Source organism: Cygnus olor, chromosome 5 (genome assembly GCF_009769625.2).
Source record: "Cygnus olor isolate bCygOlo1 chromosome 5, bCygOlo1.pri.v2, whole genome shotgun sequence".
Classification (NCBI taxonomy): Eukaryota; Metazoa; Chordata; class Aves; order Anseriformes; family Anatidae; genus Cygnus; species Cygnus olor.
Genome location: NC_049173.1, coordinates 6,028,251 through 6,172,429, shown reverse-complemented (window position 1 = coordinate 6,172,429; position 144,179 = coordinate 6,028,251). Strand labels below are relative to the sequence as shown.

The 144,179-nt window shown below is 41.2% G+C and overlaps 3 protein-coding genes and 2 long non-coding RNA genes across 16 annotated transcripts; 2 read left to right on the top strand and 3 right to left on the bottom strand.

Annotated features, from left to right (window-relative positions):
* Window positions 1-56,230: 56,230 nt before the first annotated feature.
* PPM1A (protein phosphatase, Mg2+/Mn2+ dependent 1A) lies at window positions 56,231-84,880 on the bottom strand. Of its 9 annotated transcripts, none has more exons than XM_040559794.1 (7): window positions 84,550-84,764; window positions 73,953-74,037; window positions 69,714-70,565; window positions 67,834-67,951; window positions 62,649-62,757; window positions 60,513-60,570; window positions 56,231-58,301 (listed from the first exon to the last, which is right to left on the bottom strand). In XM_040559794.1, exons 3-7 carry the CDS (start codon window positions 70,545-70,547, stop codon window positions 58,254-58,256), a joined length of 1,167 nt encoding a protein of 388 aa, XP_040415728.1. In that variant the 5' UTR covers window positions 70,548-70,565; window positions 73,953-74,037; window positions 84,550-84,764; the 3' UTR covers window positions 56,231-58,253. The 9 variants fall into 9 exon arrangements, with proteins under 9 accessions (XP_040415728.1, XP_040415733.1, XP_040415727.1 ...); XM_040559799.1 differs by having other exon boundaries at window positions 56,231-58,229; XM_040559793.1 differs by lacking the exon at window positions 84,550-84,764 and adding an exon at window positions 83,598-83,862.
* A 144-nt stretch (window positions 84,881-85,024) lies between these two features.
* Window positions 85,025-89,797, top strand: LOC121071509. 2 transcript variants are annotated; one of them, XR_005820642.1, is made up of 4 exons: window positions 85,025-85,284; window positions 86,242-86,360; window positions 86,598-86,812; window positions 87,392-89,797. It is a non-coding gene; the product is annotated as an uncharacterized LOC121071509 (long non-coding RNA). The 2 variants fall into 2 exon arrangements; XR_005820641.1 differs by having other exon boundaries at window positions 87,247-89,797.
* Window positions 89,798-98,595: 8,798 nt separating this feature from the next.
* On the top strand, window positions 98,596-122,550 carry DHRS7 (dehydrogenase/reductase 7). 2 transcript variants are annotated; one of them, XM_040559802.1, is made up of 8 exons: window positions 98,596-98,698; window positions 99,679-99,748; window positions 108,066-108,218; window positions 114,276-114,382; window positions 115,225-115,464; window positions 119,888-120,010; window positions 121,406-121,621; window positions 122,336-122,550. In XM_040559802.1, the coding sequence occupies exons 1-8, from the start codon at window positions 98,645-98,647 to the stop codon at window positions 122,369-122,371; spliced, it is 999 nt and encodes a 332-aa protein (XP_040415736.1). In that variant the 5' UTR covers window positions 98,596-98,644; the 3' UTR covers window positions 122,372-122,550. The 2 variants fall into 2 exon arrangements, with proteins under 2 accessions (XP_040415736.1, XP_040415735.1); XM_040559801.1 differs by lacking the exons at window positions 98,596-98,698; window positions 99,679-99,748 and adding an exon at window positions 102,455-102,688.
* On the bottom strand, window positions 102,700-108,131 carry LOC121071508. The gene is made up of 4 exons (XR_005820640.1): window positions 107,996-108,131; window positions 107,720-107,910; window positions 106,703-106,829; window positions 102,700-106,345 (listed from the first exon to the last, which is right to left on the bottom strand). It is a non-coding gene; the product is annotated as an uncharacterized LOC121071508 (long non-coding RNA).
* Window positions 122,551-124,677: 2,127 nt separating the features above from the next.
* PCNX4 (pecanex 4) lies at window positions 124,678-140,786 on the bottom strand. Of its 2 annotated transcripts, none has more exons than XM_040559790.1 (12): window positions 139,661-140,786; window positions 137,625-137,680; window positions 136,227-136,953; window positions 134,415-134,594; window positions 133,809-134,323; window positions 132,902-133,002; window positions 132,630-132,752; window positions 132,125-132,488; window positions 129,397-129,500; window positions 127,912-128,948; window positions 127,243-127,429; window positions 124,678-126,871 (listed from the first exon to the last, which is right to left on the bottom strand). In XM_040559790.1, exons 3-12 carry the CDS (start codon window positions 136,913-136,915, stop codon window positions 126,620-126,622), a joined length of 3,552 nt encoding a protein of 1,183 aa, XP_040415724.1. In that variant the 5' UTR covers window positions 136,916-136,953; window positions 137,625-137,680; window positions 139,661-140,786; the 3' UTR covers window positions 124,678-126,619. The 2 variants fall into 2 exon arrangements, with proteins under 2 accessions (XP_040415724.1, XP_040415723.1); XM_040559789.1 differs by having other exon boundaries at window positions 140,411-140,785.
* Window positions 140,787-144,179: the final 3,393 nt, after the last annotated feature.

The following is a 144,179-nucleotide window of genomic DNA, read 5'->3' as shown; positions in this document are numbered from 1 at the left end:
TCACCGGTGGTGAGCTCTCGAGGTGCTGGCAATATCAGTTGGCCAAACTGAATGTTAGCTACTGCAGGTATCACAAGATCCGGAGCAGGAGAAGAGGCATTTGCAAACACAGTGCAAGGGTGGGCATTTAAACAGAGACTGAGGCAGGGGAGCCAAGCAAGAAAACAGAAGTAAGCAACAGGCAAGATAACAGGAAAAGAACAGGATCACAAAGCACAACGAAGGAACACTGGGTGGGAAAGCAGGTTGGATCCCCAACTGGGTCCTGTTTATTCCAGCTGAGTCACTTTTCTTTGACCCGAATGCTTTGTTTGCCTCATCAGCATCTCCTCCCTGCTGTGCGCTGGCTCCAGTGAAGTCTGGGCAGTGCTGTGAGGACGTGGCCAAGTGCTGCTGGTCAGGGACCTCGGCTTTCTTACTGCTTTTGGAGCTTATTGTTGGTACCTCGGTTGCCGATTACATCGACTTAGATGGCAGTGATCAGAGGAGATGCTCAAGTCTGTTGCTTGGAAAGTAAAATCATTGCTGAGAAGGACAGTAGCAAAGAAATTTGGAAGTCCTGATGCCGAAATGCCTGAGCCTGTGCGTGCCTCTGCTTGCATAACCCCTCTTTGTGCCAAGTGCCAGGCCTGGCATTCCCCGCTGCACGGCCGGGCTTGACCACTGCATGAAGCATCTTTTCATGCCCCACGGCGTGACTCAGTGCTCCAGAATGCCAGGGTTGTGCCTCTGCAGAGTTGACCGGAGCAAACCAAAGCGGCCGCTCTTCGTTAGTGAAGTGGGCTGCGCTCGATCTAGGCGCTGCTCCAGCCTGGCAGGCTCTGCTAAAATTGATTTCTGTGTGCAAGCTGCTTGCACACCATTAGAACAGGACTCGTGTCTGGCCACTTTCTTGGATGTACTGTCAGGAATGCGAGGACACTTGGAGCATCACTTAGGGAGGATGTGTGCATCATTGTTTTTTTTGTGAACCAGTCTCATGGACTCAGAATTCACTTCTTTTGCCATCTCCTTGTGACAGCCAGAGGTACCAACTGATTTTATCAAATAAGTTTGTTGACAGGGTTCTCCAAGAGTAGCAATGTTGTTTATCGTATCATAAATTTATTTCACATGATGATGTGTTTATTCTGTAATAAACCAAGCAATAACTGTGTCTGGTTTACATTGCTTGCTAGTATTTTCTCAAAGCCTTGGAAAGTAAAGCAAGGACAAACTGCTTTTCAGCTTTGTTCCTCTTGCCCATACTTATAGCATGGTATAAGTAGCACTCACACACTGCTGTGGCTGGCAGACCTGGCTGTTCAAGCATTCATGAGCAGCAAGAACATTATCTCCGTAAACGAAATACGTGCAGATGCAGGCTCATGTACACAAACAACCAGCAATACATTCCCTCTTGCATACGCACTTCAGTTGTCAGCCTCTTACTTCCTGAAGCACATGGGGATATTGGAAAGCCTGGCACTAGTGCAGACTCCAAACAAACTGCTGAACGAAGGGAAAGCCACGATCATCCTTGTGTGTTAATGCCATTAAATACATTTCTAATTAAAGCAACCATAAATGCAACTTCACCATTTCTGGGCCAGTCCTATTTTATTAAGTTCAATGGTCAAGCTCCAAATGTATCTGTTTCATTAAGCCTCTAAAGAACTGGATGTGTCTCCGGGCAAGTCAGTGGTTTTCCTGTATCTCTACTCTCAATGGATCAAAATTACCATGTTAATAATGACATTACTGTCTTTTTTTTTTTTTTTTTTTTTTTTTTTTTTTTTTTGTGCTATAAAGTCTCTGAGAAGAAATAATGCCTTTTATTAGACTAAATGATTAGGAAAAAAAAATGCTCTCACAATTTGACTTAGCTACAGTTTGCCTTCAAGTGCAAGGTCCTTCAAGTGCAAGGTCCTGCACCTGGGCCAGGGCAATCCCAAACCCAAACCCAGGCTGGGCAGAGAATGGACTGAGAGCAGCCCTGAGGAGAAGGGCCTGGGGGTGGTGGTGGACAAGAAGCTCAACATGAGCCAGCAACGTGCGCCTGCAGCCCAGAAAGCCACCCGTGTCCTGGGCTGCACCAAAAGCAGCGTGGCAGTGGGACAAGGGAGGGGATTGTCCCCCTCTGCTCAACCCTTGTGAGACCCCACCTGGAGCCCTGCACCCAGCTCTGGGGCCCCAGCACAAGGACAGGGAGCTGTTGGAACGAGTCCAGAGGAGGCCACGAGGATGCTCAGAGGCTGGAGCCCCTCTGCTGTGGGGACAGGCTGAGGGAGCTGGGTGTGTTCGGCCTGGAGAAGAGAAGGCTCGGGGAGACCTCACAGTGGCCTGACAGGGCCTAAAGGGGCTGCAGGACAGCTGGGGAGGGACTCTGTGTCAGGGGGTGTCGTGATAGGACAAGGGGTAATGGTTTTAAACTAAAAGAGGGTAGGTTTAGATTAGATGTTAGGCAGAAATTCTTCCTTCAGAGGGTGGTGAGGCCCTGGCGCAGGCTGCCCTGAGGACCTGTGGCTGCTCCATCCCTGGCAGTGCCCAAGGCCAGGCTGGATGGGGCTGAGGGCAGCCTGGGCTGGCGGGAGGGGTCCCTGCCCTCGGCATGGGGCTGTAAAGTCCTTGCCAACCCAAACCATGCTGTGATTCTGTGATCTTAGCAATACATAAGTGTGACTCCAAGAGAAAACAGACCCATAAGCCACCTTCCACCTTTCCCACTGTCGTGTCCAGCCCATGTCACTGACTTTGCCCCTTTCCATTCGTCTTCACTCTTCCCATGTATTGGCAGCTTCTCCCACTCCTTCATAAATGCTGGACTTGTCATTCGCACAATTCGCTGTGTCTAGCACCAGGGAGTGGTTTTGTAAACAGCATGTCTGCCCAGAGCTGCTGCCTGCAGAGCTCTCTGCAAGGATCCTCCAAGCTGACTCTGAGAGGAAAACCTCTGGGGATGTAGCACTAGAGGAGAGCCCCCAGGGCACTGGCTCCTCTGCTGCCACCTACGCCTGGTATTAAAGCTATGTAGAAGGTGGAAGGTTTTATGACAGGCTGACATTTTGAAGTACAACCTTTCTCCTGTGTCAAAGGAGAGCAGTTCGTATCTTGCTGATCAGCTTTTCTTGTGAAGCATTGTGAGAAACATTTAGGTTTCTCAGGTGTATGTATGCTCAGGTCAGCACAAAGCTTGCTGTGAGCCGTCTGACCTGGGTGCTGCTCCCATCTGCTCTCCACGAGAGGAACGGGGCGCTCTGAGCACGGCTGGGAATCGCAGGAGAGGTAGAGGAGGAACAGCTACTCCTGGCTAGGGAGATGCGGTCCCTGTCACCTTAGCACACTGTAACTTCATCATGACAAGTGCTTCTCAGTGCCAATGCTGGTTTGCTGTGCCCGGGATGTGTTTCTGAGAATGCATCCACTACAAGGGCTTCTGTTTTTTATCTTAAGGCCAATTATTCAAGAAGGCCTAAAAGGGTCTCCACAAAAGCAAGAGAAGTGCTGTGTGTGTCTCCTGGCATCCTGCGAAGAGGCACTTCTCTACTTCTACCTTTCTCTTTTTCTTTTAAATGAGAACGAAAAATGTTCATGCCTTGTCAGGGTACTGAAGAGACACATTTTTCTATACCTGAAATACAACAAACATTCATAGGACAGGCTACTGGTAATAAATACAGCAAAGCTGAGCTAGCCTGTTTGCTCCAAGAACTGCAGGTGGAAACCTGGCAAAAGCATTTCCAAGCTTTTGTTGACATCATGTTGTTTTATATTGCTTTTTTTTTTTTTTTTTTTTTTTTTTTTTTTGCTTTGCTTTGCTTATTCACCAGGGACATATGGATTCTTTCCCAGGGAAAGGTATGGCATTTCCAAACCTATTGGCAGGAAAGGACAATGCTTTTTTTTTTTTTTTTTTTTTTTTACCTTTCCTTTATGTTTGGAACAGCTCTGGATGCCACGGGCACGGTCTGGCCACATCAGCCTTTCTTTACAGCACCGCACTGACAGACAGGGTGCCTGAAATCCAGGTGGAACATATATGCCCATCTCATCAAAGGAAGTTAAATTAAAAAAAAAACCTTTACATAGAATATGTTAAAGATCATAATGTGCTCTTAGATCATGCCTTTGGTTATTTACAGCTTTATTTGTTGAGAGAAGGTATTCCACTAACACTAAGGGTCTATTTGACTGACTGTACTGCAGTGGAAGGGCTGAACCCCTAAGCATTCAAGCCTCGACCAGGGGAAGCAGAAATAAAAAACAGTTCCCAGTATTTCCACACAAGAATTATTGAGTATTTTCTCCCATACCACAACAATCTTCCCCTCTGCCACAACATATTTGGGACCAATCATTCGTTAGTCTTATACATCAACCCACTAACCCTGTTTCACAGATCAACTCACCTCTTACATGTGCAAAACAAAGCAGATTTTGATCTATTTTCATTATGTTTTGTGAGTGTGCACGTGACATAATTTAAATAAGCTTATCCTACTCAGAAAGAAAAAAAAAGCATTCCTACCACAGTTTAGGTAAACCAAGCAATTATTCTGTTACTAAGTGTAATTAATGCCTAATGTTTTGCTTTGATTAATTGGACAATCAGCATCTGCTCCTAGTAATAGGGATTAGTAACCCAAGCCGTCTCATATATTAGAAGGTAGGGGGTTCTTTGGTATTAAAAGCTATTTTTCCACATTCATGGCAAAGAAGAAAAAAACAGACCTGTACTATTTTCTGAAAACAGAGTAATGAGGAGGCAATACATTTCTGAAAGAATATGCAGAAAGCTTTAGAATGTCTTCAAGAATTCATATTTTTTAGTCAGTTAAGTCCATTATTCTCCATCCTTTAAGAAAGAAAGAAGTTTGATCTAATTCTCTGATGGTTTTTATAGACAAATGACCAAACCATTTGAGATTCTGCGTCTTCTAGCGGTAGAGGCATCTGGTACAGGAAACTGAACTAAAATAAGAATCTGCATTTGAGATTTCTGTGTTGCTGATTACTGCTAAACATTCTCTCAGTTTAGGAAACAAAGGAATGGCATTTTAGAAATGAAAGCTATTTTTCTCAATGATTAGTTCCTCCTTTTTATTTTTATTTTTTTCTTTATGGCTAAAGAGTTACAACATACAGTGAGGTTACAAGGCTAATCGTGCTTTATCATTTCCTATAGATCCTGGAGAGCTGGAGTGCAGTGAGATGCAAACACTAATCCAATCGTGTAACAGACATCCCCATATGGTTAGTCACCAGCTTTGCCTCAAGCCAATCAATAATCACTTTGATAAAGAAAAATAAATTTGGATTTTTTTTGTTGAAAGGTCATTTGGCCTCTGATTGCTCTAACTACCAAATGATAGCCAGGTGTTATGGACTTCTCCGTCACTTCAGTGTCCACTTCAAAACGGTTCTTGCAGTGGATGGTAGGTAATTTAGGAAATGATTCTCATTACTGGGATTACTGCAGAGCCAAGAACAGAATTAACTTGAGCCACACACTTTGCTTCTAAAAGCCTTTAGTAGAGATAAGCACCTCATAAAATGAGCTGGGCTTTCATTGTAATATAAACAAAAAATATCTGTGAAGAAACTCTGTCAGTATAAGCCATTGAACACAGGAGGTTTGTGATGGAGGCTCACCTGGAGGCTTTTACTCTCCAATCTGTGAACACTGCAAAAATGAATCCATAGTAGGCACCTGATAAGGACTTGGTTTAGTCAGTTGATGGATGCTTTCACAGAAATGTTCATCTGCTCTGATACACGCAGGGCTGAATATAGTGAAAAGAGACGATAAATGCCAACATTTCAAGTCATGCCACTTTAGCCTCTCTCTGAGTTTGTTTAGTTGAGGGCTGACTCCTGTGTTTGGTCACAGCTGGTGCATATGTCCTCTGTACCAGGTCCTCTGTGCCAGAAAGGCTATTTCAAGTTCTCCTGCATAGGGATTTGTGCTGCAGTTGTGGAGGGACTCCAGCAGGTAAGGACTGATGATGTGGGATGAGGACTGATGATTGAATATTCACTCTATGCTCAGTTCAATCCAGTGAATAATTCTCTAGTAACAAGCACTCAATATTCACACTGAATTGCCTTTGACCAGATGGGAGGTGAAATAAAGATGTTGCAATAAACTTCAGAAAAATAATGCTGAATACCTGAATACCCAAAGGAAATAAGATCTGCTCTAAGATGCCCCACCAACCATGTATTAAATAAATATATTTTACATTGAAAATTATATCTTCTCTTGACTTTATTTCCTCTTGGCTTGTATATTTACTCAGATGGCTGTCCTATGTCATAGACATGCATCTGTTACATACCAATGGTCTTCCAGTTACCTTCATATCCTTTTTTCTTTTCCTCCTATCTAGTGTGGCTTCACCATGCCTTTCAGATGTGCCTTTCCTCCTGTTGCTTATCACGGTGCTGAGATTCAGGGTTTTATTTCTCCTTCTGGAATCGAAGCTCCCTTGTCTTCTCTGTTTGTCCTCATGGAGACCCAGAGACATGGCTACTTAGCAGGACATTTTTTTCTCACGCCTGACACTGAAACCAAGTTCTGTCTTCACAATCTGTCTGTAATATTTTAAAATGAGTAAGTGAGTAACCAGGTCCTCTTTGCTGCTTTGAAAGTACCAGCGTGAAGTTTTCCTCCTTATAGTGTACACTGTGGACATATCCAAGGACCTCAGCAGGGTGAAGCAGGAGCTGTGCAAGCACAGTCCATTAGACTACTCAGCCATTAGACTACTTCATATGGGTCACGTTATGATATCTAGATGGGGTGAAGATACTCAAATAGACTCAGGAAGAGCAGAACAGCAGCATTTCTGTGACTCTGCACCAGACCCTCTTCATCTATATTGCTTGCACAATGTCCACAGGAGTGATTTATCTGCAAGCTGGATAATCTGCCAGGGAATAATGGCAAGGAAACAAAGAATGCTCAGAATATGTAACACCACATCACATTTAGATGTTCTTTCCCCCAGAAGTTCTTTAAGATAGGAATCTAAGCACTACCAGGTACCAAGCACTCTAGATGCCAGAATTTATTAGTGAAAGTTGCTCACAAGCCAGTATGCATACTGTGTGCAAAGTAGGACCTCAGCAAAAATAACCTGCCTAAAAGATGCCCAAATCCAGCTCCTGGACAAAGTCTTTCTCAGTATATATTCTCTAGCTGGAGGATGAGGACTGTTTTGGTATATATACTCTGGTAGGCCCCTGCATTGCACTGTGGTGCATCTTTTTACCTGTGTTTGTAATTAGAGCTGCTTTTTGATTGGTCTTGACAGCAGTTTGAAGTGGTCTTTTTGTTCAGAAATGTCACCAGGAAGTATATTAATGGAGAGATGCCAAAGATATAAAAGCTACAGAGTCCCAAGTTACAATGGAGATATATTTTTGTGTATATTCCAGTGCAATCTTTGCAATATAAAAGCAGAGACAAAACATCTCCTGCGTTTCTTTCCTCCCTTGAATTCCATCTTTCACCACCCTATTCCCTTTGCAGATTGGTGAGCGGCAGTTGCTAAATATATGCATAATAGTGAAAAACACTACATAATACACTGCATTGAAAAAGAGTCCTGCCAGGCTTCTAGGTCAAGGGAAGGAATATCTCTTTCTTTCCTAGTCAGCTTATCTTCCCATTTGTCTCCTTTCTCTTTATGAAAGAGCTGATGGGGAAGGTCTCCAGTTGAAGGAGCTATTCAGAAAAAGACCTGATATTTTGAATCAAAATTCACACTGCCTCCAAACATCCTAGTGCTATTAAACAATAATCAAAGTAGAATGAAATTCATATTAACTCTGAAAACAAAATATATGCAGGTATTTGATTTAAGAAAATCCAGATAAATGCGTTTTAGAAGAAACACTTGAAAAATGGTGCAAAATGGATAGTTTAGGTAGAGTGTGAAAAACAAAGTAACGCCTGAACCTATGGGATGAAGAGACAAGCAAACAGTAGGCAGAAGCACGGATGTTTGCATTCTTGTTCTTTAGAAGAATGCACAGGTAGATGCGGACAAAGACTTGGAAAGGGTCCCCCATTTCACCAAAGCACACCCCTGGTGTCACAAGCACTTTGGTGACAGGCTCGGAGATTCACAGCACAGCACACACCAGTCCCCACGTGCCATCATTTCTGGCCTCCGCGTCACACAGCAGTCTCTGACAGTGACACCAAATTTAACACCTTCAGTGCACTGAATTAACACTTTCAGTTTCAGTGAAAACTCAGATGACACTGGGGAGATTTTACCCCAAAACTGTAGGTAAAAGCGAAAAATTATAGCCATAAACCAAGGACATGTGTCCGTCTGATCTGTGGCACAAATTGCTTCTCGACGCCATGTGTCATCAGTTTAACGTCAACTGTGAGATAAATCACCCACTGCTTGAGAGGCTTCTCAGGATCAGCAGAAGCACCAACAAAACTCAGATGGAAATCCATCCCCACGAGGATCTTTCAGAGGAGGCTGGAGAAAAGCAACCCCAAACCCAAATTTGGCAGTAAGGGTGGAAAAAAAATCCTTTCAGGCTCTTATAAATGGTCAGATTTGGACCTAGATGCTGACTTTAAAATGTTGAGGACCTAACATAAGAAGTGTGTCCTGGCCCACCGCTGACACACTCTTGCCTATCTCCAGGTCGTGTAGGAAGTAGATAAAGAGGAGTGAGCGCTTGGATGCTCAGGTTAAAATCCTTTGTTATTGGACTCTAGACTTGCAGATGTAGTAGTTTTGTCCGGTTTTCTGATTTCATTGCCTCCATCAGACACCCCATAGTCCTGGCCAGCACACCACTGCAATGCAAATTGTCACCTGAGCTGTAAAGTGACCCCGTGGCAGGCAGGGATTTTACTGGTTTATGCTCAGGATTCCCAGGCAAATTGTATTGGGATGTGGTGTTTCTTGGTAGGTCAGGTTGATGGTTGGACTTGATGATCTTGAAAGTCTTTTCCAAGCTAGATGATTTTATGATTATCCTTACGGCCATGGGTGTATAACCACAGAGGATAATGAAATAACAAAGCATAAAGCCAAGGAGGTGAAAAAGGTCTTTGTATGCCCTGTTGCTTGTCCTTTAACCCGGCAGTAAAGAGACAGCAACCACTGAAGTCATTAGAAACTCTGATGCAACGAGCTAGAACACCAGCGAGGACCAGCGAGGTGTTTGCTAACCTCACTGAAGACCCACGGCTTGCAGGGGCCCAGACACGTCCCACACAAGCTCTCGTGGTTTGCCACAGTCAGTGGCCTCATGTCTCACATATGATACGTACCCAAAGTAATTCCACAAGGTGACAGGAGCAAGTGTAGAGCAGTTGTGAGATGCTTCTTGGCACATCACCTAAGTGTGCCCCTAGGACATTTGAACACTGCAGCAGGGTGAGCAGGGATGCTCAAAAGGGAATTATTGCCACATATGAGATCTCCAGACTGTTGCTAAGCCAGGAGAGTCCCAGATCCATGGTAGCCTGTGTGTCACCAGACACACAATTCTGTAGACTGCTGCTCGAAAGCAATGATCTATGGGATTTCTACTGCTAAAACACTTGTGTGAGAGTTTTGCTAAGCAGCACAATCCAAAGGCTGTATCCTGCTCTCAGAGACACGTACACACAGCCCCCATTAATACGCACTCATGTTGAATGTATCTGCCTATTGCCTGGCACCAGGACATCCCAAGGTAGTAGGGCGCCACAGGAAGCTTCTCGCTCTTCAGAGGCTGGATTAGAAATGCTTTAGAGCTAAAGAAAACATCAGCTTCATTAGAATGACCCACTGTGCTTCACAACAGACCTGACTCCATCACTTCTTGCCCCTGCCCTGCCTTCCCTGCTTCCCTGCTACAGGATAAAAACCAAACAAACAACAATACAGGCATCTGCAAAGCCTCCAGGGGCAAAACTTTCCTCTGCAGCCTTCATCGCATCTCTCAATCTCATATTCACAAGTGCAGAATTCATTGTATAATCCACACCCACTCAGCACAGAGATCATTCTTTGACATCAGAGGAAAAGTTAATGTATGAAGAAATAAAAGAATATGTAATGGAGATTTCCCCAGAGCAGAAGAGTGGAGAAATCTGCCATCACGTATCATGTGTCTCACTAACAGATACATATTCATTCTGCTTAAATGTATTCTGGTAGTTCTTATGTATTCCTTGTAATTCCTAACAATTATATCTGATCTCTTTGTTAGGGACAAAAAATGTAGACTTAATAAGATGTCAACAGACAAGGAGTATAAAGTAATTGCCCATTACGCTATAAATGTGTTATAATAATTTGCCAGAGGGAAAAGAAGTCTAATTGAATGAAAACTCTTGATGGTTTCATTATGCTTCTATTAAGAGGCAGTCAGTCCTCCTGATCCAAATACAAGGCTTGATGCTTCTTGCATCTACATCCGCAAAAAAATTGAGGTAACTGCAGTTTGCCAATGGATTTGCAGCAATGCAGGGCTGGAGTAAGAGAGATAGGAGTCAGTCCTGAGCATTTCTGAGCCAGGATGAAATGAAAACATTTACCATGCATGTGACTGAGGAAGAAAAATTCAATACAAATGAAAGCAAAGCTAAATAAAATGCCAGAGCTCTTTTCAGCAATGCCAGGAATCAAGCAAGGTCTGTCTGTGGGGAGAATGCAAAGAGCTAAATTTCTGCCTTTCAAATTGCACTGCTAAAAATCCAGGCTAATTATTTGCTTATTAGTTATTTAATAAAACTTCCTCTTCTCCATTCTCCCTGCCACCCAGGCAGAACACAGCTGTTAAAATCCCTTTCTGTCTTTGCCAAGATCAGCCCAGCCTTTTTCAATCCCTCCCTAACTCCCCCTTTCTCTGCTGCATCTTGTTCAAGCTTCTTGTCCTTGCCTTTGTGCCCTGCATAATTCCAGCTCTTCCCCACTCTGCGTGCTACCCCCCACACATCCTCCGTGCCCTACGTACCAACTTCAGCATCCTGTGCATCTGCTTCTCTGTGAACCTCTTGGCATTTCCCCTGCTGCCACTATTCACAGCTTTCCTGAGGCGCTTCACAAAGTCATCCCCCTCACCTACTTTCAACACTTTTTGAAGAACCTTTTTTTCCATGACCTTAAATAAACACAACACCTGGTGGCTTCATCTGCTTAGCACATTACAACAGGGACTGTTGCTCCTCCTCTGCATTAGTCTCACTGAATATGTAGCTTCAGTGCTGGTGCATTTGCCCGTGCTTCCCCAGCCCATCCATCTTGGTGGCTGCTGTAAAGTTGTTCGTGAGCATCCTCTGGCAGGAACTGTGAATCTCCAAGGGGTCCCACCTACACTGGAGGTCAGACAGAATGGTCACTCCAAAGCTGTGTTGTTTCTGGGGAAAAAAAAAAAAAAAAAGGCTCATTTTAATTCATAAATGTCTAATTTATTTTTATTTTAATTTTTATATTTTTTACTGTGGGAGTAAGCACCAGTAAATAATGCCTTTTAGCCTCTGACAAAAGGCTGACTTTCCTTAATTGCTCTCCATGGGTTTCTTAAACACCATGCACAGCTCCCTGGGGATCTGCAAACCACAGCTGGGAAACCTCCACTCGCTCCTTTGCTCTCCCTGATCAGACAAATGAGTGCAGCTTCCTGAGCAAAGGTATTCTGCTCTAGGTGAGAGCTCCTTGCAGCAGTGAGGATGCTCTCTGGAGGCAGCAAGGAGCAGTGATCTATTCTGAACAGGAGTTTAAAGTGGTTAGAAAGCCAGACTGCTTCTGCTCATTTGCATGTATGCAAGATCCTAGGTAAGTTAGGAGACAATTTAAAATCACACATTCTAAATGTTGTGCAAACAAAGATGTTGTAACCAGGACCATCACCCAAAACAGAGGGAAACTGTATGACCACCTGCCCAGCAGTGCGTCCTTCTGGCCCTAAGCCTTTAGACTTCCCTGTCCTATCTGTCTACCTACCTACCCAGGCAGTCTGTTGCATACTGCCAGAGAGGGAGAGGTAGCTGGGGGTACAACTGTGGAGGGAAACTTGGAGGACAAAAGGCACAGATCCATCGCAACTGAGGCTTCACTGCTTCGTGCTGCAGTACTACTTTGTTACTCTGCATTGCTTTATTATCTTGCCTTCATTTAATTGGCTTGTGCACTTAAGTGAACAAGCCATTGCAGAATTCTTGAATCATGAACATTTCAGTTAATTTCCCATCTCTTTTTGGCTGGGACAAAGAAACCTATTTCTTTTGCCTCCTTGGAGAGGCTTGCTGCTGTATCCTGTTGATAGGCTCTGCGCTCTGTCCCAACTCCTCTCTGTTTGCAAAGCCACTTGCTTGTGTAACGCAAAGGTATCTTGCACCTGCTGTAGAGATTTACTTTCATTGACACCAACATCCTGGGCTTATAATAAGACGGTATTAGCCAATTCCAAAATATTGGCTGGGAAACAGCCGTCTCAGCTCAGGTTGTTGCTGAGAGTCACACTTCAGCATGCACTCCTCTGCTTCAGCCTGAAAAGTTTTTGTCGTGTTGTTTCAGGCTCTGCAGGGAAAATTGCTGGTGGAGCTGTATCTGCAAGTGGAAATGTCTCCCTCCAGACAGTCTGGTCCAAAGCTACCTGGAGTTAATGGATTTCTTTCCCTAAGGCTTCCAAAGTGGATTACATCTAACGGCAATGAACTGGTTTATAAACAGAGGAATAGTCTCTATTTACAGGCTGCCTTTCCCTGAGCAGATGAGTGGTATTGGTAATAAACATACAGCTTCTTGTACGTAGCAGTGGGATTACTTGTATCTCTGCTTTTTTATATATAGATATAGATACTCTCTGTTCAGAAAAACCCAATGGAAGAAATGTAGCTAAAATGCTGTCTGCAGCCTGACAGACTGATAGACAATATATAAAGTATTTGGGGTGAAAATGGGATGGACTGAGATGATAAACAAAAATTGGATTTTATGTAAAAGATAAACAACGATCGCTAAACCCATGTTGTTTAAGATTAAACATCACTGTTATTTTTAACATCACAAAACCAAGTCAGTGCCAAAATACCCAAACTGTTTTATCACGTTAGCCTATAACTAAAACTCAGCACTTTTAACAATTTCTTTCAGTGTAACGCAGCTATGTTCAAAGCAAGGAATATAAAGGTATTAGTATAAATGAGGAGTAATTCTGCTGAAATCTTTAGCCAAAATTTTCAGACTGGACACGGAAAAGCAGGACTTTTTGTTGGATAAATCTTATTTTTAGTGAGAATTGAACCCTCATCTTTCCTGCTCTTGCAAAACCCCTCCAAGTGCAAAGTTAGGCTCTGACCTCAAAAGCATCCTGTATTTTAGTCGTGTTTTGCTGGTTGCCTTTCAATTGCAGCTGTTCTGAGAGGAGAAAATCTGACTGTATTTCAGAGTGATATCAAAAGTGTAGATTTCGGAGAATAATTTTAGGCACCCAGGCTTGAAATTTTGACCAATGGGATTGCATTAGTGTAAATAACAGCAAAGCCACAAACCTGGGAAAAATAACAAAGCAGAAAGATCTTCTCAAAGAAGGACAATCCAACTCCTGCAAGAGCTGCCAAGGATTACCATAAGGCAATAATTAATGACCGTTGCTGCTGGGTCTCTAACTGATGCAGGGGGAATATTGATATAATCCTATTAGTGTGTTGCTCTCATTAATGTACTTATGTCAATTAGCTCAGCATTTTAGCAGAAAGGTGAATATATATATATATATATTTAAAGTAACATAGATTTCCAGTGCAAAAATCAATTTTGAACAAGCACCAATGATCAAGGTCCATTAATGAATCTTATCTGACACTAATGTTGTCTAATTACATTAAAATGTCAAAACTAATTTAATGGCATCAGAGCTCCCTGCTACATAAATAAACACAGGTTTGGTTACATTTCTGAAGAATTTCATTTCAAGTAGAAAAACGTGAGTGTAAATTCAAGTTTTGCTCATTTTCCACATTTCTGACATTATTACTTGTTCGGAAAGCTCAACAGCACATTCACCAACATCTCACCAGCAAAACAACAGAGCTTTGTGGGAGCATTTAGAAGAATGTGAATCTGGTTGTAATTGGGCAGAAAAGAAGAGGGAACAGAGACTGCAGTGAAGATGCAACAAGGGTTTTCGTCACTCCAACACACTCGAGCCTTGAAAATGAGTTGAAATAGACCTTGAACCAACAACTGTTCAAATGACTGATAACTGGTTCAAAGAGAGGAGATTTTAACCTAATTCCCATTGTGTTTTTTCTTCAACAAAATAAAACAGAAGACTCTTTCACAGTTGCCAGGGCTGGAGCCTCTGTAAGAGATTATGAGACATGCAGCCAGTTACTAAGTTCAGACACAAAAGCATTTCTGATTGGTTTCCCGCAAAACGAAAATCTGTTATAAAACCTGCTATTAATTTTCCATTGAAAGAGCAATTTGGGAAACTGTCTTCCTTTGTGCTCTAACTAGGCAGCAGATGGTTCCAGGTAAGTTTTACTTGGTCATATTGATTTCACTGAAAGGATTTAATTTTGTTTCTCAGCTGAATCACAGAATCAGAGAATGGTTGAAGCTGGAAGGGAGGTCTGAAGGTCATTTGGTCCAACCCCCCTGCTCAAGCAGGGACACTTAGATCAGGTTGCCCAGGACCATGTCCAGACAGCTTCTGAATATCTCCAAGGAGGGAGAGCAGATTAAAATATGGGAGATGCATCTCAGTCTCCTGAAATGGCAGAAACCTGCTGCAAAGCAGCTACAGTGTTGGTCCCACTGTTGGTGAAGTGGTCACCAAGAGGATCTCCTTCCCTTGTGATAGATCAGAGACATCTGCTTCCTTCTGCAGCAGCATTTGTGTGCAGGGAATATCACTGGCAGACCTGGTGCGACACGCAGACAACAAGCAGACAAAGGACAAATGAGTGACTGTGTGGAAAAGACGTGCAATGTGTTTTTTTTTTTTTTAAAAGGCTGTCCCCAGTGTGGGCTTAATAAATAATTAAATCCTGTTATTTCCAAGCTCAGATCCATTTTCACACAAATGCACTTTCAACTGCAGTGATAAAAAAAAAGAGGGATGCTTTTTTGTTGATTTTTCTTCAGTGCAGCCCTGAAGCAATAAACCAAATTGACTGCTAAATTTAGACACGAATACAGTCTGGCCAAGTCATCTTAGAGTCTATAAATTTATTAATAAGGGAGATCAAGACTAGTCAGGAAAGAACCCCTGAGATGCAGAGCTGCTTCCCCTTTTAGTGGGTCAAGGATAGTTCGGGATTTGAAACACGTTTTGTAATCTCCAATTTATATGTCTAGGTCTAGGTTTCTTCTCTTAGCTGTGGAAGAAACCTCCGCAGAGGAGAAGCAGCTGGCTGGGCAGCCCTGACCAGGACGTCCCCATGCCAAGGGGCTGCTTGTTCCAGCCCAGCAATTCCACACTGCTTCCTCTGGCTTTCCCTGGCACTTTGGTTCTCTCCCCTTTTTCCCGGTTGTTAATCCTGACTTAACTCCTTCCCAAACAATGGCCCTCATGTCTCATTATCATGCTGGTCTTTCTGATTCTGGGCTGTTCCTCGCTCATGCCGTGTTTGGTGTCTCTATTTAGAAGAGAAACTCTGGCATAGGAACACCCAGCACGTAGATATAAAAAGGTCTCAGGATCTGTCATAGTGAAAATAAGCAGAATAAGAACTCTTTTGTAAGCAGTATTTCATATGTGTTACCTATCAAAGGAGTCCCTCTGAAGCCCTAGCCGGTTTCTGCATGTTTTCTGCAAAGCAGGTATGATGGTTGATGCTCATATTCCTCACACAGTCCTTAACCTTTAATCTTAGACATTTCGCAGAGGTGTCCAGTCAGGTACCACAACTTCTTCCAGATAAGAAAATAAATCCGTAGCAAGAGTAAATGATATATGTCCCCAGTGCTGCACCAATGAGGATACAGCCAAGTAGCTGACCCATTGCGTGGCAAGGTAGGAATTGAAAGAGGAGGGATATGAATAGGGAATTGGTTCCCTTCAATGGAGAAAATCTTATCTTCCCAGAGGGAGAGAGCAGGCAAGGAGATGTCACCTCATAGTAGTTAATGCCATAATCTGTCTTACTGCCCTTCTTCACATAACTATACTTCTCAGGCATGTCAAGTCATGGCAAGAGCTTCTTTCCTGAAGAAGCCTGGAAGCTTCTCCAGGAATTAAACCTTAGACTTAGCCTTGAAAGACTTCTCATTTCTCTCATGATCCTCCTGCCCCATCCAATGCATTTCTTCTGCAAGGACAACATGGGTACAGACAGTAGGATTGTAGATTTTATGTTTAATACTTGGGGAAATGGCCCCATTTGGTGTAGATCTTGTGTCCAGAGAGTGGTCAGTGTTGGATGAGGGATCAAGACACTTAGTTACCTCTGTCTACCATCTTTTCCTCCTGTCCATGTTGTGTCCTCCTCTCCCAACATCTCCTTTCACCTTCCTTCCTTTTCTCCTCTTCTTACCTGGGGATCACTGTCTGCAGTGGGCTCGCTCAGCTTTGGAGTGGCAGATTGTGCCAACAGCACAGCTGCTGCATGAAGTAGGTTAAAAACTGAAAAAGCCAAAAGGGATCTTCCAAGACAAGGATGTGGGGGAGGAAAGGTGTCAGATGAGAATGGAGGCTCTGTTGCCAGAGAGCCTGCTTTCCTGTGGTAGTGCACCTCTGCAGGACTTGGCAAAGGTAAACATGAATGGTCTGTGCAATGTAGCTGCTGCTCTCTGGGGTTAGAGCTTGCACTTAAGAAAATTACAGCCTTTTAGTTACTTAGCAGGAATTTTCCACTTCTGACTGCTTTGCCGTAACACTTGTGTGCCCATTACCCTTGTGAGTCAGGGACAGCAAGACAAGGACCTGCTCCTGTGCTTAGAGCACGAGCCTGAAGCTGGGGCACTGCTGTGGGCTTGACCCTGTCACTGACAGCATATAAATCAACCATCAAGTTTGCAGTATCAGTCAGTGACTCTGAAGATCACAACTCAGACTAACTAATGCTTGAATTCCTAACCAATCCCCCAAGTAGCAGAGTCAATCCAACTCACCTCTTCCAAGTGGCTTCAAAGACACTATTTACCCAAGTCAAGAGAGCAGAACTTGATCCATGGCAGCACACAAAAGTGTTTGCTCTACTTGGCCGAAATTCATTTCAAAATGTGTCAGCATGAATGTAGGTGAAGTACCACTTTGAAGAAATGAGGACATGATGAAGATCAGTGTGACAAAACCGTGTCTCCAGGACACACTGTAAATGACAGCCTAACCTTTAGACCAGGCATCCCGCCCCAGCCTGCCCCAGCCTTGTATGCGTGCCCCAGCCAACTCGAGACTTGTACAAAAGAGCAACCTCTGTTTGCAGAGCAGTCAGGAGAGCAGAAAGCAAAACTGGCTTCCACCTGCACAAGAAATGGATGGTATTGCTGCAGTTCAGTTCCAAAAATGGAGCATGATGAGGCCTTTACCTCCTTTTCTGGGATCCCAAGAAGTTTATAAGATGCACATAGATTGGCACCTTGCTTGTGTTGGAAAGCCTCAGGTTCAACTCATTTGATCAGGTTTATCATTTATAGGTAATCTGTGCTTCATAATCAGCCCCTGTGGGGTTTTCCAAATTCCACATGGCAATGCCAACACATCCCCATGCCCGTGCCTACTCAGTGCTTGCCCTCTCCTGGCCCTGTGCATTACTGCGTGTGCTGTTCATCCACACATTTAAGAGTTTGCAATTTTTCCTCTCCTCCTCCAGTTCGAAGCTGGCTTTCCCCATGTAGGATTTTGCCCTTTGCTAGTAGGAAGGAAAAAACCACACAACGCAATTATGGGTGAAAGTCCCTCTGCTAACATCCCCAGGATATAAACTTGAAGTCTGAAACCATGGATATTAATAAAATTGCTCTCATTATGCTGCCTGCTTCTGGTGATCAAATCTGCCCTCAATGGACCTGTTTTACAGAAACAGAATGAGGGTGATACAATTCACAGCTCCTGGTGTCATTAAAGCCCTTGCACTGATGGGGAAAGAAGTCCTGCTTAGAAACACCTACTTAAGAGTTTGGGTGATTTTTTTTTCCCTTTAAATTCTCCAAATTTGGCATTACTGGGCAAAGAAGAGATAGTGCCCGAGAAGCAACCACTGTCACCTATTTTTCCCAACAACAATTCTCACATCTACTTGGCTATTCTTCTTAAATTACCATCTAATTTTCAGTATAAAGAGTGTCTAAGTTATTTACTTTTCCATGATTGCAGCTTTATTACAAACCTGCAAGAAAAATAAGAGCTTTCGTTGTTGTTTTAACTCCTTCAAACTTCTGAATTCAGCTTCCCCACAACACACATGACACAGGAAAAAAGTGGTATTTTAAAGAGCACCCAGAATAAAGGTTGACATATATTTTCTTCTCATTTTCTAATAAAAAGCAAGCAAATAACCATATTCTTGTAATTAGTACGTTCACTAAATACCATGTATTTTGCATCAGGTCCTGGAATGAAACCTGAAACTAAAATAAGCACATTTTCAGAGTGACTGTTGGACGCAAACGAGGGATGCAATTCTTCAACACAGACCCATCCTCAGAACAACACGGAACTTCACAAACGTGACTGATGGGTGGTCTGTGCACGAAAAATAACAGCAAAAATAAGCAGGGTGAACACTGTCATTTAAATGACTTCTGCCACTACAAATCTAGGCCAGATGCAGCCCTGGATTTCCAGTCATTTAAGAAAGTGCCTCTTACAAAGAAAATCTATTTTGCAAGATACACAAGTGAAAGAGCTTGGAAGGTCACCAAACCTAAACAGTTAAAAGCAATCGCGTTTCAATTAAGTTGAACTGAAACAAACAGGCTTTAGAGAGAACGGTAAACACAGAAATGTTTCACTGAGCATTGAGATTAACAAAGACCATATCTTCTGAAATGTCTTTAAGAGCCGTCTCATCGCTGCGCAGACATAAGACATTGCACTGCATAAATCCCCAACTTCCCCGCACCAAGCGAAGCACAAAAATTAAATAGTTTTTCCCTCCATTCGAGATTAAGTAATGGCAATACGGCCATCCGAAGCACAGTAAAAGGGAAACAAATGGATACACGGTACTAAGAGAGTTAATTATAGATGCAGATTAAAAGGCAAGACTGAGTAGTGGAAGAAAAGGAAAGAGTAACCTCCGGCGCAGAGATACTGACATGCAGCAGTTGTCAGTCACCTAGCAACAAGTTTCCTATCCCTGCTGTGCTCTTTAATTCAGCAAATCTGCTCAGGATGTTGGGCTGTTCTCCTGACAAAACGCATTATGTAGCAGACTAAAGGATACAAAAATCCACTGTACACAACACTCTGCTCCCTATTGACCACTGATCCTTTCTCTCAACCCACAAAAGAGGCTTGCATAATGCTCTGAAAAGAGAAAAGTCTCAACAGAGAAAACATTTGCTTGTAATTGAGATTGACTACATAATGAAAATGATGTTCTTTTTTAAATTCAGCTTGTTGAGGCCATGCTTTTTGTCTCCTGGCTCTCAAAACCCATCCCTGCTGGGAAAAGGGGCAAACATTGTACAAACTCAAACCTGTGGGTTTTTTCCCTTCTTTTCACTGGAAGCACACACACGCATGCATGCACGCACATGCATTTTGTAACTAAATGGCCAAGACTGGCTCCTAAAGACTTAAACAAGTTTGAAAAGAGAGAAGACAAATAAGAAAATTGTGGTGTGTTTCTGCATCGGAGGAAAGCTGCCTTACTTCTGAAGGAATACTGCGGTGGGGAAGGTTGAATATGTTTTGTAATTGTTTTGACTAACAGGTACCGATGTCTGAGAAGAAAAGTTTTTTTATTCACGAGTCCATGCAGTAAATTATAAGCAAAAACAGGAATGATCTGTGCGCCCACACAAAGTCTGGACTGGGCTTTGAGATAATGATTATCTAAATACAAAGAATAAACAGGGTGTTGAGCTTAAAAGACCCAAGTCTTGACCCAGCGAACTCTCTTCCAGTCTGTGGTAGAAGTCTGGGGGAGTGCTTCTCAAGAGGAAACACAGAGCAGTGTCACTGCTGCCACCACCAGGATAGCTGGTGGTAGCTGCGTGTCTTGTCCTATGTCTTAAACCTTGGTTGTTCTTCTTCAGAAGACAGTAGCATGAGGGAGGAAGGAAATGGGGGAGAAATTACAGCCCCATCCAGTTCACATGGGTGCCCACAGCAAATTCAGCAGAAGAAAAAAAGCCCTCTGAAGGCTCTGGGGTTTGACCCTAATTGACACACTCAGCTCTTTGGGATGGAAATGGTTCATTTGTTCTCTTTGTATAACACCTAAGGAAGCAGAGGCCTGGCATCCTAGGAGCTCCAGAGGTGCAGGTAATGGCACTCGCACATGACAAACCTTTCTACTGATGTAGACCAGCTGACTCAGCAAATGTGAAACTCCAGCTACACAAGTGGTAGCCTCAGAAATGATCTGGAGTCCCTTATGGAGTAAGACTAGTCAGTATGTCAGTGTGAAGCATGAGGTTCATGTCCCAAACCATGACAGCAGAGGACAGAAAACTGGTCCCAGGAAATATCACGAAAACCTGATTTCCTCAGGATCCCTTTCCTTAGAGAAAGTATGAAAGGCAAGGGCCATAGTTTAACCACTCTGGTGTTCCCAGAGGTAATAAAATACTTTCCTTGCTTGTACCTATTATGTCCAGATCCTCATTCCTGCATCTCATCTCCCTGCAGAGGGAGAGATGTGACCACACCTCACCTGGTCCTTGACTTTGCTCTGCCCAACAGAGCATCCATTCCCCTTCTGACTTCACCCACGTAGCCCCAGTTATGGGGCTGCTCTGAGCTGTAGTGAGTTGGGGGAAAAATTGAAAATAGATGTATCTTATTTGATAACTTACACTCAGATCCTGTTTTTGTGCTTGGTGTGTCTGAGCCATGGCCAATTGGTGTGGGCTTTCCTCAGGGTTCATCTCACAGAATACGGATAATCGTGGATAAATGCTTCACTAATAAGAGATAGGTATTGCTGACTTAACTCTCTGGCTTACTGAAACATGTTTTAATAATTTCTCTTCTGTTATCAGTGCTGTTACCTCTCTAACATTTATTCTCATTTTGTATAATTTTATATATCAAATAACAAGTTGATTCTTTGCTTCCTTTATTTTAATAACCATGACTCTGAAGATATGGAGGGTTAATAACAATGTGAGTATAACACACCTGTTAAAAAATAATGGATCAGGAAGGGCTGCCATGAATGTGTTGTGTGCTCACAACCAAGAAAAAGCAAAGTTATATATTTAAAACTTTCCCTCTTAAAAAAGATTCCTCCTCTGAAACCAATCGACTCATTTTGAATTTTTTATTGTATCTTTTTATGCAAAACCAGAATTTATTTTCTGACAGAAGATAAAAATTGGAAAAAAATTGTGAAGATAATTTCAACCGATGAATAAAAACCTAAGGAATAACTTCATGGAGCTGGGAACAATCAGAAGATAATGTGCAACAGCAGGAAAGTGGGTTATGTGAAAACCCCAAAGAGTTGTTAAAAACATGAAATAATAGAAGGTTTAGAGAAGTCCAGTGGAATTAAAAAAAAAAAAAAAAAAAAAGCAGAAGACATGAATAACTGTGGTACTGGTGAAATACATCTTGCTATCTCCAAAACCAGTGTAGTGTTGTTTACAGTAGAACTTAAGACCCCCTGTCAGTCAGAGAGTGCTGACAGATTTCATATAGAGGTTACAAAGAAAATCCCCTGAGAAGGAGTTGGATCAATCATAGAATATACAAGAGTCCAGACTGCTCAAAAAATGGAAAAAAAAAAAAAAAGGTAAATATTTAGACTAAGAAGTAACTTCAAGTACTACAGAATGAAGAGAACACACAGAAGTATTTACACCTATTTCTGGAGCTTTGCAAATATATTCAACAGAGATATTTGTTTTAAATCTACCTACAAGAACAACCTGTGTAAATCCTGGCCGAGCTTAAATCTGTGAAGCTCCTTCCCTGCCGAGCCAGCGCACACCAGCTGCGAAAGGGACCTGGTATTCTAAAAGCAAAATTTCTGCTATGAAGGATATTAATTTTCAAGTATAATTTTTGGAAAAGTTTTATCTTGGAAAATATAAAATTGAAGTGGACACTGGGGTCAGTGCAGAATAGTTGGATCACGTCCCACCAAAAATAGGAATCGCAAGGGATTCTCCTGTTGATATTTTAAACTTTTGTTCTTGAAAGTTTTAATCAATTAAAATGCATTATCTACCCTCTTAACTTTCTCAGAGAGGATTATCTGACATTTACTATTCACCAGTTTTGCTGAAAAGGTTAATAGTTCACAGGCTGAAGTTAGAAGTAAACAGAATTGATCATTCCTAATGCTTTGGCTGAAATGGAGGGGCTTTGTGTTGACAGGCTAGGAGATGTAATGAGCCTCTAGTACATTCTTAAGGCTTGTTTCATTTGCTCTGTGAATGGGGAAAGTAAAATTATAGTCTATAGGTGTTTTCCATGGTTCTTTCATAAGCAGGCCTCCTGACACCAATTAAAGAGATTATGTCATCAACTGAAAAGAAAGCTATAACCTTGTATGTTAATGCCGTGATTACTTAAGACAGGGTCACTGGACCCAATAGAACAGTGAATGACCTTGGTGAAATTAACTTCAGAGCTCAATTCCTAATTAACTGTTTTGAATGAAAGAATGTGTGATTTCAGGCTATTGGTCAAAATATTCACTTTTTTCTGTACAAGGACTTTGCCACCAGAAGTTAGTCTCCAATAGCATGAAAAACGGGAATAAGATTAGGAAATGGCAAACAGCATGCCCAGAGCTTTATGAAAGCAGATATTGTGCCCTGGATATTTTGTCTGAAAAAACCTTATTCTCTTGAGACTTCTTTACCCACAGTTTAAAAATTACAATCCTCAGGAGGAAATCACACATTTGAAAACACATCCAGGAGAGCTAATATTGAAAAAAAAATTGCTCTAGAGTACTAATAAGCAACTATGTAGAACATATAAATGTATATTTATAAACATTATAAACTTATAATCTCATTTTAATAGAATTGCAGCATATACAAACATCTTGTCAGGGAATTTGTATTTTCTAACATTGGAGGAATGTAAAAAGGAGACATGGAAACATTTTTAATGTGCTGCTCTCCTTTGTCATTGGGGTAAGAGTAGTGGATGCTCCAAAACCAGGGTAGATGGTCAGAGTCCCCCTTGACTTTGCCCAGTGTCACAGGCCACTCTCTATCAGAGATATGTGCAATCAGCCCTCATGCTGTAGTATTGTTAAGGGCTGTGTTCCCCTCAAATCTGTTGCTCAGCAGTACACCTATATTAGACCTCTGATCAGCTACGTTAAGCCTCACTTACACATGGTTCACTTTACCAGGAAGAAATACACATCTGAAAACATTTTCAACACTCACAACCATCTGATCTGGCTATGAGAAAAATCAATTAACCTGTCAGTCTTTTCCTAATTTTCTAAATTTCCTTTTTATGTATGGTCCAAGACATATTCAAACTAAGAGTGCAAGTCTTGAGGATGTTGCTAATCCAATACTTCAGCAAGGATCAAATTCATCTTCAAAATTATTATAAAGCTAATTGCAACTTGCTTCATGCAAAGAAAACCTTCAGATCTGAGCTGCTCGTATGAACACACCCTACTTCCATGGGCTTGAATTCACAGGATCGAATGTTATGTTTAGAGTTTATTGAGGACTTTAGTGAAACCATTAAATAAAGAAACTGTAAAGGAAAGTGATTAGAGTTTATAATATAAGGTCTCTTTAGCATACTTTTTTTTTCTTTTTTCTTTTTTTCTTTTTTCTTTTTTCTTTTTTTTCTTTTTTTTTCTTTTTTTTTTCTTTTTTCTTTTTTTTTTCTGTCAGATTTCAGGTGATGTGGAGAGAGAACTTGTGCTGACTTAACGACTCTTTCTTGGTGACATTTTCTGGCTGGCATTGTTAGTGCCTTTTCTCATCTCACACCATTGTCCGCAGTCAACGTGCTCTCACCCAGACGGGAGGACAGCCCTGCTCAGATGCACTGGGCTGCCCCTGTAGACCATGCAGGGTGGTAGAAAACCAGGCCATGTGCTTTTGTAGCTGTCTTGCTTCCCTTCTTTCATGTGCGTGGATGAGTGTGCACATGAGGACACTGGCTGTGAGAGATGGGCTGCCAGTGTCTCCCTATTACTTATTATACATCAGTGCCCGGAGGCTGTCACTGTGCCCTGGATGTGCTTGGTGCTCCACACGCACACTGACTAAAAGGGAAGAGCTCAGCACCACGTGGGGGTTCCTCAAGTGTTATTATTTCCTTTTACAAAGGGGGAAGTATTACAGGAGTCTAGATCTGATGCCTAAATGAACCTATGAGAATTGGGGCTTGGCTTCTTCACAGCTCAGTGCACTGGGCTGAATGCGCACGTGTGTGGGGGGAGGTATGGTCCCCTTATTAACAATGGGTTAATGGAGATGTCTGTGCCAGCTCCAAGTACGGCAGAGGTTCCTTCCCCTGAATGCTCTGGATGTGCTCCTGCTACTGAATGATGCGATAGAGCTGGTTCCTCTCTCTGGCTGCTGTGATGGGATGAGGTAAGTGAACATTGAAGTAGCTCAAGGAGGGGAGGCAGGAACCTCTCCAATCTGCCCACATCCAATTCTACTGGTAGAAGTGATTAGACACCATGTGCCAGAGAAAGCCCAGAGTACCTGGTGCTCAGAGACAGTGGAGGTATCTATGTGCCATGCACAAAACCCCACAGGGAGTCTGTACCCATGCCAAGGAGTGAGCCAGCTTCCTGAGACCATCTCCATTCACAAACCACATCTGTGCCAACCATACAACACTGCTGGTTGGCCACCAGGCCAGCTGCTCCTCTCCTCACGTAGAAAGAAAATCTGCCTGAGCTTGGACACAGGCATTCACTGTTCATGGGAACACTCTGAAACATCACAGTGGGCAAAAGTGTTTTCCCACGGTCACCATGTTATAAAAGAGTGTTATTAAAAGAGGATCTACATCCAGCTCTAGGGGACAGCTAGGGAAACTGAAGGAGATGCACCAGCAATTAAACTGGTGCAAGCTGGGTAACATCGCTGATTCCTGCCTGGAGTTATGGCGTGTGGATGGGGAGGCATTAATTAAACATTAAGATTTGTGAAACTTATGACCATGTAAAATAGGCAAACCAAAGCACGCAATTCAGTTTGAATCCAACCAAATACAAGCAGCTGCTTTCTCTAATACAAAAAAAAAAAAAAAAAAAAAAAAAAAAAAAAAAAAAACCTAAATCACATATAGCTTTCTGTCTTTAAATATGCCCCTTATATTCTGGCAAAAATATGCCCCTTAGACTGGGCAGGACTGTAATCAAACAAGCCATGGGTTGGACATCACTAACCTCACAGTGAGTTCAGTCTCACAGAGCACACTTCAGATAACCACCTTTCACTCTCTGGCCCCTGGCTAATAAATGGCAAAGGAGCAATTGGTAAATTTGCTGAAAGGTGCAATTAAAAGTGATAGGGACATTCTGCCTGCTGAAAGCAATGTATTCTTTACTGCTTGTTTGTGGAGGATGGAAAAGAAAAGGAAAGGAAAAGATTTCTCCTGTCACTGTGGACCACCCATGAAACTTTTTGTCTCCTAATTCTAGTACCATAAAGAAAAGAGATACTTGTTGCTTAAAGCAATGCCTGGAGTTCTCATGTGTGTTTCTGCCCATACAGTAAGGCTTTTGGAAGCTAATTGCATTAACATGTTGTCAGAGTAAAAGCAGGTGTTGCAACACCTGCGTTTTCTAAAGCTGAATTTCATTAAGAATCTTTGCATTTTAGGAGGGTCAGGGCATGTGGTTTATACAAAGGTGATATTTAAGGGTCTGGGGCTGCACAGAACCACTAAATTGGAAAGGTTAATAACTTGTGTCATAAAACCCTGCAAATTATTGCCTACTAGAGCTAAGGCCTGGATAAATTGGGAGGAGCTGCTGACTCCCTCAAGGGTAGAGAGGCCTTACAGAGAGATCTTGGAAAATTAGAGGGCTGGGCAATCACCAACAATATGAAACTTAACAAAAGGAAGTGCCTGATTCTGCACCTGGAAAGAGGCACCCCTGGATATCTGTACAGACTGGGGGATGAGAGCAGCCCCACAGAAAGGGATCTGGGGGTTCTGGTTGATGACAAGTTGAACATGAGTCAGCAGCATGCCCTGGCAGCCAAAAGGTCCAGCTGTACCTTGGCTAGCATAGCATTGATGGCTGGTCAAGGGAAGGGATTGTCCTGCTCTGTGCTATGCTGGTGCAGCCTCACCTCCAGTACTGTGTGCAGTTTGGGGCACCACAGTATAAGGACGTAAACTATTAGAGAGTGTCCAAAGGAGGGGTACAAAGATGAGGAAGGGTCTGGAGGACAAGACATATGAGGAGCGGCTGAGGTCGCTTGGTTTGTTCAGCCCAGAGCAGAGCAGGCCAAGGGGAGGCCTCATGGCGGCCTGCAGCTCCCTCACAAGGGGAGCGGAGGGGCAGGCGCTGAGCTCTGCTCTCTGGGGACAGCGACAGGACCCAAGGGAACGGCATGGAGCCGGGACAGGGGAGGGTCAGGCTGGGTGTTAGGGAAAGGTTCGGCACCCAGAGGGTGGTCGGGCACTGGGACAGGCTCCCCAGGGCAGTCGTCACGGCACCGAACCTGCTGGAGTTCAAGAAGCATTTAGACAATACTCTCAGACATGTGGGCTTAATTTTGGGTTGTCCTGTGTAGAGCCAGGAGTTGGACGTGACGATCCTTGTTAGTCCCTTCCAACTCAGGATATTTTATGATTCTGTGATTCTATGATAGCACCAAGTTGTCTGAACAAATTCAGCTCAGGCATGATTTTCAGAAGTGGCAGTGAACTCAGTTTGTGCAGTTAAGCTTTTGGCCCATGCTTTAGCCTTTGCTGGGACCCAATTACAGTGCTCAGTGCTTTACAGGATGCAGCTCCTTAGATCTAGCCTTTGAGCGTGTAGAGCTGAAGTCATCAGGCTCTCTGGCACCATTTTCCTTCAGAAGCCAGGTCATTGTAAACGAGGCAGGGTTTAGTAAATAAATATTGTGGTTACAAAGAACATGACAGTAGCAACACTAAGTCTGGAAGTTCTCCTGGTGGTGGGGGTTTTCTAGGAATAACAAGCAGCTTACGGGTTAGAAGGCCCAAAGTGGAAGACCTGTTTACTCACATGAGTAAGGGCTACTAGCACTAGGAGGGGTGGCAAGATTAAGTTCTGAAGGAATGAAGTGCTAATGGGTCTGACACTGAGGAGGCTCTGAAGAAACTTGCACAGTTGAGGATATGGCCTGTGACATAACATATTTAGCCATGCAAGCTTCGTGTGCACGTCCATGTCATAAATACCAGCAACTTGTTAAGTACATATAATCCCTCCCATTAGAGACATGAGAGCTACTTCCTTGTAAAAACCATGTTAAAGTCTGAAGAAAATACACTGCCTTGTGCCAGCACTCAGTTGTAAACTGAATCATATGAGAGGGGAATACATTTTGGTTGAGATGCCCTTACTGCAGCAACAGCCCTCTCCACCACTTGTCCATGTTTGATAGCATACCAGAGCAGCCGGAAGAAGTTTGAAAAGCTCTGGTAAGAGCAGAGAGATTATTTCTGCAGGGCAGACCGTGGAGGGCAGCAAAATATCCATCTTCCAGGTAAAAATCCTGGTGCTGATGGTGCAGAGAACAGAGACCTAGGATAACTTAGAGAGACCACTGGAGTCCAAGTGAAAGTGAGGCTTTCTTACACTGCTGGTCTAGGCTGAGAAGATTTGGAAAGTATTTAAACTCAGTATTGCTATGAATGTACTGTGAGGTTTGGAGAGGTCCAGTTCTGAGTCCTTTTGTGTACCATGGTCATATTTCACATAATGCTTCAAATTAAGAATTAATATCTACTTCTGTTAGGTATTATTAATCTTATTATTACTATTAGTCTCATTGTTATTACTGGCCTCGTTACTCACATGCAGCATGATCATACTCTCATGGCCTGTGCATAACATACTGCATGGTTTCATTCCAGCTCACTACAGCTTTTAGCACAAATTATCCTTTTCTGAAACTTGCCAGCTGCCAGCTACCATGGAGAGAAGTGCTCTCTCCCCTGACCCTCATCCCTTCTAGGTGCAATGAGTTGCCCCTCTTGAATGCAGTACTTCCACAGGATGCCTCTTGCCCTGAACACACATGCTAGATACCCACCACAAGGGAAATCATTTAATTACTAATATCAGTTGAAATATTTAGTTCAAATGCACAGGAAAGCAGTGGCAGGCTCTAAACAGAGCAAGGTAGATTTGTCTTGTAAACGTTTTAGAATAAAATCTTCCAAAGTGGAAATGAGAGATGGGCAGCAGAAATGACTGACATCCGCTTCCTTCCTTCAGTTGTGGGCTATTTTCAGATATGACTGACAATGTCTTTCCTACTTCCTTCCTCTGAAATCCACTTACTTTTGAGTAAATATGCTGCACCTTCCTTCTTTATGACTATTAGCAAGTGCACAGATCCTGGATAGCAATTACTTTTCGTGCTTTGAAGATGGCAGTGTGTTTCCACAACTATTTTTCACGAGAGCAGCCTTCCCAAAGTAGCCTGAGAAAAAGGAGCAGCTGCCCATAGCGCTGGAGAGCCTGCTGGGGCTGAGAAGGCTCCAGTATCATCAGCTTTTCCCAAAAGATGCTTCAGCAGCATGAGCTAAAAACAGTAAAATACTCTTATATAGCACTCTTCACACCAGCTGATCTCAAAGCACTTTACAAAGGCAGCACCACTATCTCCTTTTCCTAGGCAGAAATGATCAGTCCCTTGATCATTTGGAAGGCTATCTTACAACCAAAAACAGAAGAAAAGGCAACTTGAGTTCCCCAGGCACAGCTCCAGACCATAGGCCACACCACTCCATCTGCCCGACAAGAACTAGGGCAGGCAATAAAGCTACTTTTAAACTTTTTGCTGGTGGATAGTCAAGCCTGTATTATAGCAACCTTGATATTCAGATTTAGGATGCTTCTGATTCAAGTCCTTCTTTGACAGGTCTTCCCCTTCACCTTGAGGAGCCCTCACTACAAGGCATATGAAACACAGGGGGCCGTGGGTATGTAGCTGCACGATTGGAATGGCTTGAGGAAAACAAGCCATTAAAACCTTCCCTCAAACCAGGCGGGATGCTTTGTCTTCCTGAGCTGAGAACCTGGTGCCAGGGAGCCTCAAAGCCACGTGCTGTCCTGTCCCTGTGCATGGGGACAAGTGCTAATGGAAGTGCACGCTTGGTTCAGAGCTGGTGTGCGAGGAGATGGCTGAATGAGACTGCACGTTGCAAGAGCTGGAGCAGTCAGGGTGAACTTCTCTTGACCTCTCCCTAATGTCAGTGTTTGAGCACAAAACCTCAGGCTTTCATACACTACATGTTTTCATTCATTTTTACCGATACATTCATGCTGCAATTGTTCCAGGTTCTTCTGTTTCCATTTTCCCTGGGGATCAGCGAGTCAGGCACATACAAGACATCTTCTGCCAGTAGTTACATGCTGCTCTTTGTCACCATGCTCCAGTGCTGTACCATGAGGAAACTGCTCCTCTCAGCTTTGCTGCGCTCTTTTCTTCAGCTGGGATTTTTCCTGACAAAAGGAACTGGAGCCCTCTTGTGTCGAGTTTTGAAGCTTGCAAAAAATCTCTTCAGAAAAGCAGAGACACGCATGGATTAAGCCATCTCAGCTTCACCTGGAAGCTGCTGACAAGCTGCTATTAATAGGCATCAGTCTGCTCTGCATTGTCTTTGCATTAGTAGCAACATTACATAAAGTGATACTCCAAAATAGACTTCAGCTTCAAAAGCTACAGACTTAATTATAGAAAGATAAATTAAAAAATCTTATCATATACAAGCAGCCTACTCTAATCTCAGTGACCGAAAAATGTGGCTTTTTTAATCATTGGAGTTCAGTTAATAGGGTACAGTATAAGCCAACTATGTAGGAGGAATATATTAGAGAGAGCAGTGATGATTAAAGGATTTGCAATTTCACTTGAATTTCAAAGCCGAATAGAAGAAATCAATCTCTGTTCACACCTGCTACACAAAGCTGTGCAAAAGGACTGATTTCCACTTATGGAAACTCTGAATGAGTTTTCCAAAGGCTGAGAGCTTTCAGGATTTGGTTATGGCAGAACAGAGTACACACTTTGGAAGAGGTAGTATTTTAACTACTGAGAATTCCTAGGATTGTTTCAAACAGATGTTTGAACAGATTAATTTTATTTATACATTATGCTTTTCTGCCTCTTTCAGTGACATCAACTTGACTGTAAAGGCTGATATTGAAACCATTTTAAGTGCAAGTACCAGCATTTTCTTTTGAGAAAATAAAATATTTATTTTGCAACTATTATTTCACTTTTTCCAAGCTGGGGAAAAATTAGCATTGTATTTACCTTAGTCTGTTGTTGTTGTTTGTTTGTTTGTTTTGTGGGGAGATATTTTGATTTGTTATAATACTCTTTTGATTGAAATTTTCTGCTGTGGACTTATTTAAGACAGCCTATAAAAAGTGTTACCCGTGTTTTTACGTCCTGTAAACTGGCTTTGAATAGTCTCTAGACAGGGATCCTAATTCTATATCTTGCCTTCTAGGGCCATATTATTAGAAGTTATTGGTGTTATTATTTACTGCAAATTGCAATGGTATTCTGCAGACATGTGAGGTGACAAGGTCCTTGTTCTATCTTGCTCACACTGGCTCAGAGAGACATAGCCTATGGAATAACATCACACAGTACATGGCCTTGTAGAGATATACTCTCTGAGAAAGCCAGTCTTAAAAGGTCCCGTGAAGGAAACAGTTTCAAAACAGGATTTTGAAGATGGGAAAAAGAGAGGTGATGTTATTAGTGTGAGGCCCAGTCCTCTGAGATGAGCCCCCTCTGTCGCCTGTGTAACACTTTGAAGACCGAGACCCAAGGCGAGGGGGCTTTCCCAGCGATGCAATCAATAGCAAAGAAGTAGATGCAAATATTGTGCGTTTCACTGTTTTTATTGCACATTGGCTTCTCCCCTGCTTCCAATGCAATTCAAGACCATGTATTTCCTGTGAGAAAGAAAGAACCTAAGCTGTGAACCAAGAGTCTCCACAGTAACTAGAGTTTTCCAAGCTTGTAAGACAACATAGGGACATGGCTTTTTATGAGCTGCTGAGACACCTGCTGAAAACTCAGGCCTTGTAAAGATGTTTCCAGTTGTTCTGTTGCAAGAAGAAGCATTAATAAAAGTACTCAACAACTTTAAGTCACTTAAAAAAAACACACCTGTCTACATTTGGTTTGCAATGTAGATATATTCAGTATAGGTGAACGCCATGTTTGATCTTTCTCTGTTTTGCTTCCAGGTTCTCACCATATGTCAATGATCGTGATTATAATCTGACACAAAAGTGTATTCAGAAAGTGATGCATTTCCTCTACTTGTGGTTAAATACAACACCTACAGAAAAAAAATATATTTCATGCTTTGAGATTGCAGTAACAGCAACTGGATGAGATAACACAGGTATTTCCGTTTTTACTGTCTGGATTGCAAAGCACATCAGAGATTGAAAACCACAGCGCAGTTGCTGACTTTCATCACGGCACAGCTGAAATGGAAATAATTGATGCCGATAGTACCTTTCACTGAGATAGGATTCCTAATACCTCATGCAAACAGCAGCTGCGTGTCTGAGAGACACCGAGCTCTAACGAAGCAGAGAAGGAAGAGTATGACAGAAGACATTACGGTAATGTACTGTAATGGGACTTGCTGATTTGAATAAAGTAGCATGTTAAACACTCCACAGTCCCTTTACTGTGTGCCATGGCCCTATTTACAACTCTAAATTTAAGATATTTGCACTTAATACAATTTGAGACAAGCCAACATGTTCAGATTACAGTATTTTTCCATTTATTTTGCTGTGAACAAGCTTTGTGGCAGCATTACCATCATTCACCTCTCAGATTCATCTTTTGAAATGAAACATTTGTCCCAAGTCCAAGGTCAGGAGCGTCACCTGTCAGAAACACTACCACTCTTGGAAAACAGATAACATTTGTTTTTGTAGTCATTAGAGCAATAAACATGCTTTATTACCTATTCATAATGAAAAACAAAACAAAACATTAATAAACTTAGCTATGAATAGCTGTAGAGCTGTAGACCATCTGGAAGGCCACACCAAATGGCTGAGTGAGGCTCTACATGCATGTGGTAAGGGCAAGAGGAGTGCGAAGGTCTGGGACTGCCATCGTGAGCGCTGAGGCAAGTGGAGGCCTGATGCCCTGTGGAGAAGCTGTCCCCGTGGCATTTCTTAGGACAGTCGGGATTTTCCACACCTGAGGCACAGCCTCAGCCCTGGGCCTCCCCAGGCACCTTCACGCTCCGTGAGGGGCTCAATGTGCCTTGTGCAGAGGTAAGTTTTTAATAAATACTTCACAAACTGCTGCCGAGAGACTCTCTGCCCCCAAAATGGAGCTGGGGTGGTGTGGCTGATTCTCTCTTGGGGGGCATGATTTAAATTCACTGAGGGACATGATCCTTCCCACCATGCCATGGACTGATCACCTCAGGACAGGTGACCTTCTAAAGTTAACAGCGTGACACAGACAAAGATGAAGAAATAATTTGATTAACAGAAAAATTTATTGTTGAATACAATGATTTATTGGTCTGATACAGCAGGGCTGCTTGCAAATGGAGCACAGCTTGGGGTAATCTCCCAGGAAAGAGCTCCTAGGAACAGCATCACCACGAGGATAATGTGGTCAGTGGAAGAGACAAGATGGAAGGACCGCCAACAGCTGAGATGGCAGCCTGCATTTGTAAATGGAGTCATGTTTTCTTTAAGCTATCTTTTTCATTTGTAAATTGTTTATTGCTGCATCCATGCCAGGATTATCCCTCCCTGAGGGGTACTACACAGACAGTGCATTGCATTTGCCAGACTCACAGACCTGATGCCTCTAACCTCTGCTTGGAGACTGCAGCAAGTCCCTTTCCTCACAGGGCTATACTCACTTTTGAGTTGCAGAGGCACCGCTGTTTTATCGTTCTTGATCATGTTCATATTGTGAATAGAGGAATTTTTCTGATTTGCTGGTGAAGCCTGAAAAAAACAACACCTCAAGTCTTGAAAAACTTGAATTGCAACTGAAATGGAGATGTTTTCTGCTTTAATTCCCCTTCCTCCCACCTCGTCCCCCTCCCCCCGCATAAAGTCTTCAATAAATCAAACATATTTCCTGCAGGGCCAAATATCACTTGCATTTTTAATTGAATCTTCTTTTTAACTCAAAACGCAAACCTTTGTTCTCTTTAAAGATCCTTGAAATCGTTTTCCTTAAATTAAGGGAACTTAAAATGTAAAATTCTTACAGAATTATAAATGTTTTATTTTATTGGTGCTCAAATGGCTGTTTATGAACAGCTTAATTAAATGTATATGGCTTGTAACTTTCTGAAATAGCTGAACAAGTGATTACTTGTTTCTTTATTTATTTGATATTCATCTTGACTGAGAGATTTTGCAGCTAAATCTTTCTCCCAGTTTTACCCAGCGACCTTGCTGAGCTCTGGGGCTCAGAGCTATGTGTCCCTCGTAGTTGTTACTAAAGCATTTCTATTTGACTTTGTTTTTCCTGGAACTCTCCATTTAACACTTCAGGAGCTCAAGAGTGCCACTGTTGGTGGAGTGTTTCTGCCTACATATTTAACATCTTCTCCACAGGTCCAAGATTTCCTAAAATCTTCCATCAGAGGCACAGAGTCCCCTTGTAGTGAATTTAGGCCCGTCTGTTGAAAAGGGTCTTTCCTTGTTCCTTTTCACCAGTCCCTCAGAAGTAGTCAGGGACCCACAGGTTGAAAGCAACGGGTCTGGATGAGTGCTTCCTACTGGCTGGTGAGGATTTTGTTGCATGATCACACGAAACTGTTTTATTTGTTTGTGTGAAAGGTTGGTTGGTCCACAAGAATCTCATGGCTGAGGGTTGTCTCTGGTGCCTCCAAATCAGGAACTCTTGGCTTAAGAAGATGACAGAAGCTGGTGCTGAAACCTGTTGACCATGGCAAACTAAGAGGAGCTCTGTGCACAGTTTTGCTCCCTGCTTCCAGGGGTGTATATAATCAGAGCAGACACCATCCATCACAGGATACCACGCCATGTGATATGGCATTGCAGCAGAGGGATAACACCACGGCACACCTGTGGTGTGGCAATGCCCAGGCAGCTCACAGCTTTTCTGCTGTGCAAGGAGCCCTGTGCGATGTGCATCATGGAACAGGACAGCCAGCAGCTTCTGACATGGGGCTGGGGGGCAGCCTTGAAGTTGGAAGGAGCTGTGACACTGCACTGCAATGTCATGAGCTGCTACTGCTTGTAGGGCTGTGGAGAATACATGAGAATTGACAGTGAGGTCAGGGAGATAATACGAAGGAGCTAAAGTGGCTGGAAACCTGGAGAGAAAATGACAAGTTCTTTTGCACTTTTTGAAGCTGAACCTTATTTACTTCTGGGGACAGATGATCTGAAGAGCTGATGTAGACTAGCGAGTATGTTAGAAATTCCAGGAAACTAGGAGAGCATCCCCTTAGAAACGTACAGGTAATGAACAACAGAGGAAAAATGAGCAAGGATAATTTTGGATCTGAAAATCAAGGAAGTTCCTCATAGAATTTCATTTTATTTAAATAAATATGCATAAAAATAACTGGTTGGTTAAAAATAAAAAGACAACACAACCAAATGTATTCATGAATGACTGGATCTGAACTGTAATTCTCTCAATGGCATGATGCTCATCTTTTTTTTTTTTTTTTTGTATATACAGGGGGAGGAGGGAGTCAGAGGTCAGCCCTGACAAAGCAGAAGTCACCCATGAGACAGTCTTTCACCTTGCATAAACCTAATGTAACTCCTTTCTTGCCACAGGAACAGCAATAAGGACACTGAACTGCTGGTCTGTACTGCTCTGGGAGCATGTGTTCAGGGCAGAAATGCTTGGCACAGGTTAGTTTCTGGAGAAACGAGAATGGAGAGAAAATTTGGTGAGTATCCCAAGTTCAAGCACATCATGTTTAAGTTCTGCAAATGCAAGAGGGCAAACTGGCCTACAAACTTTTGTGAATTGGACCATGAGTCATGATTAATTTATCAAGCTGTTCTAAATACATCAACTAAAATAATGGAAATATTAAAAAGTTATGTAATTCCTCCTTGCCTGTGCTTGGGCTCTATTTGTGATGTCTGAAATATAAGCTGAACTAGAGCATATAAAAATATTTCCAAGAAAAAGCCTTTGTTTAACATCTCCCATGCATCAGATATTCCACTTGCCTCCCAGATGAGTATATTCTAAATGATGCTTTTGCTGGCCACAGAAAATTACTTCATCTATTTATACTTTCAGATCTATGATCTTATACATTAATAAATAGTAATGAAGTCCTGAAGTAAATACCAGCGTTAGAGTTACATGGGAGATCTTGCTGACATTTGTAAATATCTGCAGCTTTCATGGTTCAGGACACTGGCAAAGCTTACAGATTCTGTTAAAATTTATCATGATCATGTAATTGTACATATGGTCTCTCTTTTAAAAGTATAATGCATGGGTTTAATGGAATATTTCTGTTAGGCAGCACTGCATGTGTTTGCTTCCTTTACCAAAAGGCAAGTTTCTGTGTGGGTGTACCTTAGCTGACCTACCAAACCCATCATTCTTCATCTCACTTGACACCAAAAAACACGCATAATCTGGACTTTCCTGAACAATGGAAATATTGCTATTTTGTGACTATTCACTACTCTGACTTAGTCATCCATTTATATGTCTGTCTGTTTATACTCTAAGAGATAAGCCAACAAATCTAAGAGCCATTCCACTTTTGTCTATGCCTATATCTATCAACAGGACTACAGGACTTTGTTCCTTGCAGAGGAAAGTTTAGCTCAGTGACCCGAGAAATACCTTCCAGTTGAACACTGTTATTGCCCTGCTCCAAAAGGCAAGAGAGAGGAATTCCACAATACAGTCAGGGACTGAACTGGGCATGGGACAATCCTGGGCCAGTGATATTGCTCCTGGGATAAAGCCAAGTTGAAGAGCTGAAGCACATCTGTAGCAGTTGGTTTGAGTCTGGGCTTTCCCAGAAAAGTTTAAGGTACCAAGAGCAAAGAACTTGGGATAGAAATTTATTTCAGCCTCATATTCACTGGTGGTACAGTGACCTCTGAGCCAGTTTCTTGCTGATAGCGCCTAATCATCAAATAATGCTTAACTATGTGCAAATAGACAAATGCTATAACATACATTCCTTCAACAGGCAGTCCTAAGTGTCCAGTTTCTTGCATGTATACCAAAAGATGGGGAAGTAGGAGGTAATTCTCCACTCAGTCTAAGTATGGCTCTGCTCCTTGTACAACAGGAAGACCATTGCTTTCTCTTGTTCTCTCAAACGTCTTCCCATCCAAGCAAGAATCAAATAGCTGCAGTCCCTGGTCTCTGCTAAAACTGGTAGGAAACTGGTAACTTCCATGTAACAAAATGGTTAAGGCTTCACTTTTACATGGTTAACTTTCACATTCCAGGTGAGTCTCATGTTCAGTCATCCCCATCTAACATTAGGTTTGTTGGAGGCCTTGGGATAGTCATAGAATCATAGAATGATTCAGGTTGGAAGAGACCTCTAAGATCACTTAGTCCAACCTTTAACCTAGTACTGACAAGTCTACCACTAACCCAATGTTTCTAAGTTACACATCTCAGTCAGAAGGAGAGGAACCATTCAGACCACACTTCCTTGGTTTCTCTGCAGAAGATCTCACGCAGATACAGGTGCTTCCAATATCTGAGCACTGCATACCTACCTGGGTCCCAAATGAAGGGAACTTTTCTCACTTAGTAAATGGGTTCTGCCAGCATTTCTGAAGCCCAAACACTATTCTCAATTAAAGAAAGTTAAAAGTATGATGTGCTGCCTGTTTAGGAAATCTCATAGAGGAACATCTGAAAACAGCCACGTTAGTAGTTCCCTGTCTAGTCAGTAGAGATGTGAGCCCTGTGATTGGCAGTGCTACTGCTGAGGCTGAGACTTTGAAGAGAACAGCAAAGGCAGGTGGGATGGTCTTCTATTGAGGCAAGTATCAGGACTCAGAAACAGATGGGATTTTGCTTACAGGCTGCAGGACAGCACTTCTGAGCGCACTGTGTAGAAACGGCTTTTTGAGAGAATGTGTGAAGGACTTTTAGACTCTCTTCTCTCCAAATTTCCGGAGATGTGCTTATGCTGGTCTAAAATAAATGTAACATTGAGGAAGGGAGAGCGGCTTGCTGCATATGCCACAATACCGACCAAGTGAAGCGAAAACGCCGGTGTTGGTGGCACATGAAAAATTAGCTCCCTGAAGCAAAGTAGGCAACGACTTATTTATGCTGACTGGAAAAACTGCTTGTGTTACACACTTGTTCTTCTCCTACCTATAGCTCTTCCGAAGTAAGATTAGCTAGCCTAGTAATTTTACATATCAGATCTTTTTATTAGACATTATAATGTCTACAGATGCTGACTAATGTAACATGTGCGACTTAAAGGATTTGGCAGTGAATCATGTGTTTAGACATGTAACTTCATCCCCATTTATCATCATTCTGATAAAGGGAGGGAAGGCAGTGATGAAATAATTGTGTACCTAAAAAAAGGTTGTAAGGTCATGTTCTGATCCATATCTAGCAGTGTTAAATTGCAAAATATCACAATGAAGTCTGCTTACTTTCAACAGAAAACTGGAGAAAAGTGTTTGCCCTGATGTTTAACCTCAGGGACCAGAGAGGAGTTGTGCGGAAGAAATAAAGAACTCAGTTTTTGCGTCTGTATCAATACCAAGAGCAGACCCAGCAGCTGTTTGAGACTGATCTTAAAACAGCTAAACTGCTTTCAGCGTATACAGCACATCTTGCAAGGACCTCTGCCACTATCTCTGCTTCTCTTTCTCCATTGCTGAAGACTTCATCCAGCACAGGGGCATGTTGTGCAGGTGCCCCGCTGAATGCTTCATGGCACTATGGTGCACAGAGATCCCAGCCCAGAGCTAAGGGCTGTGCAAAGGCAGCTCTGTGAAGACCAAATGGTCGGTTTGAAAATGGCAGAAGAGCAGCATTGGGTGAGGGGAGCAGGAGGGAAGGGTGAGGGCAGCCACAAGAGCGCAGTTGGATGTACAACCTCTGTGTTCCATTAAGAGAAAGCTAGCTGAATATTGCTAAAAATCACAGCTAGAAAAACGTACTTTAAATGCCTTTATAAGAACTTGCCAATTTGTCATGCTGTTCGTTTTATTGGTTGTAACATCTCACTACTAACCAAATCATTTTTTCAGCTATTTTCTTGCTAACATGTATATTTTCTGCCAGTTCAGATAAGACCAAAGGTAATAAAATAATATCCTTTTCACATTTTTTTAATTTTGTTTGTCAAAAGACAAGGTCTCTTAAAGGTCATATCTTGATAGAATTCCTTTTTTATCCCCCTGTTGTGCTAAAATAGATCAGTATTATTGACCTTGACAACAATGCCTGAAAGGTTTAGTGACAATCTATTCTGTATCAATGAGCACATAAAACTGCTTTTATGGGCTGGGGCGCTCTCGGTGCATTTGATAGCAGGCAGATCGGCTTTTCTTGACAAGGCATCGAGTAAAAAGATTTAATGTCTCCATCTCAATGTGAATTGGATCGTACTTTCCTGACATGAGATCCCCAGCCCCAGGGAGAGCCACGCTCGGTGCTGTGTTGCTGCATTAGTTGCTCGTAATGGCTACACGAAGAAACAGAGCATGACAAGAGCTAAATAATAACGTGAGTGTGGAATTGTCCAGGTTTCACCAGCCTCTCTGCTTTCCCAGGCTTGCTAACCATGAAAAGCAGTAAGATGCTTTTAATGGAGTTTTATTTTTATTTTGAAAGCACTCTTTTTGAAGCATCCTTTGTAAAGGTAGATCGTGCACAATGAATAGGGCAGCCATGGGTTCTGTTAAGGATCAGACGAGAACTCTGTGTTGGCTCTTTCAAGTGGCTTCGTATTTGGGGTGGCGAAGCAGCTGATGAGCACATCTAACTGCTCTCGTGTGTCTGACTCCAGTTTCAAAGGGGCGAGCCCTCACCCTGTGTATTCTCTTACACCTGCTCTTGTACTGCTGCTGGGGCAACAGGTCTCTCTTATTTGATTTTTTTTCTTTTTCTTCTGAATTCTCTTCTTCATTGATCCCCACTCCAAAATAACCTATAAGAATACAGTTTTAACTCTGTATTTGGTGGAACTCTGGCCCAAATGAAGGCAAAGTAAATGTGCCAGTAGTGTCAGTGGGGGCAAGATTTCACTTGTTTTGTTAGAAACAGGTTTTGCCAGAATCCTGACTCTTTCCCCTTGAGATACAGTGATTACTGGGGGAGAGGGTAAGGGGGTGGGAGAGGGAACAACTGTAATAGATAAATAGATGCGTAAGAAATCCTGCAGTGGGAAAATGTGCAATGACTGTTGTTTTTCTGGTGTTTTGTATTAAAATGTGAAAAACAAAGCACATGAAGAAAAGAAGACAAGATGGAAATTAAGAGTTTTGTTTCAAAATTTACGTTTCTCTGGCATAAGGGGTTATGAAAAGAATCTTTGCTAATGGTCTGAGTTAACTCCCATCATTAGTCTTATCTCTATAATGCCTGTTCTATCATGTTGTTCATTTCAGGGTCAAAAAAATGCATCTGGAAGAGCAGCAACACACAGCAGGTTTCCCTGAGCCCAAGCACTTGTTAACCAGCTCCTTCACTACTCCACCACCGTGAATGAACATCAGCCTCGTGTATTTGGCCTCAGGGTGTTTTCCCCTGCATTACCGTGCCTGGAAGTGGCGCAGAAGCATCATGGCAACTCTTTGTGATCACTTCTGGAGATGCAGGCTTGCAAAGCAGGCTGAAATGAATTTTGTCCAAGAGTGAATGTCTTCCATATCAGTCCAAAGGTAACTGGTTTAACTGAAGACAACATTTGGAAAGGAGAGGTGTTGCTCACTACAGCACAGTGCCCAGGACTGGAGAAACACTGAGCACAAAAACACCATGCTTCCCACCTGTACTGGGCACAGTGAAGCTGCAGAAGGGAACGTAGTCTGCAGCGTGGCAGCTGTGCAACTCTGCCATGCCCTGGGATGAATACCTGCCTGTGTGCACATTGACAGAGCAGCGGGGCTTATGCAGACACCCCTAAAAATCCCATTCTCCTTTCTTTCTCAAGAGTACAGCATTGCTCTCCCAAGAAAGGATGTTTCTGTGTTTCACATTTCACTCATATCAGATTTTTAATTATTTATTTATTTTTAATTCCTGCAGTGGCAGAAGGCACAGGGAATTGCCATAAAAAAGAACTTTGATCAGCTCAGCTGCATTCCACGTCTCTGTGCAAGGCCTACCACCACCGCTTACAACATTCACTGAACACAACATAGTTGCTGCAGGTCTACGAAATCCATCTCAGATGGCTGGTAAAGCAAATTCACTGGCAGTCAGATTCCTGTTTCAATCATTTAAAGAGTAGTTTGCAGATCAAAGGGATGCTGGAAAAAATGAAGACCTAAGTTATTTGAAATACAGTCTCGCTTGGAATAAGCCACAGTGGGGTTCCTTTCCTAAGACAGCCCCTACCTCCAGGTGTTGTTCTGGCAATGAGAACAAAAAGGGGAGGTAGTGGAGGATGAACAAAACCCCCCCAAAAGTACAGGAAAGAATGAGGAAGAAAAGAGGAGAGTAATCGTTCCATCACCAGCAGACTCCTGAGCAGTGCATTTGTTCTTCCTGTATGAAAAATTCTTCCTTTGCCATCCAAAACAATCACCTGGCATTTAGCTTGCCTTCAGCCCTTTTCCCCCATTGCAAGCATGTAATTATTTACACCAGGTGCATCGCTTCAACCCATCTCTTATGACGTCCCCATTCACAAGTAAAGGATTGTAATTTGCCAGCCTTCACTGAAGTTTCTTTGTCGACGTCTCCTACCCTGGGTGTAACGTTACATTGACAAGCAGCACAGCACAATGGAAAGGGAAATAGAATTTACTCAGCGAACAAAGGGCATCAGTGCTCCCTGCCTCTAACCCCAGGTGACTGTACAGAGCTGGCTGCAGGGTCTCTGGCGACACAAGGCTTGGGTCATACAAAAACTTTGAGCGTGGCAGCAGAGCCGGGAGACGGCTACACCTGCAGCAGCCCACGGCTGTGCACAACCGCAGGGCTTTGTGCGGCTACTTTTTTTTTTTTTTTTTTTGCCAAATGCTGCTGCTGCTATTTAAAGTTTAAATTAATAAAAGATTTTAGCTGGCAGGGTCCTCACAACCTAACAGGAGAGTGCCCGATTGCTGCTCCATTCAGACTGCATAGCCTGGGCTTTTGTGTGCGGAGTTGCCATAGACTTTGCTGATGGCTGTGTGCAGGATCCGGTGTGGTAACAGAAATGCTGAGAAAAGTCAGGCCTTGTGGCACCCGTGACACTGAATTTTGTTTCACTAAAGCTCCTGGAATTTGCCTGTTGCTTGCAGGTGGGGCTGGACCCGTCCTGGTGTGTGCGGCCAGCAACTCACCAGCCAGAGCTGCTCCCTGACAGATGCCCCTAGGCACTGCTGTAAAACAAACAGACAGGGACCACAATAATAAGGGAAAAGTGAGGAGCAGGATTATGTTTTAGGTTTGATGTAGCGCGTCCAGGCATGAATGAACTGGGCACTGATGGGTGTCAGTACTGTCTGCTTATCCCTGGCTGTGCAGCACAGATGCCACTGCATGAGAGGCTGCTCACAGCACAGACCCTTCTCACCAGTCTAAATCAAAGGTGTCTCCTTTCTTTCCCTCCCCCAAAAATCACAGGGTCACAGGCCACACGCAGATGCAAATAAAACTACTGAGACAATGATGTAAACACTGTCTCTCCCATCATTTCTTATTGCTTCTCTTCCCTGAGAAGTATGAGCTATAAGCCAATAACCCAATGAGTCCTGGATGCTCAAGGGGAAAAATTCCTGCTTGTTTAAACTCTGGGGTACTCCCTACATCCCCCAGTCCACCCAACAGTTAAACGGCCAAAAAAGCCTCTGTGACTTTTCTAATTTTTCAGTTTATTTTCCTTTTCAATCTGTTGCCAAACACACAAGTAAAATTCAGGGGCCGTCAGCAGGACAGAAGTCTCTTCCTCTGAACGTCCCCAAAGCAGTAGCTCGCAATAAACCTAGACAGTTGCATGCTGCTGATGGCACCTGCAGGCAGCTTTGATAAATTTGGCACAACTTTCTGCTGAAGCCCCTCCTGCTGTCTGACCCACCCTGCCAGAGCACTGCCTTCTTCCAGCGTGCCCTCTGCTTGCTGTGAAATCTGCTATGGAGGCACCTCTCTGCGCTTCCTGCAGATGCTTCTGACTCATGTTGATCTACCGAAGATTAGGCAGTCCTGCTTTTGAAGTGCCCCGAAACATGTGCTTTAAAGGAAAATAAATTAATTGAAGCAACACTGGTCTGAGCCCTATCAAGGCAGAAATCAGACAGAGGCAGAGGGAATGGCCTTGAGCCTTTCTTTCAGAGCTTCCTCTGACCCGCAGGGTGGAGGAGGAAGTGGGCAGATGTTTCAAATGGCGACATGACATCAGCGGGGTTTTATATCCTCCATCTGTATGAACCGTATAGCATAAATGAGGCCAAGAATAATTATTTTTAAAGAAATTAAGGCATGAGCAAGGCACGTGCACGGCCCCAAGAGGTAGCTTGCGATATGGGGGAAGTTTGGCTTCCCTCTGAGGCAAATGAAGATCTGTCCACACTTCCCATCGCCATCCCCTTCTTCCTCTCGACCTGCAGTTGCCCGTGGAGCTCCTGGGACACCCAGACAAGCCCCGGACAATCTGTGCACTCACTGAGACTGGTGGCAATGGGGGAAATCCAGGAGCGCTGCCATTTCTCTGTGGCACGTACGGTAACTCAAAAGCTTTTCAGAAAACAGTTTTCTTGAAGGACACTTCTCTTCTAGTGCATTTGAAATGACCACCTCAGCCTTGCTGTTTGAAGCAGCAGGTATCTCTCACGTGAACAAGATTTAAATTGGAAAGGAATAGTATTTAAAAAAAATAAATCCTGCGTATCTCCAGATTGGACTTTATCTCAAACGCTGTAGGAAACTGGCCCAGCAGTGGGATGAGGACTCTGTTCAGTACTTAAGCCGTCACCAGGCTGTTGCTTGCCCGTTTCTCCATGTTTTCCTCAAGCCACACCACAACCAGCCTTAGAGGTGTCCCTTACCACCAGCTGCTCAAAGGAAGAGTGCAGAAATGGGCATGAGGCTGTGCTGCAGCACTTTTGGACCTTCCAGGTTCACTGTAAACAGTGCCTTGGGTCCAGCCACGAGAACAGCACGTCTGCTTGTCCCACCCCACCACCTCGTCCAAGCACCTCTCACTGTCTGACTCTTCCAGAAGTGCTGTTTTACAGCCAAAAAGCAGAATTGGAGGCATCCTGCCCTTGGGAAGGCTTTAACATCCATAGACTTTTGCTTAGTAAGAAGCATTGCAAGGCACCGGCGTAGGTTTACCATATTGCAACATCCTGATTGTCGGAGCACGCTGCAAATGCAAACTTCTTACTAGAGACTAGAGAATTAGCCTGGAGATCAGCAGGAGACCACTAGCATCTGATTTTCTATTAACTTCTCTGTTTCCTCTGCTATTTTTTTCATCACTACTCATCACAATCAGATGAAATGAATTGACAGTTCTGGCCTCTTCCAATTTATCACATGGGATTGTTTTCTTTTTCATTAACTTGTTTTGATCTTTGCTGCTTTTTGTTCTGGCAAGTATACCCTGCCTGCAAAAAGAAAAAACAGGTAAGTGCAACATTTTGACCCTCATTTTTTTGCCCAGATTTCTACCAGGAGCTCAGAGGAAGGGAGCTGCTGGTGCTGAGATGGCCAGACCTTGTTTTCACGCTGCCCACATTTTCAGTTGCTCAGTCCTGCAGCAGCCAGCCTTAGTGGCAGCAACCCAGATCCAGCACTCACCACTAACCAGGAGAAAGAGGCCATCCTATTCTAGGACGTCTCCCTGAGAACAGACAGACAATTATTTGGAGCATAGGAGGGAAGAAGGCGAGAAAACTTCACCAGTGACAGCCTGTTTCACAAGCATTTATAAGTCCCACTTACAGGAAAATTACTGCAGGAAAATCCAGTGTTCACAGCTGGCTGGAAAAATCCCCGAAATCCTTTGATTCTCTGTTCTGCAACAGTTGGGACTTGGTCTGAAATTCAAATTAACTCTCATACCCTGCCTAGAATTCCATTTTGTGCCCCAAAGCAAAATTTCCTGCATAATTGTGTGTATTTAGGTCAGTTCTCCATTGTTCGCTTGTGCAAAAGAAAATAGATGATTTGCTAGTGGAGAAAATTCCTAATCCAGTTTTCAAAGGCATTTTTGCAATTAGAGATTGTGCTCCTAAATGAGACCGGGTACTGCCTTGAGACTTTTTGTGTCTCTTTTTGACAGCAGGGTGACTCCATTTAAGCACCAACCATGTCTGACATTCGTACAGGAATGAGCTGGTTTGCCAAACTGTGCATTTTAAAAAGCCGTTGTCCCATTTCGTACTTCTACCAGATATTAACCAATATTATGCAATATGTGCAAATATTACCCTAACCAATTCATGTTTAAGCCACAGAAATAACACTGCTCATCTTTTCCTGTTCTAAGGTTCTTTTCCCTGCAATTTTTTCCTACACTTAACTTGTGTGAAATCTCTTTTATTTCTAAATTTCCACTGTGAGAAGTACTGCATTAGTTTCTTCTGTTTATGTCTGACTGTAAAGCACAAGCCACACACATGGACAGACATATATAAACATGTATAAAATGTATAAACATTTTAACTTGTGGAGGTATAGAATTAAATCAAAATATTCTGAGCTGAGTGTAAGGAAGGAGAAAGCTATCTTAAATGTTCAGTTAATTGGCTTAGGCCAGGGATCTATGTAAAGCAATATCTTTATCTCTGCATCTTGCTAACATGCAAGGAGCATGACTCAAAATGTGTATTTTCTCTACATCCTAGTGGCCTAGTCTTGTGACTTCATCAATGTTTTTGTGAACGAGCTGCCAGAACAGATCCAAACAGTCTGAACAAACACATCATACAAAGGCCCTGTTGGGGCAGTAATTCAGGGCAGTGACACCAAAGGCTGGGCAGTGAAAAGACAAAAGCAGATTCCATGTGTAGATTTCTAGGCATGAATTAAAAAATCAAATATAATCTCTACTACCCTCCCTCCCCTCCAGAAGCTTGTGAGGGAAAACAAAGCATTACAAAGCATCTACCTCGGGATGCTGGGAGAGGGGGGAGAAAAGAATCAGGTCAAAGCACACAATATACAAATCCTTGGGATGCCTTAGGGCACAGAATGCAACGACCTCAGATGGTTTTGAAAATCGATTACAGAAGGCCTTCAGCTGCATGGAGTCAATGACCCTATCTATGCATATCAAGGGGAAAACAGCTAAATCTCCTCTGAGCTAATACTCGTAAGGGTTTCTGGCCCAAGACCCGTGTGGTGGCTCGCAAGAGGGGACCTAAGGAAACAGTCTCACCCAGCTGACCTTCCTCAGACCAGATGAGGAAAACATTTGCTTTCTTTTCATAAAGATCTGATTGCCACGAGATGAAAATAGATGGTCCCTGGTCTTCCTCCTCCCCTTCAAAAAAACATCACCAGCTGTGCTAAGGGTCACAACGTAATAGACAAAGAATGTGTGTAATTCAGAAACTACAACTGCCTAATGAAATGTATGTCAAAAGAGACAGTTGGCCTGAAGGCTCGGGCTGCCCAGTGTCTTTGTCTTAAGGTTTCCTCTAGCTAGAAGTACAGGAGAATTAGGAGTGATGAAAGGGAGTGAGCTTTGTCTGGTACATCCAGTTGCCAATGTCTCCTTTTTTCTATGTATGCTTGCACCCATCAGGATTTGTAAATGCTGTTCAATTAAAGTGGTTCTGCATAGACAGTACAAGCCAGAGCCAGAGCACGAGAACGAAGGGCTTTGCTCCCAGTGAGCAGGCCATTCAGACACTGGAGGAAACCATTGAGTGTGATTTAGAGAGCAAATAAATGGCAATATCAAGACTTGCAATGCTCCAGCAGACACAGGAAAGTGATTCTGGTGGTACTGCTGGTAAGAGACTCTGTTTCCGATAGCTGCTTCGGTTATCCTCAAAAGAGCAGGAGAACAAGAGAAGTTCATGGTGCACAGACATGCGTTGGGTCTGCTCCCTCCATCAGTGCTTGGACGACAAACAAGATATTTATGCTAACCATATACAAACATTTTTAAAGAGATAAAGGTGAAGGAATTGGGCATAAGCTTGGAGACCACTACTTTTAACAACTTGTAAAATTGGGGCACTGGGATTACATTCTCGAAAGCCTACATTTTTGTAACACGGAGAACGTGATACACCAGCGCTGGTTCATTACATGAATAAACATGTTCCAGGCAGCAGTGCAAAATCTTTTGAAGTCAAGTAATACTGAAGAGTTTATGAAAAAATAAAAAAGGGTCAAAAGTAGCTCCGTTAATTTTCCTTTCCTTAGCTAATGTAGACTGCACAAATGTGTTTTTCTTTGTATCTTCTTTCAAAAAACCCCATAGCAACGGCAGGGGAAATGAATTGCGGGTTCAGCTCCATGAAAACATATGGCCGGGCTTACTTTTAAGCACGCGAGCGTCTTGCTGGCTTCAGCTGGGACTGAGTGGTCAGCACACGCTGCAGGACGCTGCCAACGCCGGGCCGACTGGGTGGAAACGGACAAAGGGTCTAAGCACTGTTAGATGAGCTGAGACAAGATATTTGCGCTACAGCATGAATTAGCTGCCTGTAGAGACAGAAAGAGTCTAGTTTTTCAGCAGTGTACCTAAAAGCTTCAAACCCTCTCAGAGCAGGTGTCAAAGAACGAAAGCACAAACTATTGCTCGCAGCAGAAAATGTAGAAAATGCAAGAGAGAATATGGCAACACCTTAAGAATTTGCAGACTTTTCCAGAATACTCTGTGAGCTTCAGGCCAAAAAGAGATGGTTAAGGAAGAAAAATCAAAGGAATCAGGCGTATGCGAGAGGTGGCAGAAAGGAATGCACTTCACTGCGTACAAAGCAAGAACCGACCGCAGAACAAGACCCAACTGATTTGTGTACATAGGGAATATCGAAATTAGGCTAAAGGTTACAGTCTACCTAGAAACATGGTGATAAACTGAGTACAGCCCCTTATCAAATTTTAATATGAAAGCTTGTTATTAGCTATTAGATAACAAAAGCTGGGCTGTGGCCTGGAGCAGCTTTCTTCTAGCTGAGCTCACACCCATGCTGAGGTTTTCAGGTGCAGGTAAATCGAGACCCTCACCCTCAGCTTAACATTTGAAACTGGGGCAAGACCCAGCCCTATTAGGCTGGCCACCTATTAATGTTCCCTAACAGAAAAATAAAGCATTTTAATATCGAAACTCCTGTAAGTTTTAAGAGTATAAAATCATTAAGGTAATATACTTCTGTAATTAAACATTGACAACATTTTAATTCATTCTTTAAATTTCATTATTAATATTTTCAGTATAAGTTTTCTAAAATCAGCCTTCAGGCTTTTCTTGCTGAAACTGATTCCTGAAATCCAGGCAGTCTTCAGATCATTACTGGGATTCAACAGCAACGGATTAGAGGGTGACTTGGAAGACTATGAAATTGGAATAGGCAAGCAAGCTAAGATAACTGAAGGTGAGCATTAAAATCCCCCAAACAAAAAAAAAATGCAATGATAGAAAAAAAATCTGAAATTCATTGTTAAGAATAATTATAATGTGAAGTAAAAGACATTAGGATTAATACTGATTTATTTGATTGTGTTACTTCATATTATTCAAGTAATAGACTCCCACTACACCCATGACAGGGCTGGGTACTACAAAAGTAATATATTACTCTTCTAAAGGACTACTGAAAAGCTTCTAGCCTTTTAGAAAGAGTAATTTTGGTAAGTAGGAAATGCAGAAAAAGCACAGCTACAGAAGACCTGGAGGTCAGCCATGTCCAAATATCCTATTCCTACCATCTAGATCTTAGTTTAGCGATGACATAGGTTATTTTAAAAACAGACCAAAAAAGATTTCGTTTCCTTAAAGGCCTTTTTTTTTTTTTTCATGCTTGTGACATCCTTTGAATTATTTTGTTGAAGTAATTTAAACATAGCTGTTTTATCCTGTACCTTTTTATAGTTTATGGGACAGGATTCAAGTTTCAGAGGAAGGTGACTGTTCCCACCAAGTTATACTTGGTATGCATGAGCCAGCAGCAAACTCTGTTGTACTATTTCAGAGGAAAGGGGAAGAGCCCTGGTGCAGCTTCGGCAAGATGATACTTCCTTGGAGAATCAGCTGGACGCCAGGCACTGGCACAGACACTTCTACTGCTAAGGGGTAAAGACAAGAAAACACATACAGCTACTTACAGTTAATTCATATCTGCTCTATTCTACAAACACACTCACTGATCTAAATGTGGATTCAGCAAACTTTTAATTCAGGACAAGTCTACGTGGCAGGTCATGGCAGAATTTGCAGTCCTGGATAACAGGATTAAAACCCTGGCTAGCAAACGTTTTCTTAAAGTTGAGGATGAACACCAGAAAGATGCTAATGGGGCAAAGAAAATAAATCTTTTTCACAACAGCTGTGGCTCAGAAGTAGGATCTTTCAAAGGATGTGGCTAATTTTAAGTCCTCCCACTTCTAGTAAAAAAAAATAATTTGGAAGGTTTCCAATAAAATTGAGGAGTACAAGGTAATTTGATCAATACATGAATTCTAGTTATACCGATGAGCTTCCAGTCCTGCGAGCCCACAAATATGAGCCATACACCAAGTTCACTCAACACCCACTCTCTTGTGTATGCATATTTGCAGGAATAATTGTCCTAATTATTCGTAACAGCAACTGTAAACAACTCTTTTTGCTCCTCCTTGCCAAACACGCCTTCATTCCTTCAGAACTCCATTGCATTAGAATGAGCCCTTACACTCTTCAAGAATGCCAAAGTGAAATCACAGTTAAATGACTTAACTGGGCTTCAGTGTTTTACCTTTTCAAAATTAGCTCATGTAGATGGTGTCTGATTGAACTCAGCCACAACAAACTACTTAAGTTAGCTGAAAACATCCATCTAAACACTGCTGGTGACATTCACATTTATTATTACCTGTCAAGCATTACAAAAGCATTTACATGAACCAACAATGCTATTCAGAGGCATATTATTCTTTGCCTCTGAGGAAAAAATATACTAAAACTTAAATTTCCAATCAGAGGGGATAAAGCATTCTTTCCACAAGCTTTGAGCTAGAAATCAAAGGGACATACTTTATCTCTCTCCCATGTTTGCTCTATTACCATGAACCAAGGCTAACAGCCAATTGTATTATAGCAAGTTCATTTTTTTTAATCCCCAGAAAACATTCCCTCATTTTGCTAGAAAACTCAGTAGTTTTGATTTTTAATCCTTAGAGGGATGGGGCTGAATCTTTAGAAAAGGCATTGCTCCAGGTAAAAGGCAATAGCCGGATACCTTCCCACCCCCTTCGCTGCTGTAATTTCTACAGCCTATGTCAGAATCCTACCAGCTCTCTGGCTATCTTAAAGACTTCAGGGAAGACAAAATGTGAACCCATAACATATAAGATCATTCTCCCTCCAAATCATACAGGTTAAAAGCAGTGTAAGGATTTATTTTATCCCTTAGCATCCTTAAATTCTACAAATTACAGAAGTCTGTCCTGCCTTTTACAGTACCGAGTCAGGACAGAAGATGCAAATATATCTCGCTCCTGTGTGACCTGGTTTTCCAAAGGCTGGGCATCCTAAGCAATCCAGAGCTCTCCTAAAAACCCCCAACCAGGTGACTTCTGGGGAATGTCACAGCTGGAGCCAAGCTCGCTGCTTGATCTTGGAATTTCAACATGTAAGGGGAAAACAGTGAAGAGGGGGATTTTTACTTCTATGACTAACCAATGATGAAAATAGGCACTTAAAAGTCTGTTTTAATAGCACGAGCTTGAATTAGAAAACTGAATGAGGCCTGATACCAAGTTTGTAATTTAGTGACAGTAAAACAGACGTGAAAATGGTTTATAGCATACCACTCAAATACACACACACGATGTAATTGCCCGTTTTATTTAGTGGAATCACTTTTGTAGATTAGAAATATTTCCAATTCCCATTTACTCCAATGCAAGCCTCCACCATCAACAGGCATAACGCAGTTTGTTCAACTGATTCAAAAAGAAAAAAAAATACAATCTCAAAAGTTAAGTTAGAAACTAAGTTCACACATTTTCTTTGGGACCAGGAATCTGTACATAGTACAAAATATACATTTATTGAACTTTCTGTAAACACACAGTTTGAATTGTGTAAAACTGTAAATAGTGGGTGAACTACGTGGAGAATAATTTATTATTATATATTGTTATACATTCTACTTAAGGAAAATAGTTATGCTCTTGTATATTACTCTGTTAAATTTATAAATTCCATAATGAGGCTGTGTATTCTGCAAACATGCTTTTCAAGCTTGAATCTCTCCATTCGTAACACACATTTACACAAGTCATCAATGAAAAAGTTACACTTTCCGCAAAATAGATATAAAGAAGTCATGAATTTTCTAAAAAGACAGGCACAGCATGTCACTACAAACGAGACTCTTTTATGAGACGATGTGGAGTCAACTCGGTGAGAAGACAGGTGAAAACTCTCTAATTCAGCATGTTTGTACAGAGCCTTAGTAACAAGACAGATGCTAAAACCCCAAATCCCTGCTTTGAAATGTTTATAAAGCAGCTGGTTCTGGAAATCGTACTCGACTTCACACTTCTCAAATATCCCATATTCCCTGACTTGTGTCTCATATTACCCAAAGCCATTCGGTTTTGTGAGCAGTGATCTACCCAGCACGATTCACCGTGAACATTTGCCTAATTCAGCACTTCCTCTAAAAACTAGATTCCTGGCAACAAAGAGTTAGATCCAGTTAATAAACACAACTCAACTCTTGGTACTCAAGGTCATTGTGAGTCACACCACCACATACAGCATACAATTAAATGTATGCTAGGGAACCCCAGCTGCCAGCATCCAAGTGTCTACGTGGCACGAACCAGCAGAACACGTGGTAACGGGCACTGCAGCATCCCACACGCGGGGACCATTGCATAACGCCCAGCTTCCAATGCACACATCTGGAAATTTCAGCCTGCAGCAGACTTGAATCTAGCATCAACCACTCAGTAAGAATAAAAGCTCCCCTAAAAATGCCGGTAGGCCCATTACTACACAGGGAAGCAATGCTATGTGTATTCAGCACTTGTATTCCTAGAGGTTTTGGGCCTCATTGCTTTCCCATCCAGGTAACTCATTTTGGGTTCCATCCTTTTATCTGTTTTTTAAAGCCAAACGCATTACATGAAAGACTGAACCTCTTAAATAATGCCCCTCTTCTGTTTCACAAGAAAAAAATCTGTTGATTTACACTTTCAAAGAATTAGGACTTTGTTACTTCCAATTAACCTACTATTTTGCTTTAAGATGGTCCCTTCTTCCTCTTTGGCTTTGAGAAGCTTTTTCAAAACCAAAACAGAATAAATATTATATTTCTCTTTAATTACAACACAAGTAGGACAGTTTAAGCTCCAACAATACTTGTGCAAACTTTATATACTGCGAGTGATGCTCCATCCACATCAGCAGGCTGTGAAGTGTATGCCTGATTTTCCCAAGATCATCTTAATTCAGTTTTCCCTTGTAGTTCAAACAAAAACATTGTGCTTCAGCCTGAAATCCCAACAGTGAAAATGAAATTGGCTACTCATGTTTCCACTGCTCAGATTGAGTTGAATTCAGTAATACAAGTGAAATTAAACTCTGAAGACCTCAGTCTACAGGTATCAATAGAAGTAAAAGGATGTAATGTTTTCTGACCTGCCAGCCTCAGTTTTCTCATTTTTCTTCACAAAGATATTTCTCAAAAGAAACAACAATGACATCTCCTTCACTCTGAAGGCTTACTCACAATATGTATCAAGTCCTGTCTACTTTAGCTGCACAAAACCACATGCTCCCACCAGCACTTCAGAGCCATACAGTTAATGGAAGCAAAAATGAATTTCAGTTTTGGCTCAATGTTATTGAGTGAGCTGAGAAGTACGGATGTAGTGCTCTTAAAGAAAAATGCTGCTATCTGACATAGCACTCACCCTTGCAAACAAATTACTAGTTGCGCAGTAGTAAGGACCATTGGTTTTCTTTTTTTTTTTTTTAATTTAAACAACAAAAAAAGCAGATGCCTAGCGATACTTTAAAAAGCGTTCGGGCTTGAATCAATATGAGTTAAACATAAAAATCTGGCTAGGTTAAAACAATATATGCTGTAGAAATCTGACCTACCATCCCATCTCCACTGAAGTTTTGAAACTTTCAGAGTAGAACTATTTCATTAGTTCTATAAAAGGCATTCTTTAAGTTAACCGCACTTTTCCAAACTTTGTGGCTGCAAAGGTTGGTATTTTTTGCTGTTTTATTTAAAGCAGTCTTCCCTTATAGCCCTTTTCCTAAGACACCATTATCACTCCTGGTCTCTTAGCTTGGAAGCAAAGACTTTTCTTATAGAAGTGTCTACACAATGGTGAAAAATGTTTCAATGCTATGCAGAAGGAGTATCAAACAAAAACATAGATAAAGCAAGGAATAGGCGTAAAACCTAGCCCACTGTAGGTCTACAACTAAGACACAATCAGACTAAAGTGCCAGACTTTTTCACGTACTAAAAGTAAGTCATAGAAATATTTGTAGATTTTCCTGGAAACTGTTTTTCAGCAGGAGATGATGTAATCTCTACTTTTAGCATGCTCTGCGTTCTTTTCTACTTGAAAGCTTTTAGTGATCCATGGGTGTAATGAAAAGCTTTACATTTTCCTACAGCTTCTTGAGCTTCTGGGATGAAATGTCGCAGCCCAGTTGACCACTATCTCATTTACAAAGCAACAACGGTATGAAGCAAAATAAAGGTACAAGAAGCTTCAGAAGGCACAAGCCTGAGACCTGCAGACTGTGCAAGCCCTCCACAGAGGCAGCTCCGGAAAAGCTCAGCCGAAGAGCAGATTCTCTGGTCAACACCCATGGACTGGTCAGTCCAAAGTACTCAGCCCAGGTTGTTACCTTCCAATTTTGCTCCATTTTTGCACTGCTTTATTGGCTCACGTTGGGAATCACATGCATTTTATGCACTACAGCATCCTAGAAATTCACGTGGAGCCTCTTTTTTCCACATAGAGTTAAAAATCTATTCAGCCAAGTAGAGAATTTACACCCTGTGATGGCGTATGAAGGCTTGGGTCATGATCATACATAGCTGTAGGAACAAGGAGCTATACCAGTTATCTTGAAGACATTTTTACACCTCAAGAAGCTTGGCACAGAATAGCAATTCCATTTCCTACAGAAAACTGTAAAATATAGCTCTATATCTCTCCATGGTTTTGCTGTTTCTTAACCTAAGCAAGATACATCAGGTTTGTATTAAAACCCTGCGTTTGCCAAATGAGGAGGAAAAGGGTAACATTTAATTAAAGGTTAGCCTGTTTCAGAGAGGGCCAACTTTAAATATCAAGAAATTTAAATATACCAAGTCATTTGTGCATAGAGCAATTCAGGAACGTGTACGTAGAAACTGAGGTGAACACCTTGGCATGATGAAATCCTGATGTACATTTAAATAAGGTAAACTCTGACAGCCATGTCATTAATCTAATAGTGACAGCCATGCTAACTATCTCTTAAGATGGAGCTACATACACATAGAGACAGCCAACAAAAAGCAAGTCTGTCAGGATGGAACTCACATACAAGAGACATTAAAACCAAAGTTTCACGATTCCAGTTTTAAGAAAAACAACAGTGACCAAAATAAAATGTTTAAGTACAGTGTGGAGAAAGATCTGCAAAGGTTTTGATACTCCCTACACAGGTCCGTTGTTTATCTGTGCTTTGGGAGTGTTTTCCATAACTGTGGCAGAAGAGGTGGTGCAAGCATTCCTTTGCTCGCAGCCCCGTCCTCGCCCCATGTCCTGCCCTATGCTAGCACTGGGTAGCTGGAATATCACTTTGTCCAGCTGAGAGTACAGATTTTCTTTTCTGGTCCTAGCTGCATTGCCACAGAAGCGCTACTGCTGGCGCAAGAAGGGCAGTGGAAACAGACGTGTAGCAATAGTTCAGTCTTGATATAAATTGACCATGAAACTACATCCTGAGTTCATAAACGATTTAAAAAAATGCAGTAGGAAGTCTATGCTACCTCAGCGTAACAAGATGAGATTCCTAGCAGGGAATGAATTGCAGTGAAAACCGTTCCCCAATTTGATTAAATCACCCTGACGATTCCAATTCTTGAACTAAGCAACATGGCTCAGATCTAACCTATACAGTTGAGACAGTATCAGTTTTGTGACAGTTCAATTGACATTCAAGTCAGCATCGTAAGTAGGTGTTAAAATGATTAGCTTTGGCACCTGCGTGAACTGTCAAGGTCAGTGCTACCATTACTCATCTGCTGTTTAATATTCTTCAGGCATCTTGCTAGTAGGAGACAACCTAGGATTACCCCAATTCAGCACAGTTTCATGACAAGTAGACGGAATTTCTCTCTCCGATTCTCACTTCTGATGGAAGATTAAAACAAGTGATGGCCACGCATCAAGGCCTGTACCACCTGCTGACAAGGCAAGAGCAGCCACCAGAAAGGCCCCGGCTCCACGACTCACCACATGCACCAGGACTCCGCCGATACAACGGGTTTACAAGGCCTTGCAAGTCTAGGACCCCGCTTAATGTAATTCAGTTTAGCTAATCCAACGTTGGTTCTAGGACATTTTAGAAAGCCTCTGTCTTGAGCACATTTCAATGCTGAATTAGTGAGAATTGTTTGAAAGGTCTATAAAGCAGAACAGGTAATTTTCCCAGAATGATCAGTGAAACATTTAATCTGACTGTAACAAAACTCACAGAAACTGAAGCCAGTGAAGCCGTCAAATGTAGAAGGAAAACAAAATTGCATGGCATACGAAGTGAAGTAGCTTTACAAATATCATTTCCTTTTAAAAAAACAAGCAAATTGGGACCATCCTAGTTGAATATGTATTTAAAAATACATCTTTTAACATCACAGAATTTTCATTTTTGTCACACAGGAATAGTTTTCCATGAGGGAAATAAATAGCACACAATACTTCAAAAAAAAAAATTGCTGCCTTGCCCCTGAGGTGCTAATGTTTTTAGCAATTAACAAAAAGTTTCTGGTGCAAGAAGGAGATGCACAAAGGTGCAAAAGTGCCTTTTCCTTTTTCTTTTCAGAGCAGTGAAAAGTACAGCTTGCCTCTTTTCTAGGATGCTTTATATACTTAATATTTTGTAATCAAACTCTGTATCTAAAATGGCAGTGTTTATGCATTCATAATAGATTCAGTGCTCTGACCTCATCAAAATGCTGCACATAGGTGGTAGGGAGAAAGGCCTGAAACGGGCTTTCTTTTGCTACCCTCAAACCTAGTTACAGCACCTGCAGCAATAGCAGAATTATTTTCTTCCTAACCTTTAGGAGACCTCATAGGAAGAGGCTTCAAAATACATCATTTGTCACTGAGACACTTTAAGTGATTATGGTTTGAAGTATGGCTTTTCACACCACAGTTTTGCTTCTGATTCTCAAAGTTTAAAACTCAAAGTTTCCACAGTCCAGTTCAACGTTTTGCTGTTTCCAAAACTAAACTTTAGTCTCTATGAAAAAGGACAGAACTTTATCTGCCTAGTCCTAAACTGAGTTTAGCTTTTTGCACTAATACGCCATGTATTAAATACGCTTGTTAATTAGGTGCCTGTGAAGCTATAACTTAACATTATTATAGTTTTGCACTCTACAACAAAATTAGACATTTTAAGCATTTATTCATAGGTAGGTAAGGAACTGGTTCTTTAAGCAAAAATTGCTATAAATTTATAAATACAAATAGTGCTTATGTTTTCTTCATTCATGCTTGAACAGATTACAAACTGAATACAATGAAGTTACGTTTTAAGCACCCCACATAGACAAGAGGGATAAAAGAAAAGTTTGCTGGTATATACTATACTTAGTTCCAAGACACTATAAGTTACTTTTTCACTGTTCAGTGTTCCCTAACTCTGCATTAGTTTTAAGGCTATATATACAAATATGTATATTTCAAAGTTAGGGAAAGACAAATATAGCAAAATGCATTGTACTACATTTTCCTATCAAAAAGTAATTATACACCACGTCTTGATTCTGTTTAACCGCAGTAAATGTTACAATCTACTTGTTTTACTGATTTTCCTTTTGGGGAATCTGCCTACTAAATGAGTAAACTACATATTAAATACAATATTCTCAACCAAAAAGACAATACAAGGTGCACAAAACAGCAGTTTTGCAAACACGACTGACTTGAAAACTTAATTTTGCATGTTCAATGGGAGAAAGCTAGGCTTAAATCAAATTAGTTTATTATCTTATAAAATTTTAAATTAGAATTTTAAACAACGAACAGTTAAATATTGTCAACATGCTATATCTCAAATCACAAGTACTGTTTAACCACTAGTCTCTCATTCTAAGTAAGTGGGTCAATTAAAAACACACACCATAAAACATTAAAGATTGTCAGGCTTTGACAAATGTATTTTTATCAAACAGTAGGCAAATTCAAACCAATGCACATCTTCAGTGGGGAGAAAAAAAGCCTGAAAAAACCCACACTCGTAAAAAATAGGGTAACATTAATCCCACTTCATCCTCTAGCATATGGCTATGTCTTGGGCAGTAATTAAAATTCTTCCCATTTTAAAAATGGGCTACCAATTAATAAAAATATTCTTCCACATGTAAAATATCATTTACAATGGCACTGACATTTCAAAAGGCAGGAAAAAAGGAATTACACATTTATGGATAAATTTCTTGTTTGTTAAACCAAGCTTTATTGATAAAATGGAATTCAGAGTATTTTACTTGGAACAGCAGCAGACCCAGCCAATCAGTATTGTAAAAATGCTGCAGACTCCTACTGTATGTAGAAAGCTGCCTGTTCGTGCTCAGTGATTAGTAGTTTCAGGTAAGGGTTAATGAAAAAAGAGGTGCAAAGAATCAAGGCATTCTAATCCCAAGGTTCATACGCATATGAACACGATACTATTAATAGGGCATGATTCAACTCCCACTGAAGTCAAAATCGGAACTCCCTTTAACTCAATGTGAGAGCAGGAGTGCCTCCAAGAAAATGAGATACGTTTGTTGAAGAAAGTGCACTACTCTTTGCTGTTCTTCCTTTGCCGAGCAAATTCACACACTGATTCCTGGCAAGTTGCCCATGAGTTCAGCTTTCGTGTAAAACGAGAAGTTATCTTTACAGTTTTGTGCACCTCTTGAGCACCTAGCTGGCTAGGCTGCTGCTCCTTGCAATCCAAAACCACAACATGAATTTAAAGGGTATATATATATTGTTGCATCACACAAGCCAAACATTTCTTCTAACCTTTATAGTGATTTAAAGCAATTCATAATTAAATATGAGCATTTTGTACAAAGACAATTGCACTTTACAAAAACAAAATCATACAACATAAATTGCTGGAGTCTGATTTACAACATGAATTATGGTTTGAAATCACGTTTACAGAAGTCTGTTTTACAAAAAAGATCAGTTCCTGGGCTAGATGTCGTACTGCTGTAGTTTTCTGCTGTAGTCACTCTCACCAACACATCATATTCCCTTCTTTAATTAATATTGAGGATGGATGTTAAGAAGGGTCACTGAGGTTGGGCTGCACTTTCATTTGAAGGATGAAACATGAACTCCACAGCTAGATGAGCAGTTTTACCACATATCATCAGTTGAGGCAGAATCCTTAAAGAAAAAAGAAGGAACCCTTTAAAGTCTGGAGTGCCCATAGTTACAGCAGTTTCTGGATAATCCAGACTGAAAAGGGAAAAAAAAACTTAAATCATTTTAGGAGCTTGTTTTCTCTCCCCTTTCAGAAACAGCAGAAATAACATTCACAAACATCTAAAAAACCATACATTTAATTAATGAAGCACTAAGGTAAAAAAAGGTTTCAAAATCTGACCAAATGTTTTCTAAAATGCTTACCAATCCTCATAACAACATCCCAGGAACAATATTTAAAAGCACTCCCAGAATAGTTAGAAATAATACAAAAGGGATACACTTATTACACAGGTCTGTCAAAACAGCAGGATGTGCCTCATACTTTTTATCATTACCATCCTTTGTGAATTCAGTCCTTCCTCACTGCATAGGAAGACAGTCATCAACTGACACCTTATTTTAATTCAGATGAATTTTACTACTTATAATTTAAGTTTAAATAGAGGAGTGTAGTTTTGGTAACTGCAGGAAACCCTGACTTTTGATTGTAATAAAGCTGCAAGAAGAAATCACAAAAATTCCCTAACATAAAACTTAAAATAGAAACATGTCATACTCTAAGTCATAACTGTATGGCTACACTGCGTGGCATTACATCCATGCATCCAATATCTGAGTATCCCTAAAATTTGGCCTATTTAGGTCCAAAGGCAATAGTGGATCTTGTATAGCTGAAAAATGAAATCACACTGAAAACTGTTTAACTGACTCCTGCTATCAGTTAAAAAACTATTTGATTTGTACTAGGATTTTAAGTTCTAGTGGTTTTTAATCCATTTACCTTTGTGTCCATTTCCTGTTCTCTCACTTAGATAGAGCTGAATATAGAACAATCTAACAGCCTCATTTCCATCACGTTGGGTATGTACGTTAACACCACAGCTAAGAAGTGTGACCACAGCTCAGTAGCTGAAGCAGAAGTTAAGTCAGCAGCACAGGCAGCAGAGCAAGCTGCTACATACAGCAATCTGTGGTTGTTCCAGCATGACATGTTACCTTCCCCTAATAACTAAGAGACATGATGGGCTTTAACAACAGTCTCTGCTGGTGCTTCCATAACAACACTTCCCCATCGTTACTGAGACTGCAGGAGGTAGAAATATTACTCTTCTTTGGAAGCACTGCCTTACTGATTCAAAGGAAGGAGGCTAATTAAGTCTCTAGCAATGCCACATATGACAATTTTTTAGCATTAACTTTCTGCACCCTTCATTCAAACTTGCACACAGAATTCATTACAAACCCAAAAGAACAGTTGGCATGGAGGTGTAGTAAAAAAGCCAAAATCACTAAAATTACTCTTTGCAAGAGTACCACCTCCAGATTTTCCTTCAAGACCAGAAGTAGCAAAGGAGAACCATTATATGAAAGACTAAAATGGCTATGCTTGTTCCAATTGCAAGGATGAAGAATAAAAGCAGCAGTGAGTAAAAATGCAGGAGCTGCATGCCAGCTATTCACTATGCAAATTTCTGAATCCAACTTGACAACATCACCACAAAACAAAGTTTACTGTACATTCATAGAGCAGTAACTTACTACAGAATGTATTTTGAATATAAAGCATCCTCCTTCAGCCAGTATTAAGGAACTGTTATGCTAAAGGTATCGTGACAACGGCCAAACAAACAGAAGCACTCGGTTGTAAAGCCAGTGCACAACTTCACATTTGGAGGCATTTTACTTTATGTCACATCTAAGCACATAAGTAATTTTTGCTGAAAGGTAAATCATGAAATAAATACTACTTTATGAAGTAAAGCACTTTCAGTGACTGAACGTTATTCCCAATAATCTAAATGCAACTGAGATCACTGTTCATATTTTAGAGTTGTTCCCTCCATCACCCTGACATTGGTTCCTAACTGATCACTGACATACAAGAACCTAAACCATATGCTTGCTATAAGTCTTAGTAAGAGAGTGCTTCCCACAGCATTTGGAAAACGTATATATCCTTAGAACAGAGAGTTATAAATCCAGGCAGGATTCACATCACAAAATTCCAGAAAACCAGCAAGTCAACTAGGCTGAAGTTCTGAGACTACCATCAGCAGAAACCATCAGAAAACAACCATAAAACAAAGCCCAAAGAGAAAGAGCACAAGAAGGTTATCACTTTTGGGGGGAAGGGGTTTTCTAACCAAGAAACAGCAAACTTTAAAAAAAACAAACAAAACAACAAAAACCAGCTGAAATTACTGGGGTCAGAGGAAAGAATGCAGGGGAAAAGATACTTACAGTATCATCATTCCTGTAGGGGTTCAGTCTGTTATAAACAGCTTCAATCACACTCCGTCTAGAGGGAACAAGAAATTAAAGAAACAACAAGATTTTAAGGCTCTGCCTTTTTAAATCAAAATCCCCAAGCAAAACTGCAATTTCAAATGCAAACTTTTAAAGGTTTCAAATTCACAGAACCAAGTTTACTGCAAGTTACCGTTAAGTGTCATTAAACATAGCTATCATAGTCCTTTAAAGCCTTTATGAAAAACAAGGCTGGATAGCACTCTGCATTAAGCACAAGAAGAGCACAGACATTCAGATGAGGCCGCAGTGCTGTTTGGTGGTATGTCTCTGAGGCTTTGGAAGCGGGCATCTGAGTACGTGATAGGAGTTGAATGCCATGGCGTTTGTGTGCCCAATGAATACTGCAGTAGCACCTTCAGATATTATGACGCCTCCAGAGGGTTTCAAGAAGAGGATTTCTTGAAAACTGATACACAAAAAAATAAGGGAGGCTGATGGAAGAGGAAGCCTCTGCCTTGCCCAGCACATAAGGAATAAATTTTGGAGGGGGAGCCGGAAAGAAAGAAGGGAGCAAAAGGGAAGAGCCACAGACGGGACTTCAAAAGCAATTTTCTTCCAGATAGCCTATTTGCAGAACCAAGTATGACAAAGCAGCAAACTACAACTGTGATAGAAAACAAACCTCAAAAACGCTTCTTAAATGCTCATGAATACATGCAGAGGAATCACAAAGGAGTGTTTTAGAAGAAAAAAGCAGATGACAGGCTTTATAATCATCCTGCAACAATGAAAAGTCAAGAACTATCAGGCAGCAGTATAAACATCACAGTGAATCTAGTGAATGATTATACAGCACGGAAGAAGAGGTTGAATTTAAAGCAATAAAACAAGCAATTACACACAAAGTATATTGCATGTATGAACTGGAAAGCTGTTCTCATCTTTCAGCAACAGGTATCTTTGATCCTAAATAAAGCCAAGTTTTTGAAAAGCATTGTTTTCCTTCCAAATTGTCATTACTGCTTTTTACGCTAACATCCAATTAAATCCATACTTTTGTCAATCTCTATTCAAGCTAGCATCACTAAAGCACATAATCACACGGAAGTCAATTGCTTCAGTGACCTCCGCACTTCCCCGCAACCATGATGCTAGAGCCAGCCAAAGGAGCTCGAGATAAACAATTTGAGTCAGTTATTCATGAAAGATGGCACACATCGATACTTCAAGATGACTGCAACACATCCTAAATAGGTGTTACTATTATATATAAAACAGCAATCTCTTTTACTAGTTAATATAAGAACAATTTTGTAGAAGTCATCCTTACAACTCAGTCATCATTTACTCACTTATGTGCCCACAGACCATGTTTTGGCGTAATAATACAAAATTATACTCTGAAGTATTAAAAATAGACTGTCCATAGCACATGTGCTCAATCTGCACGGTACAGGTTCATGAATAATCTTTTGAACCAAAAAGCACTTGGTGGGCAAACGAGCTAAGTACATCTCTCCCTTAAGTGCTGAACATCTATTTATGAGACACAGCACCAGCCCTGAACTCAAGGACAAAGCCAGCCTATTTAAAGTTTTAAATATAACACTCTACTTAACTTCAATAGACTTCTATAGAGTTTTTGTATTTGTCACAAGCAGAGAGATGCATAAGCAAACTTTCAAGCAATGACAATAGTGCCTCAGCTGCAAACAAGAAAAACTGCCAAGCAAAACATTATATGCATGTCTTCCTGAAGTGCAGAACCATATCTCCAAGTAGCTACTAAAGTCAGTGCATTATTTTTGCATCTTCAGACACACAACCTCCCTCCCAGAAAACCCAGTTAATTACAAAAAACCAAGAGACACTCAGGCCACCCTTAAAAAAGACCCATCCCCAAATTACATTTTGACTTTCAATTTTAGTAGTGATCAACAAGTTGACTCTGTTTTATACTGTCCCTTCTCATTCAGAGCAATTCAATAATCAGAATTGGAGAACAGATCATATTTTGTACTGTATCCTTTCTTCCCTCCCCCCACTTTTAAGAGTGGCCTTAATGTTAAGTTTAAATTTAAATAAAATAAAATAAAAAACAACACATTTACATTGATGTGAACTCACTTGCTTGCCAATTCACCCCCTGGCGGGAGGTTTGGGATGCTCTCAGTTGCTAACGTACGCATCACATGGACTAAGTCTGGTACTCCTTCACCCTGCTTCTTTATGATCTCTGGGAATCAGAAGTACTTTTTTTGTAAGTGCAGTCCAAATTTAACTTAAAAAGATTGAAACACTCAGTTTTATAAAAAGGCAGCTTAACTTCTGTTAATATAAGAAATCAATGACAGACCAGACTCAACATGGTAAACGTTAACTTTGGTTCAGTGAGAAAAAGAACCTGTGATGGTTTTGAGACAAGATATCCTGCTGTTAACATGCATAATGGTTTTAGAAATACACAGCTACCTAATACACGTGGAAACAATTTCTTTAATGGCTTTCCTATTGTATCATTATTTTATCGTCCCAACAAAATGCAATGGGCATGAGGCAAATATTAACATCAGCTTTATCACTGCAATAGAAGGTAAAAGATTATCGCCATCATACAAAACACGGTATTTTCAAGAAACGAAAGTTCATACACATGAAAAATAACTCCTGTGGCTGTATGTGTATAAGCCAGTACTTGTACCTTACCGCATGACCACAACATGCAAATAGTTCCTAACGTTATGTACAAATTAAAAGCCAGGGACATCAGAGTTAAGAGACAGCTCCATCCTTCACTCAACTTGGGGAACGTGTGACTACTGGGCAGTTATTTAAAGCTGATCCACTCCAACTTCTGGCTGAAGAGGCTCTGTTCTGTAGCCACAGTCACATTTGTTAGGGAATTAGTTCTTTAATTTTATTCTTAGACCTGTTTTTGTTTTTTGTTTTTAAAGCAGTAAGCACACAATTTTATTTGAACTCTCAAGAGATTTCACTGTACCACTCCTGGAAAGATTCTCTTTAAGTAGGGATTTTATGAAATTTTTTAAAGTTTTAAAAAAATTTTTTAAAGTTTAAAAAAAAAAATAAATAAAATTAAAAAAACTTTTAAAAAATGCATCTCATCAGGTCTTCTGTAAACAAGAGCTCAGAAATGAGATGAATTAAGACTTGGCACTGTTGATCTTCAAGTGAATATTGCAGCCCACATACAATGAGCACGTGTGCATATATACACGTGTATATACACACACATACAAATACACACACTATTCTTCATGTCAGAAAGTATTTATACAACTTGAAGTGGTTGGAACTCATCAGTACCACTTCTGAAATAAACACTTTAGCATTCAGTTTTTACCCTAAATGATAATTCCAGATAGCATACCAAGTTTCCATTTTATAATTTAATTAATGAGGTATGGCAAATTGAATCTTTTAAAATGAACAGTTTTACTTTTTAGTAAAAAAAAAAAAAGTGAATTTTTGTGCATGCAATTGCTTTTCATGGCTGTGTGTGTTTACAAAACCAATCAGGTCTATTTGCAGTCAGCTGTGTAAATTATTTGCAATGTACACTGGAAACACTGTCTAGTCCTCAACCAGCATCAGACTCTGCAACACAAAGCTTTAACCTGGTCAATTCAAAACCTACATTTTAAATGTTTAACACCACACACCACAGGTACCTTAAAAACTTGCAGTTCCCTCAAAAATCTATGGCCAAAATTCATTTTACCATCTAACATTTAGTAAATAATCTAACACTCATAAATCTGAATAAGAAGCAAGATCTCAGATTTGGTTTGCCAAGTTCCTTTATTGTGCAATTTTGAACATCTAGTATATTCTACATTGTGCTAGAGCTAGAGTTCTGCTGTACAAAAATAAGGAATTTATATTTTACCTATACTACACAGTTTCACAACCTGTAACTGCAGTACATTTAACATACAGTCTCCACTAAATGAATACATTTATATTTTGAGAAAACTAAAGATACAGACTGAATGAACACTGATGACACAACAAATGGAGTCGGTCTGCTAGCTGTGTTTAATTTATTGGAATACCTTCTTTCAGTACATCTTACAAGCCCCCCTCCCTCTTCAATTTAGTTTTAAACCTTCTACACATTTTCATGGCATCACGTACTGGAAAAGTGTACTTACAACCCTAAAATAAAGGATTTTAAACATATCTGCTTACTTCATATTCTGAAATAGAATTCCACACAAAGTTTAAGAAAAAGCCAAAGTTTCAATGTTGTGTAAATATGGGAGGGAACACGTAACAGCTAACTGAAATTTATTTATCTCTACATAGATATAAATATTGCAAAGACTATCTATTACTGTATGCTTATATGTAGTAAACTGAGAACAGAAAAAGAACCGTACACAAGTGTCTTTTTAGAGCCAACACGTCAATAACTCACATATTAGTGCAAATAATAGCAATTCATTTCGGAATGACTAATTAGGATGTAAACTACCAGGAAGTTTACATGACATTTTAGGAGAAACACTGATTTATCGCAAGTAATGGCACAACGATGCTTCTCCACACTTGCTGCTTCTTCTATTATTATCTGTTGTAGCTATCTGGACCACAAACACATCAAGAATTGATAAAAGGAGAGTCCAAGGTGACACAGTGAGTAGAAAGCTCTCATTTTTTTTAAAAACTGAATCAACTCTCCTTGTTCAAAGAATGATTTGGGCTGGAATGGACCTCAAAGATCATCTAGTTACAACACCCTCTTGTTCAAGAGGCCCATCAGTAATAAGCCCTGTTCAGTCTTAAAACTTGCACTACTACTTCACAGTATAAAGATATGTTCTAGGCCGAGGGAATAAAAGCACAACCAGGAAAAATGCACACTGGTAAGCATCAAATCTCATTACCTGTTAGGACTACACTGAGTACCAAAGTGCAGAAGAACACATTATATGCATTTTTCACCAGGTTTCTGCTTTAATGAATTTGAACTTTGATATTACAAATTAGTAAGAGAATTCTAAAAGTGGTCTTTATATTTTCTAGATCCTTCAGCTACAGGTTAGGCTTTTAAAGTCAAGATGCTTTAAGTGTGGCAGTGCTTATGTTAAGAGGAAGAATATTTACTATAGTGTTGAAAACCTCAGAGGCTGTAGCAGTCTTCCCCTACTTGCCAATTCCACATAATCCATTTCCACCAAGAAACAATATAACTGCACAAGAATTATCAAGTTAAACATAACAAAATTAATCGACACCTATACTTGAAGTTCTGCTTTATTTCAGCCTCTCAACTTCCCTCACATGTAAGAGCTAAAATGACAAGTTCTGCCTTCAGCTGATATAGATTACCGTGGGGTTGAGTAGTGTTTACTACATGTTCATTAATTTAAATATCTTTGTGCAACAATAGACAGAAGACTGAGGACAACTCTAAAAAGAAGTAAAGACCCTTGAGGGGAAGTACAATGCATTTCCTCAAGTAGTTCAGATAACATGTCATTAAATTAGTATTAAAGTGCTTTATAACTACATACAGAATCCTTCTGCCTCTATTCAAGTATGACACTTCACTCATTCCTGAAATGTTATATTTGTATAAGTGGAAAGAATTGGCAATCAATTTCATTGTATGTACCATAATCACATGCAGTTCCAGTGTTAGGTTCTTCATTTACTGAGGAGTCTGTACAAAAGTGTTAACTTCCCCCACTGTTAATATTCTTAAGGGTACAATGGGGTCAGCTGAAATGCAGCCTAAACTTGAAGCTATCTTCATATTCCATGTCATGGGTTTGCTTGAAGTAAGACAAAATAGCTAAGGTATGAAGGTAATAAGGTAAGGTAATTAGGAGAGTTAACATGGTATAAATTAACGGGTGAATTTACAGCATACTTGCTCTTCACCAGTTCTGTGAGTGGGCCTATATAGTGAGCTCTTCAAATGTCTGCTGTTCACTGCTCTGAAATGGAGAAAGCCATCTGACACTCAACTCATGCAGTGCTACCGTACGTGTGGGTACTCCTGCTACGCTGTCAAAAAGATTCACACTATAGCTTACTGTGCACCAACTTTTCCTGTTAGGGAGAAGTTATATAAAACACAGAAATGCTCTGTCTGGACATTTATTCGGGGGCAGAACAGCTGTAGTTTGCCAAGACTCAGGAACAAGGCCCTCGAAAAAGGCAGTACTTCCTGAAGGAGCACCTACAAGGTAGCAAGTGCTTTAAACTGCACATTAATTCGTCTGAACCCAGAATTCCCACATGAACAAGCCCTCTGTGAAACTTCGGAAGTTACACTTTGCATTACCTTCATACAAGTTAAGGAGGAAAAAAGTGCACAATATATTCCTGTGGCATACTAATCACTGATACCATGTTACTAAGTACTCTGTGTATTGTGCCACATGTGCTATTAAGGATTCTTGCAGTATATGTACATAACTAGACTGGTAACATACAGGTCTAGAGGAGTCCACTTCAAAAATAGACTTAACCTATGCAAACAATGCATACGGTTGTGTCTTACATTTCAGAAACAAAATCCAAGCTGTGATCATCTTTAAATATCAAAAGGCACTGTAAATCCAGTTTTAATGAGAAATCTCTTAAATGAAACTGATTTTAAATGCCATTTTTAGTTAGGTGAGCCAAAACACCTAAGACTTGCAGTTTCAGCTGAAAGTTTAAGAACTCCAGAAATACATCTTTGATAATAATTTCAAAATTTTGTTTAAAGATGTGCTCCCAGATTGTGCTCATCAGGAATGCTTAAAGATTAGCTTTAACAAACTTCTGACATGCTTTCAAGTAAGTATGCATGTTACCAGGTGCCTTTAAGATGACAGTAATTAAGCTGTAACCCTACCACAATTGTGTAATAAAATATTTTTCTGGCTAACTTGCAGACAGAGCTACACAGAAAAGTGGCACTCAAATTACCACCTTCGTAGACACTTTACAAGATATTCTGACTATTTCGTTTAACTCCATGTAACAGGAAGAGGGATTTACTGGTCTGAATTTAGTGTTGTCAATGGACTCATGAAGAACACTGAGCACAAATGAATCCTCTCTGACACCCTGAACAATTTTCATGGCTACAGTCTGCTGCACTTTCATAGCAGAATTTTGTCAGGACATACAGCAGGACTGTAAGAGTGCCTTTTTCAGAGATGTACACTAGATGGCCAATGGCACTTGAAAGTCTACTAAAAAGCCTGTATACAATTAGTTGTTGGAAAGGGAAAGGGGTCAGGGGGTCTGTTTAGAAACAAAGTTACTTATTTTTTTTTAAATGATCCACCTTCTACTCTGCTTTCCAGGTACTTGTCCAACTCTGCCTCCCTTTTCACCGCCTCTGGTGATACCTTTGGTGCATTCGGAAAACAGATCAATATCACACTCATGTTGTCTCGACTTCCCTGGTGGAAAAGAAAAAACGATTTGAGAATGCATACATACCAGACTAAATCCACATCAAAGCATTTTACACACAAGAATTCACCAATCATGGTACTAGAATGCAATTTTTGCTCCCACAGATTATCATCACCATTATCCTTATTTTTTTTTCCCTCCCAGAATTCCAGAAATCTACTTTTTGTAGTTTGTTCAGTAAAAACTACCTTTTAAGTCATTATATTCTTTTCCACTTCTGGGTCTGAAGACTATCTGGAGCCAATTAGACAGCCTGTTGTCTTTTTAAAAATGACATTACTAGTAAGTGATGTGCAATTACAAGGCTGTGTTCCCTCTTGTTTTAAGGAAACACTGATCATTCTGAGAAAACAGTTGAAATATTAAATCAGTAAACAAAATCTGTACTGCTTAAAAACAGTACATAAGAAGTTGTTGAATTCAGACAGTGCTTCCACCTAAAAACACTGCTATTGATTTTTTTTTTTTTTCCCTTTTCTAAAAAGAAAAATTAGAGGTTAGAGTATCTGTTAAAAGACCAGCTGGAAGGGGCTCTGGCCTTTACAAAAGCATTCTTTGAAATGGAAATGTTTAAAAATTAAACGCAACTCTAATACTCAAATATATTAGAATACAGACACCTGCTTAGGAAAAGTAACCGTTTAGTTTGCTTTCAGTATCCCTGAGCTCTTGTCTACAAACACGCATCTATATGCTTAGCAGTTAATGCAAATTAAATGCAAATAACATCAAGAACAAGCAGAAATGTTTTAAAAAGTATATACGGGTGTATGAAGAGGTGCTGACAACTGGCTACTGCAAAGTCTACAGCATCCACAAGCCAGTGTTCATTCCCTTGTTTTCAAGGCTACCAGAAAAACTGTAAACAAAACTATATGCATTATTAATCTTCCAAAGTGTTGGAAAGTGATTCCTTTTTTCCAAATGGGAAACAATGACCTTTGTAGCCACGTGGCAAGAGCCGAGATGCTCTCTTGCTTCTTTAGTATCAAAAATGTTGGGCATATTACATTATGACTTACAGCGTGCCTTTGGAAAATTAAGTAATAAGCCATGAAACTAAGTATTTCAAATCTCTTAACTGCACCATCCTACAGCTTGTTAACACAAGGTGGAAGTCATTGTACACAAAATTGCATAGATTTGTTAAACAAAACAGTCCTATCTTTTCCTGCGTTAGCTTCACAGCTGTATGACACAACACTGAATGAGAAGTACAGTAATTAAACCAGAACAAAAGCTGACTTTGGAAGTCAGAACTTCATATAATTGAGAGAAAACTTTAAATCGTAAAATAAGAAGTCAGGGTTCAATCATTCTGCATTTACCTTGATGTAATTACGGCAGTAAAGTTACCATATGCCCATGAGAGGAAGGGAAAAGCAGGAATAGAAAGAATATCTTCTAGTCTGATGAAAGAGTTAAGGTTTTGTAAGGTATGTTGTGAAATAGAAAAGGACAGTTATTGTCCTTGGCTTGCCCATACGCTCCCATTAGCTTCTCATTTCCCAGGTATCACAACATATCTGTACATGATTTTCAACTCTTCATCAAAGATGCCCCTACTGTTACTGTTGCATGCTTGTTTCCCCTCTATCACCATTTTTATAGGGATCATAGTAATTACTTTCAAGGTCATGTTAACAGAGAACATACTTATCAACTGAAATCAAAACTTATTATTCTTAACTCATTCATAAACATCTAATAGTGAAAACACAAACTTTTCCTCTCAAGTCTTGCTACCTTGTACAAGCAGGTGTCAACTATCTCATTGCAAACTTTCTCAAGGTCATCAGTGACTTCAAGTCTGGATCTTACAAAGTCACACAGCTCTTCATTTCCCATAACATCCCAGATACCATCGCAAGCCAGGATGATGAATTGATCATCTTCTTCTGATCTCTCAATTTCATAAACTTCAGGCTCGGGTGAGACTAGCTGTTCTGTAGGACCTTTCCCATGGACACATTTGTAATCAAAGTCTCCAAGCGCCCTTGAAACAGCGAGGGAACCATTCACACGCTGAATCATTACAGAGCCACCTGCATTCTGTATACGCTCTTTCTCCAGTGGATTACTCGGTTTGTGATCCTGCGTGAAGAAGTGAACCTTCCTGTTTCTACAAAGTAAACCTCTCGAGTCTCCACAGTTGATGAAGTATGTGTGTTGGGGAGAAATCATGACACCCACAGCTGTTGACCCGCTTCTGTCTGCACCATGTTTCTTCTCGGAGATGACTCTCATGTGTTCATCAATTTGCAGAAAACCTGTTCTGATGCCACTCTTTACACTTTCCACAGATGGGGGCCCATCTGGCCCTTTAAAATCCTGGTTGCTTGTGATGTGATCTAATAAATGCTCACAGCAGTACTTGGCAACCTGGGATCCAGCGTGCCCGTCATATACAGCAAAAAATGACCATCCATCAAGTCCATTTGGCAAACCAATCACAGCTGTATGTGCATCCTCCATTTCAACTCGCCAGCCTTGCATACTACTCAGACCGTAACGAAGCCCATTCCCTTGCCCTTGGGCATTATGCTTCTCCATCTTTGGCTTGTCTAAAAATGCTCCCATGATGACTTGCCTTCAGTTCTGAAAAGAAAGAAAAAAGTATTAAGGTATTATTGAACATAAGTAGTAAATAAACTAATGGAAACTATTAAATAATAGAAGGTGCAAGTAATGCTAAGATGGCAAAAACACAAAGCCTAATTTTCTCTAAAGTCAAATTTGCATCGCTTTCATCTCATTTAAACAACGACATTGCTACAAGCTGAACTGTACTTTTTATTTTTTTTTAAAGTATTTTCAGCTGTTATACTTGAAGAACTTTATTCCACTATCATGCATTGTTTTGACAAAAGTCTCTAGTATCAGTATATAAAAAATGAGTTTGATATAAAATGAGATTGGCACACATCTGAATAGTAATGTTCCCTGCAATTACTGGGCCAAGGAAAGAGTTCAATGTTTCCCGGCCAGTGACATTCCCTAGACCCCTACTGCCCGGCCATGAAGTACTGCTCACCTTCTGCTTTTGTGATGGTGGTGGGTTAACAAAAGGAAAATGATTAAGTTTTCCTTTGGGGGGAGAGGGGGGAGATTTGTTTGTTTGTTTTTTAAGCAGGTAAAGCGATCTGGAGAGTCGAGATGAATGCCAGAGCCTGCATAAAAAAAGTGACAAGACTGGATAACTAGGAGCAAGACACAGAAGGAACAGAGCAGCTGTCCCTTTAGGCAGCAGCAAGCCATTAGCATGGCTCAGCCATCTTGTGAAAGCTCATCCTTAGATTTTCAGTTAAATTACACAGCAAGCTTCTCAGATGTCTGTGCTGCAGATTTACTTAAAACCTTAATGTATTCATGCTTCAGTGAAAGACAACTACCCCTGACAAGTTTAAAGAAACCTGTTCAGAAATAAAAATCACACGTTGTAAATTCATGCTGTTTTTTTTTTTTTCAAGCCAGCCCAATATATTGCACACCCAATCCTTCTCCACCTCAAATCACTGGGATGTGATGCAGCAAATATTCATGCTTAAGAAATGAAGAATTACATTTGCAAACTGACTGGTTTATCCTCATGGCTCTCACACCCTACCCATCCAACCCACCCTTCTAATCCACATCAGTTTATTTGAGCATTCATTATTAAAAAAAAAGAAGAAGAATCACACAAAATAGGTCGCACATTTTACATACTTGCAAATTCAGCAGGCACAAAAGAATGTGCAAATCACTGTTATACAATACTACGTAAGGGAATAACACAAGCTTTTCTATTGGAAGACGGCAGACAAAAAACAACTGAGATGAATCTCAAAATAAGATTTTACCCGAGGCCCTAGCTAAGCTGCTGTACTAGGAAAGAAGTTAGTTTACCAGGGATTTTAGGAGGTTTTACCATCTATGTGGAATATGTTACATCAGCTCGCTAAGTGATAACATCACTTTTTGCTTGCATGTTACTCCAGCACATCCCCAGCTAGAAATGAAACCGTGTATGCAACAAAGCCTTCCAGCATGTCTCCTCCAATCCACTGTCACCCTTTCTGAAACATCTGTACGTGTTAAAATAAACAGGCAAGAAGTGTTTATATTTGATCTCACCATGACAGGGATCCAAATGCGAGGCACACGCGCTGGTTATACGCTTTTGCTCACATGCTTTGCTAACAAAAACAAAAGCCACGCATATTTCAGCTGCATGGAGAGAGATGTCAGCAGCAGTACACCTCTGCTTCCTCTCACGCCAGCCCCTGCTCTTCGGTTCTGGCTCTTCTCAAGGGGGCACGAAATAACCATGCCCATGCAACCTCAAACTAGGCAGCAAAATATGGTGCACGCCGCTCTCGTATCTTAAGCACATGCATGAGGTTCACGTTACTGCAGTTGCTAGGAAAAAATACGACTTAGATGTTTTTATCTTGACATACAGCTCTAATGAAGTCAGAGCGATCAAAATAATTACAGAATGCTGCCATAGATCAAACGGGGAATTATTTCACGGAACAGACTTCTTATTCACCCCTCGTCAGCAGGAGAGTTTAAACTAATGTATAGCACTTTCTTATTGTTGAAGAGATCACAAAACAGAATTCAATTGTCTCACCTGAATTTAGAGCTCAAAAAGCAGAAAGAGCCCTGACAAATGCCACATTTTGCAAAGTATTTTTTTTTATTACTGTGTTTAAAAAACAACCAACTAAAAGCACTAAGAAGAAGACATAGTTAAACCAACCACAAATTTGAGGCAGGAAAAGCAGTTTTCCTTCAAGTCTCTCACATTACTAGGTACCCAATACTCAGAGCTGTGCTCTGGAAGCTGTTCATCCCCCTCAGTAGTTCATCACCTAAGCCACGATTAAAAAAACTCAATGAATCTGCTCTCCATTTAAAATCAAGCTGCCTTATCCCTTCCCAGGAGGCAAAACGAAAGCTGTTGCTATTCTTCTAAATTAAGCCTCGGAGGTGAGATGTTGACACATGATTCTTCGAGGGTGTGAGCTACCCACCAGAGATGTGAATACAACCAGAGAGCAGGATAACCACAATGTGGTCACACATACCTTTTACTTAGGAAATTATTCAGAGCCCATGGCATGAAGTATTCACCTTCTGGAAACTGCAGCAACAGACCGCAGTCACCTTCCTCGCAATGCTCTAGCTAGTCGTACTTCCACCATAACACCACTCCACACCTGGAGGCGTGCAAGGCCAGGTTCTCAAAATCCTTTCTGTATCCAAAGGGAAAGCATAGTTTACTCGCAAGTAGGATGAATGTGCCAAGCCTTCGACTCTTCCACAATTTCAGTTCATGTTCAGAAAAGTGGGTTTTAGTAACGACCAGTTTGTGAATTCTTAGGAAACACAGGCTACCTGCTACTTCCCCCTTATGCAGTCTTAAAGTTACCTTTTTTTTCTTTAAGTTTTAAAGGAGCAGAAAAAACACACAGACTGACATAAGAAAGCTATGAGGCCTCCCTACTAAAAAAAAAAAATCTTAAACCTGCTCTCGAGTCCCTATCTAGAGGCATCTTTCACACATCACTGCCTACCTAACTCACCAGCACTTCATCCGTTCTTTCACGAGGAGCTGTGAGCGCTATGCTGCTTAAGCCAGGATGACACCTTTAGTTAAGCATATATAACCACGTATGCAAATCAGGCTGACCTGCAGCAGTGCAAGCAACCAAGTTACAGCAGGACTTCATTAAGTAACACCACTAAAGACAGAGAAGTCAGGCCCAGAAGAGTCTGCATGCACCCAGACTCCAAGCACGGCTTGGCTCACCCCTCTTCTACAGTTCTTTAGTCACCTGCAGCCATCTGGTCATCTTTGGCACTGGGATACCCAACCTGGATGCCTCCACTTTCAAGATGCTCGAGCAATGTATGAACAACCAACAGAGGCAGACAGCATTCCTATCTCTACTAAAGCCAAAGTCAGAGAAAATGCCCTTGAATCTGGAAGCTTACCGGTGCATCTATTGGTGAATGTAAACCTCCCGTTGTTTTTTCCTTAGAGGAGGACGAATCTGTACAGTACGACAACAGCAGTGCCCTGTAGGAACATCGGAGGTGCAAGATTTTCTTCAGAAGGGTAACCAGAAGACCATCAGGCACTGCAACTGTCACAGCGACCGGTCAAACAAACTACAGTTTTAACCGAGGCTGACTCTTGGTTCACCATCTCAGTGCCTATGCCTTCCATTAGTTACTCCTGAAAGAAAGAGCTTTCTGCAGTTCCTGGGTTTTGGCTCCCAAGAACAAAAAATTAGAAGCCTCTCTAATTATTTTTTTTATTAAATATTTTTTTAATTAAAAGAAGTGAGACTGAACATTCTGCATAAATATGCATACCCAGGGATGCATCTACGCATCTACGAGTGCATCTGAAGCATGACTTCAGAAACGCTGACTCCGTAGAGGTCAAGCTGAAGGAGAACCTCTACAGCAAGTGCATGAAAAACTCAAGTCACAGTTTGCAGACAGAAAAGCGAGAGTACTGTACAGGCCTAGAAAAATCAACACAAGTAACAAGATCTGGGATAAAACACAAGGGTGCCAAAATTCAAAGGACTGCAGCATTAGAAACAAAACTGAAATAATGAATGGAGCATGCCAAAGAGTCAGTAGCTAAAACCCTTGAAAATAGATGCAATTGGAGAACTGAGTGGCAAAGAAAAGGAGGGTAATTAGTATACCAGACCATGGACAACCATGGACAACCGCAGATACACCAGTGGAATGCATGAAATCCCTTTGCCCCTTTATTTGTCCCTCAAATTATACTATCCAGCCAGTGCAACTGTATTAACTCCTGGTACACAAGAAAATAAACTTCTACGTATGCTTTTTCATTTGCTTGAAGGCTCATATGAACACGTCTTAAATTGTTCACAAAGGATAATCAACGTAAATCCATATACCCCTGCAAAAACCTTATGTATTTTTCCAAGATCTCAGACTATGAACCGAGCATTTTGTCTAAGAAAAGCCACCACCCCCCATCTGAAGCTCGTACTTTAACAATATATAATTTAATAATCCTTTTAAAACAATGCTCGAATTGTACTCATTCCGCTAGGATAAGCTGCTTATATGAGGCGCACTGCAGCCGTAGCTATTTGTCCAACCTAAGCTGAGAAGTGTCCCCATGCTACAGTTTCCTGGAACAATTCTCCGAGTGACATTATGCCCTGTATGCTGTAATGAGCACGCATAAAGCAAGATTACAAGCTTTACTTGAACTACAGGACACAGAAGAAGTCAGCAGCAGTATGTATAATTTGATGAATAGAAAAGGGGCATCCAAAGCCTTCAGCTCCAACCTGATCCGTGGCACTTTCCCCCTCGTGCCTTGGATGCAGTAACCAGTCAGGATATAATTGTGCAGGCACGGAAACATTTCTCAAGTTAGCTCCTGCTGAATGAAAATCTGCGTCCATACTGGAAGCCCCAAATCAATTAACATTAACAAATAACATGTCAGAGATCGTCCCAGGGATCAGAAGAATGACTAAAATAAAACAGAACACGCGGACAAGGAGACATAATTACACCACAGTCATGGGCTGAATGAAGTCATGAAAAAGCTTCTTGCCAATGAAACTATTTCAAAACTATCGGAGGCTATATGACTGAGTCCTGGCATTCGTGGCTCAACATCAATAAAGTACTGAAGATTAGAGCTGACGTTTCTGAATGTGTACTTTCAAATGTAGGAATAGATGACCAATAAAGAGACACGTGAATTGGCCCCAAAAAAGAAGTAGGACAAGAAATAAAATGCAGAAATTGGGCTATTTTAATAAACCATTTCACTGAGCTTTTATCTATTTAAAGATAGCTCCGCTTTGGGTTAAAATCCCCTGTTCTTGCTAGGGGCTGACAGCCTTTCTGAATGCCTCCTCATATTAAACAGCAAAATATTTTATCCCACTTGTTTTCCTACATCGATGTATTTGTTGTTTGCATTGGGGTGATGACAGGACTTCGCAGAGGATTGGTAAAGCCTCCAAAAGTTTTCTGGAACACAGAAGGCAACCATTCCCAAGCTAGCACCCTGCCTCCAGCAACACGTTTCACCTTTTTCTGCTGTTATCTACCTTTTCTCCAGACAACCAAACCTGTTCCAAGGTTAAACGAGGAGCTGTTATTCTGAGCATGCATGTACGCTGGCTGAGGTCCAAACTTTCTCGAAAGATGTTTGTAATCTGATTTTCCAAAAAAGAAAGTCCTGAACATGGAAAAAGATAACTCATCTAACAAATTGTTCCTGCAGAGATTTAGAAAGAGGGTGATATAGCTTCAATATTTCTTTATGGAGTTCTTTTGCTCTGTGGTCAGTTACTGAAGAAAATAACTTCTTCCCAGAATCACTAGGACCACTGTTGGGAATAGAAGAATCACTAAATTGATTTTGAGAGGAGATACAACCTGCATCCACAAGTACCAGTCGCTCATCAAGATCCTAACAAGACCGGTACCCTCAGAAAAAAAAAAAAAAAAAAAGGTAATATTTCTTGGCCCTGAGAAATTTCTTGATTATTTCTGAATATTTGTACTTCAAAGTAGAGGTGGTAGAGTATAAGAAAAAAGCACTACGCAGCAGTACCAAAGTACAAGCAGCCCAATCACTAGGAAAAAAATCTCTGAAAATCAATGAGCTAGCTGCGCATAGTCATACGCTGCTGTGTGAGCAGTAGGAACAGAATGAAAACCCCAAGGTCCTTGCTTGAAAAAATTAATAATCAAGAAACATACCCGCGCTGGTGTTTAGCTGCAGCCCCTTTCTGGTTATACAACATTTTCCAAAGATTTCTTATTTAAAATGTGTTGGAAGATAAACAAAAGACACCCATTTTAGACACCAAGATTAAACAAACGCTTTGTTAAGAGTACACAAACTCCTGCAGACTCCAGCCAAAATTCAAAGCCCCATTGAGGAAAGCACTGTAGAAAGGAACTGTGAGATCCGAGGAAGCTACAGTCTTTGCAGACAGAAGTTGGGAGAAAGAAAGGCCTTGCTTCATTTTATGTTTCAATAAACGAGACGCAGTAAGATTCAAAATTTCTCAAAGATCAAGGCAAGCAAGTAAAAATAAGGGTTCCCATCAAATCACCCACATTTATCAGAAAGAGCATATAGTGATGTGCAGTTACTCCAACAGAACCAGGTACAACAATACAGTTTCACCAGAATAAAAAGACTTGTACAGGGAAAGGGGGAGAAAAAGCATGCAGAAAATTGGAATTATGCTGTCATAAAAGTTGAACTGCAATTTTTCCCCTATTTGCAATACCAACAGAGTATTGCCACTAGTACTGTAATATTACCCCATTCCTAGACACAGTGGCCCTAATATCCAATTCTGGAGTACAAATAAGCCTCAAAAAGTCCAAGAACTGAACAGACCTGATCAAATGCTTCAAGCAACAGCTAAATAAAACTGTTCTTTAAACTTCATTCTTCTGACCTCTCATTCACAGCTTGAAGTCTCAGCATCTTTGTTCCCTGCTAGTATTACCAACCAAACACTATTTGCCATTTACAGAAAGATATTCTGAAGATTCATCGAGGAATGTTTTCTTTAGTGGAAGAACTGCACTACTTCACTGCTATTTCTGAGTCAGAAAGAAAAACAAAACAAAACGGCATTTGCTTTTTATCAACTTCAGCTAACCCCACTCAGAAGAATCAGGCAGAATTTGTGTCCAGCCCTTGCCACCGCTACCCAAAAGAGGAAAATGAAATTCTTGGTAACAGACCTCGAGCCCAGAATGGCTTATTAGGACCAGGACTGCTCAGGTTCTTCAAAGGCCACCGCAGTAAAGTCAAGCGACTGCAGATTCCCCCTCCCAGCACCCCACAGCGTTTTAGCTAAAGTGTTAAAATAAACGAGGAAAAATATGCTGCATGGAAAGAGGTCCTGATGGGATTAGTCGCTGAGACTACAAAAACAAAGTGAGGCTTGAATAACAGCAATTAAAAAAAACAACCGAACATCAAATGCATTAATTGAACCATTCCTGAAATATAGGAGAAAAAAAAAAGAAACACTACAAAACTACACACACACACCTGTGATGAAACAGCTTCCTACTCAGGAAACTGCCACTTTTTTTTTTAAATAGTTAACGTAATCGAGAATTGTCACCTGTGGTAATACAGATGTAGCTGTGGACAAGTCCTTACAGCACCATACCACCTTTCTGCAATGAATGCTCTTGCGGTGTTTAACTGATACCCTCAGCACAAAGGCTGTTGTGCTATTACTGTTCTATACAACCCAAAGAAAATCAAACACGTGGAATCATCACCCCATCTCCTTCCGAATTTTCAGTCTTTATGTCTCAAGCTGTACGCAGCCAGTACACGCCCGATGATTAGAAGATATTTCCATGAGGGTCACAAAATCTCCTGCTTAGCCAAGCATTATTATGAAATTATTTAATATAAGATACATAAGCAATTTTCCAGACTCTTCATTTTACGAGAAAATATTTGCGGTTCTCATCACAGCAACGTTACCACGATTCTGGTGAGGATATAGGAAAAGCAGCACTCGAGACTTCAAACCTGCTGACTACACATGAGAATCAAATGGGAATAAAATAGGAAATGTTCTGAAGCGCACAGCTGTAACCTGGCTTTGCTTGCAAGGAAATTACATCAAAACTATGCCAGAAGCACATTAAGACCTGGAAGTCAAATCCTCGAAGCTTAGGAAAAGCTGGAGCTTGTTCATTTGTACACGCCAAGAGCTTTTATTTACAAAGTCATGTTGCCCTCACATCCCCAGCATTCCTATCTTGTTAAAAAAAAAAAAAAAAGGATAGAGAATGACTGCTGGAGTAAAATTAGATTTTTTTTCCCCCATCAAGACAATTTAAAAATAGACAAAAAGAATCCAAGAGGAAAAAATAAACCTGCTGTAGTCCTTGCAGAAGGCTTTGAGGGTCCAACCAACTACCAGGCTCACCTCTGGTACCACCAGCGCAGCCAGAGCTATGGAGTTGCCTTTGATGGACAAGACAGTGAGGTGATGCTCTTCTGAGTCCAAACCTGAGCTTGTTGCAACTCTAAATATCCTGGTCACCAAACTAGGATGTTGTGGAATTCACCTGTTTTTCAAAGTTTAAGCAGTGTGAAAACCAGCAGTTCCTGAGCTTAAGGGGTCTCACTTTGCAGCCCTAGAACGGTTCCCTACAGACGGAAGGAATACAAGATCTGTACGAAGGGTCTGTCCAAATACTTAATATATTTGATTAGGGGAACCAGAAAATTATTTATTGATAGAAACTGATTCTTTCTTCATGAAACGTTCCTTCAGCCTAATACTTAACTGCTTACCTGCCCACATTTCTCTGCATTCTGCACCCCTTCCTAAAGATTGGGTTTATGTAACTTAGACAACTGGTGAATTCCTTATAATCATCTCCAAACACAAACAGCTTACGCACATATTACACGGTTCTCATGGCTACTGCATTTTAGGGTATTTCCTTAATCTAAAACCAGCAGAGGGTTGTGCACAAATAGCCACGATACGCGGCCAAGAAGGATACGGATTGGCATTCAAACTCCAGACCCAAAGTACAGACAGCAGTTAAAATGAATTGCACGCATAGCTACAGAAAATCCTTCAAGTTACAGTTGAGACCCAAACATGAAAGCACATTTCATCCTCTGGGTCACAATCCAGCAAGGCATGTAAGTATGAGGGTTACATCATGCATCTGCGTAGTCCCACATAATTCAGCTGCACATCGCCTATGCGCGTAAGGACATTTAAGTGCTTTGCTTTATTTAAACTGTAGCTACCAGAGCACAAGGCACATTACACTTGAGTTTCTTGGCTTTACAAACTGTTTTCTTGGAAGATTTAAGGTATTTTAATCAATTAAAATATTCTTACCTGAACTGAGAACTAAGGTGTTAGCAACAAAGAGATTAATGTACTTCTCTAGGTGTAAACTTGTAGCATTTCTCTAAATTTCAACACTGCAATCTGATTACTCAGCTTTGTTTTTCCTTTGCATCCCTCTGAGATGCTCTTCTGCTAGTATACTGCTCCAAAGTTTACACTCTAAACAGTGGAAGCGTACTTTGTTGGTATTATTTATAGATGAAGGAAGTGTTTATTCTGTTGGTTTGGTCACATACGAACACCTTTTTAGACGAGCTGTTAAAAAATCTGAGCAACTGTTTGATATATTTATAAACACGCTGTTCTGGAGACTCCAGCAGCAAGCTGAAATATCCATTAGTTAATTTTACTGGTATGTGAAAACAACAACAAAAAAAATTAAATGAGCACCCAGTAAAACAAAGGCCTGTTCAGTTTAAACACACACAGAGAAATGCAAAAAGAAGAAACTTGACAGACATCTTTAACTTAGTAGGTGGTTTAACACGGAGCACAGTTTGGTAGGTAGAAATTCAGAAAAGCAGCCCTTATAGCATTGCCTTAACACCTACAGCACTCAGCTGGATCCTACCTCGATCCAGGAACAAGAATCAGTCTGTTCCCTCAGTATGGCATCTCGCTTTTTTTTCTTCTGCCCTGATTACAATTTCCTTGGACTAGATGTTCTTGCAAGCCTTAAGATTTAAATGATTTACTCTAGAAACATAATAAATCTAAAATTGTTCCTTCGCAGACAGATAGGAAAAAGAGCAATGTAAAAAAACAAAAAACAAAGAGATTATGCTATCACCACTCTGATCCATGCTACTTCATGGTTCAAATAGATGAAGCCTTCTGAAACAACTGTTTTATACACTGGCTCTTAAACTATATTTTATATATGTTCCCTGGATCTTAAGAACACTGCTTTTATTCAGGCATTACCTGTTTTTGATGTAAACTTTAGTTTGCAATTTGTCTTGCTTTCAACGATGAGCATCACAGTTAACTCTATTTAAGTTTTAGAGAAGTTTATTTCTTATCCTGATAGTTTTAACTGAAATTTGGATCATTAGACTAAAGCTAAAGGTATCAGTTAAGATTTCAACAGCAAAGTACTATCCAGAAACAGCTGAATTTTCAAAAAGGATAAACATGACTATAGGTTACATCATTTAAAAAGAGCTACAGATGATACAGATACACCAATGTTTAAAAAAAAAAGTAAAAGTGACCTATGGTTTAAGAGAAGAGAGGAGAACAATTACAACCACGTGCCACAGTATGAGGAAATGTTGCATGGCTCAGGTGTAGCTCTGCTAAAGCCACTACTGTCTTGACTTCAAACATCATTAAAGTCTTTAAAATGAGTTGAGGTCTGCAGAGACAAACTGAATAGTTATTTTACAGCACTTCCCATTCTAAAACTTGCTTATCTGTAAATAACTTGCAATTACGTAAAAATATTTTGACATTAGCATAGGCTTCAACAGGTGAAAATGAAGCCAATATTAATGTCAATATTTTAGTAAGAAATATACCGTTGATAAATGACTTATATGTAGGTCATCCCGTGACAGCAGCTGCTTTATATTCCCAGTTCCACTAAAAAGGGAAAAGTGCAATAAGATCTTATTGACAGCTGCATTCAAAAACATACCAGTTACATAAGTTTGCAAATTATACTGTGCCAAAGTTAAATATCTGAGCTTTTTAACGATAGTTCTTAAAATGCTCTCTCAGCAAGAATGACTCAACTGCACCGTATAAGCTGCTCTCCAGATAAGAAGCAACCAGCTCGATTTTATAGAAAAGACTTTTTTGTGTTCTGCTTTAATTCAAATTGCACCGAGTGAGTTCTGCTTGTTTGGACCTGCAAGCTTCACCAGTCCCTTGGCATTTCCAGCCCTGCTCCTCAGCTCCAACAAAGTATCTCGAGCTCACCTAGACGCAGCGAAGCACTCGGAAAACAGGTATAGTTTTCTGCTGTACCTCAAGGGGAATATTTACCAGACAACCACCAACCGAAGGACTAAACCTTTTAACCAGAGCTAGGCCTTGACTAACACGCTAGAAAAACGTGGCTCTACCAGAAAAGAGTGAGAGTAGAGACCAGCTCTTTCCAGTATGAGCTACATTTATCAGGAGGTTTTATCAGATGAATATGGCTGAGGAAAACATTAATAACTGGCACAAGGCATCAGCAAGGCTTTTACTTTTACAGCAGTCCCCTACACGAGATGTAGGCCCAGAAATACGGGCCTGGAGGGGAAAGCTTTAGGAGCAGCTCTCCCTATCCCTGTGAGAAATGCTGCTGTACCTACCAAAATTGTTCTTCAAAACCTTTCCTTTGCTCAGACAGGGAAAATGTAAAACTTCCCTGACCCATGTTTTCCCCACCCCTTCCCTCTGTCTCTGATCTTATTCATAGAAAACCCATGAATAGTATTAAAAGCAAAGCTGTCAGAGAAGAAATGTGGGTAGAACTTGCTCAATTCCTGTTAATTTGGCAATTCGCACAGGGTCCTGAGTAACAGCGGTTGTCTTTAATTTCACTAGTGCCTCACTAACCCTTTGCCAGCCACCTAAGCAGCGAAGCAGTGTGTGTACAGGCTCAGCAAAGCGTTACAGAGTTAGAACCAGGACTTCATGGAGTGACTCTACTTATTTTGACGTTATCCATCGCAATCCATGGAAAACGTGTCACCTACCACTGAGGAAGAGAGCCTTAAACCTACAGCTCTCAGGATCTCTTTTAAGTCTGCCTTCTGCCTGAAAGAATTAAAAATCAAAACTTCCTTCGTATGCCATGCACAGCCCTAAGGTTACCACGCAGGTCATCTGAACCACCAATGTTTTCTCCCTTGACAAAAGGTACAGCTCAACGACAAAGTAGTTCCTCACAAGCACTGGTTAGTTTTGCAACAACAGAGTTTTGCCACATGCACAGCGCATCCCTGAAATGTTTTAATTGTATGAAATGAAAACAAATATATATCGAACGGATGTCTGTGAAATCTATCCTGAAACGACTGACCCGCAGCCAGCCCTAGAGCTGTGTGGCTACCACAACCCAAGTTAACGTAATAAAAGGGTTAGATGGGAACTACGACACGTAGCACGCGAGCCCAATTATCTCGTACATCGCCGGGCAACTTTTCCATCGAGGACACCGTCCTGTTACCTCCGCTTTTACCACCGTGGCCGTGACAGATTACAGCTCACCAGCAACCTTTGCTCACGCCGCCGTTCCCAAAGCCCCGCTCCAACTTTAACCACCCCGAAAGGCGTCGGCGAGGGCGAGCTGCGGGGCAATGCCAGCGCTCGGGGCGCGCTGGGTGCTCCGACCCGCACAGGGTGGGTGCTTTATAAATAGATGCGTGGTGCTGGTGCTGCTGGTGTGGTGTGGGTGTTTTTTCCTCGCGCTCCCAGCGGCGTGCCCCACGGCTCGGGCGGCGATGGGCGAGGAGGCTGTTTATAACCTTCGGTAAATGAACTCTGGAGCAGGGAGGGGACGGAGAGGAGCTGCTGCTGCTACCTCAGCTCGCCTTCCTCCTCCTCCTCCTCATGTCCCCCCCCGGGGACCCCCACAGCCCTGGGGACCCCTCACAGCCCTGGGGGGGTCCCCATACCCTCGGGGGTCCCCTCACAGCCCCGGAGCCCCCCTCACAGCCCCTGTCTCTCACCACCCCCCCCCGTCACCACTTACCCGGCTCCGGGCCGCGGCGGAGACGGCACCGGCGGCTCTCCGAGGTGCGCGGCGGGGAGGCCGGGCGAGGAGGAGGAGGAGACGGAGAAGGAGGAGGAGGAGGAGGAGGAAGGGGCCCGGCCTCGCCTCACTTCATTCGCAGGCGGCGGCTGCCGAGGGCGGCTCGGTGCGCAGGGGGAGCGCAGCGCTCATGGCGGCCCCGCTGCCCCCGGCCCCTCCCGCTCGGCTCCCCCCCGGCCCCGGCCCCGTGCCCGCGCCCACCCGCCTCCCGCCGCTCTCGCGCACGCGCGCCGCCTCCCCCCTCCCCTCTGCGCATGCGCCGCCGCTGCTCCCGTTCACCCCCCCCCCCACCTCCCCGCAACGGACGCCGCCGCTGCCGCCGCGCGCGCGCGCACGCTGCAGGGGAAAAGGGGGGGGGGGGAGGCGGGAGCGCGCACGCGGGGCGCCCGGATGTTCGGGGGGGGGGGGTATTACATCACCCCGCGCCGGGCCCAGCGCGCATGTGCGAGCTCGGGGGGAAGACGTCATCAGAGCCCTGAGGGGAGTGGGGAGGAGCGGGCGGGAGGCGCTGCGTTGGGGGTGGTGATGGCGGCCGCTGGGCTCCCTCAGGGAGCGGGCACCGGCTCCTAGAGGGGTTCCTTGAGGAGGGGGCGGGCTGAGGGGGCAGCCCTGAGGAGATGAAAGCCCCCCTGAGGGAGGGAAGGCTGCCCCCCCTGAGGGGAGGCCGGGCCGCCCACCCTGAGGGAAGGGGAGGCCGCCCGCTCTGAGGGAAGCCCCCTTACCCGTTGCCCCCACCCGGCTAAACCGATCCCCTGCGCCTCCCCCCCGCTACAAGCCGGCAAAAAGAGCCCTGGATCCCTATTAGCAAGCGGCCGGCGCGTTTCATAACCCCGCGGTGTTCAGCTCCCCTCAGCACACTGCGGGGCCGGCCCGCCCGCTCCCCCGGCCCTACCTCCTCCGCGGGCGCCTCTCCCCGGCCCTGTCCCATCTTCTGCCACCAGCGAGGAGTCAGCCGTGGGCTCCCGGCGCCCGGGAGCAGCTGCCGGCCCTGCCGCCCTCCTAGCGAGCCATGCCGAGGAGAGGGGAGGTGGATGCGGCGGGGGAGGGCTGCTGGGATCCTGGCTGGCTCTGCGGGGAACGCCGTGTGCGGCTAATTCCAGCGAGCCGCGGTTAAACCCCGAGCTGAGGATTTTAAGAGGTGGAGTGGATGTGGGAAGGACTACTTGGAAGGGGAGGGTTAGGGATGCGGGCTGGTTTTTTGAGCCCGTGGAGAAGGAATGGCTGAAGTGGGCGCTTAGCTGAAGAGGGCGCTTAGCTGAAGAATCAGGAAGGTTGACTAGATGGTTTCCATATTTGACAGTAACCGGAGCGCACAGCCATATGTGAAGGTTTTTCTACACTGAACGTTTGGAAAGCCCTCAAATTGCCGGTTAGCTTCCTCTGGCCATTGTAGGTAACAATCAGTGTAGCTTCAACCAGCCTGCGCCAGCTACCGAGGGCAGTTAATTGAGGGCTCTTAGGCAGATAAGACCTACAAAAACAGAAAAGCCTCACCCAGAGAGGGCTGGAAAAGCTGTAACAACTGTAACAAAACCTCATGGTTGTAGGGTTTTCTGTAACAGATAAACTTACTATGTCTCAGCGTGATACAAAATCTCCAGTTTCCATTGCTGACTGTGAGGGAATGGTACGTTTGGACCTGATCTTACTCTATTCATCCTAATCATGTTAGCACGAGCATGAATGCGAGCATGAATGCCGCTCGGCAGTGCTCAGTGTTGTTTGAACTATTTCAGGCCTTTAAGTTGCAGTAAAATGCACCATGAGTCGTTAAACAAACCTTTAGGGAAGCTTAACTGCAATATCCCAAAAATATATTGGAGGTGGGAGCAGAATATATGAAGCCTATTCCTCAAGGGGAGATTTTTGGAAGGTCACAGAGAAATTCCCATAACCTTCATCAATGCTATTTGGAATTTCCTGTTGGTATTCAAAGGCAATTAGTTATAAATTTTTGATGCAGTTCAGATTTGAAAACCTGCATTTTTCTTTTTTTTTTTTTTCTCAACACTTCTACAATATAGTCAGAGTAAAGGTTACACAAAATTTTTCCAGAATATACGTGCTGATGTACATATACAGTCATGCTTCTTGAAGCTCTGCACTTAAACATAAATTTAATAATGTTCACCCTCCTTTTACACTTTAATAAATCTCTCCTAACACTTTGAATTATATGCAGTTGCAGATGTTATTGGATTCTATTTGGTGTTACCTGTACCTGCATTTTTGCATTAAAAAAAGTAAGTGAACAAAAACCTGGCCTAGCTTTTTAGTGATGCCCTAGATTTAAGGCACAGGAATGGAATGACAGCAGAGTTTGCTCCTGCCATCTTCTGTTTTTGTTTTTCTTGGGAAATTGGATGGAGTCAAATTATGACAGTGTTTTCTTAAAGTGTAACTTTTACTTAGTTTGCTAGTTTTGCCTGGCCAGTTATACAAGCAATGGCAATCAATAGTTACAAGAAATGCAAGCATCACATTTAAGTAAGATGAAACAGAGTTGTGTGTAACGTATTTCCATGCATATTTGTAGCTGATAAGACTACATCTCCCAGCATACAACTCTTCATTTTCCCTTTAGTAAGACATCAAGACTGGGTACAGATGACTGGGACCTGTAGTCACTGAAAACATTGGCTCCACAGTCAAGGAGACAGTAACAAGAATCGTTGTGAAACTCCTTCAGCACTGCATCATCAGGTATGCCTGGATTATTGAGAAGAATCAGGTTTCATTGTTGGGAACAAGGAATTTTGATTAGCTTAAGAAAGCATATTTAAAATGACATGCTGCTCCAATGTATATTTTAGATAATGTTTTTCTGCTTCAGGTTACAGCTTTTAAAAACTATTTAGATGGATGTTTTTACCAAGAATATTTTAAAATATCTATCTAAATAATAGATATTATCCAACTATGCACACTTGATTACTGCAGGCAGGAAGATGATTTTGTCCAGTGTATTCCCTAAAACTGCCAACTGAGAAAATTCTACACTTTGATCAAGGAGGCTGTTCTCTGTGACATCATTTCATAAAAACCAGAGTAGAGCACTGCAGTTGCTACTGGGACCACGTGCTGATGTAACGGCCTTTTGGGATCCATTCCCATTGTAATGGGCGTATTATGTAGGAGGCTGCCATAGTCTGCAGGTTGGTATTGCCACTGTTCCTTTTAATTCTTTTAGTTTTAATGATAGTTGGAGTTCTGGTTAAACTTTTTGTATTACAAAAACGTGAGTTATCAGAAGTTTTTACGTTCTTTAGAGAGGGGACAGCTAGTGCAAATATTTATTGTCGTGTTGCATGATTTCAATTTCTTGATCCCCCAAGTGAAAAAGCTGCACTTCTTTCGGTGTCTCACATTGTGGTTTGTCCAACGTGTTGGGAAAAGGAGAGAGCCTTATTTTTTCAGCTTCCCTTAATTATCTTCACTCTTTCTCCTTCTGTCTGCCACAAATATTTGGCATAGATGGGAGATAATATATCTGAAGTTACTTTGCAGCCTAAACAGCTGGTAGACTGTAGATTTATATTTTATTTAGAATAGGTTTTGTATCACTTAGTAATACTCATTTAAATAATAGAGGTGTAGTCAAGCTGTTGTCCAGGCTGCCTTGAATCAGCGGCAGGAGGCAGGCACCTTCAGACAGCTCTGCTGCTGTGCTTACACTGGTGTCTGCAGCCGGCTGAGCGAGCTGCCTGCTGGAGGTGACTTTTCCTCTCCTGCAGTTTCTCTGACTACAGAAGAAGCTGAGATGACAACCTAGACTAAGTGCTTAACTTTTAGATGGCTCGAATGAATTAATTAGCCATGGTGCTCGGAGGTGATCTAATACAAATCTTCATGCTAATATGCCTAGCCTGTAATACTGTGATCTCGAACTTGCCGGATCTTCATACTTGGCTTGTGAAGTACCCATGCCCTGCCCCATCTCTTCTCCAATGGGCTCTACCTATTTTTAGAATCCGAAAGCCAGCTAGACGACTATGCTGCAGGCTTTACATCTTCTGAGAACTATTGCTGCAACACCCTGGTGTGATGACATCTGTAGGTATCTGTTCAGGCAGCTGTGCCATTGGGAACTCCATAAAATCCCAGTGCTGTAGCTATGATTAATAATCACATGATGTTTAAATCATCAAAAGCGCACACCTAGAGTGTATCCTGTATCCAGACTGAATTTATCTGAAAGATGTCAGAAAGACTTTGAACTTCTGAAGAACGTGGTATGCAAAAATCCTGCATTCTCAAAGTGCAGCAGTTCTGATATAATTTGCTTTCTGCTGGAGTCTTGAGAAGGGCTAAACAAACTGCCACACTTTGCCTGAAGATTTATGCTCTCTTGATAGTTTCTAAAAACGTTTAAACAGCAAGGACATTTTGTAAAGACAAATACTAGTACTTTGCAATCTACAAAATCATTAAGGCATCACAACATTGTTTTCTGATTGTAGCTTAACAGGAAAAAAAAACAATTCTCAGTGATGAGTTTTATTTTTCTGGTGGGCATTTACTGATGGAAGTAACGTGCAGTTCAGGAAAATCAGCAAAAGCAAAGCAGAGTAACTGTCAATAGAGGGAAAACGCTTTAATATTAAAAATTAATATAAAGTTTTATTCTAGAATATTGTTACTATTTTTGTCCCCCTTTTTCTCCAACTCTTCATATTCTATTTGTAAATTTCTTATTTGTCAGTATTCATTAGGCATCACCCTTACACTTACACTCCAAATTCAAATAAAAAAGCGTATTTTGAATCTTTCCTATTCCATTTCAGCCATCAGCCAGTGGCTCCCAGCCACTAAGGCAGGCCTGGGCCACCAAGTCTTGTTGGACTGTGCTGGCTAGGGTTATTGTGCTGCTATGGGATGTGGTTGGCTTTCCCAAACAGAGCTTGGCTATGAAAGGCTTGGGAGCTATGGCCTTGTGCAGGAAACCTCTGCGATAGAGATTTGGTCTTCATAGATAGAGATTTTGGTCTTATTTGATTGCTCTATACAACAATTTCCGGATTTAATACTAGCATTGGACACTACTGTGGCAGCTGACTAAACACATGAGATTCAGAAGTTCAGTAACACTCCCTCTATTTTCCTTCGCTCAGAAGAAAATCTTGCTGGAGATGCCAGACTGACAGCTGTGACTCTGAATCTTTGTCCTTTGCTCTTACAAGTTCTCAATGTGCAACGCATTTTCTGTACTTCCTAAATAATGCATTTTTGTTATGTTATGTAAAGGCCAGTTTTAAGTGAAGAAACAAGTCATTTAATTAGGGAAGCAAGTTTCATTTTCAGTACAAGCAGCACTGTGCTCTGTTGTCAATAAGAAAGTCATTTCAGAAATGGATTTTTTTGTATGTGAAATACAGGAAAGGCATCACATGTCCCAGTTTCTCCCAAAGTCCAAAGCTTACACAAAAGAAGATGACAAAAAATCAGGCAGCTCAGGAGGATAAATGCAGTTAGTCAGGAAGGTTCTCAGAGCAAATCACCTTTGTTACACATGGCTCCGTCTACCTATAGCAAAATATCGCTGAAGAGCTGGTGGTAAGCAAAGCCTGCTTTTCATGTGAAATAGGGAAATTAGAAAATAATGTCAGTACAGTCTACAAATATTTTAAGAAAATGAAAAATTAGGAAAAAAAAAAACATTTGTATACGGTTTTATTTTTCCCTCCCATTTCAACCTTATCTGCCTTGGTGGTTGAAGTGGAAAAGTCTCAACAGAAAAGCAGTGTGTCATGAGCCTGCTCTACTAACAGTGACAAAAAAGATGTGTTTGGTGTCAGAAGAGGTGCTGGCATGGCAGACCAGCGTATGCCGATCCATTTTGTTGCCTGTGCTATCTACCAGATTCGTGATTGTATGATGGAAATGGTCTCACTGGGATCATCTGCATTACTCTTCAACACAGAAACTGTGAAACAACTTAAAGCAACAGTAGTCAAAACCTGAAGTTGATTTTAAGTGTCCTGAAAGCTTGGCCTAATTCACACATGACACGACTCCAACACAGACACCTTTCTCCAGTTCTTTCCAATCTGAAGGGGCTGCACTTTAGTGAATCTTCATCTGCCAGTGGTGAATATCTACAAAGTTTTGTCTTCAGTTGCTGAAAGTTTAATTTTCTTAATGTTTTTTTCTTTTTTTTTTTTCCCGTAAGACAAGCTATGAAGTACAGAACAATCAGAATATTTTATCAACTTGGCTTTAGACTATTTCATTCAGTGGATAGTTTTTCTATTTTAAAAATGTGAGGGTGTATGTAAGTTGCTGTTTTCATTTTCCATTAGTAGTCCGTGCATGAAGGCCTGTATCTTCACTGAAGTCAGTGACAAAGCTTCCATTGACCTCAGTGTTGCAGGATCAAACCCTTCGTCATTAGCATGTTGTAAAAACGGCTGTTGTCCCAGCCAATTTTAGTGGGCTTCCTACAATTGTCAGTTGTTCAACCTAAAAATTAGCTTAGCAATCACTGCTGAAAGTGCATGTCAGACTGTTGATGTGGAAGAATACTTCATACTGAGTCATTGGGAATCTTACGATGCTCTTAGACTTTTATAATTATTAACATTCAAGCATAGACTCTGAGAATCAGTGAAGATGGGAACTTCCAGATGTGGAGGAGAATCGTATTCCATAAACTCCATTTTTTCTGCTACTCGTCCTTTTCTTCTTTCAGTAGCCATATCTAGTTGCCTTCTTTGTACAACCAAACACAGCTTGCTTTTTGCTACATTTATTCACACAAATCTGTTCATTCAGTTGTCTCCTTTAACAAGCCTGTTAGCTGAGACACAGCTGAGGAGATCAGTTTTTATGTGCATCAGTTAGTCACATTAAGCTGGAGATTATTTAAAACCAACATGTCAGAATCAAATAGCCAAGGTCTGGAGATATTGACATCTGAACGTTGCTTAGTATTTTGCAAAGCAGGTTTACGTAGTACCAAAGATTCTGCAGAATCCAAGATTGAAAGGAAAATATGCTTCTGAAGCTGGATTTTGCCACTTATGCCCTTTTTAGCTGACAGCATAACTAAGGTTTAAATTTAGTTTGATTACGTAGATGCTGATGTGGTACAATTGTACGAAGTAAGACACTGTTTCATGTTCGCTCGTATAAGGGACGTAATAAAAATGGATGTGAGATCAAAGCCGGATGTGACGGTTTTCTTAGGAAAGCCAAACAACTTCTAGTAATTTCAATTTTTAGCATTTTTAAGTCAACCCCTACCCCCGTCGTGTGTTTCTCCAGGGATGGAGCAGAAAAAAATATTAGCAAAGCAATAGGGGTGATTATTAAAAAAGCACCTCCATGTTGTACAGTTCAAGCTCAGTTTCAGGAGAAGGAACCTATCAGGGAAGGAAGATCTCATAAGGCAGGACACATTAGCTTATGTTCTTTTGTAAAAACATTTAATGTCTACTGCAAATAATGTGGTGCAGTTTCATATCAGAGTGTAACTCAAGACATGAATGACTAAACAGAATGGTATCCTTTCTTCTCAGGAAATTTCCGTTGGTCCAATGGTCTTGGAGTCCAACTGCTTCTTAAGAGATTTGGCAATGTGATTTCTTTTAGGTGTTTGAAATATGTTTGTTTTCTTGCTTGTCGTTCATTGTAGTGGATCACCTATGAATTTGTATAGATAAATATCTGTTTGTACTATATTTGTGTGTGTGTAAAGTCCTACACTATATTTTTATAAACATATATATTATTAATCCTTTGTAGGAATAATCAAAATAATTGGCTAGTATCCGACATTTATCATGTTGCATTCTAATTCCTCCCTTGGGTTGTTTTACTCTGTCTTATGCTCAAAATAAATAATATAATCTCTTGTAAGAGATGAGATAAAGAAGATGAAAAAAGCTTGCCTTGCAAAGATGAGAAAAATGATGAGGTAAAAAGGGAAAGCATTGGTGATGCTAATTCATGGCAGTCAGCTGAATACTGGATGGGAGTCATTAGCTCACTCTACAGAGGTCACAAGTTTGCCCTTCTATGACATAAATTTCAATTAATATAGACGCTGTCTCAACGTGAAAGCAGCAGTTGACCTGAGCTGAACCCAACTTAGGTGAGAGGCTCATTACCAATAACAGTTAGCAAATAGGAATATTCCTGCAAGCGCAAACTGAAAAGCAGTGACATACCTTCAGAGCACTGAGCAAACACTTCAATCTGCTACTCATTCTCTAGGTAAAATCTGTGAACACTCAAAGATAGTGGTTGTGGAATGCTTCAAGCTCATCTAGCTGCTACTGAGTAACCCAAAGAAAAAAAACAAACAAAAACAATACCCTGATGCTGTCTTCAAAAATAAAATTTAGGATCTTTTCTGAATGCAAATCTTAAAAGTGTTGAAGTTGATCCAGTGCCTTTCTAGTTAATATAGATTATTAATAAAGATTCCCACTAACTTCAGTGAGTCTGGATTGAATTTAAATTTCTTACTTGCTTGGGGAAGCATTAGTAGTGTCAAAATGATTTTCATCACTTTAAAATGGATTAACAATACAGTAGTCATCATAAAATCATAGAATAATTTTGGCTGGAAGGGACTTCTGGAGGTCATCTAGTCCAACCTCTGGCTCAAAGCAGGTCCTACATGATGGGGTTGCTGAACTCTTTGTTCATCTGAGTTTAGAATATCTCTGAGGCTGGAAATTTCACCTCTCTGGGCATGTTTCAGTGTTTCCAATCAGAATTTCATGTGTTTTGAGTTGTGTCTATTGTCTCTTTGCTTATCACAAGGTACTCCTGAGAAGAGCCTGTCTCTGTCTTCTCTATATCCTGTCAGGCACTTGAAGACAGCAATAAAATCTGCCCTTATCTTTCTCTTCTTACAGCTGAACAAAGCCAGCTCTCTGAGTCTGTCTTCGTCATGGTGGCCATCCACTGCACTTTCTCCAGCATGATGAAGAATTACTTACCCAGGAAGGATAGCAGGAGGCTGCTGACTTGACTTCTATTTAGGTTAGTATCTTGCTCATTGCTGTGACATCTAAAATGCTTGTTAACATCATTAAAAAACTCAGCTATGCAAAATAAGATATCATCTTTTGCAACTCTGCTGATCCTCTCTGGGTTGACACGTGTGCTGTCATATACTGAAAACTGACAGATCTGCAACAGAGCACCAGGTTCCTTGCACTGAAGCTTAATGTCAAGTAAAAGTTGAATTCAGAAAGTGGAATAGGTGAACCTCTCCTAGCACCAGCATGTTCTACCCTTCAGTAGGTTAAGAAAGCACTGCGCTCTAATTTACTTCTCTGATGTCGAGGGATTTTCTCAGATGAATAATGATGTCAGCTCTCTGTTTTATTGTGTAGCTGGAATGGAAGCTATTTTACCCACTATATTCTCTTAGCTATTTACCCCCTTAAAATATGTATGATCTATGCAGGACTACTATCTATGATTTTTGCTAACTAAGATACACAGAGAAAGAGAGTCCATGGTAGTGTATGCTTCTAGAGCTCCCTACACAACGCTGTCATTAAAATGCCAGTCACAGGTTTCTGCTAAGAGCCAGGTCAGACTGTGAACAGCTTCTTAGGCCATGTTCACTTTTGGACTTTTTGCCCGATAAATTCCACAGGTTCACATGCTTGATTATGCAATTATTTTCTTGAATTCATTAGAACACTTCACACACACTGAGTTTACAGCCCTAAAGCTGGTCTTCCTTGTAATTTATATCCTGGTAGTAAAAGGTTTAGAAACACAAAAATTTGGATTTTTTTTTTCTCTGAAAACCCATTGTTGTGGATGAAGATTCTAATATTTTGTGTTTTGCTTTGGGAAGACCAGCAGAGGGTGCCTGAGTTAGAGAGCAAATCCCATTCCCAGATTTGTACTGAAACTGTTGACAATATGAAAGTAAAAAAAAAAAAAAAAAGAGAAGCAAATTTTAAATTAGAGCTCTTCTGAAACCAAAGAAGAATATTTCATTAATGAAAATAAAGGGAAACTAGATCACCAGGCAAATTACACTATTAAGAGACTGTAAAAAAAAAAAAAAAAAGTGTTACTAAGAATTAAGAAAAAATCATACTTTTGATTAGGAAAGGAATTTTAGTTATCTGATCTGTCATTGGCTACTAAAGGACAGGTTCCCTGAAATATCTTTTCATGGGATTTGGGAGACTTTCACAGGTTCTAGCTTTAATGCAGGAAGCTACTCTGTAAGTGACCTCTGTGTAAGGAGATAGAGGAAGAGTGCAGGATTCAGAGCAGGCTCCTGCTTCATGCTCCCTGGCCACCCCCACAACGGAGTTTGTTTCTGCTATCGCAGGCTGCTCAGGGAGACTAAGCTCTGCAGAATCAGCCTTTTGGACACCACCTTAATTTCCTCTTGCTGTCCCTCACTTAATATTAAATGTTCCAAGAGAGAAAGTTTTCACTAGTTCCCTGCGTTAGTAGTCTTTTCAGTACTAGTGCAATGAGAGAGCCCAGACAGAAAGAAGTCTTTCTAGATTGATTAGAACAGATTTAAGTTGAATAAATATTGCTTTATATATCTATGTATATATTTGAAAAATTCTAAATGTGGAAAATGGGGCCCATATCTTTCCATTGACTTTGGTGACGCTGGAACCCAGCCCAGGATGATAGAAACAGAACAGGGATCTACGAATCAGAATGTAAATATTGAAGATAATGCCTTGCTCTTCACCAACACAAAAGATTTGTCCCATATCAAGAAAAGAAAAAAAAAAGAGTCGTTTTTTAAAAAAGAAAAACATGAAATACTTACTTTCCCCTCACTTACCTGGATATGATATATTCAGATAACTTGTTGTGTTCTAACCTTTAGGTATATCCTAACTTTTACCTATACCTAGTTCTCTCAGGAAAAGTCATTCATATATTTGTATCTTGACTTTTAATATTTTCTTTGAATAATTGTGATGAATTGCATAGCAGTAATGTCACACAAACAAAACAGCATTAACATCAGATGTAGTTTAACCTGAACATGTTCTGTATTTTTGGTATTTACATAAACACAGACAATTTAGTCACAACCCTTAATGTAAACCAAAGAAAGTATGTTATGAAAAGTAAATGGATAATACAGCTTAAGGACTCTGGGCTCCATTACTTTCACATCATACTAAACAAGTCTTACCTTCATATAAATGGCACACGTCTTGGAGAAAAGGTTGGAGTTTTTCTGGATTTCTCTTTTTATTATTTCTCTGCGTAAATGTGCTTTTAATGTCAATAAACAGGAAGAAAATTCAGATTAGTGTGGTCTAAAGGAGCAGAACTGATGCAATCAGTTCTCATCTTAAACTTTTGAATAAAATTCACTATTATGTGATGAACCTGCATAACATATCTGGAATACTGAAGTCAAGTTCAAATATCCAGTTAGGGCATTGATGGAAACTTGATGTGCAGGAACTGTTTAGGAGCAAACGGTCTTTTTAGCCTTTTAATGTAGGTGTCAGTAAAAGCACGCCAAGCACTTTGAAAACAAAAGCCAAGTTGTTTATAATCCACTTGAAAAGCCATGGATGTGAAATCTGGAAGAAGGACAGGGCCAAGTATAGCTGCAGGCAGCTGGGATCACTGCAGAGTTTTATAGCTTCAAACCAAATGTCACAATGGTGAGAGGGTAGAAAATGTCTCTAGCTTCTTATATTGAGAAAGTCCTTCCCAAAGGATGCCACAAAAAGTGAGTGACCAACAACCAGGGGTCATCTACTTCTGTCTGTAGATGCTTCCTATATTTGTCCTGGCTGCCACTGTGTATATTACAATTTTGTATTTTTCTATGATGATCTGTTGTTGTCAGATATTTTGTTTGCTACCTATGTATTTTTTTCTAGTGGAGGAAGCAATGAGGTATAGGGAGAAGAGAGAAGAAAAGAATGATTTATAGTTTCACCATTTTAACATAGGGTTTGCTTAAATAGATGGTTTCAAAGACTTGTGTAACCATCTTTGCTATGCCTCTGCTAGTAAGTTGAACAGCCTGTTGACTGGTTCTGAGGCCTTCAGGCTGGACCTGGTTTGTGTCTGTAGCTGATGCCCCTCAGACAAACCCCACGTTGTTTGGGAGAGTGTGTGTGGGCAAGCCATACCATGAACCGTGACAACAGTTTAAAAGCATGGATGGTCACGTGCCAGTGCATAACTCTATGCCTTGGCCCTGTTTGACCTACTAGTATAGATGTAGCTTAGTCTGGCCAAAAAAAGTGATTTCTGTGGTTTACCTATTGTTGCTTGGGAACAGGTTGTACTAAACTGTAATGCAGTGGCCAACAAAGCAGTATCAACAGTTTTAATTATTGTTTTTTAAAATAGATAGAAGATACAGCAGTTCAGCTTGTCCTATTTAGAATTTGTTTACATTTATAGACTCCAGGTTTTGAACGGGTGCAGGTTCACACACAAAATCTTAACTAAACAGAATGAAATGAAATGGATGGAAGGAATAAGTCAAATTAAGGAGAGATTTGAAGTAAGAAAAGATGGGTATTATTACCTTCAAGTCTCTGGCCAGAGTAGGAAGGCAGGGAGAAGGGGCTATACGTGAAAAACATGAAGATTGAACTACATGCTAAAAGCTGAAATGAGAAGAGATTAGGGTAGCTAGGAATGCGAAGACATAAATGCACAAAGAAACAGAGACCTGAACTCAAGAAGCTAATTCTGGGGCATAAAGGAGAGAGCTTGTGCTCTTTGTATGCAGTAGGAAAAAAAATCCCAGACGTACTGAGAGCAGAATTATACCTCAAATCGGTGTCAGAACAAAATGATTCCTCTCATTTAAAGGGTTTGAATAGATGTCCTTTACACAGGGTATATTGTTAAGTTTTCAGTAAATTTTATTACAAAAGAGAGTACTTTTTTTTTTTTTTTTAAATAACTTACAGTTGAAACAGATATAAAACAGAAACTGTGGAAAACGTGGATATATCCACTGTCTGACCAGACAGATTTATGTAAGAAATATTTTCAGCACTCAGTTACATTTACATGGGGTGGTGTCAGCCTTGATGTGCATTTGTTAGTCTCCTCTTACAGCAACACTAAACCTATGGCAGAAGTAGTATTCTGATACAGATAGCATGGAGTCAAAACTGGCCTTAATTCACTTGCACTCATTTTATGATGGACTCTCCCTAAAATTTTGTTTTCCTAAACAAAAGAAAGAGCTTGTCTCTGTAGAAGTTGTTTGGTTTGCTCACACTGGAAGAAGAAATACTGGAAAAGGAAACACAGTGCTACTCTGTTTTTTGTTGCTCATTGAAATGTTACCGTACCTACATAAATAATATACTGAAGCAAGAGCATTTTTCAAATTTATGTTTTACACAGACGCTGAAATAATCTCAGCTAATTGCACTGGAGCTTTATTTACTATAACACGGATCAAAGAAATTGCATCACAGTACTGTGGAAAATATTCACACCCATGCTCACAGTATTATTACCGGGGCTGGCACCAAGTCATCTGAGGCCCCCTTGTGAACAATCAAAGAGGAAGCACTTCACCCATAAATCTGTGAAAAGTTTACCCATTTTATACTGAAGTTCTCTTGGCAATGTTGTGTTGTCAGACCTGCTGGAACCTGGTTCATTCAGACTTAACAAAGAAAGTGATTTTAGACCTTAGAAAGAAATGAGAGACCAACGAGCTATGTAGGAAAAGCTTGACTGGCAAAAAATTGGCAACGCCTCACACAACTAACAATGTATATAGCTGTCAGACAGAAAGTGTACAGAAAAGGCTTAAGCACAGTAACCCATAGGCCCTGCACATCTTCTGTATGCATTGTTGGCTGTAATTCATGCTTAAAGCAACCAAACTACTCTTACCTGTTATAGTATATGGTATGCTATGTATACAGGGGAAGGTGTCCCTGCCTGTGGCAGGGGGTTGGAACTAGATGATCTTTAAGGTCCCTTCCCTTCCAGCCCAAACCATTATATGATTCTAGTATTTGTTAATGACTGGTTCTGCCTTAGTTTTGCCACTTCCAAGTCTATAATCGTGAAGACTGTGATCTACCTATCATGAAACATAGAAGAATGCAGTTAACAAAACCAGTAGAGAACTTGCTCTAAGTGTTTAAACAGAATAGAATGGGGACACTTAGATCTTCAGAATTTGAGACCACTTTTATTTATGTAATTACATATGGATTAAAAGACCTAAGACTAGGCAGGGTTTATAAAAATTCTGTTTGTTTGTTTTCCCCCGTTTAATAAGCCAATCGTTACTCAATGGAAATAATTTTTCATAGTCTTGCTCTGTGATCATGGCAGTGCCTATAGTATTGGACATATACAGCTGATATATCATAAGACAGTTAGAAAGCTCTGCAAGTCTTTTACAGTGAACCTAGAAAAAATATAAAGTATCACAGTTACTAATACTTTGGTAGTAGGCCAAAATTATTTATTTGTTTCAGAAATATAACCAAGTTATAACTATGTCTTCTTGTAACTGTAGAACTTGTCTAGATCACCTGAACCTAAGGAAGATGTATAATTCACTACTGCAAAACTAATTCTTAAAAGTAAACAGCTTACTCAGATTATTGTCACAGGCCTATCTTCAGAAAAATAAATAAATAAAGCATGTACTTTACAGATCATGTCCCACTGAGCCCAAAGACATGTAAGTGCATGCATATTGTTTAAAACATAGTTAAGCACTTCACTGAGTAAGGATGGGTTGAGACAGATGCTGAAATGCCTTGCCAACTATGGTTTAAATAATACCCATCCATACCTTCCTATAACGTGATGTTTGCAACGTGAACATCATGTTTTTTTAAGCTATCACAGGAGGATTTATGAGAGACTGGCACGTCATTTACTCATTTCTTTTGTGCAGCTGAAACTTGTACATTTTATGCACTATTTATACACAAGCTGTATCATCTCCAGCACTGAAAACACAACATCCATCTTACTTCAGCTGATGTCGGTGGGAACCCTGAAGAAAGATGAATGTCCATCTAAGCTTGCAATGGGACAAGGAAACAGATACAAGGATTGGAAGAAGGTCAGTACCTACAGCATGAATAAACCATTTCATTAACAGTATAAAGGATCAAAACCAAGATGATAAAATCAGTTTGAGAACAGATGTAAAGTAAGGTGCAAAACAACAGGATCCTGTGCAGGATGAGAACAAGGACTTGTCATCCTCCCCAGTATCTAGAGAAAAGCCTATCCAGTCCTACCTGGGTGTGTTGACTTGGCACTATGAAAGAAACCCATATACACCCTGATGATACATTCTGATAGGTCTGATATGCATGTGTTTATAAGCTTATATCTGATAGGTCTATGCATTGCATAAATTTGCTCTAAAATAGGATGAATTTACGATGCTATTCCTGAAATTCATTCCACTCACCTTTGGCTTTGGGTTACAATATGGTTATTGGAAATACAACTAGAATATGAAATTATTACAGTTCACATGCCTTAAAAGTTCTAGCGTGGTGGGCAGATAACTGTAAGATAAATCTCCACTTAATCTTTTTTTAGTGTTGAATTCATATCATTCTGATTTTACTTCTTACTCTTTTTGTTCCTGATGGTTGTAATGCCATAAACATTGTCACACAGAAAAAGCTATGAAAATACTTAAATAAAGCCCTACCAAAACAGGTCTAATTGGAATCAGAAAGCTGAAGAGCACTACTGGAGTTCCAGATTTTCAGTCTACTGTCACATTTTTCTTCTCCATTTAGCAGCATGAATAATATTGCACATTTATTATTCATTTACGGAGGTCACCCGAGTTTATATCGTTGCACTTGTGCACAAGGTCTTCTTAGTACTGCATGATTGCAGAATAAATATACAGAAAATTAGTCAAATGTATTTCTCTCTTATTGCTTTGGGGACAAAAGGCAGCTTATTTTGCTTTTAATTATATCAGGTGCCAATATAATTTGTGTATCTTTCAAGAATAATGCATGTTATCATATTATGTTCAGAGTTTAATTGATCTGTTATCTGCTGCCACAGAGTCAACAAAGGGAGCCTCACCAAGGTTCACACGAGAGCATGGAGCAAGACTGAGACCTCTCATACTGGTAACTATTTCCGATTTTGTTTTCGGAGCTTTACAGTTCAGCTTCTCTTTGGCTCTTGCACTTCACTACCGCAGTTCAGTACTTTATATAAATATCAGAACATGTTTACTGGACTCCAAAGTGTCATCTGCATAAATCACTGAATAAAGTGCAACGGACCTGTCAGGCATTCTGTTGATGTTCAGGTTGACTTTGGTAGATTGACTCTTTAATCCTCAACTAGACTTCTAAAGACTTAGCAGTAATGGCCTCTTCAGAAAGTGAAAATTAGTTTCTCACGTGGAAACTAAGCTCAGGCTTAAAAAACACTTTTGGTTTTCCTTGGGAACTTAGATGTTGATCAAATCTAAGGGCTTTGTTATGTTGTGATCCTCTAAGAGATGTTTCATTTTGCTTTGGTACTTTGTCAAACAGCTCTTCTCTAAGCAGTTGCTGTCTCTCAAGCAAAAAAGAGTGTATGTTACTGTCAACACTCAACGTTGTGCTTCCAGCAAGGAAAGCTACAGCACTGCTGGCCATCAAGGTGAGACTGGAAGCAGGGAGCCCTGGACTCCCATCAGTTTTTGCCTGTTGCTTTGGGGTTTAGAAGAAATCATCTCATAGTCTGGCATGATGCTGATGGTTTACAGCAAACACGTGTAAATGCCACAGCCTGTGGTAGCTTTACTGCTTTTTAGCTGTTGGTGTCTCAGAAGAATTTTTTCAATAGGCTTGGGTGTGTATAATTAATATAATTTCTTAAGTATATTTATCTGTCATTCAGATAATTCATCTAATGAGATATTTAGTTTTTATAAGTTGGCAAACACCAAGAATGGGTATTACCTTGTGGAGGACCTTGTAACTTTCTTCAGTGCTCTTCTTCCCATGCTCAGTATGACACTGAGCAAGCACTTCATGTCTGTCTTCGTAATCTTGGGCGTAGGCAGTAAAATCTCCACTGATGGTGACTGTGCAAGTGTACAAATGCACAAGATTAACAGGAGAAATCTGTTTTACTCAGTTTTGTTGTAAAAAGAGGGGTCAAAGTATGGTGTTATATCATGAATTCTCATTTTTCTCCAACCGTGGGATCCTGGGACCTTGTGAGCTTCTCCTACACATCCTTTCTCTGTTCAGCCTGAGCCACTGTACACCTGTCTCTTTCAGGATAACTGGGAAAACTCCACTGGGAATATATTGTGCAGGTGCAGTGTGTATCATCTTCCCATTTTATACTTCCTGTTCCAGTATGTCATGACACAAAGCTTCACGATCCCATGCACACCACCTGCACTTAGCACAAGGAGAAAAAAGCCCCAGAAGATTTTTACCAGAGAATATAAAGATCTGGCAGGTGCAGACAGATGAATTTTGCAATGAGCAAATTTGTTCATCATGTCCTGATTTTCCACAGAGAAGGAAGCAAAATATATATATTTTTTACTTGTTAGGTTTTTTTTAATTAATTACTTGTTAGTTATTTGTTTCATGTGGCATTAAGGTTCCACTATGCTATGTGTTGCACTAACTCTAAACAGTTCTCAACTCAGTAACACATGAGAAAGCAGAAATACAATAAAGAGCTGTCATCACTACATGCGACTGTCTTTATATGGCAGTCAAAGTTCCTGAGTTACTCTGGGTTCCCCTTTTATATCTGCCTGGTGCTGTAAAAGACTTTGAAACACAAAGGTTACATGAGTTACAAGCTCTGCAGGTAAGCACTAGCAAATCTATGGTGAAGAGCAGCAGATGAGAGCGAGGTACGGTTCCAAAATGCCAGTCTCTGGCCCTTGTGGCTGTCCCACACCACTTGATTCAGAGCCCAGCATTTAAAACCAAGGTTTGAAGTGTTGGTCAAAGCGAGAGTAGGCATTTGCCTCCAGTCTGCACAGTGGGAGGCTCAGCCAAGAGGAGGATTGCTGCACAAACCTGGATGGGGAAGACCTCAACGCTGCACTTTGAGCTATAGTTGGTCTCTTCTCCCACGTGCCTGGTGACAGGACTACGGGGAATGGGCTAAAGTTGCACAAGGAGAGGTTTAGGTTGGATATTAGGAAGAACTTCTTTACCGAAAGGGTTGTTAGGCATTGGAATAGGCTGCCCAGCGAAGTGGTTAAGTCACCATCGCTGGAGGTCTTTAAAAGACGTTTAGATGTAGAGCTTAGTGATATGGTTTAGTGGAGGACTTGTTAGTGTCAGGTCAGAGGTTGGACTAGGTGATCTTGGAGGTCTCTTCCAACCTAGATGATTCTGTGAGCTGCAGAAGGGCACTGGCATCCACCGGGGAGCCTGAGGAGAAGAGGGTTCGCAGGTATCCCCCTGAGGCTCTCCTCATGGTGGGCACTGGGTTTTGATCTCTATACCCCAAACCCAGACATCTCTATACCCCAAACCCAGACCGCGCTGGGCACCTGCCCCAGTGCCTGTGACAGGGCAGCCTGAGGACGTGCGGCAGCCAGCGCTGTTTACAAGCCCGAAGCCAGCCAGCCCTCCGCTTCCCTCGGGGGCACGTCAAGTTGGGAAAAAGAGTCCCCCGCTCCCAGAAAACAACCTTCAGCCCCTGTCACACGCACGGCCCCTGCCCTACAAACCCAGCCCTTATCGCCCAACCTTGACTGCGCCAGCCCCGGGGCCGCGTTACCACCCAACGGGGCCCGGCCACCGCGGAGCCAGGGTCCGTGACGGGGGAAAAGGGACCTTGGCGGCCCTGCCCAGCGGGGAAGGGGTTGGAAGGGAAGGCGGGGAGGAGGAGGCGGCTCCCGCCTGGCGGCGGCCCTCATAAAGGGGTGCAGCGGGCGGTGGCGGGGCGGGTGGCGGCCATGTCGTGGGGCTGCGGGCTGTGCCAGCTCCTGGCGGGCGGAGCCCTCCTGGCCCTGCTGGTGCAGCTGGTCCGCTGGCTGCGGGCCGACGGCGACCTCACGCTGCTGTGGGCCGAGTGGCGGGGGAAGAAGCCAGGTAAAGCCGGCCCCAGGGAGCGGCTGCCCGCCGGGAGCGGCCGCCAGCCCGGAGGGAGGCTCCGGGGCGCCGAGGGGTGGCGGCGTTTGAGGCGCTCCGTGAGGGGGACCGGGCATGGCGGCGTGTGGGGGTGAGGGGGGACCAAGGCAGCCGGGGCTGCAGTCGTCTCAGCTCGGCCGATCCGACCATAGCTGCCCCCGGGGCTCGTTGAACGATAACCCTAAAAGCAGTATTTTCAGCTCTCAGCAAGGTGTGGTGACCCTCGCACGCACAGCTGCAGCTCGCTGCAGGGCAGTGGTGAAGAGACCCGTTGAATAAAGTGATCTAAAAGCAACTTTGCAGGGCTCGCTCAGCCCCAAAAGTATTGTTTTGCATTGTTTCCGGTCAGATGTCTGGTTCTGGCATCAGCCTGTGTGATATGCGAGGCTGTCAGGTGTGCGTGTTGCTCGGGGAGGCTGTGGTGTGCCGGGAGAAGCACAGAACAGGGGACAATAAGAAAAGGGGACACTTAATAAATATAAGTGGTAGGAATTAGTTCCTTGATTTCTGATCACCATGGAAGGGATTCCTTGTGGCACCCCACACTAGTGTGTGCAGGTGATGCGTGTTCCCCCTTCAGGCACTGCTGGGGCCTCTCAGGAACCTGCTAAAACCTGCAGGTGAGGGATGGACAGTGTGGGTCAGAGAGAGAAACTTTGAGTTTGTCTGGAAGAAAGAAAAACAACAACAAAAAAACTCTTCCTAGTCTCTTTAGCTTCTGTTCCTTACTGCATCTTAAAGCAGATCTCAGTTTCACAGTAGTTCTGAAAGTGTTTACAGCATAATAAACATGAATATTAATGCTTGGATTAAATGGGTTTCCTCTTCAGAGGATTTTGCCCCAAAAGGCATAAGGGAGCAGCACCACATGATTGCTGTTTGTGGATTTTCCTCACTTTTCTGTAAGGTGTTGCATTCGACACTTGCGGTTACAAAGATTCAATAAAATGCCTTCAGCCAGGGATTTACAGCTCTTTCATGTGTTGACCTTTCTAATCTGTCTGCAATTCTACCTCCTTGTAGACAACTAAAGATCTTTAAAAATCCTCAGTTTTACTTGCATTAAAGAGGGTTTTGATCTGAAGAGTCACACATTTCTGAATATCCCACCTCAGCTTAGCCAGCAGCTGCAATTTGGGGTGCTGTGGGACATGCTGGGTTTGGGTGGTTGAGGTGAAAATGGAGCAGGTGCCATCAGTGACCACATAGCACCCTCTTCTCGCGTCTGAACAGCTGGGTGGAGAAGCTGATCTGGGAAAAGATGGGATAGGGAACACTATAAGCTGCCCTGCGTGTAAAATGAAATTGGGTGATGGGTTGAGATGGGGAGATAAGACTGTCTTGGATGAAGGAGGGTCATTGTGTTGGGGGGGAACTGAGGAGTAAGGGTTTGTGTTTGAGACGAGGATGCAGTAGGGGATGTGGTGCAGGTGCAGGTTGGCATTGGGAAGGGGCTGAGAGAAGAGCAGGGCAAGTTCTGTGAAGAGTTTGTCAAGAAAGCCATTTGAAACAGGAATCTGGGACGTATTTCTTAGTTCTAGCCTAGTGGGCATGCAACAAACCAAGGGTGAGGATGGAGACCACTTCAGGTTGGACAGAAGTGGGAGAAGGTGGGGATCATCTCCCTGTGGAGTTGGGTTGGGAGTGTGGCCTAGACTTTGAGATAAGTCTGACTTCTATTTTCAGTAGAAGCTTGCTGCAAAAGTGCTAGTCTGTATACTGGAGAATAGGAAAGTGTGCACAAGTAATCCAGCTCTAAGAATACTAAATTTAAATATGTGACCAATCCGTAACTGTATGCAGTATGAGTTTTACAGCAAGTCCATCAGGTAGCTCCCTTAGTATAAGAAAAGTATGAAAAATACCTGTGTGTGTCGACTTTGCGAATATCATGGAAAGACTCAGGGCAGAGAAACAGGATAAATCTTGATAAATATAAACGGAACTGAAGCTTTGTCTTGAGGGATCTACGTGCAATGCACATGGAGATTTAGGAGTTCTCAGGTAGACACAGAATTATTTGAAAGTACCTTTCAATCGCAATGGAAGCTTGGAAACCTTTCAGTTAATCTCTAAAAATTCCCACGTACAGAGCAATGTAGTTTTAGCTGTTTCAATAGGTAATATAAGGAGCATTGGTAAGAATTTTGTCAATGTAAGCTTCTTTGCTCTGCAAAGTGGTGAACTGTGTTTTCCCCCCACCCTGGGCCTCAAGTGCTTGTAAGTAACTGAAATATGCAGCTGAATTGGAAGCATTTAAGTAGCATTTTGCTGATAGTTCTGCCTTGCACACATGTGATAGTGGTGTCACAGTGCTGATTCTATCAGCTCAGCAAGGAAAACAAAAGGGACAAACACTAGAAAAGGTCTTTCTTCAAATATATTCCTGCTTTTCCTCCTCCCCACATTGTGCACACAGCATAGCATGTCTACAGACATCTCTAGGTAAGTAGCACATGGGTCAGGTGGAGAAAACTTGAATTTTAATCAAAGCTGTTGATAGAGCTGTTACTCTTGCTGTCATTATGTTTTGTTATAGCTTCCACAACATTAGTATGGGTGTTGGAAGATTTTGCAGATAAAAGTGCTTATCAGAAAGCAGACTCTTATCATGTTTCTTTATCTTGAAAACTATAATTACAAAGCATGGCCTTCGTATGGGTAAGATGAGTTCAATTCAGTGATTCACTTCTATAGGGAAGCATCTGGATTTCATCATTGGCAGGTGCTGGATTATTTCCCGTAATCTAAATATTTGTGTGATCAGGAGACAAGGGTTACGGGGTGCTGGGTGACTTCCCTTATGCATTGTATTTCATTAGCTGATCAGCGGTCACTCTAAGTGGTGCACTTTTCACAGACAGCATGGTATTACCGAGCTTAGTAGGATCCTTTTACATATGCATATATGAAAACATACATGAAAACTGACTCTTTAAGCTAAGAATAATAGTGTGATTCTTCATGGGTCTGGGGAAAATGTTCTGCTTTAGACTTCCTCACCCCAAATATTTTCATGAATAAAATGAAGTGACAACCTTGTGCCATGGGAGCTATAAAATGATGGAGAAAAAAAAAATAAATCTGAACAGAGCTGAACTACAGAAGCACTTGGAATATTGCAGTAGTACTCTGTTCAACCTCTCATTTGTTATGCCTTGTAACACAGTAGTTAATGGTTAGTAAAAGTATAATATTTTATTTTTCCATTTGGCACAGTTAATTTTTAAACTTATTTCCAGTTACAACAGGACATTTATTCTAGAACAAGCTAGTTGCTTGATAATTGTTCTACAACAACATTTCAGCTAGGTTTTGCACTGTACTAATTTCCAGTAGATCAGTGTAGGGTAACTATCAGCACTCAGAAATCAATGAAAAACCTTCCTCATCTCAATTAATTATTCTGTCCACAGAACAAGATCCTGAATAACTACAGTGAACCTGCTCAAGGCAGGTTGAGAACAGGGAAACTGCGTGGTGGGAGGAAGTGGATTTGTTTTCAGTAGCAAGAAGAGATGAGTGTGGTAAGCAGGGATGAAGGCATATCCATGTGTGCTTCTGTTCAAGTACTGTTTGTTTTGACAGGAAACAAACTGTGTTTCAACAGAAAACAAACTGCCAAAAAAAATAAGAAATTAATCTGAGAGGTAAACTCTATGTTCCTTGTAGTTAGCCCAGTGATTTGGGAATGTGTTGAAATAAAACTGTAGGAAGAGAGCATGAAGAAGCTTAAGTGACAGCAGCTTTCTGATATAATTATTAATAAAACAGTTATTCCTACAACTTCAGGAATATCTCTTTCTACCTCCCATGTTCATAACCTTAGAATACATCTCTCCTTTGGAAAGTGACTTCAAAAAAAAAAAGAAAAAAATAAAATAAAGTTTGGCTTTAGGAAGGATTTTTCTTTGGCTAAAAAGTCAGCTTTCTTAAAAATTAATAATAATAATAATAATGATAGAAAAATAATACCTGGTGCCAGTCCTGCAAATTCAAGGTGAGCTCTGATAGTCAATCTTGAAGTCTTCAATAAGGAAAAGGGGAAACAAGATTTTGGTGCTCATCTCTTCATTGGATTTATTATCATTAAGACTCAAAACTAGAAATTTGAAACAGAGTAGTGTAGAGAGAACCAGGAACTGATCCTGAAGCAGGAGGTAAAAGTCATCACAGCCACTGGCTTTAGTAAAGAAGTGTTTTTGCTAAACCGAATGAGTGGGTAGGTTTCAGTGAGCTGACAAATGCTATTCTGGCCTTTTTTCTGAATAGAACAGGCTTTAAATCCCAGGAACTGAATTTGACTCTGCTATTTGAATTATAATGTGAAATCTTTCTTGGTTGGTTAGAAATAGTTGGAGTGCAGTGTTAAATAGAAGAAAGAGCTCTTCTCAGCAGCTGATCAGTCCCAGATTTTTTTACTGGCACTGACGATGAAGAAGACGTGCAAGTTTTAGTCAGTAATACGTTCTGGAAAGTGCTCTGATATTAGTGATCACTCATCCTTAAATCGTGTTCTAGAATTAAATGAGTAATTTTCATCCATCTATTTTATTTGATGATTTTGGATATACGTCTGGAAATCTAAACCTTTTCCCAGGTTCTAGGTGTTTCATGGGGTCAAGAGTGGGGAATGCCTGCAAACAAGGGGGAACAGGCTACAAGCAGAGGAGTGAAGGAGCAAGATACCACTGTTTTTACTAGAGGTTTAAAAAGCATGCCTGGGCAGGAACTGTGAGCACGCAGGAAATTCATAGGTGAGCTTACACCCTGGGAACTTGGTGTACTGTATTCTGGCCAATGCAAGAATTAACCTGCATCAGACACAAAACGAAGCGGATGAACACCCATTCTGTTTGTTCTGATAAGCTGCCTATGATCAGAAAATTTTCTTCTGTCAGCAGTTACTTAGGACCGTTTTTGAGGTAGAACATCTATTGGGAAAGGTTGGCTTAGGCTTTTGTTTGGATTTGCCATACAGTAACCGCTTACCTGCCATTTCCAAGAATTCTCTTCTCCATTTTCCTCTGAAGCTCTTTTTGATGAGGTCAGTGGATATGCTCTGCATGGATGAGTTGCAGAAACGCAATCTAATTTCTTCCATCAGGTAGATAATTCATGTTTATTCAGATTAGCCATGGAACAAAGTTCAAGTAGCAGAACAGCATGGAACAATTTCACAACTGCACATGAGCAAAAAATAAAGAAGTCAGGATTTTGTAACAGCCAATATAGTGGAGCATATGTCTTAACAGTATCAGAGCATACCTCTGCAGGGACTTAAATGTTTATTCTAGCATTGGCAATGTGTGAACTGCTGCCTTGATTCTCCTGACAGAAAATGAACTGCGTGGCAAGGTTGTCTGGGTGACAGGAGCTTCAAGTGGAATTGGAGAAGAGTTGGCTTACCAGTTGTCAAAGATAGGAGCTTTGCTTGCCATCTCAGCAAGAAGAGAAGATGAACTGGAAAGAGTGAAAAAGAAATGCCTTCGTAAGTATAAGTTACCACTTCATGCGAGCAGTTCCGCTCTTGCTGTGGTGGGGTTGCCACAGAAATACTAACCCACAAAGCACAGGAATAAATTTCATGATGAAAGTGAACTTCATACATAATTTCACTGTATTTGAAGCCAGTATTTTGTTTTCTTGAGAGAAGGCTTTGTATAGGTTTGTGGTATGAGAGCCCTTATAAGCTGGTGTTACACTTACTATCAATTGCAGCTGGTCTTACAAGTTACTGAATACATACAGTGGGGAAGGGAGGAAAGAAATTGAGGGGTGTCATCCTATTCAGAAGCAAACAATGTGGCTGCATGCTACTGAGAAGTCTTCTCCTGTCGGGTTTGTGCCTGCTGCAGTCAGATTGACAACTGTCAAGGAGTTTCCTTTGGAAAAGGAATGAATAGAGATGTTCAGAAAAAGTCGTTCTGAGTAAGTGCAGAGAAGAGGATCTCCTATAGATTGAGAGGAACATGTATGAAGCAGGATGTTTAACTGTTCCAGTTATCTTTCATATGCCTGCTGTGTCAGTAGTCTAACTTCATTCCTCTTCTTTATCTTTTTCCCTCTGTTTTCTGGCCTGGCTGTGGGAGGGATAGGCAATGAATTAATGTCGATAAATAGAAGTGTTGAACATGATTACTATATCTCTTTCTGCCTATTTGCCCTCCATATTGTTTAGTGACTATATTATCACACTGACAGTTTGTTCCTAGTAATGTTGATCAAATGTCTGCAGCGTACTTGGAATGCTTGCTAGTGAATGTTGAAATGTTCATTTGGCTTAGCACAAACATTCCTTGAAATCTCAAAGTTGCAGCAGGTTACTCTGAAAATCTGACAAGGAGGTTTCAAAAATGCATTGCTCCTTATTTCCATTTCCTGACGCTTCAAAACAGCTGTTACTTAAATAGATACCTTCAAAAAGAAACCAGGGCTGTCAGATGATGATGTGGGTAAGTGGTAATTATGGCAAAAGTCAAATGATATGACGCAATGTTTAGTGGTCACTAAAAGCATACAACTGTGCTTACGTCTGTGGCCATTTGTTGTCATTACGACACTGATGGCACTGGATATGCTGGCAGGAGCTGGAATCTGGATGTCCATTTTCAGGTAGCATTTGTATAAGAGCGATGTGCTAAGGAACATTCAGAAAACTTAGTTCAATTGATATGAACCAAGAGCACAGATTTGACTAAAATAATTTCTGCCCCTGCCAATTTGAAATAACTGTGTGAATATCATAGCTGTGCTATATAGTAGTCTTTTGTAGCCATGTGTTTTGGAAAAATATGCTACTGAACTTTCTTAGCTATAGGTTAGATTAGTAGGAATATTGGAAACTCTGCAGTAACCTGTTCAGTAACAGGTGACCTGTATTTTCTACCACCAGCCTTTAGGTAGTGGAAGAGAGTATTTGGCCCTCTTGCCCCCTTACTCCTCTCTCTAAACTCCGCCTTCCACCCCTTTTATTAATTATAAGGTGTGCTCGCTCCTCTAGCCGTCTTGGTGGCTTTGTGCTGCGGTTTGATGGTATTTGCTGTTAATGAGAGTCCCAAATTGGACACTGTACTCCAATTGCAGTCTTAGTGCTATGTAGAGGCACTTAACAGCCACTTCCCTCAATCTTCTCTTGCTGTTGCAGCCCAGTAGCATTTATAATTGCAGGAGCTCATAGCTGCACGTTGAACATAAATCAGCAGGCTTTTCATCAGGACCTCAGGCCTGATACCTCGCTATTTGGACACCGGTTTGCAGTACTGCTTAATGCTGTTCTGTCCCAGGTGCAAAGTTTTTCATTTGACTTTGAGCTTAATGAGGTTTGTCAGACCATTATTATATTTCATTAATATGCCTCTGAATGGCAGCCCTACCCTCCAGCATAGCAACTACTCCTTTGAACTTGATGTTACCTGAAAATTTGCTGAAAAAATGTTTTATCCCATCATCTGGGTCATTAATGAAGATATTAAAAGATACTGTCCATGGTGGGCTACCGCTTAGAACTGGTTACCTGTTGGACTTTGAGGGGTTGGTTGATCCAGCCTGGTTTTCACTTACACTGTAATCCATTCACCTAGACCCCTCACATTTCCCCAGCGTAGCTACGAGGATGCTGTGGAGGCCAACATACAAAGCTACACAGTCAAGATATACAGCATCTGCTGCTCTGCCCTTGTCCACAGAGCCCGTCATGTCATTGCAAAAGGCAATTAAGTTGGTCAGGCAATGCATGTCCACAGTACATCTATGTTGGCTGAGTCACTTTCTTGTCCTTCATATGCTTGGAAATTGCTTTCAGGAGGAATTGCCTCATCATTTTCCCAAGGACTGAGCTTAGGCCGTGTGACATTTGCTTTTTTCCAGCTGCTGGTGACCTCCTCCAAAGATCAGTAGCGTTGCAGTGATGTTGGTCAGCTCTCATAACTCCTGGCTGCATGTGTTGCCCTGTTTGGATGTCCAGTTTGTCCCTAAATTGGTTATCCTCTGATGTTTGTAGTATTTCTTTCCCCCAGAGGCTATTCTCAGGGCTCTAGGAGACCTGAGAGATCTGCCAGTGAAGGTTAAGGCAGAGAAGGCAAAGAGCAACTCATGTTTTTCTGTGTCACTTCATTGCCATCCCTACTCAGTGGTGAGCTCACTCTGTTTTTCGGTCTTCTTTTTGTTGCCGCTGTACCTGCAGGAGCTGTCCTTGCCCTTTGCATTCCTCACCAGCTTTGACTTCTGAGCTTCAACATTCCTGATTCCATCCCTGCACGCTTGGGCATGTGTCCAAGTGCTTGCTGGGTGCTGTGGTTTCACACTGGTGGGAAGCCGAGCTCCACCACACCGCTCTCTCACTCCCCCTCCTCAAAAGGATGAAATATGATGGACAAAAAAAAGCTTGTGGGTTGAGATAAGGATGGGGAGATCACTCAACAGTTACTGTCATGGGCAAAATCAACTCAGTGTGAAGGAGACTAATGTAATTTGTTACCTATTAATAACAGGCAAGAGCAGTGAGAACGGAAAACAACACTGCTCTGTCCAGCTGCGGGTCCCCTGGAGCCAGCTGGAGCTGGCTCTGCTCTGACACAGGGCAGCTGCTGGACTCTGCTCACAGAGGCCACCCCTGCACCCCCCTGCTACCAAAACCTTGCCACATAAACCCTGTAAACTGGAGATAGTTTGTCCCTGCTCACAACTCCTGCGTGTTTTCCTTTTGCAGTTGAGTTCAAGAGTATTCTGTAAGGCTTGAGTAGTGTGGGATGGGTTAAGATTGAGCTGCCACACGTAACATCAACTTGAAGTTAGCTGAATTATACGGCATAATTGGAGCTAATAAGCTTTAACATGCCTATGGTAGATGCTGTACACAGCAGCAATGTAACTAGATAATTTACATATTAATGTCACAAGCAAGCACGTTTATCTTGTGTATATCTGATGTCATAAGAAAACACTGTTTTAAGTCAGCTTTATTTTTGCAGCTGTCTTTCAAAAAATATACTCAAAAAACCCCTAGTTGGCTTTGGGTGATTGTAATAACTTTGTAGTAAGAAGAAAAAAAAAAGGCACAAAACTTAATGAACCATAGGAAAAATGTTAGAGGACCTGCTACTTGGTGGTTGGGCAGTTTGATCCTGCTCAGATGTAGCAGAAAGCTGCTGTGTAAGGAGACTTAAAGGATCTCCTGAAAATACAGCGTATCAGAAATGTGCTCTCACAGCTGTGTGAAAGTGGCTTTTCTTCTGGGCAGGCTGAGGCTGAGCGCTCAGTTTCAGATGTATCTGGAAGCTGATGCCCACATGTGGTTTGTTTTGCCAGCAGCTGGAGACACGTCAGTATAGGACGTCAGCAACATCTGTTAGCGTTTGTGTAAAATGGTGAGCCCGAACCCAAGGTCTCCCACTTGGGAGCAAGGGTTTTCTTTTCTTTTCTTATTTTAATGGTTCCCTTGAAAACATCAGTTTGGTACAGTAGAGGGTTATTAGTAAGGGGAATGGAGAACATAATTCCGAAAATATGTAAATTGGGACACGCACATTCCTTCAACACAAGCACAGTTCTGGTTATCTGCCAGGAAAACAAGGAGATAAGTGGACAGCAAAAGAAGCTTAGAAAAAGGGTAACAAGAATGTGTGAAGTTTTATGAAAGCTGTCTGAGGAATGACTACAGCAAGGATTCTTCACCCTGGAAAAAAGTGACTGTAGGAGGCTGATAGAAATCACAGACTCACAGGATGGTTTGGGTTGGCAGGGACCTTACAGTCTGTATAATCCCAGCCCCATGCCGAGGGCAGGGACCCCTCCTGCCAGCCCAGGCTGCCCCCAGCCCCATCCAGCCTGGCCTTGGGCACTGCCAGGGATGGGGCAGCCACAGCTCCTCGGGGCAGCCTGCGCCAGGGCCTCACTTTACTTTCAGAGTGAAGAATTTCTTCCCAATATCTAATCTAAATCTACCCTTTTTAGTTTAAAACCATTACTCCTTGTCCTGTCACTCTACACCCCCAGCTCCCTCAGCCTGTCCCCACAGCAGAGGTGCTCCAGTCCCTTGATCATCTTCGTGGCCTCCTCTGGACTCATTCTAATACTTCCATGTCCTTCTTGTGCTGGGGGCCCAGAGCTGGGTGCAGGGCTCCAGGTGGGGTCTCACAAGAGCAGAGCAGAGGGGGACAATCCCCTCCCTCGCCCTGCTGCCCACGCTGCTGTTGATGCAGCCCAGGACACGGGTGGCTTTCTGGGCTGCAGGCACACATTGCCGGCTCATGTCGAGCTTCTCATCCACCACCACGCCCAGGTCCTTCTCCTCAGGGCTGGGAACATGAGGTAGAGGTGTAGTTTAACCTACAAGGATTTTACTGCTGTCTGTAATGGAAGAAATAGAGGGAAAGGTAGGGGGGAGGAGGAGGGAGCACTGGAAGGAGCAATGCATGGAAATATGGTAGTTTTAAACCAAACATGGGTTTATTGTATCCAGTTACCTAAATACTAGCGACCTTTGAGCAGAGGCAACTTGGGGATTTCAGTAACCTTATCTGTACGTCACTGTAGAGACAAGGTTCAACCATACCTGTGTATGCAAGATGTGGTAATGAAAAAATAAGAGCTTTAAGCTCTCTCTCTAAAGAGCACAGCTGGTCGAAGGGGAGCAGATGTACTTAACTGTGGCTAGGAATCAATTTAGAAACAAAAAATAGCACCATCAACCTAGTACGCATATATATATATATATTTTAAAAAAGTTATGTCTGGTTTAAAAAATGGAAAGATTAATATTGAAGGTTTTATTTTTGTGACTCATCTGCCCCCAGACCCCAAGGGTAGCAAATCACTGCTCAAGAAACACTTTCTGTGGAAAAGGTCAGTTGTTGCAGAGTCAGTGGTGAAAACACTCAACATGAAGGCTCGAACTTGATGACAGCTGCCTTTTATTGCAGGAGGTGGATGTGTTGAAAGGTCTCAGTTAAACAAAAACCTTCTTGTAGAATAATATCTCAGGTTGGAAGAGACCCACGAGGATCATCGTTCTCCTTCTACCCCCTACAATAAACCACCTTCTCCAGACTTAGCCCTAAAGCTTGTAACTTGTATACTTGTATAAAAGCTTGTATACATGTTGTGGTTTTGGTCCAATGTGTACTGTTCCTATTGTCAGGAATAAACACGCTTTAACAATTGACCTACAAGGAAAATGTCAAGGCTGCCAATAAGCTGAGCTTCAGAATGGCTCAGTGAAAAGTTTCAGTATCAAGTCATCCTGTAACATGTTACTGTCAACTATTGCAATGTAGTTGGAGAATTGAATTGTCTATGTTGTGATACCTGAATCTGTTTAATAAAGTCAAGCCTTTTAAAAGCCAAAGATGATAATGAGGAAAAAATGGTAGGCACAGATTAAAAATGGATTCTATGTGGAGATCAAAATGAAAAGAAAGCATTTTAGTTTCAACTTTAAGTTATCGTTTATGTCTTTCTAGTGAAAATGTGGGGTTTAAAAACCCATTTCCACAGTTGTTGTATTAGCAATCTTACTGGTTCTCATTCACTTTATGGTTGTTTTCAGAAATCAGCAACTTGACCGAAAAAGACATCCTTGTTCTGCGTCTGGACTTGACTGATAGAAGCTCTCATGAAGCTGCAACCAACAGCGTTATTAAGCATTTTGGCAAGGTAAGGTGCACCTCTGGGGCTGAATTTCTTCTCTATCTTCTATCCCTGCATTTATGTATGTATTTCACTTTTATTCTATCATCTGGTAAATTCAGCAATGCTTAAATTCACATCTTGCTTAAGTTTTGGTATTAAACATGACAAAAGTACTTAAATTCTCATCCATTCTGTTGCTTACTTTTGGATTTCAGTAGGTTCTGCAGAGATGCAGCAAGGAACAAATAATCACTAGCCAGTACCAAGAACTAAAAATTAACTTGCTTGATTTCATTGATCACTTGCTTGATTGATCACTGAATTTCTGGTCCAAATGGAGTGATCCTCAGCTGTATGTTCTAGGCTTGAAATTGTGTATGAAAGTCAGGACCTTTATTTTGTGGTTTTGGTGAGGCACGTAATTTGGGTTCAGAGCCATATGGGACAAAACCGGACATCGGGCTTACCTTGTTTGGTGCGTAGTCTTTTCGACTGCTAGTCCAGAGTTAAGACAACAGCAGTCAGATCTGACCAACACTATGCACAATGGGCAAAGCTTCAAGCTAGGCCTTTAGTCCGCTGGTACTCTGGTATCACAGAGAAATTATTGGTACCGGATTTGTTCCTTCTGTTCTTTAATCTAGTTGGTTTCTAGCTGCCAGTGTTCCTGTGCTAGGAGTTAACACTGTTTGGCATCAAACACCGTTCCTGTTTTGTTGTCTCCACTGAAAATCAGCCAGCCCACAATTCAAAGGGGGAGGCTAGTGGGCGAGACTAGAGGGATGAGAATAGTCAGTTAACAATCGCCTGAGTGCAAATATTAAAGAAAATGTGCTATATTTATTTATCGCTGTATCTTTCCTGAGATTGATGTTTTGGTCAACAATGGTGGACGTTCCCAACGCTCCCTGTTCATGGACACAAACCTGGACGTCTACAGCGCGATAATGGAACTTAACTACCTCGGCACGATCTCTCTAACAAAGCACGTCCTGAAACACATGATTGAAAGGAAAAAGGGAAAGATTGTGACTGTGAGCAGTGTGATGGGTATCATGGGAGCCCCTCTTGCCTCTGGGTATTGTGCCAGCAAGCATGCTCTGCAGGTAAGTTACATTTCTGAATTTTATTAAGTCTTCTGTGCTATACCAGCATCAGTTTTAGTGCTGTAGCAGAGGAATTTATTCTGTGCAGAAAACATAAGTCTCACCTGAAATTGCACACAGCATATATAACTTTCTCAGGTGCTAAAAGTTATACAGAATTGCTCTGAAATGTTCTGAAACTCCTAGAGAATGATTCTGGACTGAAAGAATTAGGGGAGGGTGGCTCTTTCTCTGGTTTCTAATTTTTGCAGCCTTTAAAATATCCTTGAATTAAACTTCAAGCCCTTCTTCAGCTAACAGCACTGTAAATTCCTCACTATGGAATCCGCTTTGTTTTTAGCAAAACAAAAGGTGAGCCTAAGGGGACCTTGACTCAGAGCTTAGGAACTGAGTAGCCATATATCTAGGACATGATACCAAAAGTAGAAAGAGATGAAATAGAGACTAGCTTAAAAAAACAAACAAACAAAAAACAACAAAAAAACCACCACCACCAAAAACAGAGCTCTCAAACAAATGCTTTTTTTTTTAAACAATAATAAAACTGGTATGATAAAAATAATGGTGATGTACACTGGTTTGAATAAAATTGGTGTTATCTAGAAATATACTTTTTTTAAAACATACTGCACGTGTTTATAATAGTGTATCTTCTGGTAAACGAGAAACTTCTTACATTTTGGAGTAAGAATTTCTAACCGTGGAGCACAAGTGTAAGACAAGAACGTCTGTGGTGTTCTCTCATTTATGCCCAAACTCTTACTCCATAATAAATATATAAAGCCATTTGAACTCACTGAACAATGTTAGATATCAAAGGCAGAGAAACCACGCAGAAGCTTACAGCAGTTCTTCTGGACTGCACGTGCAGGTGTGGATAATGGGGAAGGACTTGCCATGCTGCTCCTGTGCTCCTTCTGACCTAGCTCCACCATTTTCCCAAAGCAAATGGATCCCATCTGCCTGTCCTCGTCACACGTACTGTATGCAAACATGCAAATGGTGCTGAGCTGGGAGAATTCCCTGCACGTGCTACTTGGAATGTGGTGCAGGAACAGCAAGCATCGTGCTTTAAGACTCGTCTTAATTCAGTCAGGGAAGAAAAATCCCTGGTGAGAGGTTTTTAGACTGTAAGAAATCTACAGTAAAGTGAGAACAGTGATTGGTAAAGCAGACTAATGAGGAATGAGGCTTTCTGTTCTTGCTAGGAAGATCTGAAAGAACCTTCGCAGCAGTTTTGAATGTTGCTGTGCTGTGAAGAACTGGCAGCTCATAGTGCCTTAGGAAGGCAGGCACACTGTCTTCTGCATAACACTGAATTTTCAATATTGGTTGGAATGATTTTTGAAAGCCATTTCACTCATCCACAAGAATATAAAAGAAAAGCTGAGAAAAGTGTCTGGGGGAAAAAAAAAGCTGCCTTTATCGTTGCGGAATCATTTGTTTAACTAGCAAATTTATTTAGATATATTTGTCTTTCACCACTGTTTGACTTCCTGCTAATGTACGTTTTGATCTCAGTAAGCTAAACTTCAGCTGTGCTCAGTGATGATTTTAAAAACAAAAACTGGCACGTTCCTACTCCCTGCTGGATTTAAGCACGTGAGCAGAGTAAATAACTTTGGTTGACCTATTGGATCAATATCTTTTTAACAATTTGACTAACAACAGCAAACATGTAACTAGTGGCTGACACTGCAAAGCCATTAGATGCTTGAAAGAATGAAGATGTAGAAGACTGTGGCAGGTCTCTGCTAACAGAAAATTTTCAGTTAATGACAGGGAGAGAGCTGCTACCCTTCATTTAGGTGGCAGCGATGAAATTGCCCATTAGAAGCCAGCCTTTGATTTAGGTCTAGTAGATTGAAATTAGAAGAATGCAATGAGCAGAAGTGTGGGCTCCATTTATGCTCCTTTATTTTAAAGTGTTCTTTCAATTGAATCATCTCTTGGCTGTGGTGCTGTTGGAATAAGCGTGGCTAGTTGGTTGCAGAGGAATTCATGTGTTGCTTTAAAAATTCACAGAACGTTGAATTTCATGTTAGGACTGAGAATGTGGAAGAACCTTAAAAGAAATAGTTCACTAAAATGTCAGGATTCATTAAAAAGAAGCTAACTGAACTGCTTATACCTTTCTTATCTTCTGCCTCTGCTCAATAACCAGTCCAGACTCCAAACTTCCTTTCTGGTTTCTTTCACAGTAACCCTGTAAATACTAATTCCAAGGGTTAAAACATGTGATTTGCAACACAGATTTTGAAATCTATATTGCAAATATAGACTCGGCCTAAGAGTCTCTTACCAGTCTAGAGTTAGGACTAGGTGTGAACCCCACAAAAATATTAAAACTTTTTTGAGATATCAAACTTCACCAGTACAATTCACATAAAGGAAGTCTGTCAGAACGGCCGTCCTCTGCGGGTAGCCGAGTAGCCCATCTCTGATGATGACCAAGAAGAAATGACTAGAGAAGCTGGGGAAAAGTAACACAGCATAAAGTGATGCTTTTCATGTTGTGTCTTCCCAGCATGTGTCAACCTAGGGTCTTCTAGGTCTTGGACTGCAGATCGCATTTTGGCCACCAGTTATTAAATATATGTCCCTGTCTGACATGAATTCATCTGTTAGTGGTTGTTTTTAAAATTCATGCCTTGAAGTCTACCACAGCTGACACAGTTAATGCTGCAATTGGAGGGGGGAGGATGGAAGGAATTCTGTTAAGAATTAAACTTTGTTCTTGAAACAAGCACACCTCGATTCCTGCCAATTGGAATTCTTCATAACAACATTATACTAATGAAATTACCCTTTACTTAGTTCTGCAAGGAGAGCTGCAAGAGCATGAGTCAAGTCCACAGGAGTCTGCGTCTGACTGTTGCAGTTTCTCTCCTGGTGTGACGATGCTCGTGGAGATCATACGCTGTTCATCTAGCTGTAATTCATATAATTGGTGGCATGTGGAGTGGGTCGGAAATGGTGATCTTCAAAATGTTCCTTAATCAGGAACTTGTCTAATAGGCACATGGACTGCACTGAGCAGCAGCTGCCACTGCCTGTTCAGTCTCTGATCATTAGGGGAATTTCTAAAGTACATTTTTGTCCTAGCAGAGATCATTTCAGCCTTTCCCAGTCTTCTAGGATTGGGTTCCTAAGTTGACAAGGCCCAGAGATGGGCCTCGGAACTTAAAAGTTTAAAGACGTGGTTGGTGTTTTTACAGACTGTCGCTGCAGAGCCTGCATGTGATCTGCAAGCTGAAATTAGTCACCAACAATTGGGAAATCAGAGCCCATGGTCCTTTCTTGGTTGTAAGTGTGCATAGGCATGCAGCTTGTTGCCTAGCTGTAGTGGGTTGTCCCAGTTGTCCTCTTCCGTGTCATTGCAGGAGCGAGCTGACTGATCCTAGTCCTATATTGCAATTTAGTGAAGAGCTCTGGGCCAGCCAAATCATAAATCTGTACTGCGGTGGAAGTTTATCAGCCTGTGCTGGCCTTCTGTCTCTGTTGTGACACAAAATTATGTGCTAGAATAAATACAGGGAGCTGCTGTTAGCCAGATCGAAGATAAGACACGGTATGTTGTTTGCTAAATCGTAGCTCAGTAGTGCTTGAGCAGCAACTTTGGTAGGTGGCACATTCCTGAATTGGTCTTGTTCCCCCTTAACAGCTGCTGTCTATACAAGGATTGCTAGAGATTAAGAAAATTTGTATCCCGGTAGTTTAAGGAAAAGAAATACTTAGAACTTTTGTAATTGAACTTTAACTTAGCGTATCCCTGAGCTGAAATAAGTTTTTTGTCTATGTCCACATATTTAACAAATTTAACACAAAACAAACAAATTTACAAATTAACAAATTTACAAATTAACAAATTTAACACAGAAGTGTATTCAGTGGTGTAGAAGTACCCCCCTAAAATACCAAGTTGCTCCTTCCACTTAGTATGAAAACTTCTTCCTCTTTCTCTCTTATATATGTACCACTTAGTGGAAACACTTTAAAAGCTTTAATCTCACCACAAAGAGCAATTCACGGGAAAAAAATAATTTCCACAATATTGCAGTTCTTGCTCAGCAAGGCTGAGCACTTGTATCCAAGCTACTTGCAGCAGGAGCTAACGATGTGCCGTACCCCCAGTAAGGAGCCCCCACAGTGCTCTGAGAGAGGGCCTGGCCCTCGGTACGGGGACAGCAGAGCCTGGCTGCGGTGTAGAGAAATTACCGTGTGATTGGGAAGTCAGATCCCTCAGTGATAGACATAATTGCAGATAAAATTGTAAATTACCCATTAAATGTCAAAATAATAGGAGTTGCTTTCAGTAGAATACTGCTTTATGGCATAGAAATAGAACTAATATCTGTAGTTAGTGATACCTTTCTACATAGGGAGATGCAGCAGAAGATCACATTACAGCCTTTTCTTCTAGGGCTTTTTTAATTCCCTTCGGACTGAGCTGACTGACTACCCTGAGATAAGTATTATCAACATATGCCCAGGACCTGTACAGTCTAAGATTATACAAAATGTCTTTACGGAGAATCTTTCAAAGGTAAGGACTCTAAATTCTATTGTGATAAATCCAACTTTTTGCTACAGTGATCCTTTGGGGGTTTTCTTGTTTTCTTCTTTTTTTTTCCTCTCGCAAACACAAACCTCATCTTCTCACCAAGACATGCTTTGAGTAATGCAGAACCCTGTTTTGTTGTGTAGTTCTTTGTGGTATGGAGTCCATACCAAATGAAGCTGGGGAGTTGTTACGCCTTCTCTCTTCCAACATATACAATCCCCATCTAGTAAAATTTACTGTACAGTTGCCCTGCCGCAATTCTGGGGGAAAGGCCAAGATTTCCTAGACAATTCTACAGCGCCGAACAGCGTCGCATCTGCACAGGTAGCTTTTTGTTTGCCCTAGTCACAATCTCCTCTGTTCAGTTGACTTTGGTGCAATTGTTGGCAGAGCCACTAGAGTCAGCTGAGGCGAGGCTTGCATTCTTTTCCTGTTAGTAGTTGTTCAAGGATGAAAAGCAAAACCTTCCAATTGCTCAGTTGTTTTTAGTAAAGGCTGTCTAACAAAAGAGCTGGCAGAAATTATTACTGTGATACATATTGGTAATCTGTCATAAATTTAATTGATACGAAGCTCAGGAGAACCCAGCAGTAAGAGGGGAAGAAAAATCTCCCATTGTTCAATGGAATTCTGAAAGAAATGTTGGCTTGCTAAGCTGCATACTTTCACAAAAGAAAAGATGTACTTCTTCAGCAATCTGGAAATCTTGCAAAACGAATTCCTCAGATTTCAGCATGGCATAAGACCTAGGAAGAAGACGGAATCTAGGCCATAATTGCTTTTGCTCTGGGAAATAGAGGAACAGATGACAGAGCAGTCTGTTATTGCTGGAGTGAAACTCATAAATTCACAGGGCTGTGGCTTATTTCATTACGGGCTACATATGGACAAGACATCACTGCCACTGAAAAAGCCTCTTGCTCTTCTCTTGAGATAACTGCACAGAGAGCAGAGCTGGCAGGAATATTAAGTTAATGGGGGACATGTCCTCATGTACTCATTTGATTACAGAGTAACTTGTAACGTATAATGGGGTAGGCAGCTGGGAAGAGGAAAGTTCTCATTTCACAGAGCCTTCTGCTGCAGAATGGGTAACTTGCTGATATATCTAATTTAAAGTATAAGTCAATGCAAAACAGAATAGATGTTGAAGTTTTTTTTAAAAAAACTAAATCATCAGTGGAGACACTAATTTAAAGGTGGTTTATTGAAGGGTGTGTGTTAAAGGAAGGTGGTAAGCATTCTCACACTTATTCTACTTTTGCACTGTGGAGAAACTCCGACTGTGTCTGCTGCGCAGAGCCTGACCCTTCCTCTCCCTGTCCCCCACAAACAGAAGCCCCATTTTAATCCCTGCCCTCTCTCTGCCTTCTCCAGTCACTAGAGAACAGCGGCGACCAGTCCCACAAGATGCCGACCGACCGCTGTGTCCGGCTCACGCTCGTGAGCACAGCCAACAACCTGAAGGAAGCCTGGATCAGCGACCACCCCTACCTGGCTGTCTGCTACCTCTGGCAGTACGCGCCCACTTGGGCTTGGTGGCTGATGAACAGAATGGGCAAGAGGAGAATACAAAACTTTAAGAGCGGCGTGGTAAGTTTATTCTTCTTTCCTCCGCTTGCTTGCGTTTTTTTTTACCCTGCTGACAGACTCTTTAGCTGCAGGAATGCTGGGACTGCAATTTTGGATCCATTTCTTTTCCTCCTCCTCACTTCCCTAGCAGCTGATGCCAGGCTAGACCCTGTAGCTGCACGCCTGGTAGTCTAGAATTACTGCAGCACCGTCACAGTGCAGCGCAGTCAGTACATCTTGGAGTGCCAAAGGTCTTGCCTCTGATCTTTACCACAGAGGCCACGAGTTGAGAATTCAGCATTAATGCAGAGCTGAGCTGTAAGTCAGCGGCATTAATTATTTAATGCAGTTTGAAATTAAGACTGTTGACAGGCTCTCCCCTAGGTCTGTCTAGTTTTTATATCGGGCGTGTAATCTGAGCACCTCCCCGAAGTACGTCAAGCAGTACTACTGTCTGTCAGGTCTCTTCCCTCTCATTCACCTCCCAGAAGACAGACGTGCAGCGTGGTGTTTTGTTCTCACAGTGCTGCTTGGCCTTTTCCTTACTGTGTTGTTGTTGTACCATGTTAAAGTACTCCAGAATCAGAAAATGGAACAACACGTGCAGCTTCCTACCTTCACCTTGTAACTGCCCGCTGTCAGAGGCTAGTTCAAGCAAAATAACACTGGGTGAAGGACTTCAATGCAGTAGAGGGTAGGGAGGGGAAATACTGACTTAACTTGTTCTTACTCCAGGACGCCGATGCCTCTTACTCGAGAAAGACGAAGTAAGGAGAAACGGGCAAATTCCTGCTCTACTTGTGCTAATGTAGAGAGAAACTTTTTTCATATTGCCTGACTGCAAGCAAAAACTTTTTTTTTTTTTAATGTTATACCTTTGTCGTCATATAACTTGACAAATCTATCAAGCTGTATACGCACTTGGTGAAATAAAAATCAGTTTCTAAACATACCTGGTTTTTATTATTTTAAGCTTACAGAAATTGAGATGGGGCCAAGTATTGTTGTTTTTCTGCTGCGATACTAACAAATACGTGGTGAGCAGGCTACAAATCACTTACCCACAGGATCCCGTTTCCCTCATGTTCATGCCTAATGGACCTTGAGCAAAAAAAAAACCAACCAAGTAGAAGCTTGTGATAAAGGGTCAAGGATGTATAGGCAGCGTCTGGGAAAAGATGATATTTTTCATCTTTGCCACCAGCCCCAACGCTGTTGTACAGTTGGTCTAAGAGCAAAATGGGTGTTATCATGCGTTTGGGGTGGGGGCTACGCTCCTGAACTTTTATCACAATGTTTAGAAACCTAAAGATCAAATATTTCTAAGGACCACTTCAGAGTTCACAAACCTCAGTGTGCTGGTTGTTGGGTGAAGTCTGAGATGTGGACAGTGTAGAGAAACAGGGAGGAAGGACCAGAGCATGATAATACACTTGTAACCTGTCGTAGGTAGTGCTCAGCTTTGCACTAAACCTGGCACATGTTAAATCTATAGAGCATCGTGAAGAGAAGAGGAAGGGAAAGAGTGCCGGTAGCAGAACAGCCCGTAGCCACGCGAGGGGAACACTGCTAATGAGAACCCCCCCACACTTTCATGTGAGATTACTTGGAGCCAAGCAACAGTGCCAGACCTGAATTAGGGCAGGCCCTGCACTGTGGGTGATCTAAGCATGAACCAGAGCATACAGAGCAGAGGCAAATCGCAACGTTCCTGGTGCTGGACAACAGCGGTGGCCAACTGATGACCACTATTTTAAAACTTCTACCATCTAGTTAAAATCCAGTTCAACCGTTAGCTAAAGGTACCTCTCTGTAGTGGTCACCTGTGTGTTTACAAGCTTGGTGACCTCCCTGTTGTTGACAAAGGCCCCAGTGATGTTTGGATGCACCTCTAGCCATAAACTGTGCAGTAAAAAAAAAAAAAAAACAACCCTACTTCATGATAGATCGTTCAGCAATCATAAAACCCTAACAACCCAGTTATAAATTATTGAAACTTACCAAGTGTAGCAGCACATAAGTCAAACGTGACATTTTTCACGTGACATTTAACAAAGATGGAAATACTGTCTAGAAAAAAAAAGACTGATCAAATGACAGGTGTTTTGCCTTATGCAGTTCTGGAAGAACAGAAGGTTCATTTCACTCCATTAAACTGATTCCTGTTGCTTTATGGTAACATAAATGGGACTGAAGCAGTCTCCAGGACTTGATGTTTTTTGTGAAGGCTAAATCGTTTGGATCAGAAGGGTAAAAATCCACCAGTAAGCACTGACATTTGTTAGAAAATTACTTTAAAACTGATCTCATTAAATAAAGATTCTTTTTCAAAGCCCCAGTAAAGGTGTCTTACGCTTACCTTTGCGTGATGAACGTCGCAATCTGTAAAGCAAGTAGGTTTTGGGAAGAACGTCAGCAAAGCTGATGCACACCTGGTTAAAACGGTACAGCAGGAAAATGGTGTGGTGGCCTCTCAGAAGCTCAGTGCCAGATACTCCATCCAGTAGTACGCCATCAGTATTGTGAGTAACAGCATGCATGCTTATGAGAGCTGCAGACACTGCCAGGCTTGCAGGTGCCGTAAGTTCTTGATAAATCGAAGAAATGCTCCAAAACAAACGGGACAGTTGGAGGAACGTGCACACAAAATAACTCACTTAACAGAGGCAGGCAGTTGCATAAATTTGGTACAGAACAAGAGGCTGTAACTTGTGGTTCTGCCAAAAACAAAATGAATCTGAAGAGGGTTAGAAAATCATAACACGAGTCAGGGTCATACTGTTGCAAAACACCCTGGAATGTGTGAATTGGCTCAGTGTACTACTGAATAAGGGGCTGCAGAACATGCTGCCTGCAATAGCAGGGGACAGGATGTTACAATGCATTAGAGCCTAGCTCTACATTCCTGTCCATAAACAGGAATTCTGCACGTAAGTAATTCTATTCCTCCATCTGGTACCAATCGAGATCTCGGCTGGAATACCAGGGCCAGTTACCAGCACCGCTTTTTAAAAGGCTGGGTACCAGATGGAGAGAACCGGAGGACAGCAAGAGAAAATGATCACAGTTCTCTTCAGTCTGTTCTCAACTAGTTTATTTGGTTTACAGGAGACAAAAAATGAGGGCAGAATTATAACCATCAAATAAAAGACCGCTGCTGCTGAAAAAAAAAAAAGTAACTAAAACTTCTGTAACCACACAGAAGACAAGTCAGTAGGAGGCGTACAACAAGGCAGGGAGGTTTAAATTAATTTTAGGAAAAAGAAAAAAACACAACGAACAATCCCTCTCCCAACTGTTGCAAGAACAGCAAATAACTAGTGAACTACTTGATAAGCTCATCCTATACTTGGTATTAGATGTTTTAAGATGGATTATACATTTGCCAGGAATAGTTCCTTTTGACAGTGAGCTGAAGCACGAGCTCTCTAAAAGCCCCTTCCAGATCTGTTTCCACAATTCTGCATTTCCAGATACAGTTCATGGCCAACCAAGGCTTTTTTTAGGTTATCAGCACTTGGCTATTTATGCTCCTGCACACCAAACAATCACTTTCTAAAAGCTGATTCCACTAATACTCTGTGTGAATTTGTGTGTGCTGTTAGAGGGCTATACCTTGGGGTCTGACGTTTGTTTCATTACCACTTCTGAATTCCATTACAAGGTTTGCATATTTCTTTAAAAGAACTTATGGTCACCAATGGAAACAATCAGTTAACAGCTTAGCATGTAGTACACAGTCCTGTGACAAATTTTATCCAATAGGAAAAGGTCTTAAAGGTGAGGCGTAGAAGTAATAACCATGCTCCAATTAAACAGTACTGGGTTTTATAAACCAATACCAAAACGGTTACAGAGCAGATCTCTTTGAAATCGATCCTAGTTAAAGAAAGACAATTATTTACATCCTGCTAAGCATACACCAGCAGTAACTACACTGTAACTACTGATCTACAGAGAAAGTACACTCACGTGCTAACGATGGGTGGTAGTGACCAGGATAAACACATCGCTGGAGAGATGACCCAAACCTGTTTTCAAGGAGACCTGTAATACTACAAACCAACTGCCAAACTCTGTTCTAACCTCTGCAAAGGTTAAAAAAATATATAAAAATTCTATCAAAGACAGCTGGGTTCCTCTCCTCCCACCCCTCCACCCTCAATCAAGCTCTCACTGTATTCGTGGAAGACTTCTTAGTGGTGTGGACACAGGTTTCACACAACAACTTGTATATATATATATACAGATATATAGATATATACGGATACTGGAGGAAGGAAATAAAATTAATCCATTCGGACTTAAATTCCTTCTCCCCCCTAATTAGACATGTTCACGTTCATCAGTAGGTCACAGGGGTTATCAATGTGCCAGACCGCACACTGTTTTATACAAATTGTCTTTGACCCCAGAACAAGCACTTTGGTAAAAATCCTCCCAACTTTCTTGCTAAAGCACATAACTGGTAACTTACTAGAGCTAACGAAGATCACCTAAAGTCATATATTATAACAAATGCTAAAACTGAACTCAGTCCAATATAAAATGACCAGAATAAAAAAATTCATATAAATAGTCATATATACACTTTGGTTACCAACTCTGTGGTTGACGGTTCTACAATGAGCTGTAACTTGTCAGTGCAAGTCACCTGTCCAACTATTAAAAAGGAAAAAAAAAATCAGAATGCACCAAAAATAGTTAATGATCAGAATCATGCTGCTCTTCTCCAACCCGGAGAAGAGAATTTCAGCATTTCCTGGCTCGTCAGCCACACAGGCAATGGTGTCTCAAATGTTCCAGCAGCAAGAAAACCACTCGCAACGTCCTGCCTGCTGAAGGTTCTGGCTAGCACCATTTCTGTGCAAATTGTGGACGCTGGCTTGGCACTGCCACCCAACGCCATTACGACAGTAAACTCTTACTTCTAGCGCATAAATGTAGCATGAGCATGTTTTCCAACATGCAGGTGGAAATTACAAAACAGTAATAATAATACAAAGTGCTACAGATAGCCTAGAACAAAGGCAGATGCAGAAGCTCTGATGAATAAACGGGGTAGCCAAGAGGTGGGTCTGCAGCTTGCACAGTAAGGTTTCTCAGAAGAACTGGGTGTGCCTGGATGCTGTAGCGTTCTTCATCATCGTTCGTAGCATACAGCAGCTCCCAGGACAGATTTGCCCACTGACCCCGGATAGCTTCATCGTTAAGTTTTCCCACTTGTACTAACAATTCCTGGAGAGTGAGGACTCGCCCAGTGTAAATTCCCTTCAAAAACAAACAGATCAAAACGTTCAGTACATGCTGAAAAAAGACACACAACGCTTTAGTTACAAGCACTACATGAAGCTTTGGGACTTCACATGCTACGAACACCGGCCCTCTAAAGTGTCAAGCTGTATAAACTGGTCTCCCTGATTCAATTCTTCCATCTTGGAACACAATCAGCAAATTTTACTGCATCTGAAGAACAATGCCTTGTTATTTCCAGCAACGGTGATGTCAGTTTCCATCTAGTACAAACACAAATTTGGTTGCACAGCTTCATGTTTTGGAACACAATAATGGGGAGAGAAAAAAAAAGCAGTGGAAAAAAAAAACAAGCTTTGACGTTGCTAATCGGTAATTTTTCTTCTTACCATGTTTGGATCATGTCCCAGTGAAAAAAGGTATGGCTTTTCCTGAAGAACTGCTTGCTGCCACTCAAGATCCGATACCAGCCCGATGTACCAATCATTTTCATATTCTTCCAGATAGTTAACTAGTTCTTTGAAGTTCTCAACTGGCCCCAGGCTTGCTTTGTCAACCATCAGTTTAAAAGTGTATCTGAAAGGTACGGAAAGACCTACAGTAAGCACTGCTGCGAATGACAGGAGGAAGAAAGCCTCTCAGCAGTGCCAACTTTCTAAGTTATCACTTGTCAGCAGAGGAACTAGGAGTTAGTAGGCACAGCTTTTAGCTCACCCAGACATGAAACACATTAGCTGAAACATCTTTCCTTCACCTCACTGTTACCTCTGCCTGATAATGGAAAGCGCCAAACATTTAACTCCATCACAATTCAATTAGATTTTGTGTTTTTCCCCACTTAAGAAGGCAGATTTCCAGTACTGGAAGCAGTTGCAGTGGGGAAGGGACTAAGGAAGGCTATCACAGGCTTCACGGCTCAGGGTTACAGGCAATATTCGTGTAGAAAGAAGCTACAAATATCTTTAAGCGTTATGGTTTTAAAATGAACTACTCTTAGCGAACTGATACTTTCAAAGCCCAGTACTCCTGTCTCACTGTTAAAATCTGAGTCTGTTTACCTGAATGCTTTCAGGGCGAGCTGGAACAGCTCTGGTTTGCCCGTTAGCCAGTCCAAACCAACAGACCATGGGATGCCACCGGTGTACGCTCTGAACACATGGCTCGGGGCTGGCACAGTGTTATCCAGTCCAAACAGACCAAAACAACACGACAACACACCATGGACGTACAAATCTTTCAAAGCTTTATCTTTCATGAGGTCTTCAAGTAAATTGGAAGGCTTTTCTGTCAGATGAAAAAAGTCCAGCTGACTCAAAATGAAATGGTACCATTCTTCTGGAAACCTCTGCCGCATTTCATTGACTTTCGAAGTAGGCACCGGGGCCGTTCGCCATTCCTCAGGGAGGCTCAACAGCTCTGAGTATGAGCAACTAAACTCAACCTGAGGTAAAATTTCTTCCTGTTTTCCTTTGTCTACAGCAGGAAGCCCAAGGACAACAGCCCTGTGTAACTTATCTTCTGGTGACATTTCCTGTGGGACATCTTGGCTCTGTGTTTCTACAGATCCTGGAATAGAGAGATGTGCTTTCGGTGTCATTCCCAAATGTCCCGGTTCTTTTCTGTCTCTCATTTTGCCCCTGGGTTCGAGATCAAAAATGTCACTATCATCAGTCCAGTCCTCAATTGTATCAACACTAAAGCTATCTTCGTCCCTCAGCGGCCTGGGTGTTTCTGCTGCACCGCTGTGCTGATTTTCTGGAAATGATCTTTTTTTGTTCTTGTCCACACTGCCCAGGCTCTCCCATGTTTTTGATTTTTTGTAACAGTACTGGACAAGCATCCATACAAGCACTTTAATGAAATCATCTTTCAGGTGCTTCAAATTCTCATGGGAGTCGATTATTCCAGATAACACATTTCTGGCATCGGAATACAGTCTCACAGGTAGAACAGTACAAGGAGTCAAAATGTGTCCAAAATGGTCGTTAGGAGAAAGAACCTTTGTGTGCTCCTGGTGTTCGAAGGCCATTTCAAAAATCTCATCAACTCTGTGAGCTTCAGCAGCATGACAGGACGTTTCCTGCAATTCTAGCCCCTAAAGCACAAATGAGAACAATTTGGGTTTAGTCTTCACCAGTACCTATGCTTAAATACTAGCAAGTTCTGTTTTCTTGCAACATTTTTCTCCACAAATGAAGACATGCTCCATTATCAGTATTTCCAGAAGTGAGTTACCTACAAATCTAACTAGACATAATGATAACCCCAAAGCACTCACTACGCTGTTAGACGCAATAAGAGTCTTACGAAAAAGCCAACTTTGCCTCATGCAGATCTGTATTAACTAGCTTACTAAAAATGTTATGTTACAAGATAGATGATAAATAATTTCACAACTGCTAAGCACATCAGCTGTAAGACCAGTTAATATAGAAATAACACTTATCTTAAAAAATTGACTGTAGCGTCAGGTAAATTAATGACATTGCGTAAGTAACCAGTAAGTTACTTATACACAAAGTTAATCCTCAGCATGCACTTACCTTAATGTTAACACCACAATAAGTGAAGCCTTTTTCTAGCACCAATATCCACATCAATCTATCCTGAAAACAGCACAGGTAATGTGATCCAGGTAGAGAGAGACCTAGACAAGAAAAAACAACAACAAAAAAATACCCAGAAACTGTGGTATAACTGTAGCATTATATCAATGAAAGCCTTTTCCACATGCCAGCTAAGGAAATCAACTGTGTACACAAAACATCCAACACAAAAATTAATTAAAACTGGCTAATTAGTATCCTAGAATCTTAAAGGAATTAGCTGCAAAGGCAGATATTGAAATTGTGGTGCTATCTTTGAAAACACTATGGAAAAGTGTGGAACCATTACAGAACCACAGGACTACAGAATTCATACTCAACCAGGGTTAAGCAACCCCACCCTCAGTTCCCCTTGTGGACATGACTTTCATGATTAAGTATCATCTTTGGCTGCATTTCCAAGTGCACAGTTCCCATGGGGGTCACTTGGAGATCTAAAATTCTTCTTACTGTATTCAGCAGTCAAGAATCATCAGCTAGCACATGGGTACCTTGATGGCCCTATTTACTGTTTACTTGTCATGAGGGAAATAAAAATCTAAAAATCCAACAGGAGTTGGTACCTACACTACCAGTTCCTAAATTAATTTGTCTGCATTCTGGAGGGATTAGAAATATCCCCCAGGATGCAAAATCCAGAGTGCTGCAGAACTGTCAGATTACCAATGACATGGTGTTGTACCCATTTTACAGATACACAAATAGAAGCAGATAAATCAAGACCTACATTTTCAGGAACACCTATTTCTAAGGGCTTCTCTTTAAAGATATGTGAGCCAGTATCATACACACTGAACGCCAGCAACAGATACAGTGGGAATCACCTGTGGTCTTTCTGAAGTACCCCCATAAGTAAATAAATAAATTCCATCACACTTTCTTAAGTTTGACATCACTAAAAACGCAGCTACACAAGAACAACTGGAATTTGAAAATGAAGACCTGAACATCAGGTCACAGTTCAAACTAATTAGTATCAAAAAATCCCACAATCCAGCTCTCACTGTAAAAATTAAATGTCTTATGTCCAAAAAAAACATAGCATTGTTTTTCTCTTCTACCTATTTCAGTAAAAAAGGCAATGCCAAACTTCCGAGCAACTGGTGGTTATAATCTATTTAAGTTACAGCCTACTGTCAGCTCCTCCAACACAATGGCGTTGTTCTTAGCACGACAAGGTACCTTTAGTGCCAGTTTACAACTTGCTTCTGCTCTCTCTCACATCCAAGTGATCACTCACTTGCAGGGAGAATTTCAGTTTTAGAATGTTGTAAAATGGAATTAGTGAAACCAACCATTATTATCTAGTTAAAATTTAAGTAACCTTTTCTATCCCAGTGAGCTAATGAAGTACATTTTCTTGCTAACATTTTGCAAAAATTTTAATATTTTTCTTGCTAGCTGTTAAAGCTACTAAAACTCCTTAACATAGAAAAAAGTATGACTTTAAATTAAAATAGAGACACACAAAGTGGTATGTCTTTAAATTTTAACTCATCAGAGAACACAACATTTTTTCTTGCTTGAAGATGTTCATTCACAGATTTTCCCATTAAAGAGAGGACATTTTTCCCATAAAGACTGGTGTTTTAAATTATTTAATCTGAGGTCACCACAGTCATAATGGCAACGGAGAAATAGAAAAACACATACACATAGGCTGGTAACAGTGAAGCATCTCTCTCCTCTTTAGAGAAAAAAGCTTACTAGTTTTTCTTTTTAATAATTCTCCACCTGTACTAAAACTGCAGCAATATTTCCTTGTAAAGCACTTGCATACATTCTTCAGGAAAGAGTGATTAAGGTTAACTTCCACTCTAACTATCAGTCCAACTTTTCCAGTTGCAAGCCATTTTCTAAGAGGCTTATGTAAATGTTTATCTTCTGTCAAAGGGCAACGAGCTCTTGATTATTTATGTTACACAAAGACTGTTTCTCTAGAAAACGAGCTTGCTATTTTAACAGTTATCCTGTCTCCAGCTGGGAAAAAAATCAGCATTTCTTCACCTCTGTTTATATAAATCTGTGAAATACCCATCTCGATGTCTTTCACAGGTTTTAAGACCAGAAATGTTGTTACAACCTCACCCTGACTGCCTGCATGAGATATGATATCGTCTCATCAACTGTTTCTGGTCTCAGCTGTTTACAGCTAGTTAGTCTACAACATGTATTTTACAAACATCCAGTCCATATCCATCCTACCTAATTAATGCATCCAAATTAACAAAATCACCTTCTGGTCCCTGAACAATAGAACTAATAAAAAGAAAAGCACATATGTAAACCCAAATAGCAGTTTGAAACCTCCTTTTCTTCACTGTTAAGAGAACTCCTCAATACACTTGCCTCTAATTAGGTGAGGTAAATCCATAGCACCTTTTTTGTTCAGTACAGAAAGATTAGGATTGATGCTGTTTCATCACTGGTTTGTTTCTACTTATTTCAAAGACAACAAAGAATTATTTTCTTAGAAGAACATATGAAGCAGATTGGTATGAGAAGCAATCACTTTTTCTTCAAATGAACAATCGCTGAATATCAGATTTAACCTACGCATTTGAAGTGTGGTTTCAATCAGATGCTGATTCTCATATTCCCCAGCAAAATCACACTTCTCAAAATATTTATATACATTCCATCACAGTGCTGCTAGCACACCTACCTAGGCTACCGGCTGCTAATGCAGACTGCAGAGCAACAGCCAGACTTGGAACCATCTGCTGGTAGTACACTGTATCAGAGCAAACACACGCTGTAGCGCCCACGGGTCCTGGCCAGCTTCGGATAGGCCTAGGAAACCCGATCAAAAATACTGGTAGTGTGAAGAGTGGCAGCAGCGGAGAAGAAAGGAGCGCAGAGAGGGCGATGAAGATCAGCAGGATTGGGAAGAAAACCACATTCAGTGTGATTAAGGTGGCGGTAGATTTGCGACGTTGTTTTTTCTCTGTCCACGATGTCAAAAGAATAGCTACGGCGAACTGCAGCTTTGAGACAAACTGAAACAGTCGATCCCGTAGGATACCAACCTGCAAGACACGTAAAACAAGCTCGTGCTTATTTATACTCTGTATCAGAACACATTCAGCACTGCTAAAGCTGCCTTATCTAGAATAATTATAAGAAAATGAAGCGTGATTATCACTGACAATGATAATTATGACAATTACCAACAAAAGTCTGATTCCTGTATCAAGGCTCCTGTTCCACCAGAGGTCTGGACTGAGCACCAACATTTGCGCCACTGACACAACCACTATGTCCAGCAGGGCATTTTCTGTATTCTGCCATACCTAAAATGGAGATACGTTAGACATACATTTAAAAATGTGTTTATCTTTTCTCTGCTTTCCTGACCTGGAATATTTCTTCCAAGTCATTTTAATACTTAAACCATGTAGAAGAGAATTTCTTAGGCTAATGTAATTAAATTTTGAATTACCATCCTAAATATTCTTGTGAATCCAATGCAAACAGACACAGAATGAAGATTTTGTAGCGAACGGTCTAGTGACAGGAATGCTATCATAGCAAATGGAGACACTGTAATTGAAACAGAAGAATAACTGATTTCCTTTCAAAAACACAATTAAAATTTACAGAGGTAAAGTCTTATTGCAGAATGGAAATCTTAGTGTAAAAAGAGAACTCCTCCCTTCATCATTACAAACTTCTCATTGTGTTACGCTTCCAGGATATCAAACAATGTATTTGCACTACTGGCCCAAGACTGCAACCATTTATATCAATGCTTGGTTTTTACTTATTACTTTGCTTGTTTCCCTAAGGATAATGGGAATACTCATATTAACAAGTAAAAATAAACATGGAATAGTGCTCATTAATCCACTTCCCCAAAATGACACTTTTTTAATTAAATTAAATGAATTTAGGTCAAATTTTGGTTCCACCAAAGTAAACAAATTTGTCCCGATCTCCACCAGCAAGGGGACTGTTCCCTTTAACTAAAAAGTACAGTCAACTTCAAGACTCCCAATTCATTTTATTTTAACAAGTACCTTTGTTAAAATCTAGAAGAGACATTTTTTTTTTTCAAAAGTGAATACTGATGTTGTAAACAAAATCCTTTAAAAGGCCTTGCTTTCTGAGTTGGAGTTTTTAAAAGCTCATTTTCTTACGTTTACCTCTTAAAAAAATCAGTTATCACTCTCAAATATTCTGAACCAATATTAATTACCTCAATGCATAATCAAGCAAAAACATCAACCAATATTTTCAGCTACTTGTTTTTTCTTAGTTCATTCAGTCTTGCACATACAGTAATTCTAGTGTTGTTTCAATCTCCCTAAAACATCATCTAACAAACAACAGATAGCGTGTATTCCTACCTAGTGTTAGTAAAATCCTCCTGACAACACCAACTTTCATTAGCCTTCTTTGCTTCTCCATGAACACAGTCACAGTCCTGATATCCTTTGGATAAAAGGGGTTTCGGAAGGTTCCAAACAAGTACACTCTCTGAATCTCTCTAAGAATCCACATAATTACAAGTAATACAATCAGGATATAACTTGCTATAGCCTGAGGACTGGCTTTGGAAAATGATGAAAAGCCTGCAAATCGATGCAGCAGGCCAGCTTCTATGAGAGCGAGTGTCAATACAGTCAAATAAAAAATAGACTCCCTCCACCCAAACTGTATTCTAAGACCACTGTGCATATATTTAGATTTTCTGGAGGCTAAATGGCTGATCATGGTGTGTTTGAAGGCAAAACCAATCTCGCTTAGGTTAAGACTCAGTATGAACCCAAATCCAGTCATGAAGAGGATCACACCGAGAGTGCTGGGAATGAAATACGATGCTATTGCTGTTCCAGCAGAAATGAGAAACATTACTAATAACCTGTGAAGGAGAAAATAAAAAAGATTTGCTTGAAAAGAAAAAGGTTATAAACAATATTGCTATATTTTATCGTTATATAAACAAAATTTACTTTGTGTTACTTGACATAGGTGAACCTCCTAGTCCAAACTCCAACAGTTGTTCCATTCCCCACAGAAAAAGTGCGTCAAGCGGGGGCAGAATTCCCATTGCCCACAAGAACGGCAGAAAAAGAAATACGATGTGCAAAATCTGGTTTGTCTGCTCTATAATGGGTGCGTTGACAGCAAACCTGGAAAGAAGAAATGTATTTGACTTCTGTGAAGGAAAACATAGCTGATGTGTAGGAAGGCTTTTTGTTTAACTAGTACAGTAAATCCAGAATTATAAACATTACACATTCAATCTACAAAACCTCAACTGCTATTTTTTAAAAGGAAACATGAGGACATAAATTTATGCTTGGGGCAGTAATACATCAGCTAGAACACTGGAACGCTGGCTAATTTTTTTTTATTAAAAAGTTTGGAAGCTTTCAAATTACACAGATGTGCCAAATGTTCTAAGTATCCTAGTTATTTTGATACTATTGTGACTATAAACTTGGAAATACTTGTACAAAGAAAAGTCTAGAAGCTCTAAAACTTCAACCATTTTACCAAAAAAAAAAAAAGTTAAGTATCATCTCAAAACTACGTAAACAAAATTTTTATGCAAGTCCAAGATCCAAGATGCAAGTGTTAACACTGGAAGAACTGGCACGTTGCCTGCACATCAAGGCACCTACTCTCTTCAGGAATGTTAAATGTAATTTGGTACATAAAAGCTTTTAAATCTTTCTGTAAAAAATATAAAAATCAATATTAGAAGTCTGCATACATCCTAAGCCATACATAGTTCATCAGCAAGCTCATTTACTTAACGTTGGACTGCTAAGATACTTGACTTCTCTCTACTTCTTAGTAAATAAATAAGCAAGCCTCAAAAGAATTCGGTCAGGAATTTAAAGGTTTTTCTCCTCCTGAATTCAGATAGAAGAATTTGGGGTCCAAGACCATGTGTGTAATTACCATATTGTAACTAAAGAAGCAACTAGGGTAAATCACTGGCAAAGACATCTCCAAATGCAAAATTAGTAAGATCAAACATGTTTTTTTTAATGCATTTGAAGTACCCCAACCACAAAATATGTACATGTGACAACGTGATATAAATTTCACCTGACAAGGAGAAAGAATGCATAAAGTAAAAAAAAAAAACTTGCTTTAAGAGATTCTAGAAATGCTTCAGCTAAGGCATTCATCTGAAAAATATAAAACAGTCTCTCGTTCGCACAATGATGTAGTTCTTCCTTATTACTAAAGCATTTAAAAATCCAAGTTCAAAATCCACATAACAAACACACAGCAAGGTTCACAGTTGCTTATCCACTCATTAAAAGCCAAATTCCTGCTATTTTGGCCTGTAATTTATAACCCTCTGCAGTGGCTTTGCACAGACTAAATTAGAAAACATTGCAGGACAAACTTTGGATATAAATCTGGTACTCCTGAAGTCTGCAGTGTTTAAATTTACAGTTCCAGATCAGGAACATGTTTTTGAGAACATATTCTTTAAAAGGATGTTGACGCAAATGCTCTTGTACAAAAATACCGAAATCAACTCTGTAGAAGACAATTTTAGCTGTCCCTAACTTAGAAGCCTCTTGAGGGCTCTCTCAGGGGCTTCTGAATTTATATGAAACACTAAAAAAATTTAAGAACAACTTTTTATGCACAATGTAGCGCATCATTGTCTGCTATATGCTCTTCTAGCTTCTTTTGGACTTCCTACAGTTGATTGAAACCTCAAATTTCATCTTTCTTATTAAAATATAAACACAATAACCATTACTTTAATTAGCAAAATGCTGCATTAGCTTTACCTGTGTGCAAGATCCACTGCAATGAAGACAAAAATGTAGAAAGGTCTCATCAGAGCAGTGATTTCGTAAGTATCCAGTGCTTGGAAAGTAGCTGTTTCGGTAGCTGTGTTTATGATTAGCGAATACTCTGCTATACATACAGTCACCCATCCAAATACAAAGATCGTAACAGTCCCTCCAATGTTGCTATACAGCAAGGTTATTCTGTTTGGCAGCAGATACCAAGTTCCCAGCCCACACAATACCCCTGCCAGAAACGAATGAAATACAGTGTTGATTATATACTTCTTGCCAGGAATAATAAATTTTACTGTCTCTGAACCTACACAGCTGGAAAATTCAAACTCATCTTCATCTGTTAGTGTATTCTGAATTTGCATTCTTTCTACTGTCACTGTTTTCTGTTTTGCATATATATTTGCCATCTGAAGGATAAGTGCAGTAACAAACATCAGTCCTCCTGAAAGTGCTGCAGTGTAATAGTCTTTCATAATGTCTAACTGGTACAGAAGTGTTCCTATTCCTCCCAAAACCCATGGCATCAAGAAAAGAATAATCTGATTCACATATATGTAAGGAGGGGCACAATAGCCTAATTTAAACCGGGGACCTCCCAGCACAGTCTGTGGGAAGCGCTTCAAGAAGAACTCCTGCTTGTAATCATTCAGCAGAGGTACATCTGGACCCATTCTTATTACTCAGGAATGCTGGATGAATATCATTTTTCCTGTAAAAGAACAGAAAGAAAAAGAAGGGAACATTACCGAATCTGGAATGCAAAACTTAACCAGGGATTTTTTTTGTCCTATTTTCATTTATTAGATTGTAGTGGAATTTTAACATGTTAGCGTTAGTAAACATTATCTTAAAGCATCCATAGAATTTGCTACCAGAATACAACTACTAAGCAAACACCTACGATGGAAAAAGACTATTTTAAAATAAAATAAAAAAAATAAAAGTCATTTTTACCCATCGGCATTTTTAGTGTCATAGAATCATCACAGAACGGCTTGGGTTGGTAAGGACCTTAAAGCCCATCTGGTTCCAACCCTGTGCCACGGCAGGGACACCTCCCACTAGACCAGGCTGCCCAAAGCCCCATCCAGCCTGGGTTTGAACTATTCCTGGCACCCTGTGCCAGGTCCTCACCACCCTCTGAGTAAAGAATTTCCACCTAACATCCAATCTAAACCTCCCCTCTTTCAGGTTAAAATCATTCCCTGTTGTCCTATCTGCCTCTGTAAAATGTGCTCCCTACGTAGCCTAGTCACAGAACAGGATCTCTGTGTGCAAAGCACCACATGAGACAGACAACAAACAGTTCACTTTCTGTATCCTAAAATATAAAAACAAAAAACAAAACAAAAAAAAAAAAACAAGAAAAACACACAATACTTGTGAGTTGTAGCAGAATTGGCACATCAACATCTTCTTTATGTCAGTGGAGAAAGCTGAAAAAAAGAAAAAAAAACATGCATGTAAACCTTTACAGTGAATCATCAAATAAAAATCAGGTATGAATACTCATTTAGAGGGCATCAGACAATGTAGAAATAATGAATGCAAGAAGGTAACTACAGTATTCAAATATAATTTTATGCTACTGGTCTCAAAAGCAAAAACCCATGAATGACAAGTATGAATACTCCAGGTAAGACACAGGGTGAAAAAACAGCACAAAGAATGCAATGCAAAAGAATTTCATTAATATTATTACTTCAAAAAAGAGATGCTGAATTTTATTGTGCAAGTATTGAAATTCTGACTTCCTTCTACTGGACCTGTATATCTCATGAACACCCATTAGCTGTCACTGCCAATATAGTAAAAATAAACTCTTTACTGCCATGGAGTTTCCAGCCACCACGATTTCTTCGTTCTACAAAACCAAATGCTTTCAGGTGCTTTTGAGCACATTTTACTCCTCACATTTAAACAGATACCAATGATTTGACTGCAGGCTCATAATAGTTATCACAGGTCTAAGCTAGAAACAGCGCCAATGAGATATCTTAAAGGCCATTGATAGGCGTCATCACAAATGGAAATTTGCTTTCAGGGTACACCAAGTCAACGCACACTGCAATGAAAAGCAGGACCCTACAGGCTTGTTAACTACTCTCCATGAACACTGTGGATTTTTTTTTAATTGTAAAAATTCCAACATGGAGTCTGTAAACACAGAACATGAAATACTGAAACCATAAAGATTTTTTTGGTCTTACTATTTCAAGCCATTGTAAGGCTTTTTTGTTCTTAAGGGAAGGAGAAGGCAGTAGGCAGTCATAATGGAAAAGACACACGTTGACAACGGAGAGGGGAATTCATCACAGCCAATTCAAGAATTTGAATATGTAACAAGGACACACCCAATTAAAAACAATTTTAAAATGTAATTAAAAAAATATATAATTCAGACAATCTTGTCTATAAAAAGAAACACTGCTTAAAGAGCTACATATGCATGAAACAAAGTTGCTCTGAAAGTTAAACACAGTAGATTTATATGTATGTAAAGGCCAGAAGATGAGTTTAAAAGAAATGTAGAACCAAAAGGTGCATAGTATTCCCTTAAAAACAGTTGTCTGGCAGCTGTGATTTTCTGCTCTCTCTAAAAAGGTCTATTTTTGTTTCACGTTTTAGCTTGCATTTGTGTTTGTCAGTTTATATTGCTAACAAAATGTTAACAAAACATTCCTCTCACAGTTTCTGTGTAAACAATAGACATCTTTGTGCGAGACAAAATCTATGCACATAAACAATATAGTTCTACTTGGCTGCACTCCAAAACGTAAGAAGAGCCATAAAAAGAAGTGAGTTTATTTATAAACGACCAGTCCAAGACTTAAGCTCAAGAAATATGGAAATGATACTGTCAGCTATCCTCCTGGCTTCCAAATTATCAGGTAACGCGTTAGGACTTCAAAGAGGCACTCGTGCATGTCTCGTTATTTCTGTGCAAAGCCTTAGCAACAGGACTCCACACATTAGTAAGTGTTTACAGGACCTGGCTTCAATATACATTCCTAACATACAGGCCTGGCCCGACTGTGACAACTTGCCTGGTTACCCAAACAGCCTGCACGACAACAGTTTGTCATCACCAGCAGGGATCTAAGTGACTTAGATACTATCGTAACACGGATTATAAAAGGCCTTTAACACCATAAAACCATTTAACGTGTTATCCCCGCAATATCCTCCCTATGTCCACACTGCATAAAAGAAAGTGAGACAACGCAAATCTTGCATAAGTTCAGGCAGCAATTCACATGAAGGCGTGAATTTTTTTCTAGGTAAACATCATCCTTCATATACACTGATGACAGATCAGTGCGGTTTGGTTTTATTTCAAGCAGATTACAAGAGAACATGTGTACAGCTCTCAGTCACCTAAGCCGCTGAAGTGGGTAAGGCTTAAAACTACTTACCTAGGTGGTCTTCTTTTCACACGAGACTAAGTAAGGGTTATAAGCCACCTGCTAGCACACCACGGACAAATGCAAGCATGGGAGGTGCGGGGGAAGCTGCAGACAGCCCCTGCCTGGGCAAATTCAGATGCACCTGTGCAAACCTACATGCTAAAATGCCCACATTTCCACCCGTTTCATGGTTAAAGATGCAGCTTTATGCCAGACTGGCTTCCCACCCATGGAGATGGCTGGGAACCTCTCCCCAGCGGTGCTGACACCAGATCCCCGGCTGAAGACACAGCCTTTTTGGCTGCCGGGCTCCTGTCATGAGGAACACGTCCCCAGGTGGCGAGGTAACCCCTGGACCACCTCCAGCCCCATGCACCTCTGCACCTGATGAGGCAGGCCCCCCAGAAGGTTAACCACACTTGCTGCCCAGCGACCTCTCCCTCAGCATTTCTGCAGGGCAAAGAAATCCAGCGACCTGCCAGGCTGCCAACAAACACCCCTCTGCTACTTTTTAACTACGGAGAGGACGGGGGGCCGGCTACCTGGGGGCAGACACAGAGGGGGGGCAATGCCGGTCTGGCGGAGCCAGGCCCCGGCTCGCCCCTCTCCGCCTGCTCCAGGGAAGGGCCCGGCCGCTGCTGCACCCCCCAGCATGGCTGCACCCCCTCTTCATCCCCGGGGGGCTGGTGTCTGCACCTCAGCAGCCGGGGCCGGCGAGAGGCAGCCGTGATGAAGAGCCTCTGTGAGGAGGGCACCTACCTCTGGCCCGGGCTCGGAGCAGCTCAGGGGATTTGCGGGGCGGTGGGGAGAGGGGGAAACGGGGCTGAGCCTGCGGCGGGAGGAGGAGGAGGAGGAAGGACGGTGGAGCGCTCCCCCCCCCCCCCCACACCCCGGCCCCACGGCTTTCCTGAGGGAGCGCGAACGATACAGGCCGCGGTCGCACGCTCCTCCCCGCCGGCGAGGCCCCTCCGCCTGGGTGCTGCTGCCGCTGAGGACGGCGGGGAAGGAGAAGGAGGAGGAGGAGATGAGGGAGGAGGAGGAGGAGGCGGTTATCGGCAACGCTGAGGCCCTGCCTCACGGCGACGGCGCCCCCTCCCCTCAGCCCCCGCCGCCATTTTGTCTCTGCGTGAGGGACGAGGCCGCGCGGGGCGGCCGGGCTGCCCGGGGGAAATGGCCCCGGCCTGAGCGGGGGCTGCTCCGGGCGGCTTCTCGGGGCGGTTGGCACACGGGGTGCGAGGCGGTGGCGAAGGGCTGGCCGCCTTCCCGACCCCGCTGCGGAGCGTCTGGCCCCGGGGCAGGCCGGTGCTCAGCGCTACCGCTTCCCTCAGAGGCGCTGGGTGTGCCTTCCACACATTGCTGTCGTCTTCCCGTTGTAAAATCAGACGTGAGGGACCTGTGGCTTTCTAGCCGACTCCCAAAATTAAATGCGAAAAGAATCCCTCAGCCCACACAAGAGCTGTGCCAGGGGATGGCCACTGTTGCTGTCCCAAATCCTGTAGTGCTGCTCTCGGAGTGTTGTCCCCCTTCCTCTGATGAATTCATCGCCTCAGGTTTCCTCGGGTTTCTTTCTGTCCCTCTGAGAGCTGCCGTAAAAATGTCTGAGGCTGTTTTTTAATCACGTATTTAGTTACTTCTAATCTTCCGATAATAACAAAAATGAAAAACTGATCAGACTTGTCTGTCCTTAATTCTTACATTTTTACATGAATATTCAATACACAACATCCTAATAGTAAATTAAAATATTTAGCACGAATAATCTACAGCATTCTGAAATCATATTAAAATAGTTTTCTGCATGTGGACATTAGTCACGTTAATGGTCTTTCTCAGTTTATGTGAATCAAACTAAATCAAGATGAAAATACTGGCTCTAGCCTCAGGTATAGGAAGGTGCATTCTCAGTTTTCTTTTAGGTTGAATAAATGTTAGCATTCACTGGCAAGTTGAAATTTAATTCTATACTTTAAATACTTTTATATACTTTTAAAAATACTTTTCCTAATTTAAATCCTTAATGCAATACTGCTTAATATTTCAAATTACACATATTAAACATTGAGAATATTTAATGGAGTGAGCAAGATATAATTTATATCTAATAATACTAAAATGTATAACTGTATTCAATAGGACATGCATAAGTCTACTTTAATACCCATGTTATGACAAACACTATATAAATTCTTAGAAATAACTACATCCATTTTAATCTGAATCCCTAATAAAATTTAACACACTGGCATATGCTTAAAATTTCAGATAGGCCAGAAGGATTTCTGTTATAAATTGAATTTGAATTAGAAGTATTATAACCTTTTTGTAAGCTTGTTAAACTTTGTTATTCAGAGACAATAAAAAGACAGATTGGGGTATCCAGTGTAAAACCTTGGGAACACTACCAAAACAAAATACTGATAACATTTACTGAATTTCTTTTAAATGAAGTTCAATGGTATAAATAATAATAAGTGTCCAGCCTGCTGGAAGATAAATGCACATATCTCAAGCTGTGTGTGTTCTCCAGGTTCCTTGACTTAAGATTTATTCACCCTGACCTTGAAATGTATCTCTGGCAATCTGATTAAAACTAAATGTAAGGTAAATAGCTTCTCTGTACAATTCACTAAGGTCTGTAGAAGATACTTACTTTTTGGCTGATGAGTTTCATCCAGTCCTCGTTTTCCAAGTCAACTACAGTTTTACAAAGGTGATGATTCTGTTTTGGAATATGTAAATCTTAAATAAGAATTGCAGGGGAAAGCAGACATTAGCTTTATTTCTTCACAAGCTCTGCAGTTTGTGTTTCAAAGCTCAGAGAAGGGTTCTTGCCTGCCCTTATTTCCTATAATTTCTCTTATACTCAAAAAAAATAAAAAAGAATGTAAGTCAGTGCAAGCTTTAAGCTTTTTAATGGAAAGGGGAGCATGCTAATTTATTTCTCTGTAAGTTCTAAGAGTTTTCCTAGTCATATAAAATAAAACTTACTAAACAAAAAAGTGTTCAAAGTAAATTCTGCCAACCTCTGGCTGCCTTTTCCAGATTATCATAGAATATATAACTGCAAGCATGTGAATAGTCCTACTGGAACTAATAGGAGTCTTCACCTGCTTAAGTTAGGATGTACATAAACTATTTGCAGACTTATAACTTGTTTTTTGGCTTGCTTCTTTTTAGTTTGTGAAAGGGATATTAATCCTGAACCTCCAAGTAATCATTGTGTGTATTTCCATAGTTTTTATGTTTACTTTCTTTAGAATGATGAATGCAGTAGTAAATATTTTTCTTACTGACCTTTCTACTCTTTAAAGATAAACTGAAAAAGTGATTTTTGGTTTTGAATGTCTCTCTCTATATATATATGGATAATAACACTAGAAACAGATGCTTTATTGCGTTTACTAACCATTAAGGAAGATGGAGATTGTAGGACATTATTCTTTTAAAGAGAATTAGTGCAAGTTAAAAAAAAAAAAGCTTTCTTTCAAGTCAGATCATGGGAGTTATTTATTCTCTTTCTCCTGATGCCTGAAGTTAATTTTTGCTATTTTGAGATCTGTAAGATGGCTTTCCCAAAAAAAAGATGTCAGAATGAAATCTGATTCCTCAGATTTACTCAGTCTTTTTGTTCTGCGATACATACCAGCCCCATCATTTGTACAGCGGTGTGGCTTTCTGGAAAGCTGTGTATGCTGGATGTATGTTATCCACAACTACTTTTCTGTGGCTCCTTTGGAAGTAATTCCTTTAGACAATATGGCCTTAGGCTGGCAGAAAAATGTGGCATACTAGGTAGTTTGCTTCTTTCTGGGTGACTATCCCTTTAAAATAAAACCATCTACTTTACAAAAAAGTACCGTGTTCCTATATGTGCAAGACACCTATGTTTTCCAGGGGGCAAAGGCTTCTCATGACATTTCTGAACTACTATTAAGTGTGCAAGCACAACAGTCATCCATGTAATGAGTTTTATTAACTGAAGTATAACCTTCAATTTAGGTACCCTTCCTTTATGGCAGCTAAATATATACTGCAAGTAATTTCAAAGTTGATACATAGCTATTTATTGTGGCATTAAATCAATATAAAAGTATTTCTTATCAATTTTTTTTGTGCATAATGTGGTTTGGATTTTTTGAGAGTGCTAGTCTTCTTCCAGTATTACTGCCTGTGAAGGATAAAACAGTCTATGAGACTGAAGATGCCCTTGGCTTTCAGTTTGTATAGGATATTTCTAAAATCAAGAGCTGTGAGCTGAATTCTTTTTGTTTAACAAAGCAAGGTTTTCCTGCTTGCAGTTAATGCTGAAAACATCTTGATTATGGAAGCAATCTAGTTAAATATTTTATGTTTTGGGAAAGACTCACTTGCCTTGGAAGTCTCTTTCAATTGCTGTGTTTTGAGAATCTATCACTGATCTGAGGAGAAGGGGACAGAGAAAGAATTACAAATTGCAAATTTCTGTACTATTTGAATCGTAAGTGACAACCCAGGATTGACTATGGGATGTTTAGTCTGACAGGGTGTA

What these genes read in the sequence shown, in the direction of transcription:
- PPM1A (XM_040559791.1), bottom strand. Translation starts at nt 70,547, where the DNA reads ATGGGAGCATTTTTAGACAAGCCAAAGATGGAGAAGCATAATGCCCAA. An exon ending in GGGGGTGAATTGGCAAGCAA is followed by an intron (nt 60,571 to 62,648) that starts GTGAGTTCACAT and finishes TGTTCCCTCTAG; the next exon opens with ACGGAGTGTGATTGAAGCTG. An exon ending in CCTACAGGAATGATGATACT is followed by an intron (nt 58,302 to 60,512) that starts GTAAGTATCTTT and finishes TTCCCTTTTCAG; the next exon opens with TCTGGATTATCCAGAAACTG.
- DHRS7 (XM_040559801.1), top strand. Translation starts at nt 102,553, where the DNA reads ATGTCGTGGGGCTGCGGGCTGTGCCAGCTCCTGGCGGGCGGAGCCCTC. An exon ending in CCAGCAAGCATGCTCTGCAG is followed by an intron (nt 115,465 to 119,887) that starts GTAAGTTACATT and finishes CTTTTCTTCTAG; the next exon opens with GGCTTTTTTAATTCCCTTCG. An exon ending in TTACGGAGAATCTTTCAAAG is followed by an intron (nt 120,011 to 121,405) that starts GTAAGGACTCTA and finishes TGCCTTCTCCAG; the next exon opens with TCACTAGAGAACAGCGGCGA.
- PCNX4 (XM_040559790.1), bottom strand. Translation starts at nt 136,915, where the DNA reads ATGGGTCCAGATGTACCTCTGCTGAATGATTACAAGCAGGAGTTCTTC. An exon ending in GAGGATTTTACTAACACTAG is followed by an intron (nt 133,003 to 133,808) that starts GTAGGAATACAC and finishes TTTCAATTACAG; the next exon opens with TGTCTCCATTTGCTATGATA. An exon ending in TGGGACATGATCCAAACATG is followed by an intron (nt 126,872 to 127,242) that starts GTAAGAAGAAAA and finishes TTGTTTTTGAAG; the next exon opens with GGAATTTACACTGGGCGAGT.